Raw genomic sequence first — 121747 nt, forward strand, 5'->3', positions numbered from 1 at the left:
ACACTATAATATTGAGTAGGTGTGACCTTTTTCTTCCATTTTTAAGAGGTACTACATAGCATCACCCATAAAATATATGTATTCAAATTTTTGCACATTTCCGAGAAATGAACAAACAATCAATTTTGTATTACTTTTGAAAAACAGAGTTGTTCTCGATTTACATGGTACTGTGGGTTTGTCCTTCGACCGATTTCTCTCATTTTTATTGCGTGCAAGAGCTTGCAACGTCAAGACAATCTTTATAACATACATTTAACAGACGGACAAACGGACATGCTTAAAATGATTTAGAATTTAATGCTGATCAAGAATATATACACTTTGCGTGGTCTCTGATGCTTCCTTCTGGGCCTTGCAAACGTTTGGACAAATTGAGTACATCCGCCATCCTTTGGTGATGGTCATAAATATATTTCCTTTAAAATATTACATATCGCTCACTCACTCACCCATTTTTCCTATTTTTCGAACAAAATTTGAACTATTAGCCGAGAGAACAAGTTATCTGTCGAGGTTATCTATCTATAGAAGTATCTATTTTTTGCGCATCGTTATGGTAATGGAAAACAATGGATTATTCTTTGGGCGAGATGGTCATTAGAAAGAGGGGTGAGTAGCGCAACCAATGTTTCTTAGACGGGGTTTACCATGTATAGGTGAATATCGGCAGGCTGACAAAATCAACCTATAATGCCTTTGCCCATATTGTCATAGTGTTTCCCATTATTTTATTTTAGTTGCCACGCCTACCCTATCCACTCTTATCAATGGAATTTCATAAAACTCGAGAGCGGCTAGTATTCAGATACACCTAAATCAAGCGAATGGAGGGCCTGCAGAACTTGAAATTTTGATGAGGAAAACTCCAAAAATTCAACGCATTATCCTATAAAATGATGCATTGTAATGATGCAAAACTCAAAAATTCCTCTATCCACATAGATCTGACGAATAGCATTATCCAAACAATACATAACACTCAAATGGCATTCCTTACGAACAATTTAGGCCGGAAGATCTAATAATAATATTAATTTGGGGAAAAATAAATCCATTATTTTTATATGAACTTCAGGACTTTATTTAACATGCTTCGCATTGTCCGATTTGGGTCAAATATGCACCGTTTTGTTGTATGATTTGTTGCCATTTTAAAGGTAACTTCAAAATGCCTCTCTCATAGAAGTCCTGGTCTCTATTTGCAAAAAACTCTAGTAGTCGATTTTCACAATCCTCCCTAGATTCCATTTTTTTATCATTAAAGAAATTTTGCAATGCAAGAAAAAGATGATAATCGCTTGGTGCCAAGTCCGGACTGTATGGCGGATGCATTAAAACTTCCCAACCAAGCTCCCGAAGTTTCTGGCGACTCACTGTAGATGTGTGTGGCCTACCGTTCTCCTGGTGGAACACGACACCTCTCCTGTTTACCAATTCTGGCCGTTTCTGGTCAATCGCTATCTTCAAACGGTCCAGTTGTTGACAGTAGAGATCAGAATTTAGCGTTTGGCCATATGGAAGCAACTCATAATAAATAATTCCCTTCCAGTCTCACCAAATGCACCTTTGAGGTGCTTCACCGCTCTTTGACCACGATCGTTTTCGCACAGGGTTATCGTATGTGATCCTGATTTCTCATCTCCAGTCACCATCCGTTTAAGAAATGGGTCTATCTCATTCCGTTTGGCCAAGGCTTCGCAGATGGAAATTCGATCCATCATGTTTTTTTTTCTGTTAATTGGTGTGGCACCCAAACATCGAGCTTCTTTTTGAATCCAGCTTTGTGTAAATGGTTTAAAACTGTTTTATGGTCGATTTTTAGCTCCTGGGCGATGTTACGACTGCTAACATGCCGGTCAACTTCGATCATTTCTCCGATTTTATCGACATTTTCAACGACCGGCCTACCTGTGCGAGGTGCATCTTTAACATCAAAAATGCCTGAACGGAATCTACGAAACCAAAATTGCACATAATTGGGTGTTACAGTATCGGAACCATAAACACGATTCACAATTTTTAGTCGCCTGGCTTGCATTTTCGCCTTTGTCAAAGAAAAACTGTAAAATGTACCGAATTTTCTCTTTGTTCACTTCCATTTTTAACACGCTGTAACTCACAACTGAATGCACCAAACAAAAAACAGCAAAATAATTTTTTTTACTGCGAAATGTCACCTTTCCAACGAGCATAAATCTGAAATTGTTTGATCGATACTTTACGAGATGTCTATCAGTGTAGCCACCTATCGAAAAAATAATGGATTTCTTTTTCCCCAAACTAATATTTATTACTCACTATTTTCTCATCACGATAATACTTTATGCAATCCCTTAAATATACCGATTGCAATGTGTCCTGTAAAATGTATATATGTAGTTTTTAAGAGACTTATTGCTTTCATTGTTCATATGGTTGTTCATTATATTTACATTTTAATTACAGGATTTGTTGAATGAATTGTTAAAGCACTTGAAAACTTTAAACTACAATTAAAAAGGAAAAGTCACGCCTTTCCTAAAAATTTTTTTTAAACGTTTATAAAAAGCTTCCGCTCGCACCGAGATTTTATTATTAAAAATGTTTTTAGCTTTGTCTCGTGGCGTTGGAGTGAAGACTCAGAGTTCGCAAGCCGCTGAATATTTATTTAATGTTATTAATTTTTTGGCTCAAGATTTTCATCGCAAATGGACATTTGGATTTTTTTTTCAATCCTTTGTCGCGAACGGTACAGTGGTACTATTTATGCCGATACTGTTCAATTTAAGTTACCTTAATGCCAGCATGCAATTCGATTTGGGCCAATTGTTCACATCGATCCAGGCAGCGATCAATATTTGCGCTATACCAATTAAATTCATTACGATGCAATTGTATATGAAAAATTTACATCGTATTAATAAAATGTTAAATATTTTGGATAGTCGCTGCAAGCATCCGGAAGAATTTAATAAATTGCGTCATTGTGCAATTACCGGTAATCGTATATACGTTGGTGCAATTATTGTGTATTTCTCGTATTCGATTAGCACTTGCATGGGCTTCATGCTAACAGGCCAGGCGGCTTATAATATATATATACCCGGTATTAATTGGCGCAATTCACTATTGGAATTTGTTATACAAGGCTTAATAGAGTTTGCCTCAATGAATTTGATTTGCTTGCATCAAACGGTTTACGATTCTTACTCAGGCATATATCTATATATAATCCGGATACATATACAAATTTTAAACGAAAGAGTGAGACGTTTGGGCTCGAATCTAAAAAACGATGAAAAGCAGAGTTACGAAGAGTTAATTCAATCCATTCTCGATCACAAACTTATTCTAAGGTAAAATTATAGTAAAGTCCATTACAATTCTTATTATGTTCGCCTAGAATTGAAATTTTAGTTCTCTTTCTCTATCTTATTTAGAAGAGCGATCAAGGGCTTCGAAATAAAAGCGGATAAGTCTTTTCGCGAATGGAAGATGCATCGGGTTTTCACATATCGGTTGAGGGGGTCGTACCTGCACTGAACGCTTATCTTTTTCTTTCTCCCCCCCCCCCCCCCTCCCCCCTATTTTTTCGTAGCTTTTCTTTCTTTATACTATACACGACTTGTGGTATATTTAGCTGTTGTAACATTCAAACGTACTTAATGCTCAACTTATATTGTATGGGACGTACTCATCTTTTTAATCAATTTAGACTGTCTGTCCGTCTATCTCTTTGGCCCTGTGATATCTGTCCATGGATTTTAGGTGGCGCCTGAAAAGAGAAACCTATTAAATATGTCTTTTGTAATTTTCAAAGATTCTCTACTAAAATCACTGAGCAATAATACTTCGACATATTTAATTGACCTGAACCCCCTAGTTGAACCCCTTTACATTTAATCGTTCTTACGAAAACGAAAAAAAGCGTCTAATTTTTAATAACGACATAAAACACCAAATGTTAATGAAGTATGTCAAAAATTTGGGATCTATAGGTTAAACACAAGAAAATAAGGCGGAGAGACAAGTTTACATTGATTCGGAAAGTGATTCTAGATCGTTCATGCATGCATTTGTACACAAACCTTGAGCCGAATACCATTCTTGGCTAGTGCTTCTACACGAGTAATCTCATGGCCTCGAAAATCGTTAAGGTCTTACTTCCATAGAACATAGTATACTGACTAAATGGTTCGTTAATACGCTACAGATATGAAAATGGGTACCCGTAGGATGCTTAAGTGGTTTATTGTGTACTACTACGATTATTCGGAATTGTATTGATTGATATACACTAAAGGATTTGGATTTTTTAAAAAATTTGGACCGACTAATGAAGCGATTAGCTAAAGAATATCTTGCCACTTTCCATACGTTCTGGTAAGGAAAATCGGATAAAAAAGTCGGAAAATCGGATCTTGAAACAGCCGCTGGTCGACTAAGGGATATCACGAAAATTAATATGTCCGCTATGAGATTTCGTAAATCATTTTTAGCACTTAATTCCGCATATGGCTTTTTCTCCGCTCACTCTCCGTGCCACTTACAATTTGTTGTTTTCTTCTCGATTAAAAAGAAAGGGAAATGTCTTGACGTGTTCAAGAGACAATCAATGTTAATAAATATTACCTTGAGCTCTACAAAGGCTTTCTAAAACTGTGAACTTACGTTTCAACCTTTAGTTGGCGCAGTGTTATTGACTTATCGGCTGTAAAAACCGCATTCAATAAAAAGGTTGATAAGGCCTTGGATATAAAATTCTGGGCTTTACAAACCAGTCAAAATACTCCCTGTAGTAGATAAACAATTTTGTTAATCTTGAATGGTCTTCATTACAGATTGGTTACAGCCATAAGTCCAATGATTTCGTTAACCATATTTGTACAATTCGCCATTACCGCAGCTATGTTGGCTACTACAATGATTAATATTTCCTTCTTTTCCAATGTCGTTGGCCGTATTGCTTCGATATTTTACATTATATTGGTGTTCGCGCAATCATCGCTATGCTGCTATCAAGCCACTTGCCTTGTATCGGACGCAGATGAATTGCCTGTCTCCATTTTTCATTGTCAATGGGTTCAGCAAGGATACCGCTTTCGCAAAATGATTATCTATTTCATGGTGAACACTCAAAAACCCATAATATTCACAGCAGGGAAACTATTCCCCGTTAATATGGCTAGCGTTCTTAGTGTAAGTTATGCTCGTTTTATGAAAAAAAAAAAAAAAAAAAAAACAGTAAATATGAAGAAAACCTTTCGGATAAATTTTATCATCCTATAGATTGCTAAATGTTCGTTTTCATTCTATGCGCTACTCAAGGAAATGGATTTCGGTGGACAAGACAAAGATTAAACTAAAGAAATCTTACTCGTCATAATGCGGTGGAAAAGTTTTCATTTTAATTAGAACAAAAATAAAAACTTTCTTTATGCATATTTAATAATATTTCATTTCCTTGCTAGAAACTGACATCTGTCGATTGTAAAGAAAAAAGTCGAAAGAAATGTGTGAATATGTGAAAGTTAAGTAAAATCATTAATTTAATGGCAATAAAGTGAAAATTTACTTATAGGTGAAATATAATAGTTTGTGTAATTAATTGCACAAATTTGTTTTCTTTCTCCTCTTTGGTTTTCTTTACGCAATGTTGACATGTATCCAAGCGGACCACATTTATACGCTACGCAATTTGTGGCAGAGGATGTGTTCAGTTAGGACGGACATATGTAATACGCAGCAGACCCATCTTTTATTATACCGATCGATTCAGAATCATAATCCGAATTGATCGAAGACTGTCTGTCCTTCTGTTCACGTAAAATCGTGTTCAAGCTACAGCTCGCGTTTGAGATGTTTCAATGAAATTTGTTACAGTGATGTGTGTTGTCCCTAAGACAAGCGCTTGTGAAAATGATTCGGATCGGCCCATTTTTTTCCAATATAACGCTCTATACTGAAAAGTCATTATATGGAAAAAAATTACAATTTTCAAAAATTCTCGGCGATTATTGGGAAAGGCGTTGGATTCGATTATTAATAAATGAAAAATCCAGATCATCATGAATAGCTTTGTTGCTAAGGAATTAAGGAGATATATTAACTGAAGCGCTTTGGATTGATATTTTTGATGTATTTCAATATTCGTATGGGCTATTTCACACTTAAGCTTAACGCATGAGAACCGAGCATACGTCTAAGAAACGATATATGTAGCTACTTAACAAAGTACGGTCAACTGCACTGAATTTCGAACCCGCGACCAATGACTTGATATACGCTAGGCATGATTTTTCCATATTAATCTTTGCTTAATACGCAAGCCGAGCAATCCATAGGGACGTTATTCAAAAAAAACCGCACCCAATCTAAATTATTTCCACCAATTTTCGAATGCCAAATTACTATAACTCAGCGATTTTTGTAGAGGAATTTTGAAAATTGCAATTTTTTCAAATTAAAAAAGTGTGGGGTCGATAAAATTGTTGCGATTTACTAAGATGCGTCTGATGGGTCAAATTTGCGTTAATGTACCAAATCTCAGCAAAATATCTCCAAAAGTTGCAACTTGTAGATTGAATGCAAGAATAGATGGACAGATATCAGATGGGCAGACGGGCAGACGGGCAGATAGACAGGTCGGTCGATCTTAAGTCTTTCTGCGAGTTAGATACATCTCGTACAAACTTGATATACCTAATATTATATGTAATAAAAAATTAAGAAAGAGAAAAGCTCGCAGAAAGGGCTTACTTAGCAAAAGCTTTCTCTTTTTCGAAATTCATGCTTTCTCATGTCATCATTATAATCGAAAAGAACAAATTGTAATGCGCTGGATCTACAGGTGCTGCTTGCTACGTGAACAAGTTGATTTCGCGGAAAATCGAAACCCAAAACGAACCATTTTCCGATACCTTATTTAAATCTTATTTATAAAAGCATATATGAATTCACTACTAAATCTGCGGCAAATACCGAACGCGGCTAAACATTTCAGTGAAAAACATTTGACCTATTTCATCTTGATGAATTGCGAAGAAAGTCTTATGCCATACTCTTTGTTTCAGGTTTTTTTTTTTATCAAAATTTCATATTTCATTTACATTTTATTATGGGGACACTATATGTGCTTTGAAAGGACCTGTAATCTATTCACATTTTTTTCACAAAATTTGTTTTCGATAAATTCTATAACTTTTCGAAGACGAGACACTTTACTTTTTAGATCCATAAATGGAAAAAATCGTCCATGCCCATACAATGTTACAAGTGTTAAAATTTTTTTTTTTTTTCACTTTTTTAAGCTTTTATGCATTCATTGATCATAAGGCAAACAAGGTATTCTTCAAGTGCAGATATATTATCTATATATTATCTATATATTATATATAAGATATATTATTATATTATTATGGGTTAATTTTAAAATGAATATGGTAGGACAGCGCGACCTGGTGGATTAATTTTTTCTTAATAATACCAGCGATATGGGTATCAAATAAAAGAACTTGAAGAGTAGAATGCGAAAAGCATAGTGATGGGTATGCAAGATTCGGCCTTCGCCGAATATAATTTTATTAATTGTTTTTAACTATTCTAACATAGATTTAACTACAGCAGTAACGTAGCCTATAAAATATATTAAAGTTGATAAAGTAAATGCAGGAATTTTAGGGAGGAAAGTGAAGCAGTCAACATGAGACATATAAAAAAAGGACACCTCACTCATATTATAATAACAAATGAATTAAATAACTAAGTTAACTACGTAACTCGTTAACCCGTCCTAAAATGAAGTGTCAAAAATTGAAGCTTACTGATTATTTAATACTAGACTTTTGGGAAGGCAAAGAAAAGCGTGAAGAAAGTTTTTCGAAATAATCATTAATTTAAAGAATTATTAAGTTGAAAAGAAAAAAAAAAAGTTCTTCAATAACATAATAACTTAACAGATAGTTTATAGGCAATGGATGGGCAATATACAAAAAGTTATATAAAAACCGAGAGAGGATATTATCGTCTGCCAGAATACAGACATTGAAACAACATCCTTGTCGATATGGTAGCAGGTAAACTAAACTTAGTTAAACAAATTAAATAAGGCGTTAGTGTTAAATCTGTTCATGAAATCTTTTTTATATAGATTATAAATTGTCAGCTAGTTCATTGGAAGCGGCCACTTACCTATTTCGCATATACCGCGTTTTGGGCATTAATAAACCACAAAGTCATCAAAATCTCTACATTTTCTATAGCATTATCTTAAATGGTTTAGTTAACTTTCTACAGCCAATTGCGTTTACAATGAACTATTTCACCAACGAACTCGTTTCGAAATTGGGCTCATTACTCACTTCCATCGAAATTGTAATCAATATTTACGGTTGTACGGTAAAATTCATCATCATAGCTTGGCTATTGCCGCGATCGCGCGCCACCATTCAGTTATTGAAGGAACTTGATGAACGCTGCCAGACTCCCGATGAGCGAGAGCTATTAAAGAATATTAAAAAATTTGGCCGCTTGGTTATTGTGATATTAGCGGCATCGTATCTTTTATATTCCGTATCACAATTCATTTGTTCACTAATTGCCGGCCATCCTCCCTACGGTCTCTATATACCATACATTAATTGGAAACGATCTTTCTGGGAATTTCTGTTTGCCTCTAGCATAGAATTTCTATTAATGAATGTTTCGTGCATCGTCCAAGCTAGCAATGATGCTTATCCCATCATTTACATAAATATTTTACGTACCCATATAAAGATTTTATTAAAACGTCTTAATAGACTCGGCACGGGACTAGACAAGAGTAAAGAAGAGCATTTAGAAGAATTGAAATTGTGTATAAAAGATCATAAGAATTTGAACAGGTATATATGCGGGCATGTGTTTTTATGCTAATAAATCATTTCTATTGTCGATTTTAGCTTATTCGAGAGTATTGCTCCCATTATTTCGACCACGGTATTCGTTCAATTCATGATCACTGCAGCCATAATTGCTCTCACGCTTATCAATATGTTATTTTTTACTACCAATTTATCGGCGGTTGCAAACTCATGCGTTTATATTGCCGACTTGGTATTAGAAATTTTTCCGATCTGCTATTATGCCAACTGCCTTATCGACGACAACGATCGTTTATCTCTGGAAATTTTTCATTCCGCTTGGCCTGAACAAAACAAAATTTATCGCAAAATGTTGATCGTTTTCATGCAACGTTCTCAGCAATCGATGTCATTAACAGCCGGTAAAATGTTTCCCATTAACTTGAATACATTCATAAGTGTAAGTAATTTTAAAAGAATTTTCAAGGAATTAATTAATTTTTAATTTTAAAAATAATTTATATTTAAAGATTATTAAATTTTCCTTCTCGGTGTACACCTTAATAAAAACCGTAGGTATCAAGGAGTAATTATTGCAACGAAATATTGAACAAAAAAAAAAAAAAAACAAAGTAAAAAACTTATATTCGGTTGTGACCGAATCTTTTACACCCTTCACCGTTAACCGAAGCAAGACAGCAAAAGTAAACGAACTACATTTTCATTCTTTCTAGTGTGGAGTGGGTGGGCGGCTAATTTTTTTGTATTTACAGAATAAACATTTTTGTTGTAGGGGCAACTGGACGTCGTAGTTGTGTCCATAGAAAAGTTTTAGTCACTGCCAAGGCCTTTCGAGGCTGGCATTCAAAATGTAAAACTCGCTAAGGATTTATATACTTTATAGCGTTTTTCAAACTTGTTTTTGTTCATTAAAAAATTAAATTTTAATGCACTATAATAATGGATAGGCGTGGTCAATGTTTTCTATTTTCAGAATAAATATAGAAATTTCCATGGCGTATATGTTGCACTTTGTGAATACCAATCATAAAATCCGAAATTCAAAAGTGTGCACATTTACTACTATATAGGCGTGGGGGCGTGTTGTAGGCCTATTCTTTGTTCAATTTGGCACATTTTCGAATTTTCTTTCAAGTTCATAGGTAATCTCTCTTTATTTTTGCGAACGGGATAAGTCTTAACGTAGATATTACGCGTTTACGCAGGCGGACTGACGGACAGATGAACCAACGGATATGCATAGGTGCATTCCCAATTTGAAACTGATCAAGAATTCATATACTTTATGCGGTGGGGTTTATGACGCCCTATAAAATTAAGTAGGCATAGGTGTTTTTTCCCATTTTTTTAGATATACCGCAGCATCCCCCACAGAATACATCATGAAATTTTTGTAGATTTATCTGCTGTGGTCTACAAGTAATGAGAAAAATAACTCAGTTTTTATTCATTTTGTAAAACCGAGGTGTCTGTACTTTACGTAGAACTGTGGGCGTGAGGCCTTCGACCAATTTAGCCAACTTTCAACAGTTACCAGCTTGTAAGAATTTCCAATGTTTGTGGCAACTTTGAACTCGAGAACTTCATTTGTGCTGCCAAGAGAATGCCTACAACAGATATTATGCCGATGGACGGACAATTGCATATGCTTAAATCAACTCAGAATTTGAGGCTGATCAAGAATATATATATATATTTTGCGGGTTCTCTTCCTTGTAGGCGTTGCACACGTTTTCAAAACATTTGAATATTCATCTCATGCGTGGGTGATGGGTGTAACAAGCAATCTAAATTAACAGATTTTTTGCAAAAGAATATATGGATCTGAAGATAATGCAGAACAGATGATGCTCAGAGGATGATATCTTCGGTCAGTAGTGCTCAGCGATGACGAAGAAGGCATTGTTTAATTCATATTAATATTTTAATAAAGATATTTATCTTAATTATGAAAATCTGATACAATGTTTTTTAATTTTCAAAACTTAACCCTCACAATTCCTTATTTCGTATAACTTAGGACGAATTCGCTTAGGACGGCAATTTTTTTGGACGTAACTTCCCGTTTATTTATTTATTTTTTTCTTAATGACCAATCAGTTATGTGATATCCTCTATTCGCGTAACACGGTGACGGTTAGAAAGAAGAGACGAAGGAAAAAGAAATGAGGATTTAATGATCGAAACAGCGACCTGCTAGCACTAACTTGGTGGTCGTGATTCTTACCTACTCGGATATCCATGCGCGGTTATACGGGGTTTGCCCGTATTATGCTGACTACAATGTCTTTTATATCAGTTTCCATCACTTCATCCATCCTTTTCATGCATTCATTACATCCTTTAACATGCATTTTACAATTCATTTGAAAAACTTGCAAAAAATCAACAAAAGTGAATGTTAGTCGGGCCAGGCCGACACCTTACACCATATTGTCTAACCCAATTCTTATTTTTTCATATTTTTATCTGAACTTATGGGACTGTATATTAAAAACAAGGCCTCTTCGTAAATGAAAGATCGAATGGGAATGGGAATGGAGGGTTCTGCCGCAACCAGCATACTCACCAGACATAGCGCTTTTTCACTACCAAAAGATTCAGGATGACTTAATTGATGCGCGATTTCGAAGCATTGAAGAAGTGCAAAATGGTTCGGCGATTGGATTGCTAGACACGGTATCGCCGTGTTTTCGAGAAGATGGGAAAAAGTTGTAGATAATGATGGAAAATATTTTGATTACTATATATATTGCAACAATTTTTCTCAATAAATGCCTTTTTCGAGTGGAAGAAAGGTTCAGAATACATCGAAGCAAGCATCGAAGTGGTTTGCCAAATTGTTTCTTGAGGGGAATTTTTATCATAAAGAGGTATTTCACCTCCGTCGTTCAAATAAAATAATGCTTTTTATCAACTTCGATCGATATACGATGACGGCTTAGAAAGATTTACCATTGATCAGCTAACAATTTCAAAACGCATACGAAAGTTTTTCCTGAAAATTTTTGGAGTTTATGCAAACTTTTTAGGCTGCTATGTAACGTCGAGCCAAGATACCTTTAATATACAATGCAAAGCTGGAGCTTGTCTATAAGGTCAGAGACAATCTTAGCATTAATTTCTTCGCAATATTTCGTATTTGAAATATGCTTGAGTTTCTTACTATAGGTTCAAGCATTGACTTGATATTTGTCTTTGCTATCCACAGATACGATAGGCAAGACGCCTTGATCACCGGTATCAATTGACATATTGAAAAAGAAGAAGAAGAAGAAAATTAGGAAAAGAAAAACTCTATTGTGATATTATGCATGGGGCGGGTGGATGTCGAAGATGCACATCAAGACGAACATGATGTAAATTTTCGTTAGCTCTCTTAAGGGTTTGCATATTTTAATGCAAAAAAAAAAAAATAAATAAATAAATAAAATAAAAATTATTGAGGTGCGATTAATTTAATCGCTATTAATGATAATTAAATTTAATTGCTGTTTTCTTTGCATTAAAAATGCACAATAGGTTACACGAAAAATGGTTAACTGGTCAAGTTCAACGAAAGATATATATATATATATATATATATATTATATGTTATATATATTTATTTGTTATATATATATATTTGTTATTTTTCGTAAAAATGAGTTTAATGTCTATTCAGAAATGGAAAGTGTAATACCGAACACGGTCGACGACCAACAACAATCAGACGAAAGGGATAGCATCGACAAAGAAAGATTCGATAGTCAGCTTAAAATAGATTATAATAACAATGTTAAAAATGGTATGTAAAATAAATTAATAATATCATCATTTTACTTTAATTGATTTAACATTGTATTCAATAATATTTTCATAATTTATTCTATTCAACATAAAGCACTCTTGACCAGCTTAATTTAGCCATGTCCGAGAATCAATTGCTCTGGAAGCTCTGGAAAATTCCATCGTTCCATGAATTAAGGAACTTTAAGAGCTTGAAAGCAATAAATTACCCAAAATAAAAAGTGAAGTTTTAAAGTTCCTTGCCTGATAGTAAAGGAATAGGTGGTGGTAACCGGTTTCTCGTACATTCTTTAAATATGGCTAAGTTTAACCGCAACTTATGAAATTAAAAATGTATCGCTCCTCCTCCTTCCGCTTCTTTATTAGAAGGAGTATCCTTAGCTCAAAGAAGAAAACAAATATCCATACACAGGTCACAAAGTAATGACAGGCGCGTCAACCACGTTGAAGCTGTTCTTCTATAACTGAAATCTGACTCTCACGTATAACCGGCATCACCGTACCAAGACGGCGAAATTACGCTCCCCCCGCCCCCGCTATAAAACATTTTCAACCTCTTCCCAAACCAATAACAATAAATCCGCCTGAATGGCCGACTAGGCCTAGAATTTCGACTAACAATTCAATGGTCGCGGGTTCAAATCTCAAGTGCGATAAAGTTTTCAATAAAGCAGATGACGCTAGTGCTTTAAAACTTTAGTCTTAAAATTTACTTCTCTGACTAAACTAAATATAGTAATGATAATAATAATAAGAGGTTTCAATAAAAGTCCGAGACAACCACAAATACGCACTACCTATCTGACTATCGGGATGAAAGCCTTCTTACCTGACTGCTGGGTATAGACCTTCGGGGAGTATTGTGCTGGCTATGATTACCTCGAAGTTTCGTAGGGAACTATCAAAGAGGTGTTCAGATAGGCCCTGGCGCGTATCAATCAACGAGAAAATGACTGACAGACATTTTCTATTTCGGTACCATAGGAGCAGTGGGGCCCCTTTTAGTGTGGATTGTCCTACTCCTTAAAGGGCACCAGTTATCGTTTGGCAAGAAAACTAGTGTGCCATCGGGCACGTTAGACCTTCACGGTATAGACTCACGTAAAACCATATAAGGAATCAGTACAAACTTATTAACATTAAATGGAAAACTGTTATTTTATGCAGAGAATCGTCAAATGTATCCTTCGTTGGCTACATCGATATTTCGTATTATTTTATCATTTTCACCAATAGATGTCGTTGATCAAAATATATGCACCTATTACGTATGAACTTTCCTTTAATTTGATGTTACATATTTACTTAAGCCGTTTTTGCAATCTACACTTTCCTTTTTTAATACCCACTGTCTCGGTGCTTTTTTTCATCCCTCAGCATTCGGCCGAAACGTGCGCACAATGGATGGTACAATGTTTTTATTCAATGGATTTCGTTTCTTGGGGATTTATATGCCGGAGAAAAACCGTCTCGTCTACTTGCTATGGTCATTTTTAATTAATTCTACTGTTACTATTTATTTACCGGTTGCTTTCATATTAAGTTTTGTAAAAATTTCGGGGGAAGATTTACAAATTGGCAATCTTCTCACGTCCGCCCAGGTGGCTATTAATGTTGTAGGCTGTTCGATAAAAATTATATTAATGGGTTTCCTTTTACCGAAATTGCTGAGTACTGAGAAGTTTTTGAACCGCTTAGATGAACGTTGTAAGACAGAGGAAGAGCTGGCTTCCATTAATAAATTCACAAAACAGGGTAACCGTTTCGTCGTATTATTCTCTGTGGCTTACTGGTCTTACTCGACAAGTACTTGCATAAGTGCGGTTACATTTGGACGTTTGCCATACAATATTTATAATCCCTTTTTCGACTATCATCAATCGATCGGACATTTCATTTTATCAATACTGATGGAAATGACGCTACTTAATGTTGCCTGTTTTCAACAAGTCGTAGATGATTCTTACGCGGTTATCTATGTCAACATATTGAGAACTCATGTCGATTTATTATTGAAAAGAATCAAACGATTGGGCTTAACCGTGTCTAAGTCGCATGAGGAAACCTATGAAGAACTAAAATTATGCATAATTGATCATAAAAATATAATTGAGTAAGTACCTGAAAAATATATATTTAATGAAAATTCTTTACTAAACTCTCCTCTCTTTCGCTTGATCAGAATTTACAATATCGTCTCGTCTATAATTTCTATAACCATATTTGTGCAATTTACAATAACTGCTACCATATTGGGTATAACTCTTATTAATATCCTACTATTTGCGACCAATTTCGCTTCTATAGTTGCATCTTGCTTTTATGTATTGGCCGTCGTCGTCGAAATCTTTCCGCTCTGCTATTATACGCAATATTTAATGGACGAAAGTAATCTTTTAGCTGAAGTGGTATTTCATTCCAACTGGGCGGAACAACATTTGCCTTATCAGAAAATGTTGATTTTCTTTATGCAACGCTCGCAACGTGTCATGGAATTCACCGCCGGCAAATTATTTCCCATAACATTAAATAGCTTCTTGAGTGTAAGTGAAACAAAAACAAATAATAATAATTAAATTTTATCCTATTTTCAGATCGCGAAATTTTCCTTCTCATTGTATACATTTATCAAGGAAATGGACATTAAAGAGAGATTCGGTTTAAATTAGTGGCAATATCTGCTACAAAAAAAAAAAAAAAAAAAAAAAAAAAAAAAAAAAAAAAAAAAAGGAAATTATATAAATTATATTCGGCGCGATTTCAAGAAAATATGTTAAGATCTCCTCTTCACTCGATAAGCTAATTATATATACAATATCGTCTGTCATACATAGTTTTATTAATGAAAAGAATCGAATCAGTAGCGAGCCATATGTCCTGTGTAGATATGTAGATAATTATGGAAATGGGAAGAGGGTTTGGCATTATTCCATGGTACATCTCAAACCCATATGTGACTCTTACTTACCTAACTTATGCTAATGTGCAAATGTCTTAAATATATTTTCCCATCTGTACGCAGACGACGTGAATTATGTCTCATTAGATACTCCATACTACAAAAAGAAGGATAGCTCTAGCATAATCACCAACATTAGATGTAAAAATATGCTTAAGACTTCTATATATGGACACTTTCGATGGCGTGAATGTAGAAGAATCCACTGTTCTTGAAGTTCTGGGTGTATAAATACAAAATTCACATTTGACAGAATCTCGATAAAAGTTTTTTGAAGCAACCGCACCAGATCTTCACGCCTTTTATGCCGACTACATCTGACCAAGATTAAAGTGCAATTCGCATGTATGAATGGGAGCACACCGATGACGAGGGTGCGTGTAATTTCGTTCTCAACACCCTCGGTTCTTTTCAACATCGTAGCGGCATGGGCTGCGCTATACTTACGCATGAGTACCTCCAGGCCAAGCTATGTACGGAGTCAAAAGAGATTTGTCCTTCAATCAAGTTCTTTAACAGAACTACTTAGCTCTAGTCGTCCCGTCATTGCTAATAAACCGCACGATTCTGTTGTTCTGCCTGCCTAGGAAACCACCTAGGCATGAAGTGATCTTGCCAACCAATCCGGGGGTTTCTACTTGCTAGTCGAGCTGGTCAATACTACTCACTTTTTCGTTCCCTATCGACCTACAGTCCTCCTTCACGTTCAAGGTATATAGAAGCTATATCCCGAATGGCTGCTTAAATATAAAGAAAAGGCAGCTAAACAACAACCGCATGCAGGTTACTTATCCCTTATGAAAAGAGCAAAGCAATTTTTCATCTTTTGTTTTTTTTTTTTAAACCCATTTCCGAAGGATGAGATTTATATTTGTGTTGTCAAATTATTAGCAGGTAAATGTTGTATAAACATTGCTATAAAAGAACGAAAGTCATGTGTTTGTCAGCGCTGGAAAATAGAGACTTTATTCTTAATAAGAGTTATAAAACATGCCATTTTCTTTATTTAAAAACTGGAATATATGAAGTATTACATTATAAATGGATTTCACGTATGTTAAAAAATTTTGCTAATGTCTTCATATTGTACATTATTAACGACGCGACCTTTCAAAGGACCTTTGGAAATTTCTATGGTGACACAATAGTTCTTTTCGTCCAATTTGCGCAATATAGCTTCTGAGCCACGATAAGCGCCGTTAACAACCAAAACGGGTTTATCTAAAGCAGGTATAACAGTTTCCAAATGAGCCTGATCTACTTTAACTTTTTCTTCAGTCTCCAGAAATTTTACTTTCGCCCGGTATTTATCGATAACACCTTCGACAACCGCCTTTTGCTTGTAAAATTTATCTCCTAAAGATTTACTAATGAATTTTACTACAATTCCCTCATGCAGCCAATAGTCCTTACGATTCGTTCTTTCCTTTTTTCGCTCTTCGATTTTTATGATTTCGTCTAAAGCCGAAGTAGTTATTGGCCCTTCTTTACGTCTTCTTTCCAGTTTCGTAACTTTAGGTTTTTTAAAGACTTCGTCATCATCGTCATTGGGATTTTCTGACTTATGTTTTGCAGGTGTTTTAAGTAAAGCAGATGCTACGAATTTTGCTTCTGGTTGAAATTTCTTCTCCAGCCGTATTTCAAGCTTTAGAGGTTGATCTTCTTCGCGCTTCAATTCTGTAAATTTTTCTTCTTCCTCCGTTTCATTATGTTTCTCCGATTCTTTTCTTTTTTCTTTTTCAATTTGCTTTTCTATGAATTCCATCATACGCTCTTCATCATCTTTTTCCATTTTTTCTTTACGTTCCGCATTAGCTTGACGTTCCATCGCTTCAGGACTTCGATCAATGTAGGTAACAAACCAACCTTTTTCAGTTTCATCGGCTATTACCTGTCCGGTGCGACCCAACCATTTAACGTAATCTGATAACGTTAACCATCTAGTGGCATTCATGTGTATGTGATTTTTATCGGCTATGTACTCTTGATACACTTTGTTTGCATTAACACGTTTAGTACCAAAACGACGTCTCAGTAACTCCATGTATCCATCTGAGAACTCTTTAGAGAAGCTGTATAAAAACTTTCCAGGTGAGTCTGCAAATAACAATAGCTGCCTTTGATGAGATTCACTCATGGTGTGACATTTGAAACCGTTTTCATCGCGACATTGTTTCTCACACATTTGACAATACCACCGTAACTTTTGCAATCCCTTAGCCTTCATTTTATTGGCCAAGTATTTGGGAGTTCCAACCTCAGCACGACCCATTTTTTATTAATAACTATATCCGCGCAATGTAAAATAACTCTTCAATAAAAAATGAATCGGAACGTAAACAAGTCAAAGCTTTATATATAATACTTTCATCACTTGATTAAAAACATCTGTGAATTATAGTAAAGAGTATGCACAAGCGTTGCCAGCGTAGGAAATTATCTAGAATGCAAAATTTAGTAATCGAGAGTTACTACACGAAAAATAATTTAATTTTGCATATATTTATCTCTAATAGAAAAAATACAACTCTGCCCCCAATCAATATTTCGTGCGCGTTCTCTTTAAAATTGTGGAGCAAATTCGGACAACTTTAATTAAAAAGAAAGTTTATTTTTTAACTATTTTTGCCCATAAAATAATGTGTGTTAGTTATAAAGTTGAAAGCAAGGTAATATTTAAAAGATAACACGTATGATAAATGCCCTGAAACGCTGAAACAACTAACATGAATGTAAACTTGTTTTGTTTTGCCTTCCAGAGGATTCAGAGGATTTGCTAAAATGATTCTCTTCAGCGTTATTGATGTGAAAAAAATTAGGAAAAATGAAACGTGAAATTGATGCATTTTTCATATAATTCTAGAGAGTTTTAATATCTACTTCATGAAAAATCGTGCGTGTCCTCGTGGTTGCGGTAGTGCGTTCCATTTTTGTTACTGGTTGCAATCCAAAAGATAAATTTTCTTGCCTTATCGAAAGGGCGAACTGTTTTTTATGAAAGAAAATGTGAATTTGTTTATGCAACTAACGGTATTTATTAAGCGAAAAAGAAACTAATTTCTTGTTGGAAAGGAGAATTATGAAAATAGGAGAAAATTCTATTCAATTAATTATCATATCTATAAATTTAGAAAAAAAAAATATTAAAAAATAAACAATATCGAAAGAACACGATATAAATCGCATGTTACGAAAGTAAAAACGTACCATGAAACGTAAATGAACTAACAAACAGCGGTAATGAGTTCTTTTGTATACATTTCTAAAAAGGAAAAAGTAAAATAAACTATTTTATTTGGAAAATACGGCGAAGAGCAAAAATTAAATAAGAGTAAAAGATGAAATTTGATAAATTGTTATGAGAAGCTATAAAACTTAAATCGGATATTTTTAAATGATTTACAAGGGTGCTAAAAACCCAAACACTGGCTGAAAGAAATTACGAATACAGGTAAGTAAACTTGTTGCTGCTCAGTGTAGAATACAGCCTACTTGCCTGCACTCATATTACGAACTTCGAACGTAATCTTACATAACTATTATCATATTGTTGGGCCTTCCATTATGCTTTGACTTGTTATTATTCCCAGATTAATCCAAATGATTGCTCCAAAGATTAAGAAACCAATTAACCGCGATTGTATTATGCGTGTTAGTAGTCTTTTTTCCTCACTAATGGCACAACAATAAAACGACACTAACTAGAAATTTAAGGCAGGGCGCTAACTAAATCTACCGTTACATTGCAATAGGTGGAAACCAAAGTATATTGTTTTGCAATATTGTTTTGCAATATACTTTGGTTTGAACAATATTTTGAATATATTATATAATCTGTATATAACACCTTTATACATGTATATAGTACTTTTCTTGTTTCCATGTACAGCATAAAATTCGAATATTTTTTTTAAATGTTGGATAAATTTCGGCTTTTTCGTTTACGGCACTCTATAGGCATTTGCATATTATGGTGATATTAATTGGATCGACACGAACATTTTTTTTTTTTTTTTGGATGTTGAGTTAAGATGGACCAAGTCAATAAATTTTTGTCTTATATATAGACAAATTTTTATGACAATTTTTCTTTTGTTGTTGTACAAGAGTTAGGGAAACGTAGACTTCTTCTATCGCCCTTTCGCCCTTAATTGCTTAAACATTGAAATCATTTTAGAAAAAAGGAGAAATTTTTAAAGTCAATTCAAAGATATACAGTCTCAGCTGTATCATTATATCTGCTTGTGCGAAGTATCTAAAATTCGTTTCAAAGAAATTCTTATCATTTGTTTCTTTCATAATAATTTTGCAATTTTTGTTAACACATCGGGAATGTATATATGTATGAGTTTTAGCATAAATTTGTAATTTCATTATCAGTTAATGGTGTGACTAAGCGCTTGCCTTTGCTTAATAAATAAATATTTTTTATTTTTGTTTTTTATATAGTTAACATACGTAATTAATATTATAGCAGAAAATATGTTTTTGAATAATTGATTGATATGTCAAAGATTAGATGATCAATAGGAAAAAACCAATTGTAAACGGAAGGGTTTATTGTTTATAAAGCGGAGGCGGAGATGTACAGAATCTACAACAAATTGGTGTAAACAATAACAAATCACATGCTTTTTTGCCATTTTTGAATTTGTTTAACTAAATTTTAATTCTCTTTTCGTTTGGACGCAGAACGGTTCCATTATCTTATCGGAGATGGTGGAAATATTCATGCAGTTACGAGTATGTGGATGCTTTCTTTCTAATATTATTATTAATTAAGAGTAAATTGATCTCATTGCTAGGACAATAGTCAGAAAAGTTTATTTAAAGTAATTAGGAAAATAAAAACTAACACATTCCTAATACTTATCCTATTTATACTTAAAAAAGACAGAAGTTGTTATCCTTTTCAGTTTCGAAAGTCTTTACAGCTAGTTATAAATTTTGGATTGCCATCACTGGCTTACTGTCGTATCCGAATATATTAGACTTAGATTCGTCATTAAAAATTACGTTTTTCCAGAAATTTTATATCATGAATTTTATAGAGTTTTGCAAACTCGAAGCGCTTATAAATGGTTTTCTATCGAAATTATTGGCTTTTGAAACATTTCAAAAGATTTCCCGTTTGCCAATTAATTAACAAGGCGAAAATTATTGGAATCAGTTCATGATTGGAGGCGAAAAATAGTTTATATAAAATAATATAATGAGAAGAAGAAACTAAAAGCATGAAAGTGAAAGTGGCAAGAATGATGAAGTGATACCTGAAGATATAACTGAGAGATTGTGGTGACATTGCGGAAAAATAATCTTTCTTTTTTTGTAAGCTCCTTCCATGTGGTCAAGCGAGAATCGCATAGAAATATTGTGGACTGGTTACCCAACTCAATGTTGAAATCAAAAAAAATGAATAAAATCGTTAATCTATCAGTCAGAAAGCCATCATCTTTCTTCATACCAACGATGGGCTCGCTTAAATGACGTTGCAGAAACTTGGAGGATTGCGGTAGTTTATTCCTACGCTATACTGTGCGCAGTAATTTGAACTATAAAATGTTAGTTAATATAAAATAACTGGAAGTACTTAGTAAAAGACAGAACAGGATCTTTTCCGGAAAGAATATATTCAAAGACTGCACCCTTAAATGTATTCTCGCAACCAGCCAAATAATTAAGATTTCTCGCATTCGGTTCTACACAATTTTAACCTGTTCTTTTAGGTCACCTTGTCGATCCAGTTTGTGAGTAATCGTAACTATTTTATGTATGGGCCTCTTCATTGTCTTTTCTCACAAATTTTTCTTTTTTTTGTGTATACATCGCGTTCGATGAGATTCGATCCGTAAATCGGAGAAATCGGGATATCATACGACAGCGGAACTATATTTCTAGCATATATCATATGCAGTATATAATTCTAATTTTACTTCGTAAAATTATTTACTAGGCGTTGCCCAATTAAAAGAAAACTGTGATTTGAAATACAAACAATGCTTATTAAATAGATAGGCCTTTGTTTCTATTAAATATCAAATAGAAGCAAGTGATTTTTTATCATTAGTTTTCATAATTACCTGTAAGGTGCTGCCAAGTCATATGAAAATATGATTTGCAATACGATACACGCAGTAAATCAGCGAGTAAATTTTCGTTCTGGCTTAGAGTCAAGTATAAAAAGCATTCCAGCGGTGGCTTTTAAAAAACTTCGTCTTAAACCGAAAATCAATTTTTTGTTCTTCATATTGGGGAAAGTAAAACGGTATTGCATATGAAGAAGAAAATACCGCAAGCCCACGTCTACCAAATCACGGAGGTCCTCACGTAGCTGACAGTTGGCTTTCAGCGCTTTGCACGGGAAAGCGAAAGCCAGACTTTCCATATGCGACCCGGTATAAGTGTAACGGCTACAAATTACAGCCGTATTATTAATTGACCAATTGAATGCAAACTTTTGGTATAAACCCACCCGTAAATGCAATACTTTTTGGTTCTTTTTGTTTTTTTTTTTTTCTCTAAAAATTTTGCTAACAAAACTACTTTTGCCAATTATGGCTATAAAAACAAAAAAAATTAATGAATGGAGTTTTTAAAATAAATGCGCAGGGCATGCAAAAGACCATATATCACTATCACTTGAAAAATTTATTTGTAATAATTAATAAACAATTAAATATTTATTTAAAATTCCTAGGAAAAAAAAATTATGATAATAACTATATAAAAATATTAGTCGTGTAGAACCGTTAACTGCTTTCAATAATATCGAACATCTTTGCTTAATTACAAGTCAATAACATTTCTAAATATTCAATTCATTATTTTTAATTCTATATAAATACAAATAAAATTACGTTTGTATCCTATTTGTAAAAACAATTACACGCGTTCTTCGAAATGAAAACGAGCTCACCATCATGACTTCGTTGTGTATGTTGTGTTCAAAGTTTTGATTTCAATAAATATTTATAGAGACATGCTTTGTCATAACAACTATTATATGTTTCTTAATTATTTAAAATTAATTAAAATACTTTAATGCACTAATTTAAATTCGTTGTTTGTCGACTACCATGAAAATATTGTTAATAAATTTTTTTTTTTATAAATAAAATAACTTTTTTTTTTTTTCAAAAAATGTACTTATACTATTTTGATTCTCAAGTTTTGTTCAACTTTTTTAAAATTTTAAATTTATTTAATTCTTAATGTTTAAGTAATTCTAAATGTTTGGCTTCAGTTTAGTTGTTGTTGGTCAGTGCATAATCGACTTGAGAAAATCTGCAAATACACAAGAGAAACAAGAACATAGCCATTTATCCATACTTATATATATATATATATATATGCATATATAATGAAAATTTAATAGAGTTGATTTCTTCTTTAAAGCAAGTTAAGCAATTAATTCACTTTGAGACCTTAGCAATTATAGTGAAAGTTAAAAATATTTACAAATCAAGTTTAGAGGTTTAACGTTACCCGATCGGATCAATGGAGTAAATTTCACGTAACTCAACGCCCCAAAAAACTGTGCATTTTGAATATCAATTCGCAGTTACCTTTTATGAATTTGAATGTCAACAACAGGTTAGACGTCTGCCAGTGTGACTCTATGCATTTTTTACGCTTAAGCTGAAGGACGCTAGTTTTTAGGTGAAAACCGTGCCAAGGATGAGTAGCATGGAAAGTCGATTTAATCGATTATCCCCATATAACAATGTATTAGTATTTTAAAAAAGTTATTCCGAAATAATGTAATGATTTGTTTTATCTGACTATATTTCATTTTTTTTTTTTTTTTTTTTTTTGTTAACCCCAACTATAAACTCTATTTGATCTTTTATTATTATTATTATTAATTTAATTAATTTAATTATTATTATTAATTTCTAAGATTAAAGTTTTAAATCTTTATTAAAAATTCTGCCGCATTTGGGATTTGAACCCACGACCATTGAGTTGCTAGTCTAGTCTAAGCTCTTATCGATCTCTTAAGCCCAATTGTTTGCTTTGAGGAAACTATTACTTTACTTTTATCTTTTCAAAACGTTCCTCACGACAATAATGACAATAAGAAAAGTAAGACGTTTCATAGCGTAAAAATAATAATAAAAAAAAAGTAAATCAAAAAAGACTACAAAATATTTCTTTAAAACAAGATCGCGCTACTCACCTTTTCAATCGATTATAAGTGTGGCTACATACAAGTATGAATGTACAGCAGTCTTTTTTATATGAAGTAGTGTTTTGGGGAAGGGGGAGTGGATGGATTGTTTATGCGCACATGTGCTTATGGCTAACTTTGACATTGCTTGCAATTAATGTGAAAAGTTTAAATACTCTCTCGCTATAATATTTTTCTGCTCGGTTCGTCTGCTGTATTGTTTCAATACTTTTTATTATTTCTAAGATAAGCTTTTTGTTTAATATGCTCTTTCAAACAACTATTATCGGCTGCCCTCTGCAGGCAAATGCGTTCTTTGCGTAAAACAATGCATTGCATTTGCGCTATATTGAAGAATAGTTTGCCAATTGTTTTGGCATCGTGATCGTTGGCCATTTTTAGGCAGGTGCGAAAACGCCTATCACAACTGCAATGCGACAACGTGTAGGGACGATAATTAAATAAATCATAGCGATTGCTCATTGCATTTATGTAAACTTTGCAGTGGTCATGCTTACGGCAACATTTATCAGTCGATGAAGCACCACCAAGGTAATTATAGGTATTGTTCGCATTGTTACCGCGACCACACCAACGTGTATTCGGAGCGATCAACCAATCAGCTAATTCTCTACGCTGCCGTTTAGCGTGCAAATCACTTCTGCTGCTCATTTCAGTGGTTGCATTTTTTGCCGAATTGTATATTGCTTTGTAATCATTATATTGTTGTTGTTGTTGAGCCACCAAATAATTGTGCTTGGTCTTGTAGCTTTTGTCGTTGTTGCCATTGCTGTCTTGTTTATTATAGACAAAAACTACGTCATCGTATTTATCATACGATGTATGATGTCGTAAGTTTAGTTGACGACTGCTACTACTACTACTACTACTACTACTACTACCACCATCACCTATGCGGCGATTCACTATTATGTTATTGTCGTCGTTATTGTGATTACTGTTCTTACTGCTTAGGTAAGTAACAGCATTTTGCTCCGTTGGTAAGTTTTCATTTATCTTCTTGTCATAAATATTGTTGTATATAGATTTTGGCAGTTCTATGGCATCCCATTGATCAGTTACTGTATATTCTGGGACATTAAATGACAAAACTTGTGGAATTATTAATGCGTTAATTAACGTAATCGTTAGCTTAAATAAATGCTTGTTAAGCATTTTTCCAAAATTCATTTATTTCACAATATAAGTCAATTTTCAGTTATAATTAGAAAAACTTCTAAAGTTTCAACGCTGAAAATTCTTGTCTCGCCCCGTTTATGATACACTTATGTCGGCACAATTTCAACAATTTCACTTGAAAAAGCGGTCTTAACAACTTAACAACTCAGAAACAAATAATAAATATTATAACGTATTATTACTTTTATAAAATAACGTACATTTTTTACGCAAGTTTTGCGATACAAAATTCACACAAGAAAATTCAATTTCAAAGTAAAATTTACTTTCCTGTCTTTGCTGTACATTTCTTATGGATACTCCGCAACAACGCAGAGAACAAAATTCATTTCGCAGAGTAAAATTTCGTTGCACGACTTCTCATTACTCACGAATTGAAACGTGAGCGATGTGAGCGATATTTTCAACTTAGAATCACTTGGTTGTTATTGTTGTAAAATTTCATTTTTTTTTTTTTTTTTTTTTTGTTTTTTCATTTGCCTCGGGTGAGGACTGCTTTACTTTACTCTCATCTGAGCATATTGAGAAGAGTTTTTTTTTTTCACTTGTTATTGGCGAATTTCACTCTCAAAAGAGCATCCATAAGAACACACAGCAAAGCAAATTTTACTATTTTATTTGTGGTGAAATTAATATATATATGCGTGCGCGTTTGCTTCGTTTCGTGTTTCATGCTACGCTCTATACCCTTCAAACATTAGCCTGAGTTTATTGGAGCGTATATTGTACAATATTTTTGAACTGGTTTAAGTTCGGGGGATGCTAATATTGCGTAAATACAATAACGTCAAAAGGGTCATTATAAATGCGATTTCAGTATGGATCCACTATACGGGCTATTAAACATGATAAGTTATTTTCATTTACACAATTATTCTTATTTTCAATTGAAATTCGGTTTGCACATCTATACCTCAAAGCGGTCACATTAGCAAGATTCAGTTTGGCTCCAAATTCCACGACAACGATGACTCCTCTTCAAATATTTGTTTGCTAGAGAAGTTTATTACCTTTTAATCTCTTCTTTCTTCTCGTTTAATATTTTCTCTAAAGCGTCGTCTAAATCGATTCCTTACATGTTCCTTACGGCCACAGTCCACCACGTCACTGTTATCTATTCTTAGTTTGATAAAAGAAAACAGAGTTTATCTTTTAGTCAATGTTATTTTTGGATGGATTTTCAAACAAACCTCAGGTCTATAGTAAAAGTGTTTGACTTAAATATTCACCTCCTGACACGCCCCTATCAATGAAATTATATTCAAATTGTTTAAAATGTACTGCATTGTGAATATAGTTTTTTCTTCGCCCAAAATGAGTCCAATAGACAACTGCTTACGTGATTAGTTCCTATAAGAATATAAGAAAAAATGATGGCCCTAACTGTTAAATCTATCAATCATTTTCAAGTTAGATCAGCAAACTTTGATGAAAATTCCCTTTTCCACGAAAAATACATAGTTGGGCAACCCTTAGTATGACGCATAGCAGCCTATTGTACGTCATAACACAAAAACAACGTAAACAAAAATCGATACAATTCGCTAAAAATACAACTTTTTTTACGTGAATTTTTCTAGGATTTTTACAAGAGCATTTTTTTTTTTACCACGATTTCTTGTACAGTTATAAAAAATAAGAACAATTATAATAATAGGAAGAAATTAAATTTGATAAAATATGCACAGTTTAGGGAAGACACCAGCAACACCAGCACAGAGGCAATCACAACAATTTCGGCAGCAGCCAACTCCGCCTACTGATATACAACAGAGGCAACAGCGTAAGGGGGATGAGAACATTAAAAAAGAAATGATCCGACAGCCGCCCAATAGTTTGCCATTGCGTAGCGATAATTTAACAATAACAAATACAAGATCTAGCTCTTTGGAAGATCACACAGATCCGGATGGGCGTTATCTATGCGCTATATGTATTAATTGGTTAAACGAACCGGTCTTAACTTCGTGCGGTCATCGTTTTTGCAAATCCTGCTTAAGCTCTTGGCTTGGCCCCGAACGACAATGGTGCCCAATGGATAATGAGAAAATCAGCGGCGATCAAGATGTATTTCCGGATAACTTTACGCGACGCGAAATCGAGCAAATTAAGTTAAAATGTCCCAATGCCAATTTGGGTTGCGATTTGGTGGCGTCACCAATCGAAGTGGAACGTCATCGTTACAATTGTCCATATCGTACTAATGAGGATTCTGCTGAGGAGAAATGCCCATTTGCTTCTATAAAATGCGATTTTGTGGCACGTCCTGAAACGAATGGCTTAGAGGTACATCTTAAAGAAGAAATGGCTTTGCACATGCAATTGCTGCTTAAAGCTTTTCAGCAAACGGCCATATCGACTTGGAATCCTCAAAAGCCAAAAAAAATTGCAGTACAAACTAACGGTTATACTGAGAATCCACAATTACCGCCTCCTCCACCTCAATATGCTAATGGAGCCGAGGAACAACTTATACAAGCGATGTACCAACGTATCGTAATTTTAGAGCAACGATCCTGTGAGCAGGCAGTAAAAATTGAAAATTTAACCAAACTATTGCAAAATCAGCGGCAACAAATCGATCCACGCTACAGTGGCGGTACCATACTTTGGGAAATTATAAATTTTCAAAAATTGATAGAACATTTGCGCGCCAATGCCAATAATTTGGTGTATTCACGCGAATGCTTTACTTCACCTTACGGATATAAGTTCTGCGCTCGTTTGAATATACAACCGAAACATCAGCACTTACTTAGCTTGCACGTGCATCTAATGCAATCCGAAAATGATTATCACCTGGATTGGCCATTTAACGGACGTATAAAACTCTGTATGATACATCCACGAGATGCGAAACTCTCACAACACGATACCATAATGACGAAACCAGAAATTTTAGCATTCCATCAGCCTCGTGAACGGATCAGTACGCGTGGGTTCGGCTTTGTCGAATACGCAAATGTTGGGGAAATTATAAAAAAAGGCTTCTGCGAAGACGATCGTTTGGTTATAAAAATCGAGATAAACATTGTTTAAAAGGAAAAGAGAAAGTAAAGAAGAAGAAAAGCCACAATTAAAACAAAAAACTAATTGCAAGATGCGGTCTAAAGTCTTCCAGTACATTTCGACGAAGGAGGAAGAAGGAGGAGGAGAATAAACCGTGAAGTAAACCAGACGAAAGGAACTAATTACAGGAAGTTTTGTATACAGATAGAAAACAAACACATGAAAAAAACCTTTAGAGAAGAGCTTTACGTAAAAAACTAAAAAAAAAAAAAAACGAAAGCATTTTTAAAGATAATGCATCATAAGACAATGTAATGCATTTATCGCAAACTCGCTTAAGCAAATCTATTCCTCATTTCACACTATCTGTCATAAGTATATTTATGTTAATATAAATTCGTTGAATCCATTGCGTCCATTTTTATATGAATAGTTGAGTTTTAGTTTTATAAGCTTAGAATTTGTTATACACATATATATGCAATTATTTGTATTTATTTATTTATTTTTTTTTTTTTTTCTGTTTTCCGCTTTATCCTACCACCACCGAAGAACGACAATTGCCGCGTACACTCAAACTTGTTTTTGTGCGTTTATGCGGTTCCTATTCATCGCATAAAAAAAATTCCTTTTTATAGCTACACTCGAATCCTTTCTTGTGCGTTTATGCGGTCCCTATTCACCGCAGACCGTACAAAAACCAATGCGAATGTGCATTTGTCTCTCCATCCGTCTTTTAAAAAGAAGCACATAAAATAAGATAGAATGCTGAAACCCGGCACACTTAGCTTTGAATTGAATTCAAAAAATAAAAAAAAAAAAACAGTTTGTCGATCTGGTTATAAACAGCGTAATCAAGTCTCAAATTGAAAAATTCTTCTCTTTTTCTTTTATATATTTTGAAAAATTCGCGTACAGAAAGAACTATATAGAAGCGATGTCGAATATATATCGATGCAAGATCGTACAAAGGATGCAGAAGCAAGACTAAGTACTCCCAACTATCGGAGTCAAGCAATTAAAATAGATATGAATGCGTAGCTTGTCTCAAATTGTCTTTCAAGATCTTTAGAAATTTTGAATGAAATTGATTTCGATCGGTTCTCTCTGATAGGCTCGTAATTAATGAAAAAATTTTGCGAGGTGGTAGGTAATCCAAATTCGCCGTAAGGCGTATATAGCTTTGTTAATGAATTAATGAATTAATTAATTTCATAATATATTCTCAATGTTCTTGTGTATCCTTAATCTATGAATAAGTGTTTTATGTAAAAATAAACGTTTATTTTATTAGCATTCCATTGAAAAATGCGTTATATCGTTTTTTGTTTTGTTGCAAATATTAGGTCGAGTCATAAGTAATTTTCGCTTAAATTGTTTTCATTGAATAACAATATTGTAATAATTTAACAATTGATTGCCAGCTAATCAATCTTTTTGAGTGGCGTGGATTTTGCTTTAATATTGCCCTCAAAGTCGGAATTACGTCCTATCTTGAAAGGTCGTATCTCTAGATCGGGAATTTTACCAACCAACGTCTAACTGCCCAATCAGTTATCAGCCCTTCACCGTATACAGTGCATATTTTTTCAGATGTCGCTTAAGCGCTATTGCTTTCTTTAAGTTCCCAAAGCATTACATTACACACTTTTAGACTCCCCATTTGAGAGATTAAGAACAGCTGAATGTAACACGCACCGCATAAAACAATTAGCAGAAGACTGAAGACTGACTGAATCGTCGATCTATATAGTGAGAATAAGAACTCGTTTGTTCGGTGACTTATAGTGAGTAAATACGAACAATAGGTTTTACTTAACTGCATCGTACCTTACTTATGACCCGACTTAATATCTCGATAAAGTCGCTCTTACAAGAGTAGTAGTAGTAATTTAACAAAAGGCATTTATCCTAATTTAACAGCCGCCTGATCTTTCTGTGTCGAGTCATTACTTAATTTATTATATTATAAATGAATATATATAATAAATTAATATAATAATAAATTATTGATTCGGTAAAGACAATTAATATAAATGGGTTTTGCTGGTGAGGGGACCTACCTATTCGCCTTGTTGGTTATGCCATATGTAATTTCTGTCTTATAGCATTGATTCGTCTTACGGTATTATTATTGTAGCTCCAGCGTTCCCCAAAATTTCTGAAAAATTGTCGCAACTTGGCAGCTAACATATGTCAACCGAAGAATTTTCATTTGCTAATTAATAAAATAAGGGCGAAGATTAATCATTTAAACATAGTTATTAAATAATTTTGACAGCTTAACTGGGGATTTTTTAAAAATTATGTAAGCTTAAGATTCAAAAAGAGGTTCGAAATCGTTTTTTTTTTCTTATGTTTTCAATAAATTAGAATTTTTTTTTTTATTTCTCTCTCTAGACTTTTTCTCCTTTCTTTACAGGTTTGAAAGTACCATAGAAACGGAAAAAAAGAACTTCTGGTAAGTCATTCTTCAAATGTTTTGGTTTATATTAGGCGATTATATCGAATATTTTTATTAAATAATACTTGGAAAGATATCCGGTAAATCACCCGACAAACCTATATACATGCTAAGATGCTTACATCTTGTTTTAATGTATGCATCTCTTAGCTGGTTTCCTTATTAATTAAATTGTTCATTGTCATTTTTACGATTTTCAATGACTATGGGTATCACAGGTTGTATTTCAAATATTTGTTTTTCTAATGCTGCGTCATGGGTGCGCATATGAGAGTTAAGACCGCCCGAATGAGCAAAACCCTTACCGCATACTCTGCATATGTGTTTACGATCTTTGGTATGCAATAATTTGTGTACTCTCAAGGCTTTCTTACGTTGAAATGTCGAGCCGCATATATCACATTTAAAAGGTCTTTCACTTGTATGCGTAACTGCATGAACGTTTAGATCATGAAATGAATAGAAACTTTTACCGCATACCTCACATTTGGCGGGACGTTCACCGGTATGCCGACGCATATGGGCCGTAAGGACACCACGATCGCGACAACGTCGTCCACATATTTCACATATAACTGGCATTACGCCGGTATGAGATATCATATGAGACTTTAACTCTTTATCGGTGAAAAAGCTGCGATCACATTCTTGACACTTATGGGCTTTTATGCCAGTATGACGTATTTTATGACGCATCATATTACCAGTCTGAGTAAATGGTTTACCACATATATCGCAAAATATTCCTGTATGCTTCCACTTATGGCCACGCAAATCACGAGCCGAACGAAATATTTCTTGGCATTCATCACATTTGTGTTCGATTTTAGGTTCTTTGCTTGTTCTTTTTTGCATTTTATTTGGATTGTGAATAGTGTACTTGTGCTTCTGCAAGCTACATTTAGAGCTATATGAACGATTGCATATATCGCATGGAAATGTCAAATCAAAGTTGTCGTCCTGTTCAGCTTCCGACTGAAAGAAGAAATTTTCGCATAATTTTCAACTAATGTTCGCAAATTAAAAAAAAAAAAAATTACAATTTCATTTCGCCTTTCATCTTTTTCTCGTTCATCTGCAATTTTTACATTATCTTTGGTATTATTAATTTTTAGAAGGAGATCTTCCGAATTTTTTTCTAAATTTTGTTCATTTTGTTGTGATACACTTTCTATAACTTCGATTTTCAATATAAATCCATTCCCTTCATTAATGTCTAGTCTTTTCAATGATTCTGCTTCAATTTGTTGGTCTTCATCTGCGAACTCTTCTTCGTCAAGCAATTGCTCTTCTTTAATCGGGTCACCAATGGGATCAACCTCTTTACTTGGCATATTATCTAACCATCCATCATCTTTCGCTAATTTCGCTTGACGCTTCCTTTCCAATTCTTCCACATTAAGTTCCTCCTCTGCCAGTGTTAAATGTTGCACCTGAAAGTGACTAGCAAATTGTTCCAAATGCATTTTACTGCCGCACAAACTGCACGTAACGTTGTAAACGGTTGGGGTTTTGCAAAATATTTCGCCACATTTAAAATTATCATAAATGTCGCACGGTTTTAATAACTTCAACATTTTCTTTGAAACGCGAATTAAGGAGAAAACGGTAAATTATTTGTTTATAAAAAAATTATTACGATGCTGCCTAGTTTTAATATAACGTGGAAAAAAAAAACCAAAAAAGTGCTGTCAATTCCTGTTAGCAAAACACTAAACTTCCACGAAAATTCCTATTAGATAAAAAAACGCAAGTGTGACCACTTGGAATGAATTCTTGACATCACGCGTACCGCTTAAGAGAAATGCTTAAAACTCATAAAGTGTTTAATTAATCCTGATCATGTCAACAAACCGATCGAACCTTCTTTATTTCAATACAAGTTCAGGGCTGTATTTGTCAGCGGATCATGTCCGATAAGTTTTTAAAATTGTCTTAATAGGCGATTGCTGCCGGCTTTCAATTAATATTTGCAACGAATTATGAGATCTTTTATCAATCAATCAATCAATTAAGAATATTTATGCAATTGTTTACGCGAAAAGGGAGAGAAAAAGATGAACACACAGAGCAGTAAATGCTATCATATTCCCGTACTTGAAAAAATGGCCTTTATGATAGTTAGTTTTTTATAGGCCAAACAGAATTTGAAAAAAAAGTAAAAAATTTATATAAAACATTTAAGTGCTCCTGGCTTTGAAATATACTCTGATGGGTGAAATGTATATGAAATATAAATGCAATTCAGATCTTAAAAATAGACTTCCCCCCTTTTCTTGAGGCCTATTCATCATTCCTGAATGAAAAGCTCATATTTTTATTAGCCAAAAACATCTTATCATCGTAGCCACTAGTTAAAATGCTGCCAAATTTCAAAATTTATCTTGAGTACAAAGATTGTCAATGCGACCAAATAAATGAATGCTGAACAATTCAAATAAAATATTATATTATCCCATTTTCTTTCTTTGGAATACCGTAAAAGTTAGTTTAACATTTGTCTTAAATCATTTCTAATTTCAATTGTATTTAAAAAGAAAATGAAATTGTGTCTTATTGTTTATTGTATAAATTTAAGATAACCATGAGTGTTCTAAACTTAATTATAAATCTTGATCCAATTACAAGTATTCTTAAACTATAATAAAAGAACAAAAAATAGAAAATAATTATTTTATGTTAAATTACTTCTTCTTAGTACGTTTACGTTTCTTATCTGAACCATGTATACCCTTTTTACTTCGTGTAATGCAAACACGACAAAACCAATCTTCATTATCCTTGGGAGCCACAACAATGCCCACGCAAACCCTAGGTTTCAAAATTCAAATTCAATAATTTTTCAATAAGAAATTACAAAGTATTTAAATTCATACCAATGATACCAAGCATCACAACCATCACAACCAATCATAGGAGAGCCATCGTCAACTTTACCGCAGGCCGGACAAATCCAAACACGATTACCCTCGGCATCCTTTATAGAAATTTTATATCAGTTAATACGTTTATAATTCAAAACAAGAATGATGGATATAGAAACTAACATAAGAGCAATGCATCCTGTTTCAAATAGATAGTGTTATGCATTATATTTGATGATTTGTATATTAGATTCGATATATAGACACTACTTTATTATATTGACATTAGGCTTAGAGATTCTCAGGCATCAAGTCTTTTAAAATTCGACTGTTTACCGTTTCTACCTTTTTTAAAGCCAGAACAAGCGAGGATGTGTTCGTGTGCTGCTTACGCTTATTTTTGGATATTCCCGAAATATTTCCAAAATATTTTTATAATATTTCAAATTAATATTTGTCGAAATTTTCCTACGAAACTATAAAAGGATCCACCATTGTAATTGTAAGCTTTTAAATATAAAGCTGTTAACAGTGATCAATACCGATAACCAATAGTTTACTCATTTTGTCACTGTAAAGCATCCAAAAGGCGAAAAAAACGAAGCCTCATCCACATGGCAACATGTGCAAAATACCGTCGACATGCATGGTTTCTGGGCAGGAAAGTTCAAAATATGGCGACTAGGATCACTGAAAGATTTTTGTTACAACACAAGGCATAAAATTGCTGAAAGGGGCAATGAAAATTACTTTCGTTACACCTTCTAAAATTATCGCGTTTTCTTCAATTACATAAGAGTGCATTATTAACCATGATCCGTACATGTACCGTATCTCGGACAGGAAGGACCCAATCGAATCGAAATTCGCGGAACAGAGATGCGTTAATGACGTGTATTAATCATTTTAGAACAATAACTGCACTATCGTACTTGATAATATGTTTGCGATCGAACCAAAGTTTACCATGCAAAGCTAAAAAAAAAACCCCAAGAAATAAGAAAAAATTTATTTGTTGATAAAAGTTCTTGATAAACTTTGTGACAAACGCATCTCAGTCGCAAATTCTGGATCTATTAAGTCCTCTCCGATTCAAGATTGCTTTTTGATGGCGAGTCGATGGGTTAAATCGTGATGTCGTGGTTTCGTTACCACGAAACAACTCGCAAGTTTATAAACGTTTTCTTTTTAGTGTTATTAATTGAAAGTAAAAAAAAAAAAATTTTGGATATGTAATATGCGGTTAGTCAATAAATTTAAGTTCAAATAAGCCTTAAATGCTCCGTCATGTACGGATTCGTTTTAACCGATGCATATGTGTATGTTACTTACTATATATGAGGATGGACGACTGGTTTCGGTGATGAGCGTCAATGGACTCTGTCGATCACTGCTACTACTGTGGCGATTGCTTGTATCACTAGAATGACCAACAGTTGTAGATTGACTTGTCAATTCGTTAGATTTGGATGTTTGCAATAGTTGATGGGGAAGCAAAACTGAGCTAGCTGATATAGTGCCCCCTGAAAGCCAAGGGCTGGGTGGTGGTACCAAAAGACCAACATTTGCCGTTGTACTACTTTTGCTGGTATCGCCAAAACTCGTATCTAATGTATTAGTATTAGCTCCTGGCATATTGCCCGTAGCTGCACATCCGCTAGATGACAACTCACCACCTATAAGAAACGTCGACTTGGAAAATTTGTTTTTCATTTTAACATCTTCAACACTTACTAGTGTTAAGTTTTTGCTTAGGTGGCCTCGTAACTAGCGGTGATATTCTTGCTAATTCCGGTGAAGGCTCTCGCATCTCTCGTCTAAGCGGCGAATTGTTGTTGCCGGCAGAAACATTTGCAAATTTCTGCAAACTATTCGTTTCAGCTTCTGTTGGCGTTGGCGACGGATTCGAGCCCAATTTTAAAGTTAATTTTGGTATTACGGTGCAACTAAGAGCTGCTGTATTTCCCATATTCTCTTGTTCATTTACTTTAGATGTAGAAATATTTGAAGTTTTTGATTTTTTCCCTTCCCCCGTTTCTAGGCTTGAGGCGTTAGCGTTTACAACTTCTTTAGCGCCGCCTATAAACGTACATGCTGGTGGTACAGTTGTGCCACCCTCGACGACGGGCAAACGCTAAGTTATTTTAAATATGAAAATTGATTTTAATTTAACAATTAATTTAATTGTTTTTCTTACTTGTTTCTCTTTTTTCTTCTCTTTTTTCAATTTTTTTAACAAATCTTTATCTTTCACTTTCTCGCCTCCCGTTGCGACTTCACCCATCTCTTTAAATTCCTTGACGGACGAAGGTAATTGCTGCTGATGCTGCTGCAACTGTTGCTGGGCCAATAGATATTTCTCTGCTTTCTCCTTGCTTTTCACTTTATCTTTTTTATCCTTCTTCTTTTTGACTTTTCCCTCTTTTAACTCTTTTAGCTTTTTCATTTTTTTATGCTCTTTGCGTTTCTTTTGCAAATCAAGCATTGAACCACCAGCTCCTGCAACCATGCAACCGGTTTGCGTGAGTGCCGGTGTAATCGTGACGTTATCAAATACCGAAGTACTTGTGGCGGACGAAGAAGAAGGCAATAAATCCTTATTGTGACTTCCAAAAGTGGGGTTGGCGTTACCCGTTAAACTGTTAAATGGAATATTTTTAGAGGAGTACGCTAGGCCAGTAGAGTGTAGCGGTATCAAATCGGCACCTCCAGCCAACTTGCCTACACCGGCACCCGGTTCGGCTTTTTCGGGATTAATAAGAGTGCTATTAGTATTGGAGAGGGCAGAAGCTTTTTTTACTTGTTTCTTTAATTTCTTCAATTCCTTGGAACTAAGTTCAGTATCTAAAGGAGGCAATTTACTGCCAACCGCAGTCGCAAGCGATGACACTGAACTGCTTGCAAACATATCGTCCGCATTGAAAGCTGGCTGCGTTGCATTCAAATTCGATGGTGTTAATGTTTTACTACTAATCGTTTTGGATACTTGTGATGTCTCGTCTGAATCATCTGACACTTCAATGGGTTCATCAGCATTCAAGGTAATAGGTGGTGGCTTATTCATGCCAATGACTTTCTTATGCATACTGAAGTCCATACCCAAGAGATTGGATTTTATAGGGTTTTGTGTTTGATCCAATGCAGCAGCAGACGAATGCTTCGAGGCTGCACTCTTAGGTAAAGGTAACAGTTCCACGGGATTCTCATTTTTTTTCATTAACTGTTCAAAGCTATTCAACGATAATCCACTGGGTGTTGATGGTAAATATTTATTGCCAACATTACCAACGCTATCGTGAAGTGGATGTGTGTCAGCCATATTTTTGGTTAGTAAATTATCTTGAGAAACTGTTGCTATCGTAGTATGAGATTGACGAGACTTTGGGTTTTTTGGTGAGGCGTTTTCACTAGATTGTTGCTGATGCTGTTGTTGTTGTTGATGATGTTGTTGCTGTTGATCTTCGAAAGTTTTATTATTCATTGAGTCTGGCGTGGTAAGTTTTAAGAATTCCGGCACAAGCGGAGCGACATTGCAATAATTGCGTTCATTATTTGGAAGATTTGCATCTGCTTTCTTATGATCCCCTCCAAGATTTTCAGTTTCTGGACAAGGGGTAGATTAGATTAAATAAAGCAAAATAATATTAAAGCAGCCGGATTCTTACCCTGCTTTGTCTGATTATCTACAGCGGCATGTTTTAAATTCGGAAACGGAAAAACACCAGTCAATAGCAAATTGGCTGCAGCTGAAGTTTTGTTATTGTTGGGAAAAGCTGTCAAACCAGGTGTAGGAAAAAGGCCATGAGTGGGTATTAAACCAGGACGTGGTGGAAACGGAAATGGAAGCATGTTTAACATATTACCCGGTAAATTGGGAAAACCGGGCCGCGGGGATAACATAAACGGTGATTGAAGGGAAGGCGGCAAAGCGGATAAATCACTAGCGGTTGGCAGGCGTTTAGAGTTACCGGGCGATTTTAGATTGGGAGAAACAGGAAATGTTGCCGACGTCGGACCTGGAAGAACCGTTAACGGCTTCTGGCCGCCGGTTGCCATACTTGAGTCATTATTGAACTCGGCGTTATTCGTAGGCGCTGGAGCTGGCTTAAGTATGGTATCCATTCGCATTAATTTCTTATTTATGGATTGCACTTCTTCGGAGGTGGGAATAGATGTAACGCCAACGTTACCAACTTGTAAACTACTTAATGCCGCATTGTTATGCAATAAGTTAATGGGAAGATTTTTCAATAATTTGTTTTTTTTGCGTTCTTTTTTCTCTTTAGTAGCTGCCATAGCCATAATTTGTTGTTGCAATTGCTTTTCATTTAAGGAGAACATTGGAAACATATTAGCGGCTGCGCCAGTATCAAACGGATTATTGGGATTTAGAGGATTCAATAGGGGGGCACCGACAGCATTATATGGCGGCGGAAATAATCCAGTTTCCATTTTCAGTTTTTTATTTTTCTTAAGCATCGCATTCGACAGAACACCCGGTAATTTTGGTGAATTCTTGCTGCCTGGCTTGCGTCCACGTTTCTTTGGCTTATTGACCATATCGACATTTTCTGCTGCTTTCTCACCGAACACACGCTTAAGCATAGACAAATCTTGATTGGGTTGATTTAAGGTAGACCCCATAGGGAGAACCTGTTTATTCATTTCCTCTAGCGCTATGTTATTGCTGACACCTGTTGCTTTTGCTGATAAGTCATTGGGAAACATGGAGCGCGGCAAATTTTGTTGTGCCACAGAAGTCAGACTGGTTTGCGCTAATAAACCGCTCGTCCCTGGGGCTGGTGTTATGGTAGTGCCTGAAGGCAGATTGATTACCGGAGAAGTATCATTTAGGCTTGGTATTCGACCCGGTGTTGGTGAAACTGCTTTGTTTGCTTTTTGCTTCGATATTTTTTTGAAAATATTCAATTTACTGCGATCCGGTTCATTGGATAGCTTAATTTCCATCCCGGTTTTAGGATCTTTCAAGTCCCCAGCAGCGGTAGTTACCACATCCCCACAAGTAGATAAGCTTTCATTTTGTTGCTGCACACTCACACGACTATTGGACGCATCATTTAGCAAATTATTGGCTGAAATTATACTATTCGCCGTGGCGATATTAGCCTTTATCGGTGACGTTGTGGGAGCTCCTAATTTCTCCTCTCTTTCGCCACTTAAAACATTGTCCTTAAACAATTCCTGTTTCGAAACAGGAGTCATAATTTCACTTCTATTAGGTACTTGTGGAGGAAAAATTGTCGCCATATTTGCTAATCCGGACTTTTTCCCCGGCTTGTGAGCATCCATTAATATTTTTTGATGCTTTAAAAATTTCTCCCTTTGCTTTGTCTGCTTCCTCAACAATTTTTCTAATTGCATTTTTTCCGGCCCATGTGGCATACTTGCCACTATAGCTGGATTTATAGCATTTTTTAGTTTCTTATCTGGTCCCAAAACGGTTTGTAAGAATTCTGCAGGTATTTTTCCTTGCTTAACCATTTTTTGTAACATTTTTACATACTTGCGTTGCGCTTTCTCACCGGCATCTGATTTCCCGATCAGCTTCTCTGAAAAAGGCTGTTTATCGGCTAATAGCTGAGCATGTAAATTTGGCTGTCCCTTTTGCTTTTTAGCTTTTTTCAGCAACATATTTGCAAACGAAGCTTGAGCCGAGGAGTGCACACCACCTGTATGGCCCGTGAATAATGATTTCTTGTTTCCCAGCTGTGAAGGGGTGGTTATTGGTAAAGATTCGCTGCTGGTATTTGATAAATGAGACGAAATTTTATCCGTTTTATTTGGAAAATTCTCCGGCATATATTCCGACTGCTTTTCATTTTTACGTAAAGACGTAAAATCCACAGATTTATTAATAGTGGATTTTTTGTTATCACCTCCCGAACCACAATTAGTTATTATATCTTTGCTCGCATCTGTGTTCACTTCTATGGTGTTTTCCTTATTGCTCGACCCAGGTAAAATTGTGCGAGATGGCGGTTTAGAATTAGATAAAGATGGTGGCGGAACAGGCGGTGGAGGTGGTGGTGGAGGTGGGGGAGCATCCAAACCGAACATTTCATCTGAAAAGGTGGCCATAATTGTAATTATTTGTAAAAATTTTTGACAATACGTTTTTAACTATTATCCTTAGAGCATGAACGTGAATAGAGAAGTCCCTTAAAAAAACAAGAAGGAAGTTATATTCACCTTGTAGCGGACTTTTTATAAAGACTGCTTACTTATTTTTATATTTATATTTAAAATTATATTTTTGTAAACTAAAAAAGACACTCACATACTACGTATTATGTGCGATTTTCTTGAACCGTAGGTGCACTCTTACAAATAGCTAATTTCCAAATTTAACGCTCCAATCAAAGTTACAAGCCCATCATATAAGAAACAAGATTTGTCGTTTTTTTTGCTAATTCTCTACGAATTGTGTATAATTTTGCAACAGTAAAAATACCAAGGATGGACATCAAGGCTCCTTCTAGACATATTCTTGAGAACGTTAATGTGATTTGAATAGGCGGACAGACAAAGATGTTGAATCGATTAAAATTGACCAAAATTGCATGTACGTGATAGGATCCCGAATGCATATTTCTATATGTCAAAAAAAAAAAACAAAAACAAATCTGATATACTCTCCTGATGGATATTTAAACATAAAAGTTGTAAAAATGAATTATATAGGAAAGGCTTACTTATTATATCCGGAATTATGGCTTCTGGCATTTTACCCTCAATCGCCGGTGATATGTAACCACCGGTAGTCATTACCACACTGCTAATTTCCCTTGTATTGTTAATCGTTCGTTCGCCATCTTCCAAATGAATAGTCGACTTAAACAAAGATTGCAAGGTATTCTTATCCAAACTTACGCCTACTTGAGGTTTGCCCGTAGCATCTGCAATATACAAAAGTCCTGTACTCAAATTTTGTTAAGTCTCGTAGTTTCCATACAAAATATACCTGTGCTATTTGTTTCTCCCAATGCCGTAGTTGCGTTATTAGCATTTCCAATCTCTGTACCATGTAGTTTATCAGGACTTGGCTTCACATCAAGACCAGGAACACTATTATCTACATCATTAAGGATGTTGTTATCGGGCGGCTCTCTTATATCCGGTGGCAGCATTGGGGGCAAATGATCGTGCACATGTACAGGACGCGTTAGAACTTCTTTGCTGCCCGGTTTCAGAAAATTCAAATATGAATCTTTGCGTCGGGGAAACTTCGGCATTTCAATAACAAACGGGACCGGTTCAACATTGTTGATGTAATCCGTTAACTCATTAAGATTAACATTGATACTTGATAAAGTCAAGGCTACATCGTTTAAATTGGCTTCTGTGCGGTTATCTACACATACCAGATGAGCGAAATTATTTATAAACACCTTCACAAATATAAATTCACGAATTTCATTGAAATTATTTACTTACAATGCTCCACTTGACGTCTCAAGTCCCTCGTAAATTCTTTTAGAAATTTATCCAAAATATCTTGCAATAATTCTAAAGAAGCCGTCTGTGTTGCATTATACCCAATCGTTTGACATATCTGAGCTACTGCGACACGCAATAGCTCCTTTATGTATAGATCGCTCATTAGGAACACCTTTGTTTCTTTGTATGCTTCGTAGATTTCTTTATATTTTCCGATTTTTCACCATACACAAGAAATGACGCATACATTCAAGTGAAAAAAACTGTGAAAGTTTTTTCTTAATGTTTGCCTTCCGTTCCACTACTTGCTTAGCTGCCAAATCCGCAGTGCACTTTCTACTGTTTTTGTTATCTTAAAATAATATAATATAGTTAAACATATTCCTTTTTTTTATCGAACACATTTTTTAGAAAAATTGGAAATTTTTTATGTACACAACGAAAAAGTCATAGGCCGAAAACACAAAGAAACCATTCGCGCTTATCAGGCATATAAGTCGTAAATACTTAACACATAGCTAGTTGACACAATGAGATGTTATTCCCATTTTCAGGTTGAGACTTCAACTTTGCCGACTTTTTGCAATTTTATGGGAATCGACAAATCATATGGTTTTTCACAATGCATACATACATACAACATATAGAATGCGTTTACCTTACACTATTGTACATTTTCATTATATTGTGTGGTTTGCAATTTCGGTTTATACCATACATTATTTGCAAGCAATACAGACTATTTAGTTTACTGTGAAGATATAAAAAGTGCCGGAAATTATTTTTGATCCTAAAACCATATTGTTTTGTGTACACTTTCCTGTTAAACGATATGGCAGCGCGGCTGCCAAAATGATAAAGAAGATTGTTTATATATTAGATATATAAATTTTTTGTGTATTAATGAGTCCATTTATTTCTTTATAATAAAACAATTTGATGAACTATTTCAACCTTTAAGTGAATTGCCTTCATTGCTTGTTTTTCATTTCCTACAAAATAATGCATAGTATGAACCAAAATTCCAAATTAAAAATTTAAAAAGAAATAATGATCAAATCTTCTTGTGGGTATGTATATATACGAAATCATATGATTTACTAATGCCCATAAAGTTTTGTGCAAAGTCGGCAAAGTTGAAGTTCGAATCCGACATTAGGAATAACGCTCCAGTGTGAAGAAAAAATTAGTCTGTGGAAGTGTTACACGGAAGGAATATTTTTGGAGTTTAACGAATGTGGTTTTCATTTCGAAATATTTTGAATCGTAGCTTTACAAATAGAGGTAAATATTAGATTACAATAAGGTACTGCTATAAGCATCTTCTTACACACATATACTGAGTTAGAGTAACCTGAACGTCACGATGACAATTAGGGAGATTAGTTGTTTATTTTTTTGGATGTTAATTTAGGATGGACCAAGCAACGAGCCTTATTTATATTGCGTTACGAGATAAAACATTTGTTAGCATTAGTGAATTGTACGAACATAATAAACGCCCATGTAAGTGCATCGAGTGCGAAAAACATTTCTACGATAGCCAACAGAACTGTGAACACCAACAAACATAAAGAGCTACTCAAAAATTCACCAAAATGAACGCAAGCATTGCTGCCAACTATGTGCAGGCTCTTTTAACCAAAGACCTGCATTATTATTTAGTTATTTTGCTATTGGCAGCTACATGTTTTATATCTACAACAGTACATACAGCAATATAGTACATAACTATATGATGTCATAGAAGATCAAAATACTATAGACTAGGCCTATAGCGGAATAAAAGGGGGGAAAGAAGAGGAAGACTAATCGCAACATCAATACAACAGTCATATTATCACTTGAGCAACGTCAGTTTCACATATTCACGTTCATCTGAAGTGGAGACTACGTGATAATTTTCATTAAGATGTTTACAGAGTACTCGTAATGGGTAATTCAGTTCACAGTTAGCCCTACATCGCGGAAAGCGTCGAATCTCTACGCGAAATTGTAAAGGTAAACATATTCAATAGGAGTGAGGAATCTATTTCGTCATTAATAAGCGTAATCATAAAATTTACCAGACGCGTCACACTTATCCTCTCTACCGAGCATAGGTCGATTAGAAGAAGTCCAATCTCATACGAAAGCAGTGTTCTGTACGCATCTCAATCTGGTTCACGAAGAGAAGTTCCATCACTGCACATAATATATCACAAATACAATTCTCGAAAGTAACTGTGAAGCAAAAATCACCTTGACAGATAGATTTTCTCTTTCAACTGGCAAATCGATTAATTACCAATAAGAAAAAACAAAAAACACTTTCCAAGTAATTAAATAAATATTTTGTGCCAAATCTGGATCAACCTTTTTATAACTATAAGAATAAGCAATAGTATTAAGAAATAAGGATACAAATATTATAAAACTACTTACGGTTGTTTTTTTGTTGTGCTATAGGCATTCTGTGGAGCAAATTATAGGTATTGGGGGCTGACGGATGGTATTTGAGCGACATGTATTGAGTAACATATGGTATACTCCGCAACCAAGACTGCTTGGACAATGATACTACAATTACCACCGATTGTGTTTGAACTTTGGTAGTCAATCTTCTACTCCAAATTATTACTGTCGAAGATGGACGTCAATTATGTTCGTTTAGGTACTCGTATATCTCTATCAGCTTGCAGATCGAAACTACCCGCCTCGCCCTAATTCCAGGTGGATGTTTCTCGCTCTCTCTCTTTGTCTCTGTCTCTCTCTCTCTCTCTCTTGCAAACTTATTCCTATATTTACTAGAGCGTAAGTTCTTTTAACATTTGCAGACGAATTTATTAAAGAAGTTATTAAATACTCAAGATGCTCACTTGATGCCATATTTCACATATTTTGTTCAATATGGCAGCTGAGTTAGCTCCATTTATCATACTGCCTTTTATGCTTACTTTGGTTCGCATTTCAAAAATTGCTTTGTCGACATTCGTACAATTTTTTACAATTTAAGATATTATTTCGCTCCTCTGTTTTAATTTTATGAAGCATCGAAACTGTTTTTCTATTCGTTAGTCAATAATTCAAAAATTATCATTTACATTCTAATAGAACAATTTGAGAGATATATATTATATTAAAAATAAATTGTCTTTAGTTCTTCTTTTTAAAATAATACATTTTAAACCGTATATTTTAAAAGAAATTTGAAATAATGCAATTATAAATACAAATTTAAAATAAACTGATCTTACTACTTATTCTGCGTTTTTGTCTTCGCTTTGCTTTGTTTGTGTACGTACACAGTCGTACGATTTGTCAAATCTTGGAGAAAGTTGAAAATGTCGAATTCCCATTCCCTGTGACGCAATCCTGCTTCATTATATTACCACTTAAGACGCATCAAATCGGGGTCGGGGTAAAAAATTCAAGTAGCTTTTCCCATAGTGACAAAACGCAGTCAAATAAAATAAAAGCAAAAACATGAAAGAAAAGCTATTGATTTATTTTGCACTAATGTATTTGTTTCTTATATTACGTGATTTTAAATTTTGCTTTATACTATGTATAACAAGCAATGAAGGCGATTCATTTTCAATTTAAAATATGTTTTTCTTTTTTTTTGGATTGTTGAATGGAGATGGCGTAGGTTTTTCAAACTAAAATGTTTAAGCAATTCTTTGCATTGTTTAAATGCGTCAATTAATTCCATCCTCATGGTCCCTCTTTTAAACCCATTTGTTTTAATTCTTCGTTTCATTACGTTTTAACATTTATGTTGCTTTATTTTTACTTCTCAAAGCATATATTAGTTGTTTCAGCTGGTTTTTTCATTTTTTCTAAAACGGATGCGGTTTGTCCTTTTCCATACAACCTAAGACATAATTAACTAAAAGACGTAATTACGCAAAATGATGTCAGGGTTTCTACGCGTTTATTTATTTTATACAATAATTGTCACGAGTCTGAGATGACCTTTAAATTAATTCTAGCTGGTAGTGTTGCCAAATTTTATTTCTATTCCAAACACCTTATGTATTGAACTATGGCGCCAAAAGCTTCCTAATTATATTATTTTATCTTCGCAAGTCGCTTTCTGCTTCCTCTTTTTATTTATTTTTTCGTTCTTAAAATTGTAAAGATATTTTGAAAACCTTTTTATTAGACACAACAAAAATGTTCAAGAAAAGTGAAAATAAATACCGCCTATATATTCAAAAACGTAGTACCATATTGCTGTATGCTCCACAAAATTGCATTGGTGTTAAGCATTTCTAATGCGTTCATATACGCAACAGGAAACAAGTAAAGTAATTATAATATATCTTCGCGCACAATGAAAGGATCTTTACGTGTCTATCGGCTAAAACGAAAATTTTGTTAAATAGAAGAAATTTGTTCTTCATTTTATTTTTATCTTTTTTGTTAAAAAAAAATTCTAAATTCACGTAAAACAGTTTATAACAATTAGGAGAAATTCCGCGTTTTAGTCCTTATAAAATGTTAAGAATACGGTCTAAAACAACTCATCGTAAAAAATGCAGTCAACGATAAGAACACGATCTAAAACAAAAATAATGCAGTTAACTTGTTACGTTTCTCATATAAAATTTTGCTTCCATTATAGGTATGCGTTAAGGCGTTCATATTGAAAACAACAAATGATCAAGTAATTACTTTATATAATTACATATTATTATTACTATTATTATTATTATTATAAACTTAGCCAGAGAATAAATTCTAAGACTAAAGTCTTAAAGCACTAGCATCTAAGGCTTTCGGCTTTATTAAAAACTCTACCGCACTTGAGATTTGAACCCACGACCATTGAGTTGCTAGTCGAGACTCTTGCCTACTCGGCCACTCAGGCGGCTTATAATTAATAATTACATATTACAAGAGGTTGTGTTTAAGAAATTGCAAATGTATATTCTGTTACTTACGGCACGTCGAAGTATAGATCGTAAACGTTAGACGGTTAAATAAACATAAAATTTCAATTACGGCATTTGTCATCAGTCTGGCAACACTTTTGGGTTTATGTTGGTTTCTAAAATCGCTACTGTATTCTTCTTTGTCGAGTACTATATTTCACGTTTCCCAAAGCTGTTCACAAACTTTAGAAAAGAAAGAAAGAGGAGACATGGTCAATTTGCGAAATAAAGATATGTGCGGCGTTGTATTTATAAATGAAAAACATTTTTTAGTGTTTCATTGCACGCACTGTGAAAAAGTTTTTGATGTTTTCGATATGTTACTGCTGCATTTGTCCACTCACTATAGTTTAGTTAATCATGGAAGTTCTGAGGATGACACAAACGAAATGGTAGATGATGGCGAGATGAATTATTCGCCCGAAGAATTTGTGGAGAAAGAGACTTTAGAATTCAACGATTTCGATTGTAATTATGAGAAGGTGTCTATAGAATCAATTCAAGAGGAGGTAAACAATTTTTTTTTGAAGGAGTAATCTATAAAATTATCATTGAATTGCCATTTCAAGGAAATTTTTCTACCAGAGGCCGAATGTGATCCGACCACAGAAAGTGATACCAAATTGAATGAAGCAGTAGAAAGCAACAATGAGGAAAATGAAAAATTATATCCTCGTGCTAAGTACCGTCGCATTTATAGTCAGGCAGTGCGGCGGCATAAGTGCCATTTATGCGGTTTCGCTTTTAAAGATTCTAGCAATCTAGCTAACCATCTACGCCGCCATACAGGGCAGAAGGATTATCCATGCACAGTTTGCCCAAAAAAATTCTTTACGCGTACAGAACTAGAGGCTCACGAACGACGCCACAATGGTGAACGACCATTTTTATGTACACACTGTGGAAAAGGATTTGCTACTTCCGGTTCTTTGCTTGAACACACTAAACGACATACTAATTATAGAGCTTTTAAATGTGATGAGTGCGGTAAAAGTTTTTACAACGGCTGTCAATTGCGCGAACATCAAGCGATGCACAGTGATGAGCGTACAGTTGTTTGCACGAGATGTCCGGCTACTTTTAAGACTAAAAAAAGATTAAGAGCTCATATGAAAATTCATTTGAATTTACGTGAACACAGATGCAACATATGTGGAGCGGCCTTTAATCAATCTCCTGGTTTGGCTTCTCATATGAAGACAAAACATAAAATAGAAAAGAAATCATTAATTTAATAAGAAATACAACTATCAATTCTTAACTTTGGCTTAGCATACTTATATAAAAATTCGACTAATTTAATGTAATAAAGGTATTAAATGTATTAAATAATAAAATTCAAAAATTACTGTTTAAAAAATATGTTTTTCTAAAGATAGATTATTATTTATACCAGAACAACAAAAAGTTGAGCTACAAGAGGTTTCCTTACTAGTCAAGCTAAATAATTAAGTCCAGCCATATCCTAATGTGCACTGGCGATTTTACTCTATTTTTAGCTTGGAATCGCACTCTGCACCAATAAATAAAATCAAATCAACTTGATGGTTTTAGATGAATTTTTTTGCGCAATCGGTTGGATTATCTATATTTAATGAAGAAATCTGTAACGAAATATTGTAGTATATAAATTATAATCTTTTAATAAAAACTTGCCTGATAGACTAAGTGGACTCCTAGTAAGCTAAGTGATCCTTGATTGTCTACAGCTTGTAGACACGTTTTCTTCTTGTTATTAAATCTAAAGTCAATATTTCTATTCACTTACTAAAAATCCGAGATAATATCAATATTCTTCACTAAGCATAACACTCCAGTGGAAGGAATGGGTATTTCTTACATATTTTATGCTATCAATAATGTTGATTGTACCGCTTATACTAATCATAATCAAAATGTATTTTCGCATATTTGTGTACGGACAAGCCCCGCAAACGAGTGTAACGCGTCCTTGTGTGTCGTTAGTGTATTTGGGATTAATGCCGGCATTTTCCCAGATATCTAATGCAAACATCTTTTTTCGATTATGTCAATAGAAATATTTGTTAGATTTTGCTGTATCTTACTATCAATTATTATAAGTTTATTGATACTGCCCTGCATGTTACCATGAAAACCATGAATCATAATTGAATATATGATAGGCCGTGTTTATTATAATATGTTAATTCGTGACAGTTTGCTATATGCCTTATAAACTAAGAAAAAAATAAATATGAATATGCTATCAGCTGATATACTGCTTATAATTTATTATTAACCGGTCGAGAGCAACGAGCGAAAAATGTTTTATTTCCTTAATTGCAATAGGTATCGGACTCAAAATATTCAGTTCACAGTGACATATCGTGAACATATTAAAGGCCGCTTGGAAAAAGCGATGTCGTAAATCACCTTATTGTCCTTTATTTCCCCAAATAAATACAACGCTTTCGTTTATCAATTGTCGGCTCAGACATTATGGTTGACGGCAGGCCGATGTTCAATCACACGATATACAATGATCATCTATTCAAAATGAACATAGTAAAACAACCCTTTATGCATATGTGGAGTCTCACAATCTCCTGATCATATCCTATTTAATTCTCAGAATGTTACCACTTCTATTCGCCATTCCACATTTCGAAAATTGATTATATGGGCTCTTCGTGACACAGCATTCTTGATATTTTACGTTCTCGCAATTTAACAGCTAACGTCGCAGTCTTCTCTTTACTTAAATCATGTCATCAAGACATATAAGTGTTTACAGTCAATTCATGACCCTGCTCTCTTTCACATTTTTTGGCTTTCACACCCATCAATTCCCTCACATAATTTTTTATATTCATGTACCACATTACACATTACGCATCGGAATTTACTTCTCGCTCTACTGTTCTGTGCTACGAGGCGGATAAGTAATACGCACAATTTAATAAAAACTTAACGTGGCGGACGTATAATACACAACATTAAAAAAAAAAATCTAATCAAATAATCACTAAAATAAATAAATAATAATATTATATATCAAATCTAACTTCAAATTTACTTAGGCCCAAACAAAGAACTCTGTGTTCACATTGGGCCTTTTTTACACATCTCAGCGAATTTTCAGTTGTTAATTTGGTGAATAACAGAAGAAGAAGGAGAAAAAAATTGTCCGGAATGGATAATAAAGATCTTTGCGGTGTAATATTTATAGATGATAAACAGTTGTTATCATTCCAGTGTTCGATTTGTAAACGAACTTTTGAAACACCTAATCTCTTATTAGATCATTTATCCGAACATTATACAGAAATCAAAATGAAAAAAAAATATCAGTTAGACGATGAATATGATGATGGCAAATTTTATTCGGTAACCAACGACGATAACGACATTTCCGTGGAAGTGGACCCATTAGTAGATAAACTACCCTTAGGATTGAATGAAAATCTTGAAGATTTTATAAAGATAGAGGTAAGGTTACTTCCCTTCAGTATTGATACGAGTTACTATGGTTTTTTATAATTTTGTCTAGATTGCCGATGACTACGCTAATGATATTCCCTATTCAAAGAATAACGAGAGCGAAAATAGGCTTACGGAAGTTGGCGAAGAATTATTAGAGAAATCATTCTCAACGTTTATTACAGATTCCGAGGATACAATAATATTGAAGGTATTTCTGAACGAAATGAAAAATATTCTTATAAGTAAAGCGTGTGCTTTGAAAGGAATTGTCAGTTACCGTGCAAACGAATGAAATTTCAAGCAGGTCGGAGAACGTAAGTGACGACCAGCCATCTCAGCCTAAATTTCGTTGCAGTCGACCTCGTAAAAATTTTGATCAGCCGCGTTTACATAAATGTGAGTTGTGCGGTTTCGCTTTTAAGGATAAACGCTTGCTGCAAGGCCATGTTATTCGACATAGTGGTAAAAAAGACTATGCGTGCCCAAAATGTTCAAAGAAATTTTATACCCGCATGGAATTAAAACTGCATGATAGACGTCATACTGGTGAACGTTCATACTTATGCATGCTATGTGGCAGATCTTTTGTTACTTCAACCGAATATCAGGGCCATATTCGCCGACACGAAAATAACCGCCCGTATAAGTGCAATCAATGTGATAAAAGCTTTTTCGATGGCTATCAAATGCGTAAACATCAAATAACGCATACCAATGAACGTACGGTACCGTGCCCTCAATGTCCGTCATTGTTCAAGTGCAAAAAAACACTAAGAGCACATTTAAAAATTCATCTCAATAAACGCGAGCATATCTGTAAATTTTGCGATGCTGCTTTTAATCAAAAACCGGGATTAATATCTCACATGAAGAGCAAACACAAAACGATACAAAACAAGTATTAGAACTATTATTATATTAGGTTATATAAGTGGAAATGCTTAGCAATATAAGCGGCCAGACACTATCTAATAAAACAATACTATATCGGAAGACTCATGCTTTTACTTTGCCATTTGGATATTTACCCCGTGCACGCATACACACCTGCAACAGCTAGACAATTGTTAATATATAAGATGCCTTTTTCAATATTGACCCCCAAGGGGACCAAGGGGCATTGCAAGAAAATCTAAAGCCAGAATCAATGACCTAATTTGAATAATCAGTAACGCTCTGGTCTACTTCTACATCAATGTTAGTCCCCGATATATTTATATCATATTTATATATTCAACGTGCAGCCAGAAAAATAAAATATTGCAAGAATTCTTGAATGCAAATCGAGAGATCTCCCAGAGATAAAATCCTTTAATTCGTTTTTGAAGCATAACTAATCCAAATGCTTGACAGTTACTTAAAAGCGTTGTCAAATGTAACAAACGTGTTTGATAAAAGAAAGATGAAAAACACTGCTCCAAACATAATCAAAGGCAAATACTATTGCCTCCATTTACATCTTTCACTTATTTAAAAGCAATCATTCAGTCAGTCAGTAGAATTTCTTTATTTTTGTTTTGTTCTTACAAGATTATTCAGTTGTCTTTAATAAGCGTCAAACTAGGCAGCATTTTTTTTTATATGTACGTGTATGCTCATGGTATTGATTTTCGTTTATTAAAAGAAAACTTTTTGTGGCGGATAATATAAATTAAATTGAGAAGAAAAGTATGGCCGATTCATCGACTTCTGTAAATGTTAATGATAAAATGACTAATCTGCTTAAGGAAGCAGAAAATTTAAAAAATAAGCTCGAAGAAGAGCGGCAAAAATTAAACGATATTAGTTTATCGAGTGTAGCGGACCGTTTGGAGCAAATAGCTTTCGTTAATATCAAACCACGCAAGATACTTAAAGGTCATCAGGCCAAGGTGCTATGCACTGACTGGAGCCCCGATAAACGTCACATTATCTCTTCGTCACAGGATGGTCGTTTGATTATCTGGGATGCGTTTACAACGAATAAAGAACATGCTGTAACCATGCCTACCACTTGGATAATGGCTTGTGCTTATGCGCCTTCTGGAAATTATGTGGCTTGTGGTGGCTTGGATAATAAGGTCACTGTCTATCCCATAACATCCGACGAAGATATGGCTGCCAAAAAACGGACCGTGGGCACACATACAAGCTATATGTCATGCTGTACTTATCCAAATTCCGATCAACAAATATTAACCGGAAGTGGTGATTCGACTTGCGCTTTATGGGATGTTGAATCTGGGCAATTATTGCAAAGCTTCCACGGTCATTCGGGTGATGTAATGGCTATCGATTTGGCTCCAAACGAGACGGGTAATACGTTTGTATCTGGTAGTTGTGATCGAATGGCATTTATTTGGGACATGCGTTCTGGACAAGTCGTACAATCGTTTGAAGGCCATCAGTCGGATGTTAATAGCGTTAAGTTTCATCCATGTGGTGATGCCATTGCTACTGGATCTGATGACAGTAGTTGTCGTTTGTTTGATATGCGAGCAGATCGTGAAGTGGCAGTTTTTGCTAAAGAAAGTATCATTTTTGGTGTCAACTCCGTTGATTTCTCAGTAAGCGGTCGCTTATTATTCGCGGGTTATAATGACTATACCGTTAACTTATGGGATACCCTAAAATCGGAGCGCATTTGCTTATTATACGGTCATGAGAATAAAGTGTCTTGTGTACAAGTATCACCCGATGGTACAGCCCTGTCTACGGGCAGTTGGGATTATACAATACGTGTTTGGGCTTAAGTTTAACAAGTAAGAAAGTTTATATTTGCTATGGGTCGTATCGCTAATATCCATGTCTCTAAAAGATAACATATAAAAGCGAGTGCAAATTTTTTTGTTACTTGTGAAATATTTGATGGTCTTGATAAATATTTTTAACAAGCCTTAGATCAATATCTATCGTAGATTATAAGTTTTCGCTTATTATGCGTGGACAGCTTTAATTATTCAATATAAAAGCATCCTAGAAAGTTGTCCTATCATTCGATGCTGGGTATAAAAAATGAAACTAGACATTTTAACAACTGTTGTCGCTCCAATATTATTTAAAAATTTAAGTAGTTATGTGTAAATGTCTATAATTGTTGTTCAAAAATAAAATACTCCAAGAGTTTGTTGGAAAAACAAAAAACATTTTAGAAATTAACAAGTGTTGGATAATCATCTTTAGCATGGCATCCATTTAATATTTCTTGTTTATGTTTTCGCATGTGAGCAGAGAGACCAGCAGCTTGAGCATATGCAGCATTACATATCTTACAAACAAACTTTTTGATGCCTAAATGTAAATGCTTGTGATGGTATAAAGCCTTAGGACGGTTAAATGCCTTCCCACACACATTACATATATGATTGCGTTCCTTAGAATGTGTGGCCATATGTTCATTTAAAAGAGATTTGGAACCGAAGCGTCGATCACATTGATTGCAGGCAAACGGTTTCTCGCCTCTATGACCCCGTATGTGCACAACCAAAGATCCTTCTTTGTAGCAACTGTACCCGCACTCCTCGCATACAAATGGCTTAGTGGTATGATATTTAAAGTGATGCTTCAATTTTAATTCACTAGCAAATGCTTTACCACAGTTCTCATAAGTGCATAGAAAATTCTTCACATCACTATGCAAGGGCATGTGGCGTTTTAAACCTTTTGCTGTTGTAAATACTTTACTACATTTGGCGCAAGTATAACCGGTGTGGGTGTTATTATGGGCTTTCAGGTAACGTTCCTCGGCAAAGGCTTTTAAGCACAGCGTGCACTTATAGGGTCTGTCACGCAAATGCTTGAGTTTCGTATGAACTTTTAGACGATTTTCGGAGGAAAATGATTTATCACATAATTCACATTTACATTCTTTAGGTTTAGGATTCTGTTAGATATAAAAAAATTATTATTACATACAATAGATACCTATATTAAAGAAAATACAGGACCGTTTCTATAATTCTTCGCGGTTTCTCATCTTCGTTTTGTTCCTTATCATTAGACTTTACATCACACGGTTCGCACGATGCGCGCTCGGTCACTTCATCGAAATTATTAAATTCTTGTAAGACCTCTTCACTACTGCAATGCTTGTCTGCAAACCCGCTGAAAGGCTTCTCATCAAGCGACAAATCTTGTTTAATAATATAATTTGGAGGATCGAAATCATCATCTTCAATTTCAGTATCGTTTTCGATAGTGTTTAACTCTTCCTTATAATTGCAATTTTCCTGTATTTCTTGTAAATGTATACGCTCCAAATGGTCTGTAAACTCATCAAAGTGGAATATTTTGAGTTTGCATAGCTTACAAATTATGCTAAATGTAGCAATGTTATGGCATATAACTTCTCCACATGATTTATTAAAGTCTGTATTATAACTAATAGGTAAAAAGCAATTTCTTAACATTTTTTTCCTTTAGTTTTTTAAAGTGTTTTGCTTTATAAGGCAAAGCCATAAAATGTAACCAATTGCGATCAGTGCAACCAAATTTGTTTATCAGATTAATAAATTAATAAAGAAAATGTAAGAGTCGCCCATCTTTTAAAATATATGAATTTACATGAAAATGAATCGGGAAGTTACACTTTTCATTCATGATTACCCAACTACGAATAAACGTCGATATGGTAAGCAAGTAAGTGAACAAAATTCACTTTTCATGAGGCTTTGCGGAAATTGGCGAATCATATATTAACTTTTTTCTTTTGTTTTACATAATATCATATTTCGAGTTAGATTTTCTCAGAAATTAAAAAACAAGCAATAAAGATGGTCCAATAATGACTGACAATAGTTTTAGAATGTGTATTATATGGGAAAGCAATTTCTAAGGTATGGACCAATTTGTGATTGTAAATATTATAGTTTTTATAAATAATACATAAGAGTTTTTTAAATTCTGTTTTTCACTAATCAATTTCAAAAAGTTAGTTTATTTTTTTAATGTTGCATTTGTTATTTTTCCTGCTTTAATCACAACCTAAGTAGGTAAATATATCCCTCAAAGCTGAGGGATATATTTAATTTACAAATTTTTTATAAAGCATTTTAATTTGTAAATATGAACATGTATATGTATGTATCTATTTACATATGTATTTATATATATGTTTACATATATGTTTATACATTTGAAGAAGAATTATGGAATCCACAAGAGATATCCTCGCTGTATTTTATTTACTCTTAAAGGTAGATAAGATTATTAGTCTAATGGCTTTAATAAAGTCAGTTGTTTTATTGATATCATTTATAAAATGTCCATAGACTTGGACACTTCGAAAACAAGTCTTCGAATATTGCAAACGTTTTGGGATTCACAAACAATATGTTTAATTTTTCGTCCGCAATTGTATAGTAGTTTCCTTAAAGATCCAGCGGTTTGTTGCAGTTGTGTGACCCAGGCGGATTCTTACAAATATTTTGAGCTTGATTTTTACAGCGTTGACAGGGTATACATTTTTTTTGGCCAATTTCTCTCTAATTATTTTTTTAAACACACTTTTGAAGGTGAACCTTTTGCATTGTGCATTAAAAGTGCAGAAACAGCGGATTTGCTAGGTTTGCTCGCTAATTTCCCAAGAAACTATTATAGCTCGATGTCCAAAAAATTGTTATTTTGTCTCTATAGCTGGTAATGGTTTTTTTTTATTGGGTATCTCAGCAGACCCATAAAGAATTTTGACTCCAATTGAAGCTTTCTCATCGAAAAAACTCTTTCTTTTTTAAAATCAAATTGTTAATATCTGTGATATTTTGGAATAATATCAATTTTATTTGATTTCACTTTGTGGTATACAAGTTTAATTCTCAATTTAATTATTAATCGATATTTATAAAGGCAAAGTGACGACGCTGGCACACGTATGATCAGAAGTAAAGAAGAACAAGACGAGACATTAACCAAGGGCTGCCACCACCTTCGTCTTTATAGAGTTACCTTCCTGCAATACATTACAATATGAAAGGAATTCTAATGTAGCGCTTTTATTGTAGAGATAAACTCCTCTTCTTGAACAGTTGCACCGGAATTGAAACTATTGAAACTGGGCCAAATTGGTCGAAGGGCACACATCATAGCACCACGTAAACTGAGAAGACCTCTGCTTTTCAAAAGGGATACAAAATTGGTTTTTTGATCATCACGCCTAGACTACAGCAGATAAATCTACAAAAATTTGAACCCATATTCTATAGGCAATGCTGTGGTGCCTTTATAAAAAAGCAAAAAACTGACCACGCCTACTCAATACTACAGTATATCAAAATTTAATTACTGTTTAATACCTGTATAACGCGCTGAAACAAACTTCAAAAATCCCATAGAGTATATGCATTCTTGTCCAATTTTAAATTTGGAGTGCACCTAAACAAGCCCATCTGTTCGTTTGTCCATGTGTATGTTCACCCAACTTTGTAGCACCTGTGATAAACATTCTGCCGTTCGCAAAAATGAAGACAAATGAAGTCCGCAAATTTGGAAATGAATTTGAAAGTGATCTAAACTTTTCAAAGGACACGACTGTAACGCCTATGCGCCTATCCGCCTATGCGATAGGAACTTTTATTTTGAAAATAGAAAAAATGAAACTCGCCCACTCCATATTATAGAGTATGATGACTGTCTTCTTTACGGTAACAGTGATGGGTAGAAAAGATTCGGTCACGACATAATTTGTAATTTTCTTACTTGCTTTTATTTGAATTTTGAACAGCATCTTTGAAACAACATTTTCCAGGAAATACAGGGTGGCCTCTTTTCAGTCGAAAGTTGTACTTTTTTCATTCAGACACTTGCTAATCACACAGAAATTTATACAACATTTTTTTTTTTTTGTATCAAATATATACCAGTTACACTGGATGGCGCAGAGCTCATTGACGTGATGATGTCTTCATAGGAAAGGTACGTTGTCACCCTTTAATACTCTTGTCAAAACGATTTTCTTATTTTTGATACTCAAATATATGCCTACCATCCTCCCTTGCCTTTCATTCAAAATAACAAATTATGAAAGGCCTTACTTTTACACTCTAACAGTGGTGCTGCGATCGGCTAACAAAGAAAACTAACGCTTCGTGTAATGAAATAAACGATATATTTCCCGTATAATACAAATATAAATGCATGTATATATATATATATACATATAATATATGTTTACATATATATGTACGATATATTTCCTGTATAATACAAATATAAATGCATGTATATATATCTATATATATCTATATATATCTATATAAGCATATATGTCTATATATCTCTATATACATATATATATATATATCTATATATACATCTAAATATGAATATGCATATATGTATTCATTCATAAGAGCAAAAAATAAATTTGTAATAAAATGTGATTATTAAAAATAATAAAAGTCTTGTCTCAAACACTAAGTATCTCCAGTTTGATCGTTGTTGTTTAATTTTTGACTTTTCGACTCTTCAATTACACCCGGAGAAAAAGCTTTATCAAGCGAGCCCGTCTCTTCGATATCTACAGCTATTTCGTCATCATTTAACGCATAGAGTATAGTGCTGTCGTTCATTTTTTCCTGGGCAAATTTCCTTGATCTATTTATTAGATCGAACCAGCCATTTTCAATGGGCCTATCAAAGGTGCGTTCATACCATTCGGGCAGATGGTCGGCATCGAATCCGTTAGGATGACAACTAACTTTAGTGTGCAGTATGTGCACTAAATGCAATTCCAAATAATTAAAGGCACCATCTGACTCCTTCATTAAAGGTGAACTTAATGTACTAATTCTAGTTAAGGGTGTGGAATAGTTTGATCTCGCTTTTATTTTATTTTCATTAGTATTAGCTTGCGCTTTCTCAGCTGCTTTATCTAATTTCATTTTATCATTTAATAATTGTTGACGCTGGGCGTGCTTAGTCGATGGAATTTTCTCATTGCTTTTATAATTCAATACCATATCGGATATACTAATTTTCGGGACTAATGGTTTTTTTGTTGGTAAAATTTTAGTCTTTACTTTCGAACGCACCGCTTTCAATTCATTTTCCATTGGATTTTTATCAATTACCTTATTCGGTTTCTTATCATTCAATTTCAAATCATCAAATTTTTTTACCATCAGCATACCTTCCTTATCCAGTTCTTTATTTTTCAATTCATCGGATTTAACTATTTTCAATGAAGTTGCCGACTTTGCTTTGACAGACTTCAATAATTTTCGTTTTGGCTTTTTTATATCAATAAATATTTTTCCATTTCTCTCTTTCAAAGAAAATTGCTTAGATGCTTCCAATAGGTCCTGTTCGCTTTTATATCCCAATTTTTCGTATGCAACTTGTTTACCTTTTATTAAACGATAATCTCTTAGAATTTGTTCTAACGTGGACGGGCCTCTCTTCGTTTCGATAAGATGATGAATCGCTTTAACAATTTCTCCAAACGCTTTTTCATTGGCCATTTCCTGATTCATATTTATCGTACTTATCTTATCTTTACTTATTTATATATATACATGTATACACACACACACATATATATATATATATATATATATACATATATATACACATGTATATATATATATATTTTTTTTTTCTTGATTTTTTAAATTTACTTTTCTATTTTTTTTTAAAACTACAAATAATGCTGCAATATATATATATTAATATATATATATTTTTTTTTTGTTTTTATCGAAAATAACGGACGTCTTTTTATAAAATATATATCTAGTCAGAGAAGTTCGATTAATCAAATGTAACGTTCACATCGAAATGATTACAATTATCGATATTTTTTCAGGTTGCGTAAGGAATTTTATTTAATAAACTAAATCCATTTCTCTCATCGTTTCGTGATGGGTATGTTAACTTTGTCGAAATGTTTGCACAACACCAAGACGGTGGCTTCAGAGACCCCACAAAGTATATAAAATCTTGGCTAGTTTCAAATTTGGAATGCTTCTACACATGCCCGTCTCTCCGTCTGTCCGCCTACTCAAATGTATAGCATCTGTGGTAAATATTCTCCCACACTTTCAAACAAATTCGGAAATGACCTGAACTTTTCAAAGCACCCACCTATGCAACAAAAACGTTTATTTCGAAAATAGAAAAAATCAGGCCACTGTTTATTATAGAGCATGAAAATGTAATTCTTTTCTTCTAAATTTTACTTCTGTTAATTGTTTTGAAGAAATTTCCTGCCAAAGTCCATTAAACACATATGGAGGCTTATGGTGCTTGTGAATTGACAGTTTTGGTTTGAACGGTTTCAAAGTCGCGATTTTGATGTCGACGATAAAGAGAACGGCCTTGGGGACCAAAAATAGTTCGAAAACAATGACTTGCAAGACTTACTGGACAAAAAACTTTCGAACAGCTGAGCAGTTAATGACTCAACTGTCTCTAGACGTGTCTAGATGCGATGGGAAAGATCCAAGGGAATGGAAAATGGCAACCACATGAATTGACTGAAAATGCCATTCCCGTTTGCCATCGTTTCAACAACGCAGTTTCATTGCTTGCCAGTAAAAACGAAAGTGCGCGACCACTACAACAATCCCAAGTGCAAAAAGCTATGGATTAGTTCCAGAGTGCCATCCACATTCGACATCACAGTGGAATAATCATAGCAATAAAGTCTTGCTGTGCATATGATGGCATCAGCAAAGTATATGGTAATACGAGCTGATAAAACTGAATGAAACTATTAACGTAGATGTGCACCGACGTCGGTTGAACAAATTGAACGACGTATTACTGCAAAAAGGACCAAAAATTGCGATTAGTAGGCGCAAAGTCGTCGTCCTGCATGACAACGCTCGGACACACGTTACTGGGGCTATCAAGGATACACTGTTGCAGCTCGAATGGGAAAAATCTGCCACATCAGGCAATGCGCCTTTTGATTTGCCTCTTGTTCAGATCGATGCACCATGACTTGGGTGAAGAAGTGCGAAAATGAGTTAATGATTGGATCGGTGCCAAACCAATATCGTTTTTTCGATGCCGTATGCACATGTTGAACACAGAAAGATGAGGAAAATGTTCTAGCAAATGATGGAAAACATATTGATTACTGTATATATTGTATGAAATAAAGAAATCCCTTGATCAAAATACAAGCAAGCACCTAGTAGATGAATCTATTTATTTGTAATTTACAACACAAATCGATATAATAAATATTGTTCTCAATCGATCAAATAACTGTACGCCTACATATTTACGAAAATACTGTGCCAATATAATATATTTATCAATTTGAGGAGACGTGAAGAGATGTCGAGACGTTAGTTAAAGCAAAAAAATATCATAAATGAAATTTGCATTTCATTTCTCAATAATGGTTATAATTGATGTGCTACGTTGTATTTGTTCTTTGTGGCTGCGTTTATGCTGCGATAAACCGGATGATTGCTTAAACGAAGCATTGCATAGATGACAAACGTGTTTGCCTTGTTTCGTATGCAACGATTTGTGGTGTAATAAAGTTTTCTTCTGCTTAAAGCTCATATTGCATTCATCGCATAAATATTGCCTATGCATGGTATGCGTGTCCTTATGCGTTGTCAATTGATACCTTGAGGCGAACGATAGACCACATATTTCGCAGCAATATGGTTTCTCGCCGGTATGTTGCCGTCTATGCACAATGAAATTGCAATTCATTTTTGTCCGATAACCGCAATATTCGCATATATAGCTTTCCGATATGATGTGATAGCGTCTCTTATGATCGCTGAGACGTTTAGGATTTTTAAATTGTTTTTGACATTGTTTAAAAGGACATCGATAATCTGCCTTAATATCATTTTGATGATCCATTAGATGATAATGTAAATTGTATTTAGTTGTAAAGGATTTATTACATTCCACGCACACATACGCGCTGCTGTTCCTGTTATCCTGTATTCGATTTAATAATAATGAGAATAATAATAATAATAATAACAAACGAAATTACAACAACAACAACAACAACAAAATACTTGTAAGAATTTTTATGTTATTATATACCATTTAACCCGAGACAAGCGATATATATATATATATATATATATATATAAATATATATATATGCATATGGGTACTAAAGAGTTTATTAGCGTTTTACTTAGGCGATTCTAAATTTAATTGCTGCATTTGAATAGTTTGAACTTTTATTTAGACTAAATTAACAAAATCAATTATATGTAAAAGCTAATTATAAACAAACAATAAAGCAAAAGCAACATTGAGACAAGTGCACCAATGATGATGATGATGATGATCATTATCATTAAGACCGTTTAACAACACATGGTATGCGATTTTTCAATTGTCTTTCAAAAATTGCAAACGTATGCTTTCGGACATTTCGCTTTTTAAGTTAATTAATTGTTGCTAAACTAATTTTGAAGATTTAATCAAATGCACTGTTTATGTAAATAAATAAAAAAAACTCATACTCACTATAGGGCAAATATTTTCTACAGTATCAGTCGATCAATTGTCACCACTTCTCTTAGCAAGTCTTTACACGATCATCATTATATCCCATTTCTAAGCTAACAAGTTTAAGTTAAACCCTATATTATATCATTTATGATAATTTTGGGAAAATGCAATTCAAGCATATTTGTATGCTCCTAAGTAACGATTCTACCTAAATACCCTACAGTATTTTGCCTAATCAAATCTTCATTTATCTTCGTCGCAAGATATCAAAAATTTTAATAATTCTTTACAATGTGAAAGTTTGCATTGCATGGCCTTACCTTATATTATAGGGCAAAGGATCAAGATCAAGAAACCGATCATGTCAAACAAACTTACCAGTCACTAAGTTTAGAACGTATTAGATCACTATGTTGAACAATTGCCCTAAAAAAAAAAAAAAAAAAGAGTAAATTTTTTGGTCATACGAAAGCTTTCATTATACTCTACACCACTTGTGGCACAGATGTATGTAGGTATGTAACACGCAGAAAGGCTTAAGACAGCCCCATCTTTTATTGTACCGATCGATTCAGAATCATAATATGAATTGATCTAAGCCTGTCTGTTTATCTGTCTGCCGCTTGCCTATCCATGTAAATTTGTATATCAAGCTACAGGTCGCAATTTTTCAGATATTTTGATGAAATTTGGTATAGTGACGTGTTTTCGGCAAAGGACGAAGGCTGTTCAAAATGTTTTGGATCGCTCCTTCTTCGACCATTCCCAACATGGTTCTAAATTGGTAAACGAAAACATTGGACAGGCTGGAACAAATTTTGAATCCATTTACTAAAGTTCATATGACAGATAACTATTAAAATGAACGACAAAACTTGCTGAAATTGAAAAACTCGCTGTTAAGGTATTATCGCACTGCATCTCAAAAATCAAATTCTGTATTTTTTAAAATTAAAAAACATATATCATAGCATTTTATCGCAACAGTAATATCGTATCGATGTTTTTATTTTCATTTTCATGCAATTGCAAAACGTTTAACGCTTTTAATGTACAAAAAGAACTTGAGAAAATTATAAGAGAATTCAATTTAACTAAGAAATCTCTCAAATAGGTTATTATTACCCGATGATAAAGGTATTTCCGATTCGAGTGGCATCACCTTTATCATGTCTTCTTCGCGATGTTTTCGCATATGACCGGCCAATCCTGCTGCTTGTTTATATGCGCTACCGCATATTCTACATTTGAATTTCTTTGTATCCAAATGTAAAAAACTATGATGGTACAAAGCCTTTTGGCGGGCAAAACGCGCATTGCAAACTTTACAAACATGCGTTCGACTGCTAGCATGAGAGGCCATATGTTCACCTAACGACGAGCTCGATATAAAACGTTTATTACATATTTTGCAAGCATACGGTCTTTCTCCTGTATGGGTGCGCTGATGAACGCGCAACGTTTCCCTTTCGCGACAACTATATCCACAAATATCGCAAATAAAATTTTTCGGTTTAGTGTGTATTTTCTGATGAGCCCATAAGCGACGCTTCGTATGAAATGCTTTACCGCAATTCTCAAAATCACATTTGAAGTTACGCTCAGTTTGATGTATATCTTGATGTCTTTTCAGGTAATACTGCTCCGTAAAACCTTTATTGCAACCCTCAAATGGGCAAACAAACTGTTTCGCCTCCTTATGTATTAGTTCGTGACGTTTACACTGATGGCGTAATTTGAATCTTTTGTCACACATTGAGCATTTAAAGCCGTCGTGCACGTCAATGCAATGGCGATCGTATAACTTTTGATTTTCGAATAGTTCATTACATTCGCCGCATGGCGTTTCGATATCCAATTCTTTTGGCTTTTTATTGCTTGTTTTATGAAATCTAGCAATATGCGCTTTTAGAGAACCAACACTGCTTAAGTTTCTATCGCAGTTTTCGCATTGATAACTCTTCTTATTGTTGGTCTTATTTTCTGACTGAGTATACAAAATTACGTTTTAACTATTGTATTTTTAGATTATTGCGCCTTCTTACCTCAGGTTCATAGTTCTCATCTGAATCCTGACTTTCATCGCCTTCCGATATAATAATATTTGCATATTTATTGTATCTTTTAAATGTGTCTTTTGTGACCATTAATTCTTCTAATGTTTCCAGATTTTCAGACGTTTTAACATCACCACGTTCTTCAACGAGTATGTCTTCTTGCTCCCTGTCATTCTTCTTTTCATTTACGAACGTTTTGTGAATCCTTGCTATGTGTATTTTCAATAGACCAGGATTAACGAAAGTCTTATTACAATGCTCGCATTGATGGCATTTCAACATCTCTGTTGCATTTGTTTCCTAAAAATGTATACAATACATTTGGGTGAGAGCTGAGTTTTATTTTATTACGTTTTAATGTACCTTACTATCTCTGCCCAGACTGCCCAGGCTATGACGTGCTTTTTTATTGTTCCTTTCTTTTGTTTTTTCCCTATTTCTCTTTAGAACCGTTAGGACCTCTTCAACATCTTCTTTGCTACTTTCTGCACTACTGCTCCTATTCAAAATATCTGGCATATCCTCCCAGGACATTTCATCAACTGAAATTTCTTGCTCGTGGCAGCTGTTCTCATCTTTAACATTCAATTCCAAAAACTGCGCATAATCTATTTTTGAAGCTTCCAACTTTAACAAATCCCCATCGAAGTGCACATTCTCAATATGCATTATAAAATCGGAAAAATTAAAAGATTTCATGTCGCAGAGTGTGCAATATATTGTAAAATCCCTGGAACTGTGGCAGAAAATTTCACCACATTTCGCTTTAGGGGCTTCGTTAAATTTTATTGTTGGTAAAGTCTTCAACATAGCTTTACTGGCTGCAATTCAATAAAAGGAAAAATTTTTTTTATTTTCTTTTGCCAGTCAACAAAAACAATTGACAATGAAAAAATTGACAGTTTGCAGTGTGGCCACGTTCGGTAATTTTTTACCGAAAGAATACAATGTTAATATAAGACGTAAGGGATAGACAATTTGCTAGCTTTTATTTCCGTAACAAGCATATTTCTTTTTTTTTTTTTTGTAAATATTCATTTTTTTATTCATTTTATCATTTAACTTGTAATCTTCAGTAATGCCATCCAAGAAGGTTTCGAAATTGTTATCCATTCAACAACGAACGGTCAACAATCAACTTCTTCTAAGTGATCAGTTTAAGATTCTTGTAGACTGTGTCCTTTTGACAACTAATATCATTCTCTTGGTTAATACGTAACTTGTTACCAATTTTTCCTTCTTCACAATGCAATAGACAATAGATAATCCGTTATTATCGTATTCTACAATTCCGCATCGAATGTTTTTCTGTGTTGAGCGGCGGATTCAGCTACTGGGGCCTTTTAACCAGAAACTTATATTTTATTTATATATGGTTTTTCTTCATATTCAATTTTAGCACCAAATTCAGGAGCGTGGGGTCAGGTACGCTATTCCGAGTGTAAAAGGGAAGAAATACCTATAAATATAGATGCAATAATCGGTGAGGTGGCAAAAGCCATCTTCAAAATTATTTCTGAATATTTATGCATGTCAAAAGATCGTTTTCCATTCTGACAAAAAGTTGTCATGCTGCGCAATGAGCTCTTGAAGTGGCTTGGCAAAGTTAGGAGCAATTCTAGATCGTATTGGGGTAACAGTTTTCTTCTAGTATAAGGAATAGTTCTAGATCTGCTAAGATAATGAGTGATTCTAGATTTTTTCAGATTATTAGCCTGTATCCAGTGCTTCAGAAAGTAATGAGAAAGCCGATGGTAGGAAGGCTTCTACGTGGGCTTTGTCTAAGTTCTACTGCGAGCCACTGACGATACCTGATTACATTTGAAAAATATATCAATGCATTTGTAGACAGGCTTTGACTATACGAACTAAAACAGTGTACCATCTAAACGGATGGAGCTGCCAGGCAATCAAACTCTGAGCAAATTATTTCTTGTAGAGTTGCGCATGTACACTTGGTTTAGACGATATTGACCGCAGGAATGTTGGAACAGGTTGCTCACAGGCATCATTCCTTGGTCCATACTTTTGAAACTTTATGATAGATTATGCAATTATATGGCATCCGCATGTGTTCTGCTTACCTCTCCTATCCGTCTGCCTATTTGTGTCTCGGGTCTCAAGTGTGACAATTTTATCTGGACCCATGGCAATCTTGTTTTGGTTCTTTCAATATTTCCTGCAATACTGGAAGACGGTAAATCAGCGCTATAGAGATGCTTGTGACTCAATTAGTGTCTGATCAGATTCTAAATGGATCGTATTAGGATTTAGTCGAGCCTAGTGTTTTAAATATATGGTCGCCTTAAGCAGGGTTTCTGAGTTTCATGGTGGCTATGATTGACAGAAATCAAAGACAGATTCATTACTGATCATACGCCAAGTGTTACGGAGACGTGCTTACTTCTGACAATCGGTAGTTAATCACCCTTCTGCCACGGCGCACTAGTTGAAATTAGCCCTTTTCGATAGAAATCCATATTAAATCTTTACAGGCAGTTGTGTTTTGAAATCACCGTTCTATTAACCAACAGAATCATACCTAAATAGTTGTGGGCACATTTTATTTGTATTTTCTTTTAAGTGCGTGTAACGTCATCGATATAAAGGAAATTCAATAAAAAATCTATGATCGAATTCTTTTTAACTAAGAAATCCGGTGAATAGATTCTTTTTATCTGGCGACAATGAAATTCTCGACTCTAGCGGCATCATCATCATAATATCTTCCTCTCTATGTTTCCTCATATGTCCAGCTAATCCAGCTGCTTGTTTATAAGCACATCCACATAACCTACATTTGAATTTTTTCACATCCAAATGTAAAAAGCTGTGATGATATAGGGCTTTTGGTCGCGCAAAACGTGCGTTGCATACCTTACATACATGTGTTCGAGTACTTGCATGTGATGCCATATGATCACCTAGCGACGAGCTGGATATGAATGTTTTATTGCAGACCTTACAAACGTACGGTCTCTCACCCGTATGTATGCGTTGATGCACGCGTAATGTGACTCTTTCGCGGCAACTATAGCCGCACATATCGCAAATAAAATTTTTGGGTTTCGTATGTATTTTCTGATGTTGCCATAAACGACGTTTAGCATGGAATGCCTTACCACAATTTTCAAAATTACATATAAAGTTACGTTCAGTTTGATGTACGTCTTGATGGCGTCTTAGGTAATAGTGTTCCGTGAAACTTTTATTGCAACCTTCAAAGGAGCAAATGAATTCTTTTATCTTATTATGCAGCAGTTCGTGACGTTTACAGCTATAACGTATTTTGAACCTTTTCTCACACAAGGAACATTTGAAACCGTCGTGTACCTCAACGCAATGGCGATCGTAAAGCTTTTGATTTGCAAACATCTCCTCGCATTCAATACATGGCATTTCATTGTTTGATTCCTTTGGTTTTTTAGTCCTTGTTTCATGATATCTAGCAGTATGTGCTCTTAGAGAAGCGCAGCTACTTAATGTTTTGTCGCAATCTTCGCATTGAAAGCTCCTCTTGTTATCGACAGTATTGTCTAACTAAAGATAAAATTTAGATATAAAAAATCATTTTGTACCGCCCCTACTTACATCGGGTTCATAATCACCATCTGAAGCCTGGTTATCATCACGCTCCTCTGAATTAATATTATCAACATCTTTATTATATTTCTCATTCGTATTTTCAGCAATCACTAACTCGCCTAACAACTTCTGGTTTTCTACGACTGGATCATCTACAGGTGTTTCAACATTTATCAGTTTTAGCCGGGCAACGCTCTCCTTCTTTTTAGCTAAACTTTTGTGAACTCTAGCGACGTGTATTTTTAGCAGGCCATAGTTAACGAAAGTTTTACTACAATGAATGCACTGATGACACTTTAAACCCTTGGTCGTATTCGCTGGCTTCAAACGTATAAAACACATTTAAATAAGATTATTGCTTTTTTTTTGTCGGATATCATTGTTTACCTTACTATTTTTATCCATATCTGAACGACTGCAATTCGCTTTAGCTTTATTATGTTTCCTTTTACTACTTGTTACTCTTGATCTCCCTTCAGTTCTCTTTAATACAGTTAGCACTTCTTCACTATCTTCATTGCCACTTTCAACACTACTGGTGCCATTTAAAATATCTAATCTATTGTCGCAGCATATCTCTTCCCCTGGAGCTTCGTGTTCTGCAAAGACGTTCTCCTTTTTAACATTCATTCCCAACAAATTCGTATAACCCATGCTAGGATTTTCCAATTTCAATAGATTGTCATTGAAGTGCACATTTTCAATATGAATTAAAAAATCAGTAAAATCAAAGGATTTCATGTCGCAAAGTGTACAATATATTGTGAATTCCTTTGAACGGTGGCAGAAAATTTCACCGCATTTCTCTTTAGAAACATCATTGAATTTAATTATCGGTAAAGTTTTTAACATAATTTCGTTTAACAAATACGAGAAGCAATTTTGCAAATTAAAAGTTTTTGATGTGCTCTCTTGTATAGATTAAGAAGTTTAAACTTTTAACAATTCATGTGAAAATTTTTAATTTAATTTATCAACTAAAAAAAAAAATGATTGGTAGAAAGCAAAAAACACTTGATCCTTTACAAAGTGGCCACAGTTTTCCAAAATTTGCCCATTTGTAGTGTATTTTCAATGTTCAAATAATGACTTTAGTCGAAGGGAAAACAATATAATAAAATACATAAATAATAACAACTAAGTAAAACTAGTACTCATTTTATTAAGGTTAAAACAAAGAACTTTGTCTTTATATTAGACCTTCTTTACACATCACTGCGAATTTTCGGTTGCCTATTTGTTCAATAGAAGAAGAAGAAGAAGAAAATAAAATTACATTAGACAGTTATTTGGCGCCGATTTTTTAATATCCATCTGCAATTTATATATTGAATTCCGGAAAGTATTCAACAAGTGATGATGATAAAATAACAAAGTAACATAACTCATGGTCCTATAAGGCACATGACCATAAATATGTATAAATCTATAAAACTTAATAAATGTTGACGTGCTGCTACATGAAATATGTGCTAATTGTTCGCAATTTTGATCCAAGCGATTTTCGTCTGATCCACTCTCTCCTATCAATTTATTCGATACATCTAAATTTTCTGTTAATTTCATTCGTGACACATGTACAGATCTTTAATACAACTTGCCTAAGTTTGCAGACAATAATTTTGCCTATGTGCGCCGTACTACTTCGTCCTCTTCCTTTCGACTTACTGTCCTCTTATATTTATACGCTAATATATATAACATATAAGGAAATAACATTCTCGCTTATTTATTTAATAGCAACATAAACTCAGAAGTGCAAGGAAGGTGCACTTCTCGTTATAACTTTTAAAAATTATCAATAAATTTAATACAGAAAAGTGAATCGAAACTAAGTAGTATTTTATGCAAAATTTGTATTCATTTTTGATTAATGATATATCAAAGTGAGATTATTTTGTATATCTTAACTGGCAAATGGAGGAAATGTAAAAATTCTTCTTGGTTTTGGCTTGAATTTGTCTCATTTATATATTTACGGGTGTATGCACTATTTATCCATAATGTATAACGTACTTATTATTTAAATATAATTAATTAATCTTCTGTTGTATATATACATATATGTGTGTGTGTGCGTGCGTATTAATTTATATATGACACTAAATATTAGAGATTCGGGGCAAGCGGTAGACATAAAATACTTTAATAGATCAATTAAAACAATTTTTGTCTAATTCAGGTATATATTTGTGCCAACACGACAGGTTATTTAAGGACTGTTATAAATTGGTGATTCAAAGTGTTCAATAACTTGCTTTCCTTATATTGAGACATTCTCATACATATATATACATATGTGTATTATTTATTTATTTATTAGTTTGTATATAAAAATATCATATAAACAAACAAACACTTTATGCTTATGGAAATTTGCTTAGCAACCGTTGACGATACTATCAACCGCCGAAATAGTTTCTTCTCTGGCGATCGGTGGAGTAATTTCTAATATATTTGAAGCATTAGCGGGTAAAAATGAGGTATAAGTTGAATTCTGTATGAGCTCAACAATAACACGTTTTGCCTCTTCTTCTTTCTGATTAACAAAATTCTGTTCTTGGAGAATATAATTTGTCATAGGCTTGTGTACGTCTGGTGAATTAATTGGTGTTATATTTTCTTCTACAATTTGATTTTCGCCTCTAACATTTTGCTTTTCATCGTAAGCTGTGTGCAACTGTTTTCGATGTTTTGTTGAATTTGTGGCTAAGTCTCTTTTAGTCTTTTGTGGTGGCCGTGGTGATTTATGCATGATTTTAAAATGATGACTGAGACCTGAACTAAAATTAAACACTTTTCCGCACACCGAGCAGCTAAGTAAGCGTTTGGGTCTGGGTGTATGAATTTTCATATGTTGCGTTATGCGTAAAGTAATCTTACCGCATACGACACAAGTGTGTGGTACTTGTTCTTTGTGATTTCGCATATGCTCCGCAAGAAAGTACTGAGTTGGGTATTTACGGCCACAAATGTGACATTTAAACAACTTACCCGAAATGTGCGATATTACATGTTCGTCGTAAGTCAGACGGTTTGCAAAATTTTTCCCGCATTGCTTACAATTAAAGGGACGATCTAGGTGCACCTTACGCATATGTCGCTCAAGTAACGAAAGACTACTTAATTTACGATTGCATATTTTGCAAATGAAGCCCTCTGGATAATGAACAGTTTCAACGTGTTCCTTTAACTGACTAATCTTATTGAAAAGCTGGTCGCAATCAGAACATTTATGCGCTAATTTAACAGCACTGTCCGATTCCAAGTAATGTATACGTTTATGTATAGTTAAACTAAACGAGCTTCGAAAACGTTTACCACATGCGGGGCAGACAGTGTTTTCGGTCTCAGAGCCAGCAGAAACTAAGCCCGAGTCGTCAGAACTTATGGAATTTTGTAAATTCTCTCTTAAAATTTTTGGATCAACGATATTGTCTACTTGCGAAGGTAACGTATTAGGAATTTTTGAACCTTCTGGTATCAAAGTTATAACCGTTTCACCTATAATCTTTCGAGTAATGTCTTTGCCTGACAATTTACTATTTTCAAGGTTATTATTATTGAACTGGTTGGTAATAACATTTTCTTCTCCGTACTGAGAATTTTCATTAATAAGGACTTTTATAGCTTCGTTCGTCTCCTGTTCTATTAAAGCATTTTCAGATGCAAATTCCTGATTGAGAGCCAAAGAATCTTGTGATCGCTTTTGTTCTTCGATCTTTATGCGTTCATAAAGCTCGGCAATACGATTTTTAACGGCAATAACTTTAACAGTGGTCACCTTTTTGCGTTTTCCTTTAAAACGCAACAGCTCTTGCATTGTGGGCTAAAAAATATTGTAATTGATTTTCTTTCACAACTTAACTTAAGCAGCTATAACGCTACTAACACTTACTTTTTTTTTTGGCTTTATTCGTTGTTGCGCTTTATCCTCCTGTATAACACATACCCGATCAAATCGTAGTTTCTCAACATTCATCTCCTTTAAAAAGCATTCCTCAAAGCTTTTACTTGCCGTTTCATTTTTCTCAACTTGAACTTCAGTCGATTTATTTGTTAAATTTTGATATTGACATATACTCGAATTGTTATCATCATCGTCCAAGTAAACGCATCCATTTGTAGGTTCACATATATCTTCTTCTTCTTCATCAGCCTTATAAGCTTCAGTCTCATCTAATTCTTCGATAATCATTTCATTATCATCGAGTTGTTCACATTCTTCTATTCTCATAACATCGATATTGCAATCGCTAATGTTGGTCTGCTCATCATAGACTTCTGGATGAACCTCCTCAATTTTTGGTAATGCTTTACCATTCTCTTCTTCTCCTCCTTGGTGTTCCTGAACTTCACGTATATGTCCACTTAAATGTTGACAAAAGTAATCTATATTATCGTAGGTTTCCTGACAAAATGTACAATAAAATTTTAATAAGCGCGTTATTTCGTTATAGAATACGTGACCACATTGTGTATCCTCCTCCTCCAAAAGGCAAGGTAACTCCCCAGAATCACAATTATAATTAGAACACGAAAAGCTACATTCTTGCAAACTTGACGTATCCATTTTTTAATATACAGTGTTTTCCTTAATTAAATAAACAAGCGTTTTCCCTGTTTTGAATGAGAAATAAAGAAAATAATTTGATCACAGTCTAATTTGTTGTTGTTTCCATAGAAGTTGTCAATTTAGAGAATGGCCACAGGGCTTAATGTTTATCAGTTTTAAATATGGCAACATTTTATAGATTAATCTTGGCAACATTTTGTAAAAAGGTGTTGTGGCAAAATCTTTTTTATTAAGCAATATATTTCGTTGCTTTGCCGTGTGCGGATTTCCTAGTTTTTTATGTAGAAAATGCATCCTGATCTCACCGAACGAATACTGCAACATTTGGAAACTGTTGATAAAATTGATACTTTGGATTTAGTTGAAGTATTCGGCGAAGAGCATCAAAAGATTGTAGGTGCTTTGAAAAGCATAGAAGCACATGGTGATTTAGTTAGAACCGAAACAACTTCCCGCAAGAGGTTGGAGTTGACAGAAGAAGGTCAAGCAGTGGTAGCAAATGGCAGCCATGAAGCAGTAATCTATAATGCTGTTCCTGAGCATGGTATTGTACAAGCGGATTTAATGAAACTTACACCGGCCGCCAAAGTAGGTTTCAGCAAAGCTATGTCTCAAGGCTGGATCATGCTAGATAAGTCAGTTAATCCTCCTATAATAAAACGAAAAGTGGATAAAATTCAGGATTTAGTCAAAGAAAACCTCACCGCTATAGCTAATGGTAAAAATGACGTTCCCGCTAATCTGGTAACGGAATATAAAAAACGTAAATTGTTGCAAGAAATTACTATCAAAAGCTTTATACTATGCAAAGGCCCGGAATATGCCAAGACCTTAACCAAACTTGAGACTGATCTAACAATAGATATGATGGCAAATGCGTTATGGAAGGATTTAAAATTTAAGGCCTACAATTTCAATGCTTTGGGTGCGCCGCCTTCGTGTGGTCATTTGCATCCCTTGCTGAAAGTACGTAGCGAGTTTCGTCAGATTTTCCTTGAGATGGGTTTCTCCGAAATGCCTACTAATAATTTTGTGGAATCGTCTTTTTGGAATTTTGATGCCCTCTTTCAGCCACAACAGCATCCTGCACGAGATGCGCATGATACATTTTTTATAAATCATCCGAACAAAAGTTACAAATTTCCTCAGGATTATCTACAGCGAGTGAAACAAATTCATTCGAAAGGAGCTCACGGTTCTCAAGGATACGGTTATAATTGGAAACTGGAAGAAGCTCAAAAAAATCTCTTACGTACTCATACCACGGCAGTTAGTGCACGAATGCTTTACAAATTGGCCAATCAAGCAGAAGGATTTAAACCTGTGAAGTATTTCAGCATAGATAAGGTATTCCGCAATGAAACTTTGGATGCCACACATTTGGCTGAATTCCATCAAGTTGAAGGTGTTATAGCTGATGTCGGTCTAACTTTGGGCGATTTAATAGGCACTCTATATGAATTCTTTCGCAAATTGGGTATTACCCAATTAGAATTTAAGCCAGCTTATAATCCTTATACTGAACCTAGCATGGAAATATTTTGCTATCATCCTGGTCTGAATAAATGGATAGAAGTTGGCAATTCAGGAGTTTTTCGTCCGGAAATGCTGCTTCCAATGGGCTTGCCAGAAAACGTTAACGTTATCGCTTGGGGTTTATCTTTGGAACGTCCCACTATGATTAAATACAGCATAAATAATATCAGAGACTTGGTGGGTCCCAAGGTAGATCTGAAAATGGTTGAAGATGGACCGATTTGTCGCTTGGAACGTGCTTAAAAAAAAAACAGATTTTCATATTTACGTGTTTTTGAGTCGGAATGCAACACAGTGTATGCTCCGACATTATAGTGAATGATCTCGAAAAAAAAGAAGAAGAAACAAAGAAGATTTTTTAATACGTCACTAATTTTTCATAAAAGCATTTTTCTTTATTTTTTAAATTTAGTTTAAAAATAGTAAAACAAATTGGAAAAACGTATTCGAGACTTGTAAGATAATTTCTAAAAATTGTGCTAAGATAACAATTGGGGCTATTGGAGTGTATTAAGAAACGTTTCTTAGACGCAGCTGCTAATCCATGAATCACACATCAACTGCTTTGAATAATTCGAAAAATCAATTGCTAATAAACGCAATTAAACCCAATCAAAATGTAAAGAGCGGCATATCCTGTTCACCAAGTACATTCACAATACCAACGTTAAAAGTTGGCGCTGATTTGTCTACTTTCGACGTCCTAAATGTTCAAAAGCAAACAGATCAGCAAGGTGTTAGCGGTGGTACAGTTTCTAATGAATCTACAACGAAATTAAATCAGTTTTTATTAAGCCAACTAAAAGAGAAGCAAGCGGCCAATGATGAGAATTCAACGGAAAACTGTAATGGCATTTTATTGCCCAAATTGCAGTTAAGCGGTGTTATTACAAATACGGATAGAACTTACCCACCAGCAAAAGCGAAATTTGACATACCTTTAATTAAAACCAACGTAACAACCCAGACTTCCAATACTAGTGTTGGCAATTTGTCCTCTGAGTTTAATAAACTAGATTTCAACGGATCTCTTACCGTTAAACCGTCAACACAAAACATTGATCTTACTACTGCGTTAGCGACCGCAACTTGTAAAGAACAATTTAAACGTTCTTGCAAGGCAATTAATGCAACGTCGAAAACTCAATTAGATAATGATGTTGTTTTCGATATTCCTTTTATTGAATGCGATCGTCAAGATACATTTTCTAAAAAATTTTCACTGGATGATGTAACAAACGAACATTGTCAAACCGACGTTTCCCAAGTAATTTTAAAATATAACATTGCCCAACCATCTCCTTTGGGTCGCCTGTTAACCCAACGACATCGCATCAAATCTATAACCGCAACGACATTGATGAATTCGTCTTCATCGACTAATAAAAAAGTAAAGCATAAGATTGTACCTTTTCAATTTGATACCAAATCACCAGATGATTTAGTTTTGGCCGCCTTGAAACGTCCGTTCAAATGACAATTTAATTTGTATATTTATGTATATTGATCTGACAAGGAATTTTAAATTGTTAGCAACTACTCAACACATCCTTTCTTAGATCAAAACAAATTATTAAAAATTTGCTTTTAATTTTAAAAAAAAAGGTGCGTTTTTGTACAAATAAAATAAAAACTTTTTTATTCATGTTTTCAAGAAATCACAAGTTAATATCAAAAGTTTCTTGTTTATGTACATTCATTCATTCTATCTGACAAAAATTTATGCATAGATTTAATTAATAACTGTAGTTAGGAGATATGGTTTCAAATTATCTGTTACCAGTTTCGGGGCAAGGCTAAAAGATCATCCAAAGATCTTGCATAGAGTTCTCCGCAATCAAAGAAACAATGACATAATGACGAATCCCAATCTAAAGAATTAAGTTTAAATTAAATTTTTCTTTACACGGTCCATATGCCAATATCGCCGTCTGCAATGTAGCAAGATTCCATCTCTTTCTTACGGAAAAGAGGTTTTTATTATATTATTCTCTACAGAAAATTATAAACCTATTTTCGATAAGCAATAATAAATAAGTGTCTCAAACTTTAAATGGCTTCATTTTTCCTTAAAAAAAAAAGCAGAGTCGTTTTTAGCTTTTTCATTTGTATGACTTATAGTCAATGTTAATTAATAGGGAAAGCCCCATGAAAAAGGATATAAACGTTTCTCATTAAACGCTTCGTGTATGTTTTTTGCGCGCGGATTTTTCAATTGATGGGTTTACTTATTAAATAATCAAAAGAAAGATCAGAAAGAGTGATATTAAGATGCTACTCAGGTATCCTGTACGTGCGGACACGATAGTGGTTAGAGAGGAGTTCACAAGGAGTTTAAGCGTTCAACTTAAAAATAGCATCAGGTAACGTGGGGACGACCTGCTGGTAGATTGTTCCAAAGAGAGAGAGAGAGGAGCAGACAGTAGAGTTAAACAACAACGAGTCGAAACAGCTGTACGAAGACGTGACACAGACAGACAGAAATATGTTCAAAATACTCATGATGGATATGTACAAAAGATCCCGTCAAGCTGAAAGTTGCTACTTTAAAATTTTAACAACTATCCACTAGTCATTTGCTATGGCATGACTCCCGTTTTATGCAGGTATAGTATCTAAGCCTGCGAAATATTACTGCAGTAGTAAGCAAAATTCCACTGCTAAATAAAATTACCAAAGGTTTAACATTAGCAAAAGCCGTCGGCAAAACAACGACCCAAATTATCTAACCGACCAAATTATCTATCTGTAGTTTGGCTGTTGTCAAGTATTTTTGCTCCGCTTTAAAAAGCCAACGGCCTCATCTACATCTTGCGAACACATCTTATGTCCAAAGAACATGGTTTTGTGTCCTCGTGGCCAACACATCCGGAATGTAATCAACTGAGGCTAGCAGTAACGCGTTCCAGACCAAATAAGAATTACAAAAAAGCAAGTGATTTAACAAGGAAATAAACATTGTATGGTGTTGCCATGTGATGAAAACCAGGAAATTATTCTACGCTCATGATTGAAAGAAGAAGATCATTTTTAAGTCCGGAAATGATGAGAAAAAGTTGAAACGATTTCTGATACTTTTATATTTTTGAGATTTGAAAATGACGTATTCAATACAGGACGACTATAATGAGTGCTTCAGACAATTCGGAAGTAAAATTTAGCGCCGAAAGTTGTTTTAATGTTAAACTTTTGTAATCGGGATGTATTCTAGTAAATTCCACAGGAAGGAAGCTCTACAAACTATTCTACATTATCTATTGGGCGACTCACACATTGACCAGCAGACTCAATCCGGGATAGCCACCGAGTTACTTCGTCTTTATAACAGTAGTGAACTCAGGTCTGACCACTCTTCCCCGAATAATGCAAAGCAAGATACTTTCTGTTTGCTTTGTAGCGCAATGTACGATTTAAATTCGTTGACTGATGATTTTATCGCAATATATATGGTATGCAAGTTATATGTTCTAATTGCTTAATGCGTAGCGCAATATGTACTTGTGTTTAATTCTTTAATATCGTGATAAGATATTTGTATATAAATCCTATTCTAGTCCTAGATGTGAAATGGAAGCTTGATAGAAGAAAGACATTTCTTTTATTTTCAACTAACTAATTTTTAAAACTAATTGTGTTTTATCTCGAATTGTCGTTACATTTGCTATAACAAAAACATTTACTATCGAAAAATTTTCATCTCTATATTTTCTCGCACTGTGTGTCCTATGAATATTAAGAAAGAAAAAACAATATTAAGTTTCCAAGCAGAATGAACATTTATTGAATACTAGAAAGAAATAAAAAATTTCTTGTAAAATGTAATTCAAGAAAAAAACCATGAAATATCGTTAACAATTGGAGATGATAGCTGCGAGAACGCCCTAAACGCCTAAACTATTAAATATGATGAAGAAATCAGAGGTGTCCTCGACCCGGAAATCGGACGCCTCATTTTCTTGTGATAATGCTTCGTCGAATTTGTTGTGTGGGGAGATATTCGTTACGCGTAGTGCCCGAAAATGGACGTTTATTTGTACGTTCTGCAATAAAGGTACCCGCGATATAGGCGAATTCGTCTGCCATATAAAATTGAAACATTTAACATATCCTTATGATGAGGATTATGATTCAGCTGATATAGAAGAATCAACACTGACGACGGATGGAGCATCAAATGAAGGCCAGGAAAAAAGTCAGGAAAGTGATGTAAGAAATGCTTCCATTAAAAATAACTTTAAGAAGTTAAACGATTTCTTCAGGTTAATTATTTTTTAAACTAAAAGTTTCCTACTTTCATTAATATTGAGAAGCTAAAAAATTTTCCTATGAAACTCGAGAAAAAAATGAAAATTTTGCATGCCCTAAAGTGAATTTTTGTTGTTTTCCATTTGTAGTATTTTGATTACGGCAATTATTTGGATGTTAGCGTACACACCGAAATCGGCGATATATCTTATGGCAAGAATAAATTAACAAAAAGTCGTACATTATCAGAGCGTATCTTTGTAAATAAGGAACAACAGGAGGAAAGTAACTTTTTGCCCAAGTCTTTAAATGAAAATGCCGGCGATGACGTTACTAATGCTGATAACAAGAACGATGACATAAATTTGCAAAAACATAAGGACAACAAATTAAGAAGCAATTACGTTGCGAAGGAAGGAACACTTGAGAACGCAGTGGAACGTGAATTTAAAATAGAAATAGACGAAAGGAACGTAGTTAACGATAATGGAGTTGACATTGAAATGACTGAAGAAAATAGTGAGTTACAGACTGCCTCCACTGCTACTTCATTGCCTAGCAAAGCCCATGCTAACACTCCAAGTAAAGATGGAAGCGGTGTATTCTTGAAGCGTAATCGTAAACAAATACGCGGACCAGCTTACTGTCAGCTATGTAATAAAACCTTTCAATATTATTGCCTTTATAGGAATCATATGATAAAACATTCCAATTATACACCATATATGTGCCAATTATGTAAGAAACGCTTTAAATCTAAGCAGGCCATACGCTACCATATGAATACACATTCGCGTGAAAAGAAGGAGTACCAATGCCCGTTATCCGTTAGTTATAGCGGCTTTCCCTGCAAAGTTTGCGGAGAAATAATAAATAGTAATGAAGCGAAAGAAATGCATTGGAGAAGACATACAGAGGAGCGACCATTCGGTTGCAATGTTTGCACGAAACGTTTTCGTTTACGTCATCATTTGATACATCATTTAAAGTTGCATAGTTTATACCGTTGTGAATTTTGTAAAGAAGAGTTTTCAACATCACAACCTTCACAACGTCCATACACATGCCCACAATGTGAAAAATCGACCGAATTGCATGAAAAGGTTAGAAAAAGAAAAGCAATGTTTAATAAACCGGTTGAAATAAAAAATCCTTTAAAATTATATAAAAGTACGATGGCGCCGCAACCACGATCAACTGAATATGTGCATTTGGATGAAACGGTAACAGACGATGAAGAACGTTCCGAAACGAATGATTTGCTAGCAGCAAATAACAATAGAAGGAAAAAACGAGCAGCTTGTAAGTACTGCTCGCGCAGTTATACGCATCCCAGTACACTTAACCATCATGTACGTCAAAAGCATCCTGATATGTTGTAAGGAAATTGAATTTATAATCATACAAGTAAGAAAGCTATGTTCGGTGGGGGCCAAATCTCACATACCCACCACTATGCTTTTCGTATTCTACTATCCAAGTTCTTTTATTTGATACCCATATCCCTGGTATTATTTAAAAAAACCGTGTCCACCATATTGGTTTTAGAATTAATCCATTTTTAGGCAGATAACATATCTCCATTTGAGGAATGTGCAAAATAGCTTATTGGTTATTTCCCTTATCGTAAATAAACAAGAAATCTGAAAAGATTGGGAAAAAAAATTAAATTTAATCATTGTAACTTTATGTGGGCATAGCCGATTTTTTCCATTTTTGCACGAAAAGAGTAGAGTGTTTCGTAAAGTAAATGTGGAAAATTTCAGCCTTCTAACTTCAACTATTTCCGAGTAACGAGCAAAAACCTCCACGTTTTTGTTAAAAAAACTTGAGTGACGTTCAGCTTACGTTCCACTACAGGCTTCTGCTCTAAACAATTTGATCCATTTTCAATGCCAACCTTTGCGCAAAAACTTTCAATCTTTCTATGAAGTTTGAAGTCGAAATCTTAATTTTTGCGACCAGGATAGTGCCAACAACAAGCATCGCACAGACGGACAGACGTGGTTTAATCAATTCAAGGGTCTCTGGAATCAATTATAGCATCTCTAAAACTTCCTTTTGGGTGTTGCAAACATAACAAATGCCATCTGTTACTCTATTAGTCAAAAGATCTATGCTGGCTTGCAGGTAACTAAGAAAAGGCGACATTCTACTTATACACCAGTTAATAGAATAAATAGATTTAAGCCTAATTTCATAGAGGGGAATGTATAAATTCGTCCCGATAATTGAGCTTGTTTATCATCTCTGTTCTTTTGGCAGAATTTATGTTCAATCTCTATAGACACCAAAAAAAAAAAAAAACGCCGTAGAACTAGCCTAAGACTCTCGCGTTTTATTATCGTCGACAGCGAGTACCAAGTTGAAATTCGAATGGAATTTCATAAACCACTTTTGCGACATTCATTCTGCATTCGTAATATATTTCTATATATTAGGTGCTTGCAAAAATTTTGAACATTTTTTCACTGGGAATAGGCATTTATTGTGAAACATTCGTCCAACATATATGAATGAAAATATTTTCCATCATTTTGTACAATATTTTCTTATATGTCCGTTAAACAGAGCGATATCATGTCGAAAGAACTTAACTGCTGAATAACTCAATAATAATAGTATTAAATGGAAAACCGTTATTACAGATCGATGCAGGCGAAAAGGCCATGGTACTTTCCGTTCCTTTATCATTTTTACCTGTAGTAATCGCTGATCAGAATTTTTGCAATCACCTTTGTAAGTATGCAATGCCTTTACGAATGAAATGAAATCATATGAGAAGAATATTGATTATGATTTTCGGAAAATTGCCGCGATGACGTGGGCTATCAAAATGAACCCGCTCTGATTTTAATATTGAAATATTTATTATATTAATTTATTTTGTGATAGATATTGTTTACCATTGTTTACGACTGCAGTTTATTTATCGTTGATTTTCTTCGTTTTTTTTTTTTTTTCAAATCTTATTACCTATGTTAACTAAGATATTTTATATTACATATATTTAATTATGAATTTCAATAAATACAACAAAACAATGTAATAACAACTTTAACTTTAATTGGAGGATCTGAAAAGCATTCTACATTTAGTAAATTGTTTCTTAACAAAAGTTGATATAAGATAAGATATAAAAATTAAAAAAAAAAAAAATTACAAATTTATTTTCATAAAATAATGTACGAAAAATCGCTAAAATCAATCAGTCTAATTCAAGAGTTAATGGAATCGTTCTTCAGCCCCGATTATAATCGAAGAAGACCCCCATATATACATGAATAAAGCGGAATATTGTAAATTGGAAAATATTGGTAAAATGTATAAAAATGGTTTCATATATACATATATATAGGCCGTACGATGCAAGATGAATGTCAAGCTTTCTCTTACAATCAAACATAGTACACATTCCCTATAATAGGGAATGCAAAAAGCCCATCGGAAGTCGTATAGAATGTCTAGCTTGTTTTTAAATTTTTTTTTTTTTTTTTTTTTACATATTAAACTAATAATAATAAATTAAGAAAGTCTTTATCGCTTAGATGTGGATAGTGATCGATCGGAATAATTTTTTACCATTCTACTAGGTGGAGCCATAAATAACTTCCGATGCAGATAGGTAGAATCTGTTGTTCGTATTTACCCACTAGTAATTCACCGAAACAGTCACAGTTTTTGTTTTTACTATATAGCTGAGGATTCAGTGAGCCTTCGATCAACTGTTTTATGTGGTGTATGTTACAATCAACTCTGAAACAGAGTCAAAAAAAAGCATATTCGACATGTGAGAGTTTGACTGGACTGATAACTGAACGTGCAGTTAGAAATTGCTTTGCAGAATTTCCTTGTGGGGATACAATCTTAAAAGACAGGTCGTCCTTCGGACTTTGAAGGCAATGATAGAGTAAAATCGACGCCACTCAGAGAGCTTCAATACCTTACAATCACTTATTAAATTAATACAATTTTGTGTTATTCAATAAAATGAAAATAAATGAAAGTTACTTATGACTCGACCTAATAAATTGTTAGATAGGCCTAAGAAATCTACGCATCAGTTTTTAAAAACAAAAAATTTCTTTGGGCCTATACTTTGGTTACAATTCACAATCAAATGTAGACGGATCTAAATCATTCGTTTATGAAATATAACTCATAAACTGCGGACTAATGCCTATTACGAATCGAAAGTTAGAATATTTCCTATAATAGGCATAGCTTCTTCAAACTTGATCTATTTTTACTACCCTAGGTAATACTAACAACGGAAGGGATACGAACAGGACTCAATCGATTACGAATTTTCCATTATCGGGCCTGTAATAAATGTTTCCGATTATCAGCAAAGCGAAGAATACGGTTTTCAATAAAAATACTAGCAAGTTTTAATCATTCTTTTCTCAGCCTAAAGCTATAGGTTGTTATTGTCGTTACACTAAAGGGTGAGCAATACGATGTGAGATCTCTTTCAAAAATTCCATTTATTTGCACTTTTTAAGGAAAACGCTATGACATCTAAGGCGACAAACGGGATCGAAACGGAAATTACGCTCAAGATTTTATATTAATAGCATTATAAAAGAGTTACAGTATTTGCATTTTATAGAACTTGCGTCACGTTTAAGCTTGAAAAACTTATGGCTTTCTATTGATATTACAAACTTTGTTTGCAAGACTTTCCTTCGAAATGATATTATTTTGACGCCACATTCTTTTCATAAGCATTTGAGGCAAAAAAAAAAACCGATTTAGGGAAATTTTTAAAGAAAAAAATTTCAGAAGGTGTATATGTGTTATCTTCCCTTTCCTGCGTCTCTTTTACAGGTACACGCAGATGATTATACAAAGGGAGACTCTTATGTAATATCTGCATTTATCTGGCTGGAAGACTCCTATTAGGCTTTGCCGTTAATCGACTTCTACAAATAGACATATACATGCATATAAATTTTATATATACATGTAGATACATATAGTAGAGACCGTTGCGATTGGGTGTCGCAAGTACTTAGTTATAGTAAATGTATACACATATATATATATATATATATATATATATATATATCTAGGAATGTTTATATAGACGTGGTGATAGACGCGCTAGTGTTTTGATTAACTGCAGGCATGGTAAATAGATCTACGTATATGTATACGAATATAAGCTTCCAAACAGATCTATGTAAGACAAAAGTATATGAAAAATTATTATTGATACGATAAAGCAATCATCTTATTTGGGTAATTAAAAGTAACCATATTTCGGCCACAGCACAATTAAAACATCAATTGAGCAACAATACGACTTAGGTATTAGTTTGGCTATCTTATGTCTGATTTAAGTTTTAAAACTTTATAAGAATCTTTCCTTATTTGACTTATTTGCTACTAATTTATTAAACACAAACTTTCTGTTTTACGATCGCTGCGTGACTTATCAAAGTCAGCGGTATCCTTGGCGATAAAACATCATCGCCCTACGGTTTAGAAAAAATAACAACAAATACTCTTTTTTTTTGAGGAATTTATGATGATATGATAAAGGTCTTTTAACTAATTCAAAAATGAAACGTTTTATTCCGTTAAAACATAAAAAAAAAAAAAAAAAAAAAAATGCAAATTAACTCGTCTCAAATTTTTGTCGCTTTAAATTATTGTCTACCTATGTGTCCTTGAATTGTCAACACAGCAAAAAAAAAGAGAAACTGTGCACAGAAATAAACAAACATGTGTGTAAGTTAGTATATGTATAACCATTAAATAATAGAACTAACGATGTTTCTAAAACGCTGATTTTGGCTTTTAATTTTCATTTGCATTGGATTTGTATGCTTATTTATATTATACTATATTTATAACGATTGAGGGCTATTTGTAACGAGTAAATCTACCACCGTATAACGATGTAACGATTGCCCATGCATTTTCTACAAAACGTACAATCTGGTAACTCTTCTTGTTATTGTTGTTGTTTTTTTCTTTGCAAGCACAGCAAAATTACTTAGTTATTTCATTTTTGTTAAGTTGATTTTGCTCTGAGAAATAGAATTTTATTCTCAGCAAAGTTAAAAAGCCACTCAGGGGATTGCATAAGGAATGTACAGGAAAGTAAATTCTACTCTGAGAAATAGAATTTTATTCTCAGCAAAGCCAAAAAGCCACTCGGTGGTCTGTTACACGAAGTGGCAGTTTATTTTATTTTTCTAATTTTTGTTCATACTCATCTCAATAATTTTTGCTAAGAATTAATTTATTGAAATTTTTTTTGTAATTTATATTGTCATTGTTATTGTTGCAATTGTTCTTCAAGTGTAAAATAACGCACATAAAAGATATTTCAAGAATACATATAGTACACGACGAAAAGCAAAGTAATTCTAATAAGAAAAAAGTTTTTCAATAAAAACATTAAAAAAAAAAAACGAAAATAAAGAAAGAAGAGAACAAATTCTGTATGTGTGTGGAAATTAATGCGTGAAGGAAGGAAGAAAGACATTTTTTGTTCTCGCTAGACGGGAATTGAATCCCGGCCGCGCGTTTGTGTGAAAAAGTATAAAAATACTGAAATTCATTGAAATTTATGTATGTATGCATGTGAATGAACATACGTTCGTATACGTTGGTATTGGACTACACGAAAACGCAGAATTCAATTGCGAAGAATAGGGGATTACAGTTTTTAGGTCTTTTTTTTATTTTTTTTGCATTTAATTAAACTATTCAAAAATTAAAAAGCTGCTCTTTTTTTCAATTATAAAAAGATTTTTTAATAATAGCTATATAGTGTTAACTTAAAATATACTGCTTTCGTTATAATGTTGCAGAATTTTGGCAACACTATAGCGCCGATTATACTCAAAGTAAGAAAGAATTAAGACCGAACTAACCAACGAACGTTTCGTATCGTATTGTTTAGATACTTTATTCTGATATATTAAAAGAAATATGCATACGGTGTATCGTCTTTTTCTAAATCAGAATAAAACTGCTGTTTCAAGCAGTACGATACGTAATTACTTACATATAATAGCAAATGGAGTTTATCAGCTGTTCAACTATATCAGATGCTGTCAAAATTACAGAGATATCAGACGCATTAAAGCTAATCAACAAAAAAAAAAAAAAAAAACGTAGAATGAGATGAATTTTTAGACAAAAATTCGACGTCTTCATGTTGTATGGGTTTTAGCGCCATACGCTATAGATGTTCAAAAGTCTATTGACTGTAATTTCTTTCCTGGCATATGAAAAGAATAGTCGATTAATGTCTAATATAAGCATAATGCTATGCGTGTACGTTTCTCGTCATTATACCAACATTACTTCGCTATACATTACTTTGAATATAATCAGTGTTTAACTAAACAACGAAATAGATAGATATAAGCAAATGCTAGAGGCGATAAGGCGGAAGAAAATAAAAATTAAAGCAAAACTTACGACACAATGACATCGAAAAGCCGAATCAACACAGATTGCAAAAAGCCAAACGCACAAACATATGGTTTATGTTAATTAGACAGGCAAACAGGCAGACAGGCAGAAAAAACAGCAGACGCAAAGCTAACAAGAAAAGGAGAGACAGATACAGAAAATAAAAGCAAATTAAACTCATTTAGTTGGTCATATATATATATATATATATATATATATATATTTACACGCAATAAAATAAAAATACAATATCATTATCACGGCACTACCACATATACATAAATCACTCACTCTCGTATGTAAAGAGCCAGACGGAAAATTTTCATTATAGAAATATCTAGCTTAGTTGACTGATTGACTGTCGGTAAAATTAATGCGAATATATGTAGGTGTGTATGTGTGCGTATGTATCTGTTTAAATTTTATGCATGCAGTTTTTTATTGGAAAACTAAAAAGCAAAAGCAAAAAAAAAAAAAGAAAAAGGATTGTAGTAGGTGAAAAAGGTCAGTCAGTACTGTCGTCTGCAAACGCAGCGAAGAGTAAATAGCGCGCCAGTGACAAGACAAACAAATACTTAATAGACATGTATACAAATGCTTTTTGTTTGAATTCTTAATGATTTTTCTGTTGTTGTCTGATATTAGTTTATATACTGCGTGTTATATGGACGGAACCGGCTTAATATGCAAGGTATACGCCATGTTGTCTGGCTTTTAAAAGTGTGCTTTGCTTTGTTGTGCTCACAGACACTTTTGAAAATAATTATGTGTGTTTATCAGATATTTTAACTAAACGGAATGTTGTGTGACGATTAAATGCAAACAAAGATCGTAGACGATTGATTTTCGTTTTTGAAGTTCATTTTCAAAACAAATGAAATTTGATTTCATCAGTAACTGAAGGACCTGTAGCGGAATCGTTACTTGATACTTTATATATATTGATTGGTTAATAATAATAGTAAGTTTCGTATTCAAATTATTTTTACTTTTTTTTTTGTTTTTTTTTTTGTTTTTTTTTTTTTTTTTTGTTAAAAAACTTATAGATTTGTCTTTGAACACGTTGTGCTTATATTGCCAAAGTTAGAGTCATCTACAATATTAGAGATTCAAGAAAGCAGTACGCGCCTCAGTCTACATTTATTATATTGGGTTGTGTAAAGGCTTTGATATTTATTTGGGCGTGCACCGTTGTTGTGCCACGTGAAATGTTGCCATTTACACCGCAAGTTGTTAAACGTTTATTGGCATTGAAAAAGTGCAACGAAGACAGCGTCGAGGGCAAGTGGTCCGAAAAGGCTGTTAAAAATCTAGTCAAGAAGATTAAAAAAAATTCGGCTCTTGAGGAATTGGAGAGAGCCATATCTACCCAGAACTGTAATACGCGTTGTGTTACAGTACCGCGCAATAAGCCGACCGCCTCCGGTGAGAATTTACGCAAAGGTTTACCGCATGTTATCTATTGTCGTTTGTGGCGCTGGCCGGATCTGCAGTCGCAAAATGAATTAAAGGCTTTGGATCATTGTGAATATGCTTTTCATTTGCGCAAAGACGAAATTTGCATTAATCCGTATCACTATAAAAAATTGGAATTGTCTATTTTGGTTCCGAAATCCTTGCCTACCCCGCCGGATAGTATTGTTGACTATCCGTTAGATAATCATCAGCATCAGATACCAAATAATACTGAATACAATGCAGCGACGTTACGTAGTGCTTCCTTAAGTCCGCCTCAATATATGGAATTATCGACTAGCAGTCAGCATCAATATAGTCAACAACAATCATCGCAGCAGCAACAGCAACAACAACAACAGCAGCAGCAGCAGCAGCAAACGGTCCAACAGCAACAGCATTCTCCCGGGTTTTTCAGCGGTAACGGGATGAGTGCTACGGCCCAGCAGCAACAAATGACTACAAATAATTTACCGCCCGGAGCTTGTAACATGGACTCGCAATCGAGTGTGTTGAGTGTAGGCAGCAACAGTATACCCAATACAGGTACCCCACCGCCTGGTTATATGAGCGAAGACGGTGATCCGGTAGATCCCAACGATAATATGAACATGTCACGGCTAACGCCGCCTGCTGACGCTGCACCTGTTATGTACCATGAGCCAGCTTTTTGGTGCTCCATTTCCTATTACGAGTTAAATAACCGTGTAGGCGAAACGTTTCACGCTTCGCAACCTTCAATTACGGTGGATGGCTTTACTGATCCTTCTAATTCGGAGCGTTTTTGCCTAGGACTGCTCTCGAATGTTAATCGCAACGAAGTGGTCGAACAGACACGACGTCACATTGGCAAAGGTGTACGCTTATATTATATAGGTGGTGAAGTTTTTGCTGAATGCCTTAGCGATTCATCGATATTTGTTCAAAGCCCAAATTGCAATCAACGCTATGGCTGGCATCCGGCTACTGTGTGTAAAATACCGCCCGGTTGCAATTTAAAAATCTTCAACAATCAAGAATTCGCTGCTCTGCTCTCACAATCGGTATCGCAAGGTTTTGAAGCTGTCTATCAGCTAACGCGGATGTGTACCATACGCATGTCATTTGTGAAGGGATGGGGAGCTGAATATCGCCGTCAAACGGTCACCTCGACTCCATGTTGGATTGAATTGCATTTGAATGGACCGTTGCAATGGTTGGATCGAGTACTCACTCAAATGGGTTCACCCCGTCTGCCTTGCAGTTCGATGTCTTAAAGAAAGCATAAAAAGAATTTTTTTTTAATAAAAGCAAATGAAAGAAATGAAAATGAAAGCAGGTATGTTAAACAGTTGAAAACGCATAAAAAAAATAGATAGTTAGAGAGAGAGAGAGATAGAGAAAGATAGAGAGAGAGAGAGAGAGAGAGATAAGCAGAGTGAGTAGAAGGAGAGAGAGAGAGAGAGAGTTAACATTTGAAAATTGATAACAAAATGGAACAAAAGAAACAATTTTTCCTAACTAACGTAAAGTCTCCCAATTTCAGTGAACCTATTTGTACACACATTTGTTTTATAAAATATTTCAAATGCTTTTTACAAAAAAAAAAAAGTTAAGCTCATGCCTCATTACTCTCCAAATCTCGTTTAGTTCTTCCATCAATCGGGTAAGTGCTACTACTCTATCTACTATACTCATATACTTTTATTTTTTAGTTATCAATCATTCAAGCCATCCCAGAGGGAAATCTTAACGTATAGACTTCTTGCTTTTATTTTCTTATTGTATTTAATTTGCAGTTTTTTGAGAAATCATTAAAATGAAACTTCAAAGAAACGTCTTGCTCTTCTTCTAATTTGTTTTTTTTTTTTTTTTTTTTTTTTTTAAAGCAACACACACAAACACACACACACACACACGCAAAGAACTAAAATGAAAATTTCTAATATTTTGTAACTCATGTCTGAGTAAAACTGAAACGTTAAATAACAAATTGACTTCTTATTAAGAAATTGAAAAAAAAAAAAAATTTAAGAAAAAAATTTAAAAAATGTTCGCTTGAAGCAGTTGAATTGAATTATTATTCATTATTGTTAATTGGAAATCTTAAAGATACGATTAAGTGAGAAAGGTTATGAGGAAGAAAAAAATTTTTTTTTTTAAAGTTAAAAGGAAAAATATTTTATATACAATTCATTATATTATATATATATATGAACAGATAGATATATGCATATGTAGAGATTTGAAGTGTATTAGGCGAACAGAGGTATACATCAGGTAGGAAATCATTCTTTTTGTATTTCTTTAAAAGAAGAAAAAAAAGAAGAAGAAAACCAACAAAATTAATCGAAATAAAACTCAAGAAATCATTTTTTTTTTTTGCTGCAAAAATTACATAATGATTTTATTCTCTTGATCTTTAATCAAATATGTGATAAATCGAACTTTTTTTAAAATTTCAAATTCCGCGACTAAATAGCAATGAAACTAAGATATCACTTATCATATGTTTTATGAGAATTAAAATAATTTTTTTTTTTTTTTGTTAATTTACCGTATTTTTCGTATTATAAGACGCAAGCCATCTTTTTTACATAGAAAAATGGACTCAAATTTTGGATGCGTCTTCTGGACCGAAAGGTAACATTCAAATATTGTTTCAATAAATCATCTCTAAATTTGACGTTTGTAAGGAGTGACAACAAAATAGTTCAGATGAAAGTAATACGAACGAGATGAGTATATAGTAGAGATAGTAACGTCAGGGAAGATTAATTGAATATTGCTAGTAGGACTTATGTTAACTATAAATAAAAATTTTGATCCGAAAGTAACATTAAAATATATATTTTTAAAAGCCATTCAAATGTTCTCTTGTAGCATCGGTCGATCCAAATTTTTATCGAACGAAATGACATATCTGAAGATCGAAAAAAATAAATATTATTTTGTCGAATTTTAATCGGTGCACGTTCAGTGATATTAGCTAACACATTTAGCGGACAAGGCAATCAATCTATGGTATTACGTAAAAATAAGCCGCGAAGAGCAATCGGTTTCATAATGATGATGATGAACAATCTCAATCATCAATTTTTACAATAACATTGATGGGCATAAAAGATTCGATCACAACCGAATTATATTACGATTGTGGCATGATGTCTGCTTCAAATGATTACACTGGCAGTGGTTGTCTTTTGGTTAGTAATTATATAGAAATGAATCAAAAAGCTTTTCCAGCAATGCTTAGTATCTCTTCAATAACTTGAATCTCGCTCAGTACGTACACTAGTTTAAAAAAAGTCTACAAATTCTTTTTTGTCATTGTGCTGCGCGCAATGTTGTTTTTTGAAGCGGCTATTGAAAAATGTCGAAATTTCTTTTCGGATCATCGATTCATGCCCATTAATGTGTTTTCATTAGTTCCTTTAAATAAGTTTTATTATTCTCTTTATTGTAGTTGTCATGGGTGCTGTATTCGGGACTAATTTAGATTCTTCTTTTCCTCGAACTCTCATATATTTCTTCATACATATCGGCCAAGAAAGCTTAAGACTGAAGTGCATCCAACACGTTCTTTTCCCCTATTTTGAAATGACTAGGTTCACCAATAAAAGTAAATATAATTTTATAACCCGAATTTATTGTCCTCTACAAATTCCAAAAAAAAAAATTTTTTTTTTAATTCAAATTTTTTCTTATAAAAACTAATGTATACAGCAACAAGGTACAATTAGGGAGAATTTCGTAATTAGAAGCCGGTGGGCTTATGTCCACAGGTAGTTCACCCGAATTTTATGAACACTTTTATCACTTTTATGTCCCTAACAAGAGATTTTTTTAATAATGAAAAAACGAACAGAGGCCTTCAATAACCGGACAGTTGTGCTAAACATGTCGGACATATGCGTTGATGATAACATTTTTTAATCGAGTCCATAATAAATGTGCACGCTTCCTATCAACCAGCGATGAATAGGTACGAAATTGATTTTTATGCCTAATATCACGGACTACGTTTCCAGTGTACGCTTTTTCTTTTCAATTTTTTTTTTTCATAATTTTATAATTGCCGAAATTTATCACATATTTGAAAAAAAGAAGATTAAAAACTTGAATTTTTCTTTCCATTTCATTTAATTAAATGCAAAGAAAAAAAAAAGAAAGAAAGAAAAATCATAAACATCAAGATTTATAATGCAATGTATCGCATGGAAAATAAAATAAATGTCAATAATATTTATAACTTAAGTCAGAATTTGTTATTACATTTTAAATATCAAAGTAATGTTTACATGGCGTTAATTTCATTATAAGGGAAGAAAAAGAAAAAAAAAAAAAAACAAACAAAAAAAAATATTAATAATAATAATAATAATAAAAAATTCTCGTTTTCATATAATTGGTATTTAACCTTTTTCACCACTTTAAGTTATAATATATAAAAAGGAAATATAAGTAATTAAAACTTACATAAAACTGCCCAGGAAATATGTGCATATGGAAAATATACATCATATAAAAAATAAAAAAATAAAAAAACACAAAACCAATAAAAATAAGCAAAAAAGAAAAGCAAATTTGAAATAAAAGTTCGGCTTAGCATCGAAACGATTACTATATCCACCTCACCTATGTTGTGATAAATTTGAAAGACGATTGACAGAAAGAGAGAGAGAGAGAGAGAGAGAGAGAGAGAGAGAGAGAGAGAGACAGACAGAGGAGTGAACCTCAACTAACTTGAACGGATATGCAGACAGGCGATTAGCGGTTAATTTCTCATATATGTATACATATATATATATATATTAATTAATTAATTAATATTAATATTAATTTAATTAATTTCTTATATTTGCGAATAAGAGTTATTTGGAAGCAATTGTTCGTAAATTTAATTGATTAAGGCTCCGATAATTTCGGGTTGAATTAAAAATTGAAAAATTTTTTTTTTTTTGCTAATAAGCACGAACCTATTTTCTAATAAGAAGAAAAATCAGACAATCTCTATCTATTCTACGATTTAATATCGCAGAACGTCTTAAATATATTCGAAAGACTTTCATCTATAGGCGATTTATTTGAATGCAGTTTCTTTGAGACTTTCGGCTGTTAATGCATTTCGATAATTCTTGCTTTCATTCATGGATAATTGTCCTCTTAGTTTTCATGTTCTTTTATTATATATAGCAATATATAAATAAAAAATTTTATTTTTAAACTTTTTTCAATCGATACCAATATTAAAAAATGCAAAAATTCGCACGAGTTCGCCTTTTTTTCTCCCAACTTTTCTTATTTTTCAAAAATATTTAACTAAGAAAAGTATATCCCGAGGGCTTTTGGTAAGGTGTGACCTCTATTACGGGATCTGATCAATACGTTCGACGTGACGGTGGATATAACGCTTAACAACATTTACTCAAAGATCCTTTTAAAAACTAATTAATTCAGAAAAATATCATTTAACAATATATTTAACGTACATACATTACATACATGCATACATACATACATAGACATAGCCTCTTCTCTTATGTCATAACTTGAGTATACATAAATAATTATATGTAAAGAATTTATCTTGTTTTCATTTTTTAATTGCTTTTAAATTTTAATAAATTTAAACAAAAAAAAAAAATTTAAAAACAAAAAAAAAATAAAGAATCTTTTTAATAAAAAAAAAAAAATAAAAAAAAATAAATAAAATAAAATTGAAAAAAAAAAAAAAACTATTTTTTATGAATATACATACATACAAACATTGAATGTTGTAAGCAAATCTAAAAAGAAAAGAAAAAAAAAACAAATTTTCTCCATGAACAAAAAATTGAACCTACAAATTATACCTACGTACATACTTACATGTATATGAGCTAAAAATACAAACTTTTTTTTTTAAATAACATAAGTATTTAAGAAAATACTTATTCGTATATAATGCTAATAGCATTATATAAACATACACATATACATTTACATCTGTATAAGAAAAAGAGAAAATACACCCCTTTACCCTCCTCAGAAAAGAAAAAGAAAAATTTTTATTAATTATATTCGTAATTATTGTATAACAAGAAGTAAAATTAAAAACAAAAAACAAATGGAAAAAAAATAAAAGATTTCTAATAAACAAGATATTATGTATTGAGTTTTTCAACATATGTTGAAACAGTGAATTCACTTTTTTTTTTTTTTTTTTTTTTTTTTTGGAAAGTTTTTCTCTGTCCAAACTTATGTCACGACATTCACTCGTTGTATTGCATGTTCCATGCAATTTTCATGTTCGATTATGATCAGTGGTTCGATAAAAAAAAAAACCATTGAATATATATTAGGAAAAACATTCATATCGATGTAATAGCCGAGTTCGACAAGACAGTGCGACCTTTGCGTGGGCTACGCACGTTAGCAGCTATTATTTTGCATTTTTATCCTTTTTTTTCTTCTTGTTTTTGACAGATATACAAAAGTTAGATGTGTTTTGGCATGCTTGGCGTATTTTTCTTATTGAGGAAAAAATTGATCAAAGATTCTGTAGTAAAGTTGATGTGAAAAATGAAATGAATTTCTCCAATTCGCTTAATATGTTGATTTTGGCTCTTGTCGAATTTGCTAAGACTAAAAATAAAACATTAAATATTCCCCGCGGATTAATGTTATATACCTATATATATCGGGCGACATTCATCTGATTGGGTTAAACGAACATGCGCTCACTTCAGTTTAGAGTTTTTGTGAAGATAGTTTCCAAACTCTTTCCTCGTGTAAAAAGTTATATTGACTTGAAAATGCCTGGAATATCTGAAGAGATACTCTATGTGATGCTTTTTTACTATAAAATAAAACAAATTGTTTTTTTGTTTCAAGTTTACGGTGGGAAGGACGCAGGTGCGGTTTGCTCTATTTGCCGTTCCGTAAATTTCGTTGTCAAAGATGTATATCGCAGTCACTGAAAAAGTCGATGACATTTTGCAACTGATAGAGCGAGACCGGCGCGCAAGCTATCAGATAATAGCGGGGCCACATTACAGAGCAAGCTACAATAAGCAGCTTGAAACCACAGATACCTTTCAATATGGCCCATTCAGTGGGGTACAATGTACAATGTCTTCACAGAAGGGCGAGAAGGACGTTAACATGTCGAATCAGTTTTAGAGGAGTTACTGAGGACGTTGGCACACCGGTTTGGGCACAAGACGTGTCAACAGCAGGATAATGCGCCAATTCACACGCCATTGCTTGTTCATAATTTTTGGGCCACAACAATAACACCGTAATCACGCCTCAGCCCTCGTATTGACCCATTGCAATCGTTCCGACAAGCGAATAGTCACCGATACTAAATACGTGTTGTAAAAACGAAATCAAGCGAATATGAGCATTTCATGCAACAACAACAAAAACGGTGTACGGTACGATCATAAAATATGATAAAACATCCTTAGTGAAAATTCGAGGCACATTGGGTAGAAATTTCAAAATTTCAAAAATTAAGAATTATGTGATCTTAAGTTTGACTGAGGAATTCTCTTATTGCAAAAGTAGTATAAATTGGTCGAAGGCTGTTTACCTTTTGCAGTTACTAGAGAAATCATACAATAATTATCTAAGGGATGTTTTAGTTTTATATAAAGTGCGCATATAGATCGATAGAGATATGATTTCAATTATCGGTTCAAATTATCGGTTTGGTTGGTGCGTATCAATGTCAATTTATCTAGACTAAGAGAATGAACACCTAGGCTAAATGTAACAAGTAAGAAAGTTATATTAAGTGGAGGCCGAATCCCGCCCATCCATCACTATACTTTTCGCATTCCACTCTTCAAGTTATTTTATTTGATACCCATATCGCTGATATTATTAAGAAGAAATTATTTCACCAGGTCGCGCTGTCCTATCATATTCATTTTGAAATTAACCCATTTTTAGGCAGATAATATATCTTCATTTGAGAAATGTCTTGGTTTGCCTTGTGATAAATGAATGCACAAAAACCTGAAAAAAAGTGAAAAAAAGAAAATTTAATTATTCGTAACCTTGCGTGGACACGGTTGATTGGTTTCATTTTTGAATCTAAAGAGAAAAGTATCTCGTAAAGTAAATATGGAAAATTTCGGCCTCCTAGCCTTTGTATTTCCGAGTAACCAACCAAAAACGCACACAAGTTTTTGTTAAAAAAACCTGAGTTGCGTTTAGTTTACGCTCCACGAGGGACTTCGGCTTCGACCAATTTTGCCCTTTTTTAGGGCCAACCAGCATGCAAAAACCTTTCAAAGTTTTTATCAAATTTGAAGTTGGTATCAGGATAGTGCCAACAACAAACACCACCAGAAGGACAGACATGGCTTAATCAGCTCACATTTTTACATTGATCAAGAATAGATATACTTTGGGTGTTGCATGCATTATGAAAAAAAAAAAAAAAAAAAAAAACAAAATGAGTACATTCCCACCCTTCAGTGGTGGATATAAAAATAAAAATATTGAACATTAGCTGCTAAAGTTCCGATTACAATTGTCATTTATATTATTATTGTAAATTTGATATCATCTTCTGCGCCCATTTTACAATTATTTATTAGGTTAGGTTAGCCCGAGTTGCGAAAGTAGTTGAACTATTAAAAAGTACGCCTTATTTCTTAAAATTTTGACACAGAATTGAAAACTGATTTGCTCGAAAATGCATTGACGTGCTCCGATTGAGTGACAAAAAGAATTTTGATAAATATTTTTAATTTGAGTTTAGCGAAGCTCGACATACCGCAGTGGATTAAGATTAGTGCTAAGATAGTGTTTTTAAATTTTCTAATACTATTTTCAATGTATTTGTGGTCAACTTTTGCCATGAACTCATCATAAATAATGTTTTGGAAGATTTAAGCGTTTAGGCAGTTACCACGTTTCTTATGCCACCAATGTAGCTTAATGTTTAAGGCATTTTAAGCCGGTTAAGTATACATTAAATGTTTGTTTCCCGCATAGGCGTGATTAACTTACAAGCTTGATAAGATTTTTGAAATAAAATTGAAAATAAGTTTACTCAAGTTTTTCTTTGTAGATCCTTTCTTTTATTAATTGGTTTTACATACGGTAAAGACAAAAAAAGTATTAATAAGCAATTAAAATCGACTAAGATTTGACTTTCAGCAGAACTTTTGGAGCTTAATTTTAAATATTACAAAATATCAGAAATAAGAGAAAGTGGAAAAGATATATAAGTATCAAACAATGTAAAAGCATTTAAGACTATCTTCAGCACGCCCATGCAATTAAGATACGACTTTTCGATCGTGTACAACAGTTTGTCGATTTAATTGAAACATGAACTACGGCTAATCAATGCTAAAACGATTTTTTATAATAGAAAGAGGTATACTTGGCTATGTAGCCTTTCGCCCATAACGGTACTGAATGCATATTTCTATGTATTAATTCTAATTATTTTCACTTAAATCAAATTTGAAAATCTACTTATAAAAATTTTTTTAAAGGATTATAATATTTTTAATTCAGTTATCATTGCTATCTATTGTTATTTCATATACAAGTTCATCGCCCAAATCCTCATCTTCACCTTCTTCATGTGGGACTATCTCTATAAACTTCTGATCAATTAGCATGTCTTGATGATCACTATTAGCGAATATTTCTTTGATATCATCTTCACTTATTAGTTGCACATGCTGCACCTCACTATTATCGAGACTAACTCCGTCCACAGTTGTCTCTTCTTCTTCTTCTTCTTCCATTTGTTGTTTCCGCAACAGAGCTTCCTCTTCCATTTTACGTCGCGTATTATTACGGCACTGTATCGAACGTTTATGGGCATCAAAGTAATTGATATCTGTGAACTCTTCGTGACAAATATGACATTCGTAGTGCGATTGATGGAGGTGCATTTGCTTACGATGACGAGCCATTTTGTGAGCATCGCGGCACTGCATACCACAGAACGGACACACAATCATTCGACGCTTGCCCATATGCACGGCCCGTACATGTTCTTGTAGGGAAAAGTTTTTATAGTATGATTTCGGACAATGCTCACATTGGAAGCGGCGTTTTTTTTCATGTGTCGATTCTCGATGTCTTTTGAGTTGTGTGTTCTGAGCAAAGGTCTTGCCACATACTTCACAGATGTGTTCTTTTTCCTGATGCCGCCGTTGATTATGTACTCTTAAATCCTGTTTGGTGGAAAAGTAAAGCTTACATAATTCACACACATAGGGCCGAATGCCCATATGACGTCGAGCATGTCCAGCCAAATATTTGCAATCTTTATAAGTTTCCTCGCAATAAATGCACTGATAACGATTTGTACCGGGTACCACATGTGTTTTTAGGTGTTTAGCTAATTTAGTGCGATGCATAACGTCGGGGCAGATACCACATTCTACGGGCAACTTTTCATCAGCCTCAGAACCTGATATAGAAAACTCTACAATAGGCGTGCCATCTGGATCATAATCCACTATGCATGCAACAAGTTCATCAAATAACATATAACGTCGCGGACCTTCGCCTATCATCTTATTAATTTTTTCTTCGGTTTTAATTTGTTGTTGTAACGTTATTCTGTTATCCTTTTCTATTTGTAATCCTACGCGCTTATTACCATTCCCATTAACCGTTGCCGATTTATCAGGTAAGACAAATTCCGTGTCTTCACCTAACATGCCAGTTTCTGGTAAAAATTCAATTTCATGGACTTCATTAGCCTCTTCAAAGCCCTCTTCAAATTCGCTCTTCATTGCTAATTGGCCAGAAGTATGAAAGTCGGTGTCTTCTAGACAAACGGGTTTTACATCTATCTCTGTAACGACATTTGAATCCACTGTGTTTGTGTCATATTCCGTTTCTTCTTCCAGTTCTTCAACTATTTCGTAATTTTCATCACAGTTTTGTTGCTGGTAGAACACTTCATCATCGGGGTCATCCTCGATTTCAATACAATCTCGCAGTTCATATTCAATGAATTCATCTATGTCTTCGGCAGAGGCGGTATCACACATTTTACCCTGTACTATCTTTTCTTAAATACGGAAAGCAATTTACTTAAGAATTAATGGTTAACGCTGTAAAAAACAGATTTCGTTACAGAAAAATTTTAATGGGAAAAATTATGCGCGTTTCTCTTGATTTCTTTTTCTTCTAAATGTCCAAAATTACATTTCTAGTGTCAGAGTTGTCAGCATTTAGTATTTGCTATTTAACATATTTTATCATTCACAATAGCAATAAATTGTCGACAGACAAATCTATCGAATGAATTCAGAAAACATTATGAATGTGTTGTTAGAAAATTAAATAAAAATTGGATTACCAATTTTTTATATTCATCATCCACCAATTTCAATACTGTGTTACTTTTATAAGCTATATATGTTGTATTAAATCGGTTCAGTTAATTGCATTCGCTTTATTTGCTTGTTTACAATTATATCAAACTCGTTAAAATTTAGATGGTCCTCTTTCAGAAGCGTAATTAAAAAAATGTCTATCACCTGCTCTGAAGTAATTTTGAAAAAAAATGAAATATTTATTTTATTCCTAAATTCTTAACGACAATTGATTGTATTTTACAAAGAAAAAATTTGGAAACGGACGGTTGGTGAATGAATTTTTCTAATTTTTGATATTCGTTAAGCGTTTTTGCTTATAGCATTCTGTTCCTATAGTGTGGATCTCTTATCTAACTTATTTTTTGCATTTTTTTAGAAATAGGTATCGGGAGCATCATATTCCAGACAAAATATTGAATTTTATATGACACTAAATCGACGTGGACAACTCCGACCATAAAACTGTGCTGATGCATAAAAACGGTTGCAATTAATTCTCTAATTCATCCACGTGCTTGGTTTATATGGGGATCGTGAGTATCCACGATTGGTTTCATTTCTTACTCAGTTAAACATTTCATACAATTTTGTCAAAGTAGTTCATAACTTTTAGATATTTATTTTCTTATATGAATTTAATTATAATCTAACTTACAATGATTGACTTCCTTTTCGGCATTTTCACAAGAAATTTTTCTAACTAAGTAAATCGTTTATATTATGCAGTCTATTACAACTCAATCGTCATGATCCATGGCAGCGATTTCATACAACAATTGCTGTTCGGCTTCCACCTTTTCATGTTCATCTACTTCAATGTCGTTTTGATTATCTTCGTCATCTTCCATGATTTCTGCATGCATATCATGCGTAACTTCTTCGACAACTACTTCTTGCTCAAATTGCTGTGAGATGCTTGATTGTAAATGTTGTTGCCGTTGCCGCAGCATATCGTCGTCGTGTTCTCCTTTCATTTGAAAAAAGCTTTCGCAGTTGTATTCGGTCTCCTGCTCGGGCTCAGATTGACGTTTCAGTTTCTTACGGCATTGTAAAGAGCGTCGATGAGCATCAAAAAAGTCGATATGGCTGAACTCCAAGCCGCAAGCGCGACATTCAAATGTACTCTGATTTAGATGCATTTGCTTCCGATGTTGGGCCAGTTTATGTGTATCTTTGAAATGCATATCGCAGAAAGGACAATCTAACAAACGGCGATCGCCAAAATGTACATTGCGTACATGTTCATTTTTGGCATATTTGCGTAGAAACCGTTTACCACAATGTTCACACTCGTAATTCCTTTGCTGTTCATGCACTAAAAGTCGATGATGTTTGAGTGAAGTATTTTGAGCGAACGTTCTGCCACAGTGCTCGCAAATGTGTTCCTTAGCTAAATGGCGTCGCTGTTCGTGCACTTTTAAATCTTGCTTTGTACAATAATACATTTTACATGGAACACAAACATATGGCCTAATGCCCATGTGTCGGCGCGCATGTCCGGCTGCATAGGCACGTGTTACAAAGTCCTCTTCACAGTAAATGCACATGTACCTCTTGGTACCAGGTTTAATGTGAGTCTTTAAGTGGACATCTAACTTTGTACGATGCATTATATCTGGACACACGCCACACTCGACCGGTAAACGTTCTAATTCCTTATCATCATTCACCATAGAGAATTCTACATAAGGAGCGCCATCTTCCTCATCATAGTCCACAATTTCTGCACATATACCATCAAATAAAAGAAATTTTTTAGGTACTTTGGGGAGATTTAGCCGTTTACGTTTTTCCTCCAAATCAGCTCTAAGTTGAGCAGGTGTTTTCTGTTCTGGTTCATCCACTACCACCTCCTCGTGTTGAAAAACTAATTGATCGGCAGATTCATCTTCGAAGATTTCATGCACTCCCTCTACCAAGTCCATTTGGCCGTCGTTTGTTAGGATCACATTTTCAGTATTGTTCGTCGATCCCTCCTCCAAATTTATTGCCGTTCCACCTTCATTAGCTAACAAAATGCAATTACCTCGTCGATCATCACGGCCTAGATTCTCATTGTCGGTCAAAACTACGTAGTTCGAATCATCAATTGCAATGTATTCCTCCACTTCGCCATTAATAATTGATTCCGATTCACTCATGCCTTTTTGTAATTATGTTTAAATATTAAAAACAACAAACAAGATTATATTGGTTGATTTTTCAGTAAAATAGACAGAAGTTAGGAAATTTTACCAACGCTGCCTTACGTTAGTGATGCAGTAAATTAATGTGATTCATTTATACGACATAAATACGACTACTTAATGAAAAGAGAGATAGTTAAATGAAAGTAATCGTTCTTGTATCAAACTGACTTGACCAACTGAACTTATTCTAGCAAGTTTTACATTATTCAAATATATTAAATATTTTCTAAAATTTTAAACCTGATGATTTGCGTGTTGCGCGACTTTTATTTTTCATTTATTTATTTATTGTATAAATTTAATTACTCACAACGGGTTTGTAATGTTGGCAACTTTCGATTGCTTTCACAAACATTTTAGCAGTAATCATTCACAATAGAGTTTATTGAAAATACAGCGCTGTTCGTGTATTTTGCTGATAAATGAGTTTTTTTTCTTTTATATTTTAATCTTATATGTAATTTTTTAATTCATAACAAAAATCAAGCAACCCATCGGATTTTCCTTTTCCTAATTGAACAGTTTTAAAGATATCGTTCCATTATTATGAGCACGAAAGAAGAATTGGAGTCCTTTGGTAAAAAGCTATGGATTTTAGGAATTTCAGAAATTTTCTATTGTAATTACAGTATTTATCTAATATTTCGACCTAACAACAATCCAATTGGAAAAGCCCACACTACAACCTTTTTGATTCAGTATTTCTTAATTCCTGAGTAGGAGAAAGGAAAAAAAAAAGTGGTGAAACGTATTTTGTTTTTATTAAAAATGACCTCGATATCCGTACATGTTCTGGAATAAAGATGAATTATAATTAAAATTACAACAAACAAAAAAAATTTATATGCGGCTCGGACTTAAGTTTTACGCATTAGTTAGCGTAAAGGCGAGAAAAGTATTTAATAAAATGTGATTAATGTGTCGTACATTATATATATTATATATTGTATACCTTATATATAGATATATAGATATATTAGATAGATATATAGATATATCTATACTCGATATACTCGAATATATACATAAACATGTGTGTATAAAAACTAATTTACATATGCATGCATATGTCTGAAGTCATGGTGTTAATTAAACTCCTTAACAAGGCTTATTATAAATTGAAAAGAATAAAAATTAATATCATTGACTCTCCTTCTGTCCTTTAGTCGTAATTTTAAAAAATAAGCAGCGGATTACGCAATTCGCTCTCGTCGAGGATGTGTATTTCTACTCGTTAAAACTATTTGAAAATTTTGGTATTATCTCTTAGGCACAATAATTTCCTTCAGTATTTATTAGTTTTAAACAGTCAAGGTTAACCAACATCATAGAATTCTTTTTTAGATATGCTGTTTGCCTTGCAATATCTACAAAGTTGCATCGGAGATTTCATAAAGACTATTTATTCTTAACCTAGATTAACATAAGTCTAGAAACGATTTTTATATGCACTTTGCCTATCCGGTGGAATTACGATAAGGGTCTTGGACCGTTTTTTAAAACATGATACTCTTCTAGAAATACGTCTTTTTCACTTTTGGGGTTTTGAGGTTCATGAGGTTCAGGTATGGTTGTCATAGTCGCTTCTAGAATTGATTTGAAACCAAAGAGAACGCTCTGCACAGATCGGAAACATTGAAGATTTATGTAGTCCAATATAATATATGATCCCTTCTTTGTTATGTAGCTCTGCTCATTCCGTTTGAATGCATGTCATTGAAGTCGGAATTCTGTAAAATTTGCACAAAATGTGAAAATAAAATATAGAATAAAAAGAAAATGAAATAAAACAAGTAAAAATGCTACAATGGGTCACGGCATACTATTAAACACCCTATAGTTAGTCCTATAGTGATGTTTTTCAAATCAAGATGCTATATGCGAAGTGGTCGTAAAAGTGGTGCGATCTGAACCATTTTCGACGGTTTCTGTCGTTGGGCCGAAATACATTAGTGTACCGAATTTCATCAGAATATTTGAAAATTTGCGGACTATACGTTGAACAAAAGATAATAAGAGAGATAGACGGACAGACGAACAGGCAAACTTAAATTGGAATCAGTAATAGTTGAGTCTATCTCAAGTCCTTCTGGGCGTTGCATACATCCGCATAAACTCAACATACCCATGCACTGCAAATAGTGTAGAGTATAATAAATTTACTTTGCAGCGCCTGATATATATCGAATAATATGCGCCTATGCAAAATACGGGAATTATATGCGACTCAGTTGATTTTTAATTCGATTGAAATTTATTCATTCTATGTCTACTTTCCGCAAAGATAATTCTATCAAATATGGCAATCGGTTTGCTCGTGCCCATAATTGGGCGTACAATAATTAAACAACGTGTTATCTCCTGATATATTAAGTAATCGATTAACGGGATTCGTGATGCATACGAATTTTAATTAATTAATTTTTGTCTTTTCTATAATCTTTAAAGGTGTTAAAGAAAAGTCTTTGACATGATCCTCGTACGAAGAGTGGAAAGCGGATGGCCTGCGAGGGATTTGCGGAATGCCATCGCGAAAATTTTACACTTTCAAATTCTACTGATGTCGGTCAAGTTAATCCTTTAATCCGATTTCGATTTCGACTTTGGCCTTAGACGAATACTAGGATCTATCTTATATGTCAGCGTTAAGCTAATCAAGTGCTTTAAGACATTGTGAATTTGATTTTTCGCATTCTTACATTCTTACTTTTGGCACACAAGGCACTTGTTATTTAATGGATAAGGTTTATCGTTTATTACCTTATGGTTCACATGGTTGTAAGTTTCGATACTTTTTTAAAACTACTCTATAAAAACATTTTAACTGTAAAAAGCAACTTTTGCAATATTTTTTATGAACATTTTCTATTCTAGGTATGGGAATATAATCAGTGCCCTACATGACTAGAGTTATATATATATATATATATATATATATATATGTATATATACATACATGAATGTTAATCTATTAAGCAAACGCTTTTAAATTTTGTAATATAATTATTTGTTTATATCTGTGCGTATCACTGTATTTAAAGAAATATTTTAATTAATTAATATCAACTGTAATAAGCATTAAAGTTCATTAATTATAATTTGTAAAATTTAAGCAACTACATCTGTCTATGCAACCCACAACACATACGTCAAGAAAGATATGTAAATTTATTACACATTTCTGTTTATTTATTTTTCATTTATTTATTTATTTATTTTTGCTTTTGTTTAAGTTTTGACCAGCAGTCAAACGGTCATTCATTTACGCGCCTTTAGTGCTTCTTATTCATCACCGCCGTGGTTTGTTCGTTCATTCATGTTTCTTAACATATTTCAATTGACTTCATTATTATTGTTGTTCTTCTTGTTGTTATACATAAGTTTTTCCTATAGTAATTTTTCCAATGGATACACTTGGCTTTGTTTTTGTTTGTTTTGCTAGACTTGTGTGTATTTTGATACTTCTTCACTGCACATTACACACCATGCACAACACCATCTCCATCGTCACTATGACAATCATCATCATCATCATCATCATCATCATCATCATCATGATCATCATTGCCAGCATTATTTGCTTCTTGCGTTGTTCCGATGATAAGCGCGTTTTATTATAGTTTTAAACGCGGTCGAGAGCGTTACATATTTACCGCTCGGTCTCTCTTGGTTTTATTAAAAAAAAAAAAAAATAAAAAAAAAAAAATAAAACAAAACAAAGAATATCCTTACCGTTCAGGATCAATGTGTTAAAATGATGTCCTAAAACAGTTAGAGTTATTTACGTTTATCACTAATTAATGCATTAAAAAAAAAAAATTAAATTCATTATATATACATACATATCTATATATATATATATATATAATTGTTGTCGCACCAAATGAAAGATAGCGATACATACAAGTATATATGTATATATATATAAAGAAAAACTTGCCTACCAACCTACATACGATTATATAGGCCTGCTCTTGTAATGGATCGTAGCATGTGTTCAATGCCGGTTTTTAAAAATTGTGTCAATTCTAAGTGGAACATGTTTATTTTTTTTGTTTGTTTTTATTTTGTGTATGTGTTAACAGGTTGTCCAGCATTCAGCAAGTGGATGTGATCCAGATTTTATATTTGAGATTTTTTTTTTTTTTTTTTTTTTTTTTGTATATACATATACACATGCTTACAAATATGTATGTTAAACCTTTCTTTTTCCCCTAAGCTATCATTGTGAATAGCATGAATGCATCATGAACACTCCGGTGTATGCAATTTAATTCGAATAATTATATGTGCCGGCAATTAGCTTCTCCAGGAATCTTCAGTTCACAAGAATATGGTGAATAATTTTATCAAAAATGCGTAAGTCACCAGAGTTTTAAGCATTTCTTCGAGCCATCGAAGAAGGCAATCTTTGCCTAAATCAATTATTATATTATTTTATTTACACTTTATAGCAACAATAGGCATTCGTGTTATCCATGAGCACTTCTTTTGTATTCAATATTCTTGTTCCTTAACACACGATGTCATGGAATCACATTATGCTTCTCTTTAAATGTTTCCTTGAATCGTTAAATTATCAAAGCTATTCCACCGTTTATTGTTTGCATTTCTTGAAGTCTCAGATGAGTCAACTTTTTTTAACGTTTCCAATTTCACTACTATTAACTACGAGACACCTGTCTATATTATTTCCAAAATACCCAAATTTATTGTACACCACTTTCTTTTTCTCCCCCATTTCCTGCGTATCCTTTGAGGTTAGGTTATGACAACAGAATTCACTTTAGAGATGCTTTTCGCATGCATTACTTTTGCCTATTGTGCGTTAATGCGAAAGGTTTGGGAAAAAAAAAAAAAAAAAAAAAAAAAAAAAGAATATGAATAAATTTTTTTTGTAATATTATTATTAAGTCATAATCAGGGGATGTATGATTCCTGTAATGCATTGTCGGCGGCAAAGAAGTGAGGAAATAGGAAAGCGGCCGCATGCCAGTGGGTGTCAGGTCAATCGCTAAATGTTCTGCCTTTACCGACTGAATCCTCACTATAAAGATGACCAAGCCGTACAGTGAACCCGCCCGTATATTGTTGGTAATTGTGGTTTTCATCTATTTGGGTCTTTATGTTATTAGATGCACAAGCAAAATAAAGTTAGCAATTATGAGTTCCCTAGGCACTGGCCAACTACATTTTTGTTGTCACTTGTCTAAGATAATTCTATGATTCCAATGATTTGTCTTTAAAATAGACAAGCACTTCCTGAGAATGACATGGCATTCATAATTTTGTTAATGAAATTCGAAAATGAGATCAATCGGCTGAAAGAACTATTCACGAATTCATGACAAAGCATATAATCATGGTCTTAGCTGCGAAATCGTCCAACAGCATGAGTCCATTCGTACAGTGTTACGTGTCAAAACAGTCGATGACATTTTAAGAAGGATAATGTCTTGACATTGATTGCATTGATATAATCCGATCTCCGTTACTCTCCTAAATGCCGATTAAATCTGATTAAAATCGTGTTGTGATCGTCACATCTCTTCGAATATGCGCAAAAAGTTATTTCGTTGAGTTAATAATTCAGAATCGTGTTGATATTATAATTTGTCGAAGCTCTTATTGTATATAGTGGCAAAGTGGGACTCATCGATGAACCTATCGAAGCCATTTTCAATCTTGATTAAAACCCGGCTTAAGAATTAAACAATTCCGTTATTAACACTAGATTTACCGCAGCCGTCAATTTGATCGGTTATTGTGATTTCAAGGAAGTCGACAGATATCTTTAAATGTCATATATAATCAACTGTCAACTGTCTAATGCATGTCTGAAGGCCGGGTAAACTCGGTTAACTAAAATTTGGTGCAAACGTTTCGCGATCGATTAGGAATTTATGGTCACGAAATGGGCGTGATCTGAACGCTCGACGTCGATAATTTTTTTCAATTTTCATTTATAACTTTCGATCCATGTGCTGGCATTATTGAAGAACATGTTCGAAAACAGGTGCGAAAACGGTCTCGATCGATTAAGTAATACCTCGACAATCAGCGATTAAATAGCTTATTTAGGATTTATATACTACGATTTTTGATACTATCTTCTACTATTTAATGTATACCTTTTTTGACTGTCTCCATAAAAATGGGTATAAAGTAGTAGCGTTTGCATGTATTTTGATTATTGTTTCTTGTTTCAATAAAGGTATTTATAGCGAACATTTGGTTCAATATATATGTATATGTATAATCGAAATATTTTCCATCATCAATATCGACAACTTATTTTCACGTTACTGGCAACATGTGGATACCGTATCGAAAGAATGATATCCGTTTGGCAGCGATGCACTGCTTCAACTTTGCGGAATCGCTGCATCGATCTGAACAAGCGGTAAGCAGAAGGCGCTTTGTCTGATAAGAACACTGGTTGCTTACCATTCGAGCTGGAATAATGCCGCCTTGACAACTATTGCAAAGTGCGGCCAAGCGTTGTCAAACAGGAAGCTGACTTTGCGCCTGTTAATCGCAATTGCTGATCTTTTTTTCGCAACAATACATCGATCAATTTGTTCAATTGACGTCAGTTGACATCTGCAGTAACAATTTCAATCGGCTTTAACCGCTCGAAATACGTTGCACTTTGCTGCACAGCAAAAACTTTATAGCCATGATCGTTCTGCTTTGATGTCAATATGGATGGCCCTCTTGGACTGACACATGATTTTTTTTCAGTTTTCATCGCCAGTCGCAACACACCACAGAAAACTCTTCTGTTTTTGTCTGTCAAGCAATGAAACCGCGTTGTTGCAATGAATTCATAGGATAACTGCTTTCCCTCCTTTTGGAACCATCGCATCGCATGTCAACGTTTAGAAACAGTTGCTTGATCAACTGCTAAGTCGTTCAAAAGTCCTTTGAGAGTTAAGTCATTGTCAAGTCATTGTTTTCGAACTTTTTCTTTTGGTCCTCCGGGCGATTCTTTATCACCACGTTTAAGCCCTTCAAACCAAAACCAAACAATGCGGATATAATGGAGTAACATCGCCATAAGTTGCTCTAAGTGTTTGGTGAGCTTCGTCTGTAGATGCCGTCAAATCACAAACAATACGAAAGCAATGAATGTCGAAAATGAAATTTTGAACGTTCGATGATTATCGCCCGTATACACTGAATAACTGGACGACTGGAAGACTGGAAGACTGGAAGACTGGTACACTTCTCTCGTGAGAAAGGTCAAAATCATCGAATTAAACTGTTGTCTACATTGATACTTTGCATTAATTTGCCATTTTCGTTAATAAGGATGCGTATAATTGATCAAGATACATGCAATCATCTGTTACAAAACATCCGTAAATCGAAATATTAAGCAAAACTAGTAAGAGAAGAACGCAGCGCCATGTTAACTGTGAACATGAACAGTGCTTTTGCAAGCTATCGTTTACTGCTAGTTATTACAAATCAAATGAAAGAATTAATATGCCAGCTTATATGTGTATGTATGTATATAAATAAAAAAAAAAAAAAAAAAAAAAAATGTTTTTCTTTTTTTTTTTATTATTTTATTTTAAGTAAATAACAATAATGAAATATTTGAACATGTTTACTGTTGTGTTGTTGTTGGTTAAGCAAACATTAGACCGTTATTTATCTATCAGTCGCATAATAACTCTTTCACATAATCGATGTGTAAATATAACGTTTAACATGTTTGTCATTTTTATGCTGATAAATGTTCAGTCAGTTAGTCAGTCCAGTCAGTTATGTTGATGAGGAGAACTGAGGACAGATCCGTTTTAGTTTATTTGTTTCTCTTTCGTAATCTTATGGGTTAAACCCATTGAATCAATTGATTTTGAATCGTTAAGGGCATAAAGGAAATTCAATATTTGTCGAATGACTTTTATTCTATGCGATAACAGTTAACTTAATTGGCCTGATTACAGTGTTGATGAACTGTTTTCTTACAAATTCAATTACGATTGCATTCTCTTCTTCTTAAGCTTATGGGATAGGATTATCTCTTAATGCGATATTCGCAACTCTTGCCCAAGGAAATATAATTGTAATATTGTTATGTTCAATGTTATGTTCAGTGCAACATAAATGGATTCACATTAAGTTAGATTCAGTTAAGCTTGTGATTATGATATTAACGGTTGAGGTAAAATTTTCTACTTTAATAAGAAATTTTATTCGCTTTAATAATCAACATTATGATGCTGATAGACAATGTCCCTACATCAATTGTGGCGGTGCAGGTACGCAGAAGCGTTTAACATAGACTCATCCTTTTTATTATTCTGATCGAATCTGAATCAGGTTAGTCTGAATTGATCTAAGACTGTCTGTCCGTTTGTCCATGTCAATTTGGGTTTAACCTACAGCTCCGCAATTTTTTAAAATATTTTGATGAAATTTGTTACAGTGACGTGTTTTGATTCAACGATCAACGCTATTGAAAATGGTTCGGATCGGTCCACTTTTTCGAGCACTCCTCATAAAATGTCTTATATTGAAAAATGCATAATAATTATAAATAAATGATAATTAATTTGACGTTGAAACATTTGGCTTGGCTGAGGTAATTTTTTGAACATCTCTTATGTAACCGTTTCTACGAAAAGTTTTTTATCTTATTTATCTTTATATGGTGAAAAGGTGTAATTTTCATATAGTATTTCATATAGTAAATTAATAAAGAAACCGGCCTTAGCTAATTTGGACCACGTAAACCTATTTTTTGGATACCAAAACATATTAGTATTTTCAGGACATGTAAACCGTTATATGTCGAAAAGGCCTACTTGTTAAATTTGTATGGCATAAAAATTAATTGGTTCAAATTCGAAACGCACGAAATCTACTTCTTGGAACCATATTCCATATAAGATTTCTCACGAATAGTAAGTTCTTCAGAAAAATGTTTAATTTTTAATATTTTATAATGAAAATTGGTCGTAGAAATTATGATGTAGCGACTTTCTTCGCCCTATAGACAAGGGTTATCATGAAAAGAGTGCGCTTATATATATATATATAGAGAGAGAGATAGAGAGTCTAAATAATGAAATTCTTAGGAATCAAATTAAATTTGCTAAGTTTTGGTCAGACCCTGCGATATTTTGGCCATCCTTTAACAGGCGGGCTTCCATGGAAAGTATGTTCTTGCACGAAAATAATGTGTGCACTCGTATTGGCCAAGTCGAGTGAAAACTCTTCGGCGAAATGGGTATGTAGGGTATCTAAATGTCAGTCTTGCCCGACTATAATGTCCCTATTCGTTGGATATCATAACTGGCATAGCAAACCTATCAATAATTCGAAAGAAATGCTCAATAATGGTTTATGCGTATATTTTAATTAAGTACGACCTTAATTTTCTTGAATTTCATTATATTGAATTAATTAAAAAAAAAAAAAAAAAAAAAAAAAAAAAAAAAAAAAAAAAAAAAAAACATTTTCCTCCTATGTTAAGAAAGAGTAACAACCCATTGCCGCATATAGTGGTACAAGCGATAACAAAACTAACCCGAATAGTTAATTAATGAACACACGCCCATAGTTAAAAGAAAAAGATTGTTACGAGTTTTAAGATTCGTAAGTGATTTTTTCCTAAAAAATTGCTTGAAACCCTTCCTTTTAGACAGCGCGAAAATTTAACCAAAGTAATGAGCTTCGATTACGCGTTCTCAGAAAGATCAACGTTTACAATCTTTTCTAAATTGCTAAACAAATGGTTAATCTTCATGTGCCACATATCCTCACAAGCGAACGTTTAAGCCTTTATTTAGTTTTGTTTTTGTTTTGCTTTCACCAAAAAAAAAAAAAAAAAAAAAAAAACAATTCAATGGGTATACTTTCTATAAGAAAAACGACAACAGTAACATGAACGTCAACAGCAATAGCAACAGCAACAGCAATAGCAATAGCAACAGCAACAGCAATAGCAATAGCAATAACGGCGACAACGACAAGAAGAACAACAGAAAAAGCAACACAAAATTGGCATATTATTGATTCTGTTCAGTCTCAGTTATACAGAATGGGGAAAAATTAATACTTTTAAATAATGGTCATTATGCCCATTTAGAAGATGTTGCTTAGACATGCCTCCATCCATGTATATACGAATATATGAAGTAAACGAATGCTGGCATACAGTTATGTTTTGCTAACCATTCACTTTATTAAAATTTCCCATAAGCATATGAAAACAAATCAAGGTCACTATGTAAAGTTTTGTTTTTTTTATGGACTATTTAATTTTTATTTTTTTTTATATTTTTTCGTTGCTAAGTAGAAGAACAGGTTCAACATGCATATGCAGGTTGCAAAAAATCGCTTTGTGATACGTTAAAGCCATAGCGAGATACGTACACTTCTTCCTCTTATTCCTTTTGTAAAACTTAAAAGCGCGAAATTCAGGAATGCAGGAAAAGCCTACTATGGAATGCCGCTTTCATCCATTTTATGCTTGTTGTTGTAATATCGGTCACAAACAATATCATTCCTTTGTTCATCGATGACTTCATATACTTATAAGCCAGCACTTGAAGGTCAAAATTTTCGCATACTTTTCTTAGCAGATTTGCAAGACGATATAATCGTAATTTGTCGATGAATGTCGAGAATTTTTTTCTCTTCGTAATTTCATAGTCAGAACACACTGTACTTGCCAAATAAGTTTAAAGAAGGCAAGGAAAACTTGCCAGCTGAATTATTCAATTCATATCTTTAGGCGACAGGAAACCGCATACCACGATATATTTTCATTGTCATTGATTTCATCGGATCATAGTTCAGATGAAATGATTTCTCATAAAAGGGATAACAATATTTTATTCTACGAAATGAGAATTTGATTTGTCGACCTGTCCGTTGAGTAGAGAATAAGGTTCAGGTCAGGAAAGATGATTTTCGAAGAAAAATAAGAAAATGTATTTTTTGCAAAGTCATATCCGTGGTCCGTCCCGGTACACTAATCGCCTAATGCATGACTGTCTATGGCATTGTTTCAACACTTCATATATATCAAAAAGTCTTTGAGTTGTCGTCGTAAACTATTCATAGAATAATCTAACCTCCTATAAATCCATTTATAGGAATCATAAATATATAAATAAAGTGAAAATTTTCATCATCTTAATATAGGTCTATATATGTCCGTTGCATTTTTCTAGAAAACTTCTGATATATCTTATCCTTAGTTCAATTCTAGAGAACAATTTTGAAAGAAATTCTGTTCCATTCAGACATATGCATACGTTTGGGGAATTACTTCAGATAGTGACGGATTGATATACTTTCATCATTTTTGTTTAATTTTCCTTCAAAATTGTTGATCGAAAACGGTTTTTGGATGAATTAATCAATCGCAAGATCAGCTCATTTCGTCTGTACCTCGCTGCGCCTTGAGGATTGACCGCAACGCAGTATATTCTAAAATCGTATCAAATTTTAAATCGCAAGTTTTTAAAAAGTCAAAAACATTTCAGGTAGTGGCCTTTCCCAAAATGGACGAAAATATTCGATAGCCGTTAACGAGACTCTCAATAAAAGAAAAGACTAAAAAAATTTTATTTTATTACAAGTATAGAAGAAAGATTCTAACGAATAGGTATTTACAACTGGGAAAAAAAAGAAGAAACGCATTGTCCGAAAATATGCTTAACATTTCATGAAATTCCATTTTTTTTTCTAAATCTTGTAAAATAGCTGCAAAGAAAGAGAAAAACTTGAAAATTCCGAGAAAAGAGAGATGAATAGAATTGACCTTAGGATCTTAGGGTGAGTCTATTTTACATACTGATGTGATTGGTAGTGAACACGTGCTCCTTGACTGACGTCTATAGATCATATATGAAATCTGACGCGATACACTTCACCCGATATAAATATATAAAATTCTCGGGGAAAAATGTTAGTGTGTTCTATCGGCTTAGTATGCAAATAATTACGACGAACATGATTGTCCAAAAATATGCTCTTGCACTTTCATGATGGTTAGGGGAGTATATCGTATCGAAACGTTGCTTATAGTCGAAAATTATCATTGAATTGAACAAATATTTATTTACTTGAACTCAATTATTTGTAGTCTACCTTTGGTTGGAATTTTCAAACAAATGCATTACAAATGCACTACAATTATTAATAGGCATGCATGCATAGTAAACTCTTGAGCATTATGAAAAATGTTGTTTACATAAAAGTTGGCATCGACGTGCGTCGTATTATAACTTCTTGTATCAACAAACACAAATCAAAGGTATTAAAACTTGTTTACTTGGTTTTAAACAAACCGTTAACTTGTAAACATACAATGAATCAATGAAAATAAAATGGGAAAAAGTCAAACGCATTGGCGATTGTTGCTTAAGTTGCTTACGTTGAGTGAAAAAGAAGAGAAGACCTTTCTCAATACAGTTTATGGCTTATCGCTTATTGTTAATCATCATTGAAGGTCAGGTTATTTAATCGATTATTTAAGAAAACCTAATACACTCAGCTTAATTATCTCATCAACGTTTCTCAATGGATTTATGGGACATTCACTCACTCATTCGCGTACAGGCAGCAACAAAGAAGAAATATTACGATTTGTATATATTTGCATACACACACACACACACACACACACAAACACCCATTGAAAATGAACATGCACGCGCTAACGTGAATTAGAAAATAAACAGCAGAGATATTTACACATACGCGATGAGATGCGAGATATAAAAGCTTATGCAACTTAAGGCAAATAATTGTCTTTGGTTTGTTAATTTTTTTTATTTTTTTTTTTTTCTTTCTCATTAACTAATTTATTTAAACTTTTCATTACGATTGTATTTACTTAAAAATAAATTTTGTTATATGTAAACCTTGTCAATTCGTATCGAATATTTCATAAGGCAAAGTGAAGTGTATCAAGTCATGACCGATTTCTTTTTTTTTGTTTTCTTTCTCAACAATTTTAAGAGAATGACAAACAGTATGATACGAATACGGATGCTGCGGAAGAATGAAAGCTCCGTTTAGATATGGGAATAAGTCGTCGGTTAGAAACAGCGTTAATTAGAAAAGCAAGCCCGGTTAATATAGCGGGTGAGCTTTCTAGTATATTGCCTTGTGAGACTGTCAAGGATATTCACAACTTAATTGTTCACCTTAATGAATTCTGTGATCGGCTACGCTAGGCACATTGCAAGCTGACTGGGAAGAAGCTGAGCTAACTTAAAAAAAAATTTTATTGGTTCGTAATATGCTTTACGAGTTAATTTGACAGGTTAGATTGCGTAAGAGGGGCGTATGTTTAGCTATTGGGAATATTATAGGTTAAGTAACGAAAAAGTTGCTTTTTAGCTCAGAAATGTCTGATAGCTCGTTCATAACTGACAACATCAGTTCACAATTTAAAGCATTTGAAGGAATTGTTTCAAAATTATTGCAAATATATGTCACATAATAGCGAAAAAAAATAAATAAATAAAAAGTTCATTGAAGGCAGTGTTAATGGTAACCACATTAATAGCCGCATTCTGGAATTTATTATATTTTTTGTAGTACAACAACAACATCGCTTAATTGCCAATAAGAGGCAATAAAACTTATTATTATTATTAATTTCGCAAGAGAAATAAATTCTAAGACTAAACTTTTAAAGCACTAGCATCTAAGGCTATCGGCTTTTATTAAAAACCGTATCGCACTTGAGATTCGAACCCACGACCATTGAGTTGCTAGTCGAAATTCCTCGCCTTCGGCCTCTCAGGCGGATACAGATAGCATAAAACTTAATTTGTGATTGTAGATGAAATTTTAAAATAGTAATCAAAGTCTAAATCGAGTCGGATTAAATTTCATGAATGTATTATAAAGACTTTGGAAATTTAATGAATTTCCTATGGCAATAGTAGCTCGATCATCACAGAGTATTAATGCATAGATGCATAACAAGATTCAAATCCGAAGCCCTTGTGCATTCATTGAATCCTGTGGAAACTGCCAAGATCCAGATGAACAGCCACTTGCTTCAAAGGTGTCTTGGCTATGAGGCGATTAGGCCTACTTTCTACAGTGCTTTCTTCGAGGATTTCAAAGCGCTCTCCTTGATTGATCATAAGAATTTTGAGTAACTTTTTATACCCACCACTGAAGAATGGGGGTACGTTCAGGTTGTTTTTTTTTTTTTCATAACGTTTTCAACACCCAAAAGGAAGCTTCAGAAACCCTACAAAGTATGTATATTCTTGATCAGCGTGAAATTCTGAATAGATGAAGCCACGTCTGTACGCCTGTACGGCATTTGTTGTTGGCACTCTCTGTTGATCGTAAAAATGAAGATATCAACTTAAAATTTGGCAGAAAATTTGGAAGTTTTCGCAAGCAGGTTGGCATTGAAAATGGGTCAAATTGGTCAGAGCAGAAGCCTGTAGTGAAGCGTAAACGGAACGCCATTCCGTTATTCTTAACAAAAACTTGTGGGTTTTTACTTAATACTCGGAAATTATTAAACACTCTCCTATGGTACGTGTAAAAATAGAACTAATCGGCCATGCCCACCCAAAGTTACAAGTGATGAAATTTTATTTTTTTCACTTTTTAAACGTTTTATGCGTTCATTTATCATAAGGCAAATAAGACAAAATGTTAAAAAACTATTCCACAAATGAAGATATATTGTCTGCCTAAAAATGGGTTAATTCGAAAGTGAATATGATAGGACAGTGCGACCTGGGGGATTAATTTCTTCTAAATAATACCAGCGATATGGGTATCAAATAAAAGAACTTGGAGAGTAGAATGCGAAAAGTAAAGTGATGGATGGGCGAGATTCGGCTTCCGCCGAGTGTAATCTTCTTCCTTATTTTATGATAACTTGGACCAAGTGTTCTCTATGCGTATATGTATATGATATCGTGATCAGCTTATTTTTGGTTTAAGTGAAATTATCAATGACAGCTCGGTTTGCCGTCGTAACTTCTGCCGTATTTAACCTAATCTTTGTTGATTCGCTTACCTTAAGTGACCTTGTTTTGCGTATGAATTGATAAATCATTTCCGTCTAACGAATGGAATTCAACTTTAATAAATAGTAGTATGTAGTTGTACAGTTTCTTTTTACTACTATTTACTCCGTTTCTGTGCAAACTTCTCATTTAGTTTAGTTTATAGGTAAGAAAGGTAATCAAAAAGAATTTTTATTCATTTACAACAGAAAATATTTAACTTTATTTGCAAAGGGAAAAAAATCTTTTGTAATCGATTTACGTGGTTTTACACTAACCTTCTTTCTTATGTTAATATTTGTAGATGAGCTATGTCAACCGCAAGCTTAACAACAATAGCAACAATGCAATAACAACAAAAATAATAACGATAACAATAGTCGGTGGCAGCTGTTATTATTGAAAAACAAAAGAATCTTTAAAAAAAATGCGCCAATAACCATAGCTAGAAGAAGAAGAAAATTTTGCAGAATAATACCAATCACAAGCGTAGAGCAAATGTTTTATGGAGAGTAAATAAATGTAAACTAGAAATAAGATAGAGAGAAAAAAAAAAAAAAAAGTAAGTGTAAAGTTGATAGAACTTAATAGAAAAACGGTGGCCACACAAAAATGGAAATCAACCAAGAAAAGCATCAAAAGTTGCACTATTTTGTCTTTGTGCTACTGGCGGTGTATTATCATCAATGTTTAGGGGAACCTATTATAACAACGAGCACCGATAACCCGCAACCAATAGTCGCGGCTTCAGAGGCAACTTTGTTAACGACACCGCAACTACAATTTGATCAGGCTTCCGTTGCTGTCATACATGATAGCGAATACAATGAAGCGAACGATTTAATTCCAGATAATAGCGATATTAATGACGTAGTGCCACCACTAGCGGGCATTAAAGTCAATAAATTGAAATTGACAAAGAATCGTTATAAAATTATAGCAATTAGTACGAATTGTACGCGTGACTTGTTTGAAATCCGCCTTGAATTGAATCGAGCCTTTCACGGTCTTATGTATGCCAAAGATTTTGCGCATGAATGTCGTGCCAGAGGGAAAACTGAGAATAATATTACATTACGCTTGCCAACATCAGGATGTGGCGTTCGTGTCGAGCCCCGCCAAGATGGTACAATGGAGTTGTCTGTACGCGTTATGCTACAAATTGAAGAAAAGCTCAGACAATCATCGGACATATTAAGGACTATACGCTGTAAATTACCATTGAATGCAATGGGCTTAACCCTGATAACGCCAAGAGAATCTCATGGCTACACGGGATTTAGGTATGTTTGTTACTTTATGAATATTGATTAAGATAAATTATTTCTACGTGCAATTTTCTTCTATATATCATATATCACTTATTGCGAATGTTATGATTATTGCGATAGAATTTTAGTGACATAAAATCGAATTAAATATGTTGCGGGGAGAATTGAAAAAATTGCATGCAATGATTATTTAGGAGAATGTAAGAAAAATGTTTCAAATATAAAGAGACAATAAAATCTTAGGAATTTTTATTGCTTCTGCTATTAATGGCAGTGCAAGTGCTGTTTTATTACCAACCATTTATTTAATTACTATATTTTTCGTTCTCATTATATGTGTTTGGCGGAAATTCTCTTTATTGTTTCCTGTTATAACGTCACATGATATGAAAAGTTTGTTTTTAAATGAAAGCAAAAATTTCGTACATATGTACGAGAACACTCCATACACTGGATAACAAGTATAACTTGCTTTCTTTTCATTGTTTACTTCATATTAAAGACCTTCAAATTCGATCTTCGCCAAATCCTTCTTCAATAAATTACGATGGATATATTGTATGAAAAAATCCGAAGCATCATTTTCATACTTAACATCACTTATGTGTACTGGACTTCACTAAGTTTGCATGAATGTATGAAACATAGAGAAGAAGTTGAGATCTAACAAGCCTTTTATTATGCTGATCGATTCAAAATCACTTTCCGAATCGTTTTAATCGTTTGTCTATCCGTCTGTCCGCTTTGTTTTGTTGTCTTCACTCTTGATACATTTTGATGAGATTTTGCATACTGACGCGTTTTAGACGAAGGATCATTTTTTCAACTAATTCCCATGGAATACGTCATTTTGAAAAGTCGTTGTATGAATTAATGTAGCGTGATGTAGGATATTTAATGATGATCTGTGTCCCATTATAGTGTAAGAAAATTATATCCGGCCGAATTTACGGAAATCTTCCATCTATCCATTACCGCTATCCTATCTACACCTATCCATATCGGACGTCTTGAGAATTAACACATTCATCTTATCGCATTCTAATCTCCAAGTCTTTTTATTTGACATCGAATGGATTGTGTCCGCCGCCTCATTTCTCGTGAAGAATGTATAAAGTAGTTTTCAATCTTCCGTTCTGTTTATCTTATGGGTAATAAGCATAAAATGTAAAAAAAATGAAAAAAATTAATTTAATCACTGCGTGGGTGTGGTTGATTTTTTCGATTTTTTTGATATCAAAAGTAGGGTCACCCCAGACTTGATAACCCAGATCCCAGACAACCCGTGACTTTTTTTAGTGGATGAATAAATAAATATTTTACATATTAAATTCTTATCGTTTGTCCGCCTATTTAGAAATCGGTTTCAATACTTCCTCCCTCTCGTGAAAGTCGTGTTTCTCCATACATTCTAAACTCTGATGTTCTGAAGTTATTGCAACAGTGATGCTCTCTAAATCGTGGTTTTTACTTAACCCGACACGCTGGCAGCTTATTATGGTATTGGGCAAGAACTCATATCTTATAGTTGCTGAAAAAGTCTTTTAATTGATATTCTGTGTCATCATCGATACGCTCTCAATTTTCTCCTCACTGCATGCATGCCCTATATTCTATCGACAAGAGAGCGTATGGCAAATTTCTTTGACTGAAACTGAAGCGCATTGCAAACGGTGTTTAAACTGTTTACTGTTTTATAATTAAATGGAACATGAAAAGGCAAAAGAAGTAAGAGCAAAAGCAAAGCAAACGCAGTCGAAGTTAAAGCGACCTCTCCTTCCCCACTACCTTATGTTCTTGAAACGACTTTTTCTGCAACTAGTTGGCATTCTATTGTGACGCGAGGCAGTAGAAATGATTTGATTTTGTAGATTGCAATATTTTCAAGATTTTCTCTACGATTGTTAACTACATGCCGTTCTCTCCGTATTCTTTCTTTTCAATTCCAGAAATGGTCGGATGCAAACTAAAACACATAATATAACAGGCGATGGTAATCTTAGGCAAGCAACCAGAACAACAACATCATCTGATGTGAAACCTCAACTAAATGAATTTGATACGACTATACAAAATATGACGGTGACAAAGTCTCAAACACAACAACAACAACAACAACAGCAGCAGCATAGGCATAGTAATGGTTATCACTATCATCGAAGTTCGTCAACGACACCGCGTGTTCGTATTTGGCTTGAATTGGGCGGCCCTGATGGTTCCGGTTCAGTTGTTGTAGGTCAAGCAACAACACTTACAGTGCGTGCCATAGTGCCCGGCAGTATGGGTGTACGTATAGTTGATTGCGCTGCTTTAGACGGTTTAGGCGAATCGACACAACAACTCTTAGACGAGAGAGGCTGTCCTATAGACGAACAGGTGAGTGTGCTTAAAAGTTTTTTTTTTTCTCTTTTTTTTTTCCTTTCAATTCTTAAACATCGTTGACGGCAGTTTATGTGCATGTGTAATGAAAGTGAAAGACTAAGATTAGAATAAAATGAAATCTCACCGATCGATATAATAAGTTTTTCGTAGCGTTTATCAGTGAGATTAGAGAGAGAGAGAGAGAGAGAGAGAGAGAGAGAAATGCACAACCTCGAAAGACATATGGACGGATGAAAGGAAAAGTTAACATGGCTAATAATGTTTATTAATACTTTATGACGCATTTTAAAGCAAGTAAAAGAAAGACAAAAGGACAACCAATCAGACTGACTAATACTATTATCATTATTAACTGGAAGGACTGGATATAAAAATGCCCTCCTCTCGCTGCACATCATAAGTCTTCTTGTCTTGCCTTGAGTAACAAAGGATATGTTTACGCCTAACTCGCTCACTTCTTCCCATCCGATTATCTAAATGCTAAAATCGCGTATCCTATATGTTCGACTTAACTCGCATCATGTCATTGTATTTAAGATTTAATTTATTCTTTTGTTTTCATATTTTCTTGGCATAATTATGCAAATGATGGTGTAAAACAAACACTTGTAAACTTTCGCAGAGAACTTGACAAAAACTCCAAACTTTACATACAATTTATACTTTGGCCCATATTACAGGTTGCTTGTAGGCCAGTTATTGTGTGCGCGGAAACAAAGAAGATCGTCTTGAGGAATTTGTTCTTTTTTTACTTTTTAGTCAGAAAGTAGGTTAAAATGCAAATATTGCCTTCATTTGATTTGATGTTATATATGCTCCTATAATTTGTCTATCTCTCTGTCCGTCTGTATTTAAATGTTTTTTTTTTTTTTTTTTTTTTTTTTGTATATGCTTTACTCTTGGCTAATTGCTGTGACCTCATAACGTAGCCAACTATGCAGCACTACCGACTCTTATTTTGCCTTTACGATTCTCACTGTATTGAAGAAGCGTTAAAGAAAAAAAAAAATAAAGAAAGAAAAATAAATAAATAAATAAACATAAATTAATTATTTAAATAAAACTGTTTGTTCGTTGTCTTCGCAATAAATGTTTAATGTATTATATATAAAAGCATAAAAAATAAAATAAAAATTACAACAATAACAACCAAATATATCATAAGCTAAGACAATTTCGAATAAGAACAACAATAGCAGCAACCAGAAGAGCATAATGGAACCAAAGTGATCATAATCTTTAGCGAAATTAGTTGTTAGCGGCACTTGACGCGCTTCGTTTATTTAATTTTGTTTCGTACTTCTAATGTAAAATTACTTATCCAATGTTCTTACTCTTTCTTTCTTTTGCTCTCGCTCCCGTTTATATTCTTCCTCTTCGTTTAGGTTTTTTTCTTCATATTTTTTTTGTTCTTCTCTGTGTTATTAGCATTGTTGCAAACCAGCCATTCATTGGGTTATAATTTTACTTGTGCTCAATTCTTAATTGATTATCCAACAACAACAACAACAACAGTAAGAGCAACAAGTAACTATTAGTTAAACAATTTTAGCGCAATGCAAAAGGTGTCTTATGTAAAATGTTGCTTTTTATTCACCTGATCTGCATTTATGCTGCATACTGTTGTTACTGCTACTGCTGTAACATCATAACATCATCCTTACAGTACAGTTAGCTGGCGATCGTATAGTGCTTTTGCAGAATGAAAGTTTATTCCACGCGAACACTATTATATGCTTTAGACTTTTTTATCCCTTTATATAGCATATTAAGCATACATTTAATAACTTTAGTCCGATTTTATCTTTTTTTTTTCTTTTTATTTATATATATATATATATATATATATAGGTCAACCTAACGTTTAACAATTCTTTCATTTTCTCTCGCAGTCTCTTACTTATGATCTTCATAAGTTGAGTAATTTATTAATATATGTTATAATTAAAAAAAAAAAAAAGCTTTGCTTAAATGTTTTCATTACAAGCATTGTTCATTTTGTAATGATGTCCGTTATCTTTACGATATTAAGATAAGTAGAAGCTTAGGAGGTCATCATAATGATTAATAAACAATGTTTATGGACACACAAACACACACACACACACACACACACACACACACACACAGAGAGAGAGAGAGAGAGAGAGAGAGAGAGAGAGAGAGAGAGAGAGATAGATAGACACACACACACAAGTTCAGACACAGAATGTTCACGATTAAGTAACAGATAACTTCTGATAGAAAACATTTAGTGTACACATACAATCAATTTAATCAATTTATCAATGTAAAAAGGCGGCATTTTTATCGCGCATATAGTTAAGTGTAAACTTTATTTTACCAAACTATGCAATATTTTTGCGTTAGGCTATCGTACAATGAGATAGGACCGGTTGTCTCAATTTTTTGGAAGAATTTCATCGAATTTATCAACGATTGGTCGATTAGAGCGCGGCGCGTCTTTTTTAACCTGAAATGTCTAAAACGATTTTGATGGTAATTTGATAAAGCAGCGTTAGCGTAAACACCATGAATTTTTTTACAAGCCTACCAAGCGTTATCTTATTGATCTGGTAAAATACATGAAGAGGACATGAAGAGGAAGTTGGTCTTGCTGGGGGCGATAATCAAATTCTGTGGCCCATGTTGGAGGGTAATCCACATCGAAACATTTCGCAATTGCCAAAGAACTTGGAATTCATCGTTCGATTGCTGAAGAAGGCAAAGTGAAGATTTCCAAATTTGATATATTTATATCCCGACAACGTAATACCTTAGCATGTAAAAAGAACTTGAAATGAAAGAAATTAATTCAAGTGTACATTAATAGGATGTGTGTGAACGCATATATGTGAACTAAGAGTATAAAGTTACGATTTTTATCTCCAAGTAAAGTAAAACTAGAAAGATATATATTTGCATGCAAACAAACAAATAAACCTTTTTTTAGATGCATTTACTAAATTCGCGTACACCTCATCCACCTCGCTATGGCTATTGTCGGGATTTCATCACGATAGACGAAGACTCCATGCGATGACTTTTTACATATTTTGTCTCATACTACGGCTTGTGCTTATGAATAGTTATGAATAAATGTGTGTATAAGTGTGTTTTTGTGTGTGTGTTCGTGTGTATATGTACATTGTGAATATGTATGTAAGAAAACATTGAACTTGACACATGACAATAACTATTGTGTTTCTATTCAATTACTACTGCTTCCGTGCTTGTTTGCCGCAAGCGTACACCAATGCATCCGAATACAAATACTAGGTAACGTAATTAATACAGTTTTAACATTTTTCTTCTGCTTCTTAACTATGAGAGATTTACCATTATTTAATTATGATGTAATATAAGAAAACTGATTATCATTTAAAGTAAATAAAAAACGTAAAGGTTTTTTTTATTTTATTTATTTATTTATTTTTTTGTTTTTGTTTTTATATAACGCATATATATATATATATATATATATGTTTATACGAGCATTACTGGGTACGATATCATTCGTTTTCATTATGAATATAACTTCAGTTTTCAATAATGTTTCCGACTAAGAGAGATGCAGACAAAGGCGCAGGCGTATCATTTTTAGGTTCATTAAACCTGTCTCGTGTTATGTAAAATATATCTCAACGAATATATGAATGAGTGCATGTATTAGTTTTAACACTTTTTTTTTTTTTTGTATTTTTTTTGTATTTTGCAATCTGTTTTTATTATTATTTTACGCTTCATATGAGTAGCAAACAATTTGTTTTTTTTTTTCGTTATACTTAAATTCATAATACAGCGTAGAAATGTTCGGTACGCTTACGAATCTATTTCATTAAAGTTGTGGGTAAATTTCTGTAATTTTTTTTTTTTTATTTTTATTTTGTTTGTTTTAGTAAATATTACAACTGATGTAGAAAATTAATGCAAGGAAAAGCGAAAGTGTTAAATATTTATATATATATGTATATATATATATATATATAAAGAAAGGAAAAGTAAAAACTGAAAACGTGAAATAAGAAAATATTGTTATTGTTAGTTGCCTGCGCTTACAACGCTCGATCGCGTAATCTTCATATACAGAATTATTCTCGATAACTTTTCAAAATTTATTAATA

At 33.7% G+C, this 121747-nt stretch overlaps 21 protein-coding genes and 1 long non-coding RNA gene across 34 annotated transcripts in view; 12 read left to right on the top strand and 10 right to left on the bottom strand.

Annotated features, from left to right (window-relative positions):
- Positions 1-2583: 2583 nt before the first annotated feature.
- On the top strand, positions 2584-9412 carry LOC119632937 (odorant receptor 7a-like). Its single transcript, XM_038026137.1, has 3 exons — positions 2584-3338; positions 4824-5181; positions 9353-9412. Exons 1-3 carry the CDS (start codon positions 2584-2586, stop codon positions 9410-9412), a joined length of 1173 nt encoding a protein of 390 aa, XP_037882065.1.
- A 4614-nt stretch (positions 9413-14026) lies between these two features.
- Positions 14027-15313, top strand: LOC119638632 (odorant receptor 42a-like). Its single transcript, XM_038035529.1, has 3 exons — positions 14027-14745; positions 14815-15175; positions 15227-15313. The coding sequence occupies exons 1-3, from the start codon at positions 14033-14035 to the stop codon at positions 15299-15301; spliced, it is 1149 nt and encodes a 382-aa protein (XP_037891457.1). The 5' UTR covers positions 14027-14032; the 3' UTR covers positions 15302-15313.
- A 1318-nt stretch (positions 15314-16631) lies between these two features.
- On the bottom strand, positions 16632-18003 carry LOC119639772 (DNA/RNA-binding protein KIN17). The gene has a single exon (XM_038037422.1). It carries the CDS (start codon positions 17861-17863, stop codon positions 16649-16651), a length of 1215 nt encoding a protein of 404 aa, XP_037893350.1. The 5' UTR covers positions 17864-18003; the 3' UTR covers positions 16632-16648.
- Positions 18004-22360: 4357 nt separating this feature from the next.
- LOC119644540 (myb-like protein F) lies at positions 22361-25148 on the bottom strand. Its single transcript, XM_038044106.1, has 2 exons — positions 23771-25148; positions 22361-22875 (listed from the first exon to the last, which is right to left on the bottom strand). Exon 1 carries the CDS (start codon positions 24950-24952, stop codon positions 23984-23986), a length of 969 nt encoding a protein of 322 aa, XP_037900034.1. The 5' UTR covers positions 24953-25148; the 3' UTR covers positions 22361-22875; positions 23771-23983.
- Positions 25149-26205: 1057 nt separating this feature from the next.
- On the bottom strand, positions 26206-32077 carry LOC119641155 (zinc finger protein 836). Of its 2 annotated transcripts, XR_005247800.1 has the most exons (4): positions 31475-32077; positions 30557-31409; positions 30034-30188; positions 26206-26311 (listed from the first exon to the last, which is right to left on the bottom strand). XR_005247800.1 is itself a non-coding variant. In XM_038039658.1 (2 exons), exons 1-2 carry the CDS (start codon positions 32009-32011, stop codon positions 30597-30599), a joined length of 1350 nt encoding a protein of 449 aa, XP_037895586.1. In that variant the 5' UTR covers positions 32012-32077; the 3' UTR covers positions 30367-30596. The 2 variants fall into 2 exon arrangements, 1 of the variants encoding a protein (XP_037895586.1); XM_038039658.1 differs by lacking the exons at positions 26206-26311; positions 30034-30188 and having other exon boundaries at positions 30367-31409.
- Positions 26479-28370, top strand: LOC119641147 (TNF receptor-associated factor 6). Its single transcript, XM_038039646.1, has one exon. It carries the CDS (start codon positions 26642-26644, stop codon positions 27998-28000), a length of 1359 nt encoding a protein of 452 aa, XP_037895574.1. The 5' UTR covers positions 26479-26641; the 3' UTR covers positions 28001-28370.
- Positions 32078-32972: 895 nt separating the features above from the next.
- LOC119634765 lies at positions 32973-41181 on the bottom strand. 2 transcript variants are annotated; one of them, XM_038029119.1, is made up of 9 exons: positions 40754-41181; positions 40281-40670; positions 40012-40215; positions 36964-39381; positions 35496-36901; positions 35033-35432; positions 34631-34974; positions 33311-33411; positions 32973-33245 (listed from the first exon to the last, which is right to left on the bottom strand). In XM_038029119.1, exons 1-9 carry the CDS (start codon positions 40917-40919, stop codon positions 33119-33121), a joined length of 5556 nt encoding a protein of 1851 aa, XP_037885047.1. In that variant the 5' UTR covers positions 40920-41181; the 3' UTR covers positions 32973-33118. The 2 variants fall into 2 exon arrangements, with proteins under 2 accessions (XP_037885047.1, XP_037885055.1); XM_038029127.1 differs by lacking the exons at positions 40012-40215; positions 40281-40670; positions 40754-41181 and adding an exon at positions 39597-39764.
- A 4426-nt stretch (positions 41182-45607) lies between these two features.
- LOC119640179 (zinc finger protein 271-like) lies at positions 45608-47269 on the top strand. The gene is made up of 2 exons (XM_038038030.1): positions 45608-46184; positions 46245-47269. Exons 1-2 carry the CDS (start codon positions 45885-45887, stop codon positions 46908-46910), a joined length of 966 nt encoding a protein of 321 aa, XP_037893958.1. The 5' UTR covers positions 45608-45884; the 3' UTR covers positions 46911-47269.
- Positions 47270-48801: 1532 nt separating this feature from the next.
- LOC119641822 (zinc finger protein 616-like) lies at positions 48802-50058 on the top strand. The gene is made up of 3 exons (XM_038040689.1): positions 48802-49125; positions 49187-49327; positions 49383-50058. The coding sequence occupies exons 1-3, from the start codon at positions 48829-48831 to the stop codon at positions 50022-50024; spliced, it is 1080 nt and encodes a 359-aa protein (XP_037896617.1). The 5' UTR covers positions 48802-48828; the 3' UTR covers positions 50025-50058.
- A 597-nt stretch (positions 50059-50655) lies between these two features.
- Positions 50656-59201, top strand: LOC119643941 (guanine nucleotide-binding protein subunit beta-5). The gene is made up of 2 exons (XM_038043453.1): positions 50656-51860; positions 58292-59201. The coding sequence occupies exon 1, from the start codon at positions 50790-50792 to the stop codon at positions 51849-51851; it is 1062 nt and encodes a 353-aa protein (XP_037899381.1). The 5' UTR covers positions 50656-50789; the 3' UTR covers positions 51852-51860; positions 58292-59201.
- On the bottom strand, positions 51862-53605 carry LOC119643933 (zinc finger protein OZF). Its single transcript, XM_038043443.1, has 2 exons — positions 53046-53605; positions 51862-52981 (listed from the first exon to the last, which is right to left on the bottom strand). Exons 1-2 carry the CDS (start codon positions 53505-53507, stop codon positions 52247-52249), a joined length of 1197 nt encoding a protein of 398 aa, XP_037899371.1. The 5' UTR covers positions 53508-53605; the 3' UTR covers positions 51862-52246.
- A 118-nt stretch (positions 59202-59319) lies between the features above and the next one.
- Positions 59320-60208, bottom strand: LOC119635310 (zinc finger protein 771). Its single transcript, XM_038030083.1, has 2 exons — positions 60118-60208; positions 59320-60006 (listed from the first exon to the last, which is right to left on the bottom strand). Exons 1-2 carry the CDS (start codon positions 60118-60120, stop codon positions 59431-59433), a joined length of 579 nt encoding a protein of 192 aa, XP_037886011.1. The 5' UTR covers positions 60121-60208; the 3' UTR covers positions 59320-59430.
- Positions 60209-61572: 1364 nt separating this feature from the next.
- Positions 61573-64752, bottom strand: LOC119635305 (zinc finger protein 91-like). The gene is made up of 4 exons (XM_038030068.1): positions 64679-64752; positions 62958-63415; positions 62583-62894; positions 61573-62524 (listed from the first exon to the last, which is right to left on the bottom strand). The coding sequence occupies exons 1-4, from the start codon at positions 64740-64742 to the stop codon at positions 61628-61630; spliced, it is 1731 nt and encodes a 576-aa protein (XP_037885996.1). The 5' UTR covers positions 64743-64752; the 3' UTR covers positions 61573-61627.
- A 460-nt stretch (positions 64753-65212) lies between these two features.
- LOC119633129 (zinc finger protein 91-like) lies at positions 65213-70812 on the bottom strand. Its single transcript, XM_038026474.1, has 6 exons — positions 70078-70812; positions 68565-70008; positions 67953-67964; positions 66567-67090; positions 66186-66500; positions 65213-66134 (listed from the first exon to the last, which is right to left on the bottom strand). The coding sequence occupies exons 1-6, from the start codon at positions 70750-70752 to the stop codon at positions 65238-65240; spliced, it is 3867 nt and encodes a 1288-aa protein (XP_037882402.1). The 5' UTR covers positions 70753-70812; the 3' UTR covers positions 65213-65237.
- A 127-nt stretch (positions 70813-70939) lies between these two features.
- Positions 70940-72549, top strand: LOC119636547 (phenylalanine--tRNA ligase alpha subunit). Its single transcript, XM_038031950.1, has one exon. The coding sequence runs from the start codon at positions 71044-71046 to the stop codon at positions 72532-72534; it is 1491 nt and encodes a 496-aa protein (XP_037887878.1). The 5' UTR covers positions 70940-71043; the 3' UTR covers positions 72535-72549.
- A 269-nt stretch (positions 72550-72818) lies between these two features.
- On the top strand, positions 72819-73859 carry LOC119636556. The gene has a single exon (XM_038031961.1). The coding sequence runs from the start codon at positions 72836-72838 to the stop codon at positions 73766-73768; it is 933 nt and encodes a 310-aa protein (XP_037887889.1). The 5' UTR covers positions 72819-72835; the 3' UTR covers positions 73769-73859.
- Positions 73860-74604: 745 nt separating this feature from the next.
- Positions 74605-78233, top strand: LOC119636538 (zinc finger protein Xfin-like). Its single transcript, XM_038031937.1, has 3 exons — positions 74605-74897; positions 75044-76497; positions 76686-78233. The coding sequence occupies exons 2-3, from the start codon at positions 76195-76197 to the stop codon at positions 77916-77918; spliced, it is 1536 nt and encodes a 511-aa protein (XP_037887865.1). The 5' UTR covers positions 74605-74897; positions 75044-76194; the 3' UTR covers positions 77919-78233.
- A 4435-nt stretch (positions 78234-82668) lies between these two features.
- On the top strand, positions 82669-86685 carry LOC119641546 (mothers against decapentaplegic homolog 3). Of its 9 annotated transcripts, none has more exons than XM_038040288.1 (2): positions 82669-82910; positions 85020-86685. In XM_038040288.1, exon 2 carries the CDS (start codon positions 85182-85184, stop codon positions 86682-86684), a length of 1503 nt encoding a protein of 500 aa, XP_037896216.1. In that variant the 5' UTR covers positions 82669-82910; positions 85020-85181; the 3' UTR covers position 86685. The 9 variants fall into 9 exon arrangements, with proteins under 9 accessions (XP_037896216.1, XP_037896229.1, XP_037896222.1 ...); XM_038040301.1 differs by lacking the exon at positions 82669-82910 and adding an exon at positions 82917-83121; XM_038040294.1 differs by lacking the exon at positions 82669-82910 and adding an exon at positions 82917-83089.
- A 7825-nt stretch (positions 86686-94510) lies between these two features.
- On the bottom strand, positions 94511-96539 carry LOC119635919 (zinc finger protein 90-like). The gene has a single exon (XM_038030959.1). It carries the CDS (start codon positions 96429-96431, stop codon positions 94929-94931), a length of 1503 nt encoding a protein of 500 aa, XP_037886887.1. The 5' UTR covers positions 96432-96539; the 3' UTR covers positions 94511-94928.
- Positions 96540-97408: 869 nt separating this feature from the next.
- LOC119637984 (oocyte zinc finger protein XlCOF28-like) lies at positions 97409-99274 on the bottom strand. 2 transcript variants are annotated; one of them, XM_038034494.1, is made up of 2 exons: positions 99261-99274; positions 97409-98904 (listed from the first exon to the last, which is right to left on the bottom strand). In XM_038034494.1, the coding sequence occupies exon 2, from the start codon at positions 98900-98902 to the stop codon at positions 97499-97501; it is 1404 nt and encodes a 467-aa protein (XP_037890422.1). In that variant the 5' UTR covers positions 98903-98904; positions 99261-99274; the 3' UTR covers positions 97409-97498. The 2 variants fall into 2 exon arrangements, with proteins under 2 accessions (XP_037890422.1, XP_037890414.1); XM_038034486.1 differs by lacking the exon at positions 99261-99274 and adding an exon at positions 99011-99031.
- Positions 99275-102644: 3370 nt separating this feature from the next.
- On the top strand, positions 102645-114373 carry LOC119644585. The gene is made up of 3 exons (XR_005248538.1): positions 102645-102720; positions 103170-103309; positions 114275-114373. It is a non-coding gene; the product is annotated as an uncharacterized LOC119644585 (long non-coding RNA).
- A 2-nt stretch (positions 114374-114375) lies between these two features.
- LOC119644584 overlaps positions 114376-121747 on the top strand; it is a 15260-nt gene continuing 7888 nt past the window's right edge. For both annotated transcript variants that reach the window (XM_038044182.1, XM_038044183.1), the window contains exons 1-2: positions 114376-115253; positions 117191-117617. In XM_038044182.1, coding sequence (XP_037900110.1) covers positions 114583-115253; positions 117191-117617 — 1098 coding nt within the window. In that variant the 5' untranslated portion in view covers positions 114376-114582. The remainder of the gene's footprint in view (positions 115254-117190; positions 117618-121747) is intronic.

The sequence above is a fragment of the Glossina fuscipes genome, unplaced genomic scaffold (genome assembly GCF_014805625.2).
Source record: "Glossina fuscipes isolate IAEA_lab_2018 unplaced genomic scaffold, Yale_Gfus_2 0, whole genome shotgun sequence".
NCBI classification, from domain to species: domain Eukaryota; kingdom Metazoa; phylum Arthropoda; class Insecta; order Diptera; family Glossinidae; genus Glossina; species Glossina fuscipes.

What these genes read in the sequence shown, in the direction of transcription:
- LOC119632937 (XM_038026137.1), top strand. Translation starts at nt 2,584, where the DNA reads ATGTTTTTAGCTTTGTCTCGTGGCGTTGGAGTGAAGACTCAGAGTTCG. An exon ending in GATCACAAACTTATTCTAAG is followed by an intron (nt 3,339 to 4,823) that starts GTAAAATTATAG and finishes TCTTCATTACAG; the next exon opens with ATTGGTTACAGCCATAAGTC. An exon ending in ATATGGCTAGCGTTCTTAGT is followed by an intron (nt 5,182 to 9,352) that starts GTAAGTTATGCT and finishes TTATATTTAAAG; the next exon opens with ATTATTAAATTTTCCTTCTC.
- LOC119638632 (XM_038035529.1), top strand. Translation starts at nt 14,033, where the DNA reads ATGGATGGTACAATGTTTTTATTCAATGGATTTCGTTTCTTGGGGATT. An exon ending in GATCATAAAAATATAATTGA is followed by an intron (nt 14,746 to 14,814) that starts GTAAGTACCTGA and finishes TCGCTTGATCAG; the next exon opens with AATTTACAATATCGTCTCGT. An exon ending in CATTAAATAGCTTCTTGAGT is followed by an intron (nt 15,176 to 15,226) that starts GTAAGTGAAACA and finishes TCCTATTTTCAG; the next exon opens with ATCGCGAAATTTTCCTTCTC.
- LOC119639772 (XM_038037422.1), bottom strand. Translation starts at nt 17,863, where the DNA reads ATGGGTCGTGCTGAGGTTGGAACTCCCAAATACTTGGCCAATAAAATG.
- LOC119644540 (XM_038044106.1), bottom strand. Translation starts at nt 24,952, where the DNA reads ATGAATTTTGGAAAAATGCTTAACAAGCATTTATTTAAGCTAACGATT.
- LOC119641147 (XM_038039646.1), top strand. Translation starts at nt 26,642, where the DNA reads ATGCACAGTTTAGGGAAGACACCAGCAACACCAGCACAGAGGCAATCA.
- LOC119641155 (XM_038039658.1), bottom strand. Translation starts at nt 32,011, where the DNA reads ATGTTGAAGTTATTAAAACCGTGCGACATTTATGATAATTTTAAATGT. An exon ending in ATGAAAGGCGAAATGAAATT is followed by an intron (nt 31,410 to 31,474) that starts GTAATTTTTTTT and finishes TTCTTCTTTCAG; the next exon opens with TCGGAAGCTGAACAGGACGA.
- LOC119634765 (XM_038029119.1), bottom strand. Translation starts at nt 40,919, where the DNA reads ATGAGCGATCTATACATAAAGGAGCTATTGCGTGTCGCAGTAGCTCAG. An exon ending in GGGAGAAACAAATAGCACAG is followed by an intron (nt 40,216 to 40,280) that starts GTATATTTTGTA and finishes TGTATATTGCAG; the next exon opens with ATGCTACGGGCAAACCTCAA. An exon ending in GTCGTCCATCCTCATATATA is followed by an intron (nt 33,412 to 34,630) that starts GTAAGTAACATA and finishes ATTTCTATAAAG; the next exon opens with GATGCCGAGGGTAATCGTGT.
- LOC119640179 (XM_038038030.1), top strand. Translation starts at nt 45,885, where the DNA reads ATGGTCAATTTGCGAAATAAAGATATGTGCGGCGTTGTATTTATAAAT. An exon ending in TAGAATCAATTCAAGAGGAG is followed by an intron (nt 46,185 to 46,244) that starts GTAAACAATTTT and finishes TGCCATTTCAAG; the next exon opens with GAAATTTTTCTACCAGAGGC.
- LOC119641822 (XM_038040689.1), top strand. Translation starts at nt 48,829, where the DNA reads ATGGATAATAAAGATCTTTGCGGTGTAATATTTATAGATGATAAACAG. An exon ending in AAGATTTTATAAAGATAGAG is followed by an intron (nt 49,126 to 49,186) that starts GTAAGGTTACTT and finishes AATTTTGTCTAG; the next exon opens with ATTGCCGATGACTACGCTAA. An exon ending in AGGATACAATAATATTGAAG is followed by an intron (nt 49,328 to 49,382) that starts GTATTTCTGAAC and finishes GTGCTTTGAAAG; the next exon opens with GAATTGTCAGTTACCGTGCA.
- LOC119643941 (XM_038043453.1), top strand. Translation starts at nt 50,790, where the DNA reads ATGGCCGATTCATCGACTTCTGTAAATGTTAATGATAAAATGACTAAT.
- LOC119643933 (XM_038043443.1), bottom strand. Translation starts at nt 53,507, where the DNA reads ATGTTAAGAAATTGCTTTTTACCTATTAGTTATAATACAGACTTTAAT. An exon ending in CGCGAAGAATTATAGAAACG is followed by an intron (nt 52,982 to 53,045) that starts GTCCTGTATTTT and finishes TATATCTAACAG; the next exon opens with AATCCTAAACCTAAAGAATG.
- LOC119635305 (XM_038030068.1), bottom strand. Translation starts at nt 64,742, where the DNA reads ATGGGTCCAGATAAAATTGTCACACTTGAGACCCGAGACACAAATAGG. An exon ending in GTCTGGGCAGAGATAGTAAG is followed by an intron (nt 62,895 to 62,957) that starts GTACATTAAAAC and finishes ATACATTTTTAG; the next exon opens with GAAACAAATGCAACAGAGAT. An exon ending in ATGAGAACTATGAACCTGAG is followed by an intron (nt 62,525 to 62,582) that starts GTAAGAAGGCGC and finishes TTGTATACTCAG; the next exon opens with TCAGAAAATAAGACCAACAA.
- LOC119633129 (XM_038026474.1), bottom strand. Translation starts at nt 70,752, where the DNA reads ATGGATACGTCAAGTTTGCAAGAATGTAGCTTTTCGTGTTCTAATTAT. An exon ending in GAATAAAGCCAAAAAAAAAA is followed by an intron (nt 70,009 to 70,077) that starts GTAAGTGTTAGT and finishes AATATTTTTTAG; the next exon opens with CCCACAATGCAAGAGCTGTT. An exon ending in ATATGGATAAAAATAGTAAG is followed by an intron (nt 66,501 to 66,566) that starts GTAAACAATGAT and finishes ATACGTTTGAAG; the next exon opens with CCAGCGAATACGACCAAGGG.
- LOC119636547 (XM_038031950.1), top strand. Translation starts at nt 71,044, where the DNA reads ATGCATCCTGATCTCACCGAACGAATACTGCAACATTTGGAAACTGTT.
- LOC119636556 (XM_038031961.1), top strand. Translation starts at nt 72,836, where the DNA reads ATGAATCACACATCAACTGCTTTGAATAATTCGAAAAATCAATTGCTA.
- LOC119636538 (XM_038031937.1), top strand. Translation starts at nt 76,195, where the DNA reads ATGATGAAGAAATCAGAGGTGTCCTCGACCCGGAAATCGGACGCCTCA. An exon ending in AAAAAAGTCAGGAAAGTGAT is followed by an intron (nt 76,498 to 76,685) that starts GTAAGAAATGCT and finishes TTCCATTTGTAG; the next exon opens with TATTTTGATTACGGCAATTA.
- LOC119641546 (XM_038040288.1), top strand. Translation starts at nt 85,182, where the DNA reads ATGTTGCCATTTACACCGCAAGTTGTTAAACGTTTATTGGCATTGAAA.
- LOC119635919 (XM_038030959.1), bottom strand. Translation starts at nt 96,431, where the DNA reads ATGTGTGATACCGCCTCTGCCGAAGACATAGATGAATTCATTGAATAT.
- LOC119637984 (XM_038034494.1), bottom strand. Translation starts at nt 98,902, where the DNA reads ATGAGTGAATCGGAATCAATTATTAATGGCGAAGTGGAGGAATACATT.